Raw genomic sequence first — 137,343 nt, forward strand, 5'->3', positions numbered from 1 at the left:
ATTATAGATATTAACTTTCTTTTTACTATTTATAAGAACTTTACTTTTTAGTATATAATTTCTAAAGCTAGTACTAAACTATAAATATTACTATAATTTAGTATTTTAATAGTTATTACTTTTAAAAATATATAGAAGTAATAGAAAGTAGTTATTTAGTAAGAACTTTTATATACTAACTTTAAGATATATCTAAGTTTTAATTTATAAACTTCTCTAAGTTACTAAGCTATTATAAGTATTACTATATACTTTATTATTAAAAAAAAAGGTTTTTAAGTATATCTTATTACTATAAAGAAGTAAATTAGTGCTTATAATAATATTAACTTTATAAATACTCTTAAAGAGATTATTATTAGCAACGCCAGCCTATCGCAGCGTTAATTAAGCTAGGCGCGCCTTACGTAATCAGCAATTATATAAGGCACCAGCCTCTACAATTAACGCTATAATTATAGCTACTACCTCTAATGTAGTTAACCTTATATATATCACTACTAATGTAGTTAATATAATATAATATTTATTACTTATAGTACCTTACTAGCTAGCTAGTTTTATAAGACTAATATTAATTAGTAGTTAACTTTATAGTTACTACTATATAATATATTAATTAACTATAAATTAGTAAAGCTTTAGAAGAGGTAGTCTTATTAATATTTATTTAGATCTATTCTACTTAGAAATACTTAATTAATTAACCTATATTAATAAAGTAGTTATAACTTTAAGAAAAGATAGCTTATATTACTTAAGCTACTTTAAACTTACCCTCTTTTAATCTTTAAGAAGAGTATATTAACGCTAATATTACTAATACTAATAGGATTAAGTAATATCTCCCTATAGTATTAATAATAATAAGATTATAATAATAGTTTTTATAGCTTTTAATCCTATACTTAATAGAAGTAGTTATAATATAATTTAAAGGATAATCTATTTTACTTAGAACGTTCTTAGTAATTACTCCTCTTTCCTATTTAAAGAGTATTTATTATATATTTAACTCTTAATATTAACTTTAGCTTATTAACTTATAATTAATAGTAAAATTAACTATCTACTTCACTCTTAACTACCTCACTTAACTTCTTACCTTCTTATAAATAGAGTTTTTATACTATATAAGTAAATAAGAGATTACCTTACTTTTAATAGCTTTTAATTACTTTCTTTTTATTAAATTAATATTAATAATAAATAGCTACTTTAAGCCTATTTAATAATAACTACCCTTATATATAGTATATAGTATACTTTACTATAAGTTTTTCTTATTATTTAACTACTAAATACTAACTACTAACTACTAGCTATAAGAGAATTTTTCACTATTTTTTACTCTTATTAACTTATACTCTTTCTATAACACTATTATATAGTTCTTCTATTTCTCTTATAATATTACTTATCCTTAAGATTTTACTACTTTATTAATAATATTACTCACTAAGCTTACTTACCCTCTTATTAATACTTACTCTTAGTACCTTTCTTTATATAAGTAACTAACTTTTATTCTATTATAGAGATCCTTTTTAACCTTTATACTTCTATTTTTAACTACTATTAAGCTATATTAAGTTAAGTAAAAGTAATAAAATAGTAAATTATCTACTAAATAAATAAACTTTAGCTACTATAATACTTAATAAGCTCTTTATAATTATAATATAGTAATCCTTACTTATAATTTAACTTAATACTTTACTCTATTAGAAATATTAATACTTACTCCTCTATATCTTTAATAAGCTATATAACTTCTTAAATAACTATTATTAATTTATTATAGCTTTATTAGTATTACTCTTTAGTATACTTATAGTTACTAAAAGTCCCTTTAACTATATCTAATTTAACTACTTTAGCTTCTCTAAATAACTTTCTAAGTAACCTTCTAGCTCTATTAGTACCCTTAATACCTCTAGCTAGTAACTACTTTATCTTTATCTTTATTAGAGTTTATAATATAGTTAACTAAAGCTTTTAGGGAAAGCTTAGTAATATTAATATAGAATTAAGTATTATTACTTATAGATAGGTTACTTTATACTTCTTATTTAATATAGAATACTACTAACTTAATAGCCTTATTAGTTTTACTTTTTAAAGTTAAGCCTCTACTAACTTTAAAGATATATTAAAGTTTACTTTTAATAACTATAATATAGCTACTATAAAGAAATTTAGAGATTTCCTTATTACTAATAGGGTTTATATTATCTAAAATAGTACCTCTATTGCTTCTAATATTTATACTACTTTTTATAGAGATTTCTATTAATAGACTAATAATAATATTAATAATAAAATAACTAAGTTTCCCTCTCTTAAAAAAGCTATTAAGGATATTAACTTCTTTAATAATATTAAGGGTATTAAGCTAGAACTATTAGCTTCTTCTAATTATACCTCCTTATATATAGCTCTATCTTTTAGACTAATTTAGTATAAATTAAGTATTTCTAAAGCCTACTAATTAATTATTTTTATTTCTTTAGGAAGCCTTAATATTAACTTTAGTAAAAGTAATATACTTAATATTATTATACTTAATTAGCTATCCCCTTAATAATTTATAGATCTTATAAAGTTATATAATAATAATATATAATTTAGAGGTAATATATATAATATCCTTAACTCTAAGCTTTTTATCTTTAAGGATTATTATATTAAAGCTAGTATTAACTAGTTTTAAACCTTAAGTACCTTCTCTATTATACTTAAAAGTAAAGCACTTAACTATTATTATAATAAGCTTTATAGTAATAATATACTTATTAACCTTATTAGATTAATTACTAAAGTTAAAGTTTATTTTAAAACTAAAGAGTTATATTAAGTATATCTCTCTAAGTAGTATAATACTACTTTTAACTATATAATCCTTAAGAACCTTAATAAAACTAAAATAAAATACTTTAAGATAGTTTTTAATAAACTTATTACTATCTAGTATACCCTCTCTACTATTTACTATTCTAATAATACCTTTTATAATTAAATCCTTAATACTTACTAAAATATACCTAAATATAACTATACTTTTATAAGCCCTACTAAGAACTATAAGAGTATTACTAACTAACTTAGATTATTTATTAGTATTATAATATAAAGCTAAGCTTATAAGCACTTTATAATAAATCTAGCTCTAATTAATAATTAATACTAAACTAATTACTAATATAATAACTATAGCTATAGCTCTTAATTTAGCTATTATCTATATATACTTTATAATTAATATTACTCTTAATTTATACTTCTTAAATCTAAGAAGAAGTGCTATATTTATAGTGAAATAAGCTACTAATTAATAAAGTACTTTACTAAAGATTACTATAAAGCTTTTAACTATTTTAAGTAAATATATATTAATAAGGATACTTCTACTCCTATTTTTAATTACTTTCTAATATAGTATAAAGGTGTTAAAAATATTAATAACCTTTCTATTAATAGCTATAATAAAGATATATTAAACTACTTTAGTACTCTTAATATTAATAACTTTAATACTAAAGATAGCTAGTATAGATTAGAAGGCTTAAATAATAAAAATTAATAATTTCTCACTCCTTACTTTATTAATATTACTTTTAATAGCTTTAAAGTTACTAATATATTAAGTAATAATACTACTTTCTATATTATTACTAAGTAGGATTAATATACTATAGTTAAGCTTAAAGAATATATTTTATAATTCTCTCTTAAGGGAAAATATAGGTTAATAATTTTTTAAGATATCCTACTTAATACTAATACCTTTAAATATTTAATAGTAAGCTAACCTTAAGTCTTTACACTTTAATAATTAATACTAAACCTTAAAGTTAACGCTATAAGAGTAGCTACTATTAGATTTAACCTTAGTAACCCTATTTACTCACTAAGATCTATTAAAATCCCTATACTACTTAGTTTTATTACTTTCTATATTATACTAATAAATATACCTTTCTTATACTATTTTTATAATATAGATAAGATAGAAGTTATATTTAATAACCTTAATAACGTTATAAAGCAAAAAAACCTTAAAGTTCTAGTTATCTATAAATAGGGGTATCTCTAAATACTTCTCTAATAAGAATAATTAATTACCTACTACTACTTTAATAAGGTTAAACTTTAATAACTTTATTACTATTTTAGCTATTTATTAGTTACTAAACTTTAATATATCCTTACTAAAGCTAAATATAAAGTTAATAAAAGCCTTCTTACTTATCTAACTAAGGTCTATTAGTATTATTAACTTTATATTAGTTAACCTAAAAGGTTTAAATTTACTTTTTATAATAACTATAAGTTTAACTATAAGATCTTTATAGATATTATATATCTTAATAGTAATAAACTAATACTTTATATTATTAATAATACTACTAGCTTTAATATAGCTTATTTCCTTGAAGATCTATTAGCTTAATATACTTAGGAAGCTCTATATATATACTAAATTAATATATATTAAGGCCCTCTAGACTTTATTACTATAGATACTAATACTAACTTCTATAGCTATAAATTTAAGTATACTACTTATACCTTAGTAATCACTATTAAAGAAGTCCTTATTAAAACTTACTATAGTATTAATAAAATTAAATATTATTATACTACTCTATATTATACTTATAATATTATTTATACTAAAGACCTTTTTATTCCTTATAAATAAGCTTTATAGATAACTATTAAGACTATTAATAATACTACTAAGCCTAATAGTTTAATTCTAACTCTATTTATCTTTAGTGCTTACCTTTAAATAACTAAGGATTTAGTACTATTTCTAGGTATTACTAAGCGTTAAGAAGCTATATAAAAAGCTACTAATAAACTTTACTATATATATACTAAGTACTAAGTCTTTAATATTTTTACTTTTTATAATAGCTTAAGTATATTATTAACGCTAGCCTTCCTATTATAGTTAGATATTCTTATATAGCGTGAGAATAAAAACTAAGCTAGCTTATATAAGCTTCTCTCTATTAATAGGGAGGATTATATACTTAACTTACCTTATAAACTAAAAACGTTTTAATTAACTTATATTAAGCTTTTTTATAATAACTTAGATAAAGATATTATTAATACTAACTCTCTACTAAACGCCTCTAAAGTATTAATAATACTAATAAAAGAAAACTAAGGAGGATTACTAACGCTAATATTACTACTACTATACTAATATAGCTAGCTTTATAAAGGAGAAGAACGTTTAAAACTACCTCTAAGTAAACTATACTGAAGTTTATAAAGATAGATATTTATAGTAAAGATAGTTAATATTAACCTCACCCTTAATATTAACTTTACACTAAAGGTTAATAATATTAATACTATTATTATATTCTTTACTACTAATAAAGTCTTTATAACTAATAAGGAATATATTAACCTTAACTTAGCTATATAGCTCTATAAAGTAGGTAAGATTAATATATTTAGCTACCTCTTTAAGTAATTTAATAAGGCTAAAATTAAGGGACTTATTAATTAAAGCGTCTTTAAAATAGTTATATATAACCTTATTAAGTATATAAATATCTATATCTTCTAATTATAAATAGTTAATAAGATTAAAGGTAAGAATACTAATAAGCCCTATAAGAAGTCCTACTTTATTATTTAAGGATATACTAATAATAGTAAGAAAGTAATTTTAATATAATCTCTAATAATATAGTATATAAGCTAACACCTTATCCTTACTATTACTTTATAGTTATTACTTTCTAATAAGATCCTCTAGCTTTATAATATAATATAAATATATATCTAGTTAGTAATAAAGCTTAATAAAATAATCCTTATATACTTACTTATTTAGATTTATAACTAATACTTAAAAAGCATTATTATAAGAGTTATTAAGCTGTTTTATAATATTACTAAAGCTAGTACTTATTAATAAGCTATATATAGCTATTATTATAGAGAAGTTCTCTAGATAGTTACTTTAAGCTATAATCCTTACTTTTTAGTCCTTTCTATTATTAATACTAACTTTATAGTTATTAGTATATAAACTAATAACATTTTAGGCCTCACTAATATTAGTTTTTTAGCTTATAAAGATAAAGCTCTAACTAAAGCTTTATTTATAGTAAAAGCTAAATAATAACTTACTATTAACTAACTACTAATATTTAATAGTAGCGTTATTAGTATTAATAAGTTAGGAACTATTATCCTCTACTAGAAAGGTTAAAATAAGAAGCTTACCTTTATTAATACTAATACTACCTCTAATACTATTAAGAAGTAATATATTAAATAATATATATATAGAGCGTATATTACGTTAATCTACTAACTTAAGGTATATTATAATCTATTAACTACTACTTAGTATTAAGACCCCTTACCTAATAATATTAAGGCCCTTAATATATAACTATAGTAGCAGATAGCCTCACTAACATAAAAGTTAATATTTATACCTATTAATTTATTAACTACTAAACTCTTTATCTTTATTAATAGCTTATTTACTAATAATACTAACCTAATATTATAGCTTAGTTTCACTATTATTCTTACTAATAAGACCCCTTTTAATAAGAATAAATTTATAATTAATAGTAATATTATCTATTTTAGTTTAATAAAGAGTAAATAAGTTACTTAAAATATACTAACCTCTAAAGTTTATAGTATAATTACTAGTATTAATATAGCTTATACTATCTCTATAACCCTCTAAATAATTACTAAATAGCTTAACTTACTTCTAATACTTACTATTATCTATACTAACTTATACTTATTATATAAGTGCTTTATTAAGCTAAGTACTATAAAAGAGAAGTATTTAATAATTAATATTATAGCTCTATAGCAGTTATATAAACACCATAAGCTATACAAAATATACTAAATTAATAGTAATAATAACCTTATTAACACCTTCACTAAAATAAAACCTAACTAATACCTTATATACTTCCTTAATATAAACTTAGTAATAATATAGATAGAAGGATAGGTTATATAAGCCTAAGTAGCGCTAATTACTAGTGCTAGCTTAAAGTAGAATTAAGTAATAGTTATAGAGTAACTACTATAGTAGGGGTTATAGGTAATTATAGGTAATTACTATAATTATTAATAATTACTACTTTTTATATTATATATTATTTAATAACTTCTTTTTAAATTATACTATAGTTACTATTAACTATATTAACGCTAGTAAAAAGAGAAAGTTATTAATATTAGTAACGCTAGCTTATCGTAATATTAATTAAGCTGGGCGCGCCTTATATAATTAGTAATTATATAAGGCACTAGCCTCTATAATTAACGCTGTAATTACAGCTGCTGCCTCTAATGCAGTTAACCTTATATATATCACCACTAATGCAGTTAATATAATATAATATTTACTGCCTATAGTGCCTTACTAGCTAGCTAGTCTTATAAGACTAATAATTATTAGAGATTAAAGTATTATAAAGTAAATAAAAACTTTAATCTCTAATAATATAAGCTTAAATAATACTTATATAATAAGTTTAATCCTTTAACTTAACCTCTCTATTAAAAAGAAGTAAAATATCTAAGCTAAAAAAATTTATTACTTTAAATATATTCTTAACTTTATATTAAAAGCTTTCTTATTTAGTAAGGATTTTAAGAACTTTAAGAGATAGTTAGATATATATATTCTTTTATAGTAAAATAAAGTTAACCTTAAGTATTAATATAAAGCTAGCTTTATTAATAAGTTTTATAATATTATAAGGTTTATTAAAGCTTTACTATAATATATATAGAGGTTTAAGATTTTATTTTATAAGATATTAGAAACTTCTAATTAGTTTAATAGCTTTCTTCTCTCTTAGTAGATATCTAAAAAACTTAAATTAATTTAAGATAATACTATAAAATAGAACTTTATATACTTTATAATTAAGTATACTATTTAGTTTAAGGATAAAATAGAAAACTTTTATTCTTCTTAGAATACTAAAGATTTTATATTAGCTTAAGATATCTTAACTTCTAATAACTAGCTATAATTAATAGAAATTATAATAATTTTAAAGCTTATCTAGAAAATAATATTTTAAATATAAAACTTTAGAGAAGATAGCTCTTATAGTAAACTTTAAAAAGTAATTATTATAATAGAGTATTTTTTAAGTTATTTTAAAAAGTAGAAAACTTTCTATAATAATATTAATAATAAGGATACTTAAGATCTTAAATTAAATAAGTTCTAAGCTTTTTTATAAGAAGTATTTTAGAGATCTACTTATTTAGTAAACTAATAAGTCTTATTATATATTTAAATATTATAAATATCTTAGAGATAGTTTAATAAGAGCTTTTTATTTACTTATACTTATTAAAAATATATTAATAATATCTTAAACTTAGAAAAGATAGATAGTAGTAGCTAGTAATACTTAAGGATTTTAATTAATAATAAATAGAAGAAGTTAGATAAATATTATATTTTAATAGAGGAGTTATTTCTATATATTACTATATTACTCCTTTACTTTAGTTTTAACTTAAAATACTTAAAAAGAAACTAATAATCCTCTTATTAGTAAAAATAAATATCTAATATTAAGCTAGCTCTAAAGAAGTATTTTAACTAATAGTATCCTCTTAAAAAAAGAGAAAATATAAGGAATATAAATTATTACTTAAAACCTATTAACTTAAATAACTTTAAGTAATAAATTTAAACTAAAACTATAATACTTAAAGAAGAAGAGGATAATAAAGAAATAGATAAATTAGAGAAGTATTTTACTTTTATAAAATAAGCTAACTATAATTTTATTAATTAGTAGTTTATTTATAAAGAGGAATATCTTTAGCTAAATAAACTAATATTAAAAATCTTAATAATACCTTTATAATTATTTAACTATAAGAAAGTATTTAATACTATATCTCTTATTTAGACTTTATAAAAGCTAGTAATAAAAGTAGAAATATTAGAAATACTTTAATATATAAAGTAATAGTATAAAAGGGGTATAATTTTACTATTAAGGGGTTCTAAATAGTTTTACTTAGTAATTACTTATAATTAATTATAAGTAATTAAATATAGTATTGCGATGTAGTAATTAAGTTAAGTTTGACCCTCATAATTGACTTAATTGCTTTATGGGGAGCGCTGTGCAGGTCTATTGCCTGATTGCAGATGCCACTTTTATTTCGAGGCGGGGGTCAATGCAACGACGAATGCGCCGTCCGTTTACCAACTAGCTCACAGGTTCTATTTCATGCGCCGTGGGCCACGACACGTTGACACCGTCACTGAACGCTTGTGATAGGTGCTCCACTCGGATGCACAGGTGCCAAAGAGGGTACCTCCAACGCTGGACACCCTGCAAGGTTAGGTTTTGTTGTCTCTTAGCTGAACTAGCTGGTCACGAATTCCGACGATGACAGACCGTCCTGCCAAAAGAAAGCGTCTCCCGGCTGGTGAAACCAGAAAATGGATCTGTTACTTCAACTCATCCTGGTCGAAAGTGGCACTGATACCGTACGGATACACGATATGATTTCCGGCCAAAAGTGACACTTGCTGCGGGTGATATGTCATATCCCAATAGATATTACGCGGGAGTGTGGTGGGAGCCGGAGCATGCTCAGCACCCGGGACCACTAAGGCATGCAAGCGCATCCAAATGCGTGACAGGCGTGATAAGGCTCGGCCCACCACCTCTACCAGGGATCGTCAGTAGATGAAGACGTCCAAGGGCCTAGATCAAAGATTGATGCGTTCTATGTGATGAGTAGGCTGCCACTGCTGCGGATACTGGCTGTTGAGGCCTGCTTCCGGCCAAGAGAGCATGCAGATACTTCCTCTTGCCTCATCCTACTTAGTGCGGATCAGTGCCCATAATACGAAGGCTAGTTGAAGTTTTCTGATGAAACGCTCCAACATCACTCGCAATCCAAACTGTACCCTCGCAGAGGCATTTTTGATGAGTTGTGCGAAATCGCATTTACAAGGAGCCTTGTTCGCAGTACGGAAGAAGAGTGACATGGGTAGTCACAGCGAAATCCAAGTGGTAGGGATCATGTAGGTTCTGGCTTACCTAGTGTTGTTATCTCTTCTCCCTAGGACGTATCTGAACAACAGCCACCACTCCTTACGCCTCTCCCTAGAGGCACTCCGTACCCACGCACGCAATTGAAATGGAACCATAACCGATCGATTCACGGCGCTGAACTCCAGGGATTTTTGATCATTCAGGATTCGGGATGGGCCTCTCTTGGTGTGCCCGTAATTGGCATCGCTATTATGACGCCAGCCTGGGCCGCGGGGGTGGGAACCCCGACTGCAGGTATCAGCACTCACCCAAAAAAGCCCATCTGCATATGATCCCTGCAGGAAACCGTCGGAAGGGTGACGGAACAGTAGAATGCGGCACGCAGCATGCAACGCGCTACTTTTGGAACATAGATGTTTGCATCGGCAGCGACGTCCGGGCTTGGCTCACTCCGATTCGTGTTCCAGCCACCAGACCCCAACGAGATTGGCGTGAGGGGTTTGAGAAAGCTGATGGAAATCACACCTTTTGCTGGAGTGCCAAAGTGTGAGTCGAAGTGGAGGGAACCGTTGGAATGGGGCGCGCAATCTTCCGTTTTTGAAGGTCTGGGTACTGAACCCGCGACTAGCCTTGAACTTGATTTGATGAAAGTGCTTCAGTTGAATTTTGCAAACGGGCGGCTAGAGCTTGACTAGTGTTTCATCGCTGCCTAATCCAGTTTCTTTCGTGGATCGGGGCATGAAGAAGGGAGTCGTCACTGAGGTATGACATATCGGCATCCTGGATAGTTTCTCCTGCGGCCAGCCAAAGAGCAATGGGTAGATCGGACTCAAGTTGCAGTCTCGACGAGCTGTCCGTGGTGTTTGGATAGTGGGGTCTAAGACAAGGGTCAAATGATGCGAAAAGGCGCAATTGGAATATGGACATGGAGGTTCGAGATCAAGACAAAGAGGTCAACATTGTGAAGCTTCGTCGGGCACAGATACATTCGAGCCCTCTGAACAAGTGTTCTCTCGGTCTCTTTCACTTCCCGATGTCTCTCGGAAACACCGACTTCTGATCGTCTCATTCATCTGAGTGGAGAGAACGAAGTGACGGGTCAAATGTGAGTTGTCAAAAAATCTTGCGGGGTCCTGTGGGTCTCACACATCGCCAAGGCCTCGGAAGATTGATCCCAAGGCCCTCCTTTGCAACGGAACCAACCACGAGAGGTTGTTTCTTTTTCGTGTTTTCCACGGTTTACTTTGGCCATGGTGTCGGTCCGGTCTGCCTTGACCGGAGAACAAGGGAATTTCCTGCCCATGTATGCTGCAACTAGTGCCGCGACCCTCACCTTGTTGCCTGCCGGTTTTCGTTACTGACGATAAGCTCCTCCATGGCGGCTAGGCACAGTCCGCCTGCCAGGATGAGTGAGATAGAGCAGGGATTATGGGTATTCTACACCACTTGAGTAGAGCGCCGCGGATTTTGTTTTCCCTCGCCATCGCGCTGACTCCCCTTTCCCTTCTAGCGGAAGCGACAACAAGACTAGCAAGGATGACCACGCCAAACGGCCACAGACACGCGGAATGACGCTGACAACTAGATTTTCAAGTTTCAGCTGATGTTGTCTCCATGGCCTTTGCCGCGAGACAAGTGTATGCCCTTTTGACATCAGTTGTGGTACACACCTACAAGGGAAGGGGGGCTGAGTGACTGCACCTGGCCGAGGCATTTCCCCGCGATCTTGATCAGGGGGATCTCACTCACATGGTCATCGGCACTTATGGAGGTTGCACCATTACCCGCAGGTATGGCAGTCGGGTACACATTGGAATCGCCAAGTTTTCAAAACTGGTTTATTGTATGGAGTTGGTGGCCCGTGGCTTGACTTGTGGCTGTGGATTTTCGACAAAGGCATCTTCGGACATGATTGCGGAATGATTCAAGTTGCATGCATGACACGGCCAGCGATTGGGAATTCACACTTGGCTCCAAAACCGTTCAGGGTGTTGCGTGGAAGTAAAAGTCACATTCGCGTTGCTTGAAGGCAACTTCTCCTCAATAAATGACATTCTAAGTACTCAGCTCTACTATCAATCCGCACCCCAATGCAAAAACACTCATCAACCCGAGCAGCTCGTCACAAAGAAGTTTTGAACGCATCGAAAGCCTCGTTCTCGGCAAGCAGATCAGCATACGCTTTCTCAGCCGCCTCAAGCTCGGTTTTCTTGCCGTTGGCAACGACTCTGTGGTGGTCCATCTCCTCCTGTGCAACTCTCTGTGCCTTCTTGGCCTTTCCAGCCTCTGTCTCCATGGCCACGGCCTCGGCCTCAATGCGGTGGTTCAGGAGCTCGAAGATGGTGCGGCAAGACTCCTGCACGACCTGTCTGTGTCCATCAGGGGCAATCGCCGTCGACGCAGCAGCCTTGCTGTTGCCGAGGAAAACAGCATATTTCTTGCGAATCTTGAAGATGTCGTTCTGAAAGGCTCGAAAGCCCTCGAGCTCTGTGAGCTTTTCGGACTCGGTCGGCAAACTAGCAAGAGCATGGGCGGCCTCCCGCTCGTGTTTCTCAGCCATCTGCTGCTCGAACCGAGTCTTCTTAACAGTGGCCGACGCAATATCAACCTCCAGACGAACACGCTTTCTCTGGCTCTCCAGCTCCTCGTCTAGGCATGCCATCATGGCGTCTCTCTTGCGCTTGAAGCCGTCTGCAGCTGTCGTTTCGTTCGAAGGGGAGCATGCGGAAGTGCTAGGGTCATGTCTGCCAGAGCCTCTAGGGAACGATGCGGGTGATACAGAGTTCGGGGTCACTAGCGCAGGAAACCTGGCCGGACGATGATCGGTGATACCGGGAGAAGGGCTCGTGTCTGCCTGAGACTGGTGGCAACTAGTCAGCTGTCGTTTCCGTCAGAGTACACTGTACTGATGACACCATGTGGGTGAATGTCAACATACCTTGGGCGACGGAGTGCGAGGAGACGGCAATGCAGGGGCGCGGGCTTGCAACATTTTCCGCGCAGGTTTGCAACTGTCAGTATCTCGACCGCCCTAAGCCACAAAGCAATCAGCAAGAAAGACCCTGGTTGATACTTGGGGTTGAGAAGGGATATACCTGTGTCTTTCGAACGTTGTCAACGTCCATCGCGGAAAGGAATGGGCGGTGCAGGAAACCGTTTGACGGAGTATTGCCGACTCGGTGCGTGATCTCGGCCCTGAGCAGACCACGGACGTTGGTATGGCTGAGATTATGCGCGCAAAGCAGGTCAAGACTTTTGAGCAGGCTCAAACTCCACAGCGAGGGCGAGAGAGAGCTGCCGACGACGTCGTCCAAGCTGGAGATGTTCCACGTCTTTAAGATTCTTTCGGTGCATTCAGCCTTCTCGGCAGCGGTGTTGGACGGCGTTTGCATTGTGGGGACCCGTCTCAAGAGTGATTGGCTGACTGAGAAGAGCCAGCGGAATGGTCCGTGGGAGATGCTCATGGAATCGGATTGAGGTGTTCGCTCTACCGGGAAAGGATGGAGGGTGATTGCGGAGAGAAAAGGCCAGCTTCTGAAGTGCCGGACATCATGAGGTTGAAGAAGAACAGCCGGATATTTGAAGGGTGATGTATCTTCTCGGCTGCGTGGTGATCATAAATGACTTCATCCCATAACCTGGCGCTTCACTATTGAAGAAGATAGCTTGTCTGAGTTACTCAAAGAGACGCGTTTCGCGTTGGCGCCTGGCTTGAGGCTACTGAGAAACACCTGCGTGGATCAATGGATTCCGACTAAACCAACAGGATCTCTTTGCAGTTGCCATCCAAAGTGTTCCGGGAATCTACATCTTCAGCTTGGACTGAACGGGGCATCCGAACCTGCGTCCGTTTGAAGGTGGGGCTTGTTTGCGAGTAAGACCGCAAGGGGGCAAGGCTTTTTGAGAAAGGCATTCTCCAACACGAACCATAGACAGTAGTCTTCAGGAGAGAATCAGCTGTAACGGCGGGGGAAGCGACAGCAGATACATGTTAATGCGAAAACATGACCTTATTCCGTCAGCGGCCGGGTGGCCCGCCGCAGGCCGGGCTTTTTCGTCGGAGGAGTGGGGCCGGTCGCAAAGCCGCAAGTGATCGACGGCCGCCGATGTCCCGGCTTTGTGAGGATGAGAAGGGAAAGGCCACGCCAAAAAGCCGACCGCCCACGGGGATCTGTGGCCTGAGATTGAGACGTTTGAACCGTGTGGCTGGCTGATGGGTGTCAGGTCAGGGTGTCTGCAATGTGAGTGAGAAAGCATCGGCGATCCCAGCCATTGGTGTCTCGGATGTTGTCCCGCTCTTCCGCACCCCTCTACCGTAACGTAGGTCGGGTATTTTGGGGGGGCGGCAGCGGCTCAGTCACCGCCAGACGGGGTTTATGATGATTCCTGCTCAATATGCATGGGGGAGACATCAAGTGGGCACAGCGCTAAATCAGCCGGAGCACCCGATGAGGGGTTCGCTAACAGGCTCTTGTAGGATGGAAGGCCTAGCGACTAGTTGCATGTTCCAGCAACGTCTTCCCGTCGCCGCCAGCGATGTTCCTCTGCTGTTTAGGTGTTTGGGAGCAAACAGAATGACTACAGCAAGTCTCACTCCCTGCCCAACAAATGCGCTGCAGCCGTGATTGGACGCCACACAGGAAAAGCCCCAGCACATTCATCTACTTACCGAAACACCCCAAGCACAGCTGAGCAGCAAAAAGAAACGACGCTTTCCGACGAATGATGCGCGGGATGGGATGGGATGGGATGGGCATCCACCGCCACGGCCTCCCCCCGGGCCTCCAAAAGCAAGTTGAGCCACCATCATCAATCACCACCACACCATCACCACAACCAGCACCACCCACCCACCCACCACGAAGAAACAGCCACGCCACGAGGAGGAAAGGCGCAAGAGATAACGCCTCGGGGCACTTTGGAGGAGGCAACCACAACTGATGTAGGTAGATGTATGTAGTATATGCGTTGCCTCCGTTACATTCCATCCCGCGGCGGAGTCAATCTTGCTGCTGACCCCGCACCCAGTTCAAGTTCCCCCCCGTGTCCCCCTTGTCCCTTGATTGAAGCTCGTCAAGCCATCTCTTCCCAGTCATCCCAGTCATCCCATTTCCATCTGCGGAAATATGACAGGGAGGGCTGTTGACCGCGGGACCGGCCCGGACCTCGAATCGGCGGTCATCCTGCACATCGGTCACCAGGCGAGCGGATGAGGTCCCCATCCCCTCCACCCCCTGCACGCCAATCCTCCCCCGATGCTCGTTACTGGCTCGCCGAGGCCCCCCCGACGCAGATGGTCATTCGCAAAAACGTATCGCTACATGTTTAGCAATGTCTCATTCGCTTCTGCCCGTCGACCGTCCTTCTTTTTTTTTTTTTCTGCCCTTTCCTTTTCTCTTCCTTGTGAATCGAGGGCTCTGCCAATTTCTCCCCTTCTTCCTTTCTTCCTTTCTCACCCTCTCTTCCGAGCTCGAGGATGCGGCATCCGTCTTCTCTGGGGGAGACAACACCGTCGCTATCGGGCACCGCCAAGCTTTCCTCCTCGTCCTCGTCGCCGTCGCATGCGACCGGTAATTACTTTTCACCATAAAAGGTCCTCCCGTCAGCATGACCACGAGCCGCCAAACTGCATTACCGCCGCGCACGACCTAGATGTCCTCGTCAGCACCCATGCTCACCATCCCGCACCACCCCGCGCGCTCCGCCAAAGATGCCGCCGCCGCCGCCGTCTCCATTGAACCGCCCTGTCCCAGCTGCACCCTGCGCTCGCGCCAGACACAGCCCTACACCACGCCCACCCCGGGCCACCCAGACTACTGGATCGAGAAGCTTATCCACCTCGTGCTCGACACCGTCCCTGGAATGGAGGAGAAGATGACCGAGAGACACGCCGAGCGCAACCAGATCCTGAGACTCGTGAGGACATTTTGCGGCGTAGAGGTGGGTACGAGGTTATGTCCTCACTGTTGGCAGTCGAGTCCGGAATGGGAGGCCAGGGTCTAGTCGGCGCACGAGTAGGTACCATACCTAAAGACTATCATGAGAGGTTGAGAGCTGACCATGGTCGTGTGGCAGTTTCGAACGAAGAAGGAGGCGAGGCATCAGACCACCAAGACGTGGCTTTAATACAGTGTACACAAATCTCCAACTAGGCGAGCAATACCCAGAAACGAATGCATCAACATCTATCTGCCTCTGCGACCGACAGAAATACTCTGTTTCGTCTCAAGGACTGGATGGCGGCGTGCTGTGGTAGTCGGTCATAATGGGAGACGAGGGTTGGAGAACAGAACAGTGCAACGAGCAGGGATGCGTCAGGTGTCCTCTCATCCCCGCTCCTGCCTCGTTGCGCCTGTGATACCGCCAGCAAATAGAGGAAGGCCCTCTGTGTAGATGGAATCGCGACGGAAGGTAGTGCTCTGCCATGCATCGACCTCGAACTGCAGGCAGGGCGGCACGTACCACGTTATTGGGTCCTTTCACCGCTCTGTCATGAGCTTGCACATCTCTTCTGATATCTTGTAAAGTCATCAATCTCTGACTTGAAGAATTTGCGGCGGGCCGAGAATGCAGACAATCGTGTCTTGAAGCAATCTAGAAATCTTGTTCGTCTAACGTCCGCTCAGTACGATTCTCCAACAGGCGTGGAACTCTCCAAGGGCTCTCACTCATTGCCCAAAGAGCCCGAGTACAAATTGTCGCAAGCTAGCAAGTCCATCCTCAATTCCGTTTCCAATTCTCGAGCACCTCAGCGTCTCTTCTCAACCAAGCCCGAGAGGTCCTCCATTCCCTTTGCCACCGCTCCCACCAGCCGCTGCATTTCAGCTTCGTCCGTCAAACGTGCCACATCTGCTCTCGTAGCCTCAACGGCGGTAGACAGTGCCTCAACCTGCTCCTGTGCTTCTCTCTCCAAGACCTCTCGTGTGCGCTCTGCCGTAGCAAGCAGCGATGCCCAAGCGCCGCCACTCGATCTGTCAATGTCGATCCCGTCTGCTTCGTCTTGGACAGGCACTGCAGCTGCTATGAGCTTGTCGATGGCCTCAATATGTTGGTGAGTCTTGTCGTGCTGTTTTTGAGCAAGTGCTAGTCTCTCTTCCAAACAGCGAAGTTCCTCCTCGCAATCTCCCAGGTCTCTCATCTTGTCTCCGGTATTCTGCTTCTTCTCAGTGGTCGCAAAGGTGGACCACCGAGTGAATGCCTCTTCAAACGCCTTCCTAGTGGACATAGTCTTGACGCTCGTGCTTGGTTGGTCCCAATGCGTCGGTGCAGTGCTTTCCTGGTCTGATTCACTTGTAGTAAGCCTTGCCCGTCTTGGGCGTCGTCTAGGCAGTGATTCCGGCGACTGGTTCTCTGACGAGGCTTCAACTTGATCAAACCGTCGCTTCGCTGAGTTGTGCTGGGATGTGTCGATTTGGATTTCCGAACCGCCTGGCGAGGGGCTCATGAAACGGCTCATGGACTCGAGAGTCTGCGGCAGCATGGGTGACGGTGACATGGAGTGTCTGGTCACCGCGGTCGGCGAATCGATTGATTCGGCCTTGACCTTCGTTGCGGACGTGACAGGTCGCGACAGGTCGCTGTAAGAGAGAGGAGTCTTGGGACGAGAGCTGGATCTGGTGACTCTCAGAGTGAGATGGGCCCTCTCGTCATAGGTTGAGTCGGAGTAGCACCCAGATTCGGACTCGGACTCGGATTCCGATTTGATCTGCTCTTCGGCGACAAAGCTGGTGCTGTGATCAACTTCGCTGGCCGAGACTTGACTCGAACCGTCTTGAAGGTCGACGACGGCGTCGACGCGGGATGAATCCGACTGTTTGCGAGTACTATTGTACTCGTCGGAGATTCCAAGGCTGCGATTGACTTTTCTCAAGATGCTGTGAGTGAGCCTTGCAGGCTCTCTCTTCAAGACGGCTTCGAAAAGCCAACCTCCGTCGGCCCACAGGGTCGTAAGCTGGATGCCGCTGTCCTCGGCATGTTTCGTGATCTGGTAAAAAGAGTGTATCCACCGACGGTGGATGGTGTCGAATTTTCTCTTGGAAGATCCCGATCGGTACTTGCTGGGGAACATTGCGTCAAATGACCCCCACGCCTCCTCGAGGTAAGCGCGGCGGTATCTTGACTTTCTCTCTCCGGGCAGCTGCATGTTGAAGCGGTAAATTGGCCTGACGACTAGAGAGTCAGTTCCAAGAATGACGAGAGGAGAGCGAAGAAGGCCGAGTGAAGGTAGCTTACCGAGTCCGTCGAAGAAGTTGCTTTGGTTGCTCCCAAGTTCACGAAGTGCTGCCAAATGAGCAGCGAAAGGTAAAGTTCGGGAAACCGAAATGCAAATGGAAAGAGAGCAAGGAACACTAGCCGATTGTGTTGACGGAGAACGCGATCTGGTGAGGCAGGTGGGAAGTTTCGATTCAGCGCCGCCGTTGGAGTCTCGGAAGAGTTGCGACAAAGGTTATCTGCGGGTGAGATTTGATGCTGGATAGCTACCTACGTTAGGCAACTGCGACGGGTTGATAGCGGCTGCCAGAAAAAGGGCCAGGACTCCAGGACTCCAGTTTTGTTAGGACGAAGTTTTTACAGAATGGCAGGTACTTGCCGCAACCCCAAGTTGCTTGAAGATTAGCAGAGGAAAGAACATCAGCAAGAAATCTAGATCAAAGAACTGATGACATGGTCCATTCCCAAAAGAAGACAGTTTCTTAGGTGACGATATTTTCTGAGGAGAATAATTTATTTACACTAGATAACACTTCACGAACAGCAGCATGACTGTTAGATTTCCACTGCAAAATGACGACACTAGAAACTACAGAAAAGGATTTCTAACGAAAACAAGGAGGTCTTGCCTTCATCATTACACACGCCGCAGCCTAAAACCGCTTGGTGTAACAAAAGCTTCCAAGGTTGGCCGACTTTCCCTGAACATGAGAACAAAAAGACGGACTCCTCGGCTTGAAAAAGGCTGCCAGTATTCTACGAAGCGGTGACCAAGATCTGCCTCGATCATGCTCAATTTCGGTATGCCAGGGCCAGTCATTGAAAAGGTGCCGTCAGGAGCTGGCTGCGCATTCTGGAGTAGCAAGGGCAGGTCGAACCTTTCCACCACCAAAGTAATGTCTTGGAAACTGCTAAAAGTAGACAAGGGCTGGTTGCTGGCGGTTCCGCGGGCAAGAGCCCTTGAAAAGCACGAAACGTCCATCTCAAGATGATGGACAGTTGTTAGGAGCTCACCTGGCTGGATCAGTGGTGTCGATGGGTCGACCGATGGAAAAGGTGCCGGGGTAAATATAGACCATCCCGGACTAAAAGTGTCGACCGTTGGAAGCACCAGTGCGACTGACTCTCGTCTCCAACCGCCAATGAATGAAAGGCGCCCAAATCTTCTCTGAACAATCCTATTGAAAAGTTTACAGGCTTGGAGAGGTCCGTGGATCATCAACATTCGCCGTCTGACGTCCCCCAAATGAGGCAAAACAAGATTGCTGAAAGTGCTTAGCGGCGCTTGGCCGGTGGTTGCGAAGTTTCTCCTGTCATACTCGACAGGCCATCTAATTGGCACCGCTTCTTCTTCGACTATATCAATTATGGCATGGACGATGAGAATCACGATCTCCATGGGCATGTCTCGGGGGCCCACTCTGCCGGCAGTGTTGTTTAGTTGAAGGCGCTGACGGTTGAATATCCGGGATGATCTTCGAAGGACGCCATTATTAGGCATTTTTGTTGCTTTTGGTGAGATAGAGTGTGTGGATAGCGATTTACTTCTTATGCAATGCTCTGACAACTGGGGCTGGATGATTCCAACAATGGCTCCGCTGGGTAAAGTAGGCCTGCTACACGGTAGTCTGGGAGTTAGGAGAGGGCGCGAATGAATCAGGAAGTTGAGTCTTAATGATTTTGAAGATGATGACTATGATGATGATGACTGCAGTGAGTGCTGGGTACTCTGAGATTTATCATGGTAACATGGTCGACTGCAATTTATGATTTCCCTCGGATGGAGGGCAACCCAGCGAAATGCTAAGACAGGGTTGACACAATGGATTGTTTCTATCAAAGAATGCACTGATGTGTTATCGCAAACCACATGTTTCCGCTCAGCACATATGAATGAAAGAGACTTGATCTCTGCCTACCACTTGCTTCTGCCCTTGACGTCGCACGCTTCCTGTGGAACAAAGGTGACCAGTTGGCATTCCCAGGAGACTGGAATCTAATGGTCCGGCGAATAACGCTGCGCACAGGCAAATTAAGATTGCAGGATTACTTTGGGAAGCCTTAATACTACCGTATGCAGAAATGGCTTTCATGCTCACTCCTTTGGCGTGGGCAGGCGAGAATCAACGCTTACTTTGGTCATGGGAATCAAATCAACCCTTCCGTAATGAACTTGTCATTGGCAGAAGGTTAGCTTTGGGTTTGGGACCTATTGCCACTTACCCTGCGAAAATATGACCTTGTGTTAATAATTTACCAAGATGGTCGTGTACCGTCAAGTGATGCGGACTTGGGAGTCCGGCTGCGAGGTCCTTCTTTGGCTGAGTTGGGAGCTTAACACTGTGTTTGTGGTGACCTTTGCGACCACCCTCACAGTGCTTTCTCCGCCCCAAACAGTGCAGACCTTTTTAAACAGCAGGTGCCGTCGACGGCTCCTTCTCTTTCCATCACCATCCCGCAACTCAATCTTCTCGACCTGTCCAACTCTCGATCAACTTTCTATTCCCATTCCCTCAATCTCACTTCACTATCTACCACTTTCTCTTGACTCACAAGTCACGACCGCCGCCATGTCGAACAACTCCCCCCATCTCGTCGACCTCAGCCGCACCTCTTGCGTTGATGCGGAGCAGAAAGATGACTTTGTCTTCTTCGACCGACCTGACACTGCTATGGACTGGGATATCGTCGATGCTCAGAGCAATGAGTACGTCCCCTAGAATAATTCGCCTTGAGCTGGTGTACTGACCATGAGTCCCGCCAGTGCCGAGAAGATTTGCCAGGACAGCGGCATGGACAGCAACTTCGTTGACGGCGACAGCTGCGGGGAGATTGATGCCGAGCCTGAGATTGAGAAGAAGTGAGTTGTTTCCTTGCATCCACTCTTTTGCCCATTACGGAACCCGTGTCTGTCAAGTGCCTAGCAACTAACTGCCCATCAGCAATGAATTTTGGACAACCCGTGAGACCTGCGGAGTCACCTCGTGGAGCGACGGCATCCACCGGTGTAAGAATGAAGATGATACCTGGATCATGGAGATGGAGACCGACCTTGACAACTTATCTATTCACTCTGGCCTTTGGCATGCCACAAAGTGTGTCAATACACCGTCGCCAGCCCCCGATCCCAACCATGAGTACTCCGAGCTGCGTGGTGCTACCGAAGGTGCAAAGAGCACCGGCACTAGACGTTCGATCCCCATCTTCTTTCTGGAGGAATGCGAGTTGGGCAACGCTCAACCGTTTTACGCAGACAACGACGTCACACACACCGAGCAGGCCGCGACCAAGGACAAGTCTGCCTCTCCAAGCAGAATCCCACGCTTGACCAAGACCATAAGCCTGTCGAGCAACACCGATGTCTCGCCCAAGACTCTGGGAAAATCCAAGACTTGGTCGTACTCATACTTTGCCGGACATCGGGCGCTTCGTCGGGCGCTTCCTCCTCCATCTGGCGGAAGGGTCACGTATAGAAGGTGCGAGGCCTGTCTCTGAGAGCCATCTACGGAGCTACATGTTAGCTGAGGGCGCAAGAAGCTTGTCGCTTTTGAGCGGTCGGAATTTTCCCCTACGATTCTTGTCTGGAATCAAACATGCGAATGTTGGTACGGCACTGTCTGGCTTTATGGATGATTTGGTGTTTTCTTTGCAACAGTTGGGGTCTTGGGCGCATGGCTACGTTATGGATTATAAGATATCGGCTTGGCGATCCGTGGGCAAGTTGGTCATGTTGTTGGTCCGTTTCTCACAGGCTGAACGTTTCAGGGAGAATCTACTTTGCTATCGTGATAGAATTGACGGGGAATCTATCTCCAACTTGCCCCCTACTTGAAACTTTCTAGGCCCTGCTGTCACTGTTGCTCTCTGTCGATGCGGCATCTGTCTTCAGTCAACGGCTAAGACTGCCCACAGCCACCTAACGTTTTGTAAACATGCAGACTCTGAGGCTTCATACGTCAAAAGATCAATAACTGTCCGAGTACCTGCGTGCCCCTGCTGCGCTGCTTGAAGTGATCGTGTCGCACGCCGTCTGTCAAGTAATAGTCATGGGAACCAGTGGGCAATGAACCACCGACACAAAAGGCGTTTCTAGCACTGCTCACCGAATGACCTCTGTGGCGCCGGCGCCAAAACGGCAGGTATTTCTTCGCGTACCAAACTCTTGGGTCTTGACGCAATTCTCTTCGTGCTCTCCAGTGAGTGGAGATTGAGTGGTACCAGTCGGGTTCACGGACCTGGAGAGCACGATCGTGCCTACCTGGAATGAAGACCTTGCCCGACGCCCGTCAAGGTAGTTAGTTGCCTGGGCACCTGAACGGTTCAGCTGTGAATCAAATTTCAACAAAGTTTCAATATTTTCATCTCTCGGTCTACTTGAAACATGGAAAGAAGGACATGAGAATAATTTATTTCTCCCATCTCCATCCATTCTAGTGCTTTTCCTTCTCATCATACCTCGGCATCGCCAACCCAAAGCGAAATGAATTGCTATCCATTCACCAAAACCTTTCCATCCAACATGGACCACGTCGGCAACTCCGCTCACCACACGAACGGCTGTGTTGATAGCAGTACACATACCAATGCCAACACGAACGCGAGCGGCGATGCGGACACCCACAGCAGTGCAACCCCCAAGACGAATGCCGCAGACGACAAGACCTACAGCCTGTGCCCCCGGGTGTACTTTAAGCAATTCCGAGAGGCCTGGATACCCACCGTCACACCCCATATGAGGACGATTGAATTCTACTTCCAATACCAACCTCTGACACCAGAAAGATACAACCTCTACAAAAGATACCTCGACGCAACGCATGGTGTTAGCACCGCCATCGAGCGAAATATGCACAACTGGTGTCAGGAGCAGCTGCGTCAAGGCAACCGCGTCTCTCGTCGTCAGGTCTTGGCGAATATCCGGTCCACATGCAGAACGATCGACGAGCGCCTGGATATCCTCAAGGCGCAATTCGACTGGGAGATTATGGATCTCGAAAGGGCTGAGGCTGAGAGTCTGAGGCGCAGACTTGAGAGTCGCAGATCTAGACATGAGGGTTGGATGTAGACATAGATACACCACTTCTTGGGTGAACTTTGCAATGAATCAACGAAAACAAATCAGCACAGAAGGGTTTACTTGGGGAAAAGTGCAGGCAACATTTTCGTCTGTCACTAATCTTCGACTATGTATAGATCCATCAATACCAGAGCAATCTTCAGCTATTGACTTTAAGTATGACGCATTCGTGCTGCAATTTTCGTCGTTGTTGAATCTACGCAATCTTGCTTACCTCAAGGTAGGTGCTTGAAAGGTAAGGCCCCTTGGTCACTGGACTTGGCGGGCAAGAAAATGAGGCCAGACCTAAACAGATAAGGACTCTGGCAAGTGACAGTCAAGCACTCCCCATCTGGTCTTGGCATTTGAAGGATGCACTTTGGCTCGCGCCAAGATTCGAAGTCGCCAATGAAAAGAGGCCGTCAACGCCCGTCAGCTGACTCCCTTTCTTAAGTACGACCTCATCTTCCTCTCCACTCCAAATATCTCGTCTCTCCCTATCATAAATTGAGCGAAACACATTTCATCGACATCGAAACTCGTAATGGCAGAGTGCAAGCTCGACGCTGTGGAGGACCTCCCAGTTACCGACGACCTCCCTTCGACCCAGATCCTTGCCGAAGCGGCCGACATCGAAGTCCTGGATCACAAAGGACAGCCGCACCTTTTCCGATCGGTCTATGACGGGGAAGAAACGTCCTCAAGGGTTGTAGTGGTCTTCATCCGCCACTTCTTTTGCGGGGTGAGCTCCGGCTTTTTCTTTGATTCGTGGCGGGTACTGACGTTGAAAGGCATGTCAATCGTACACTGAGCTCCTCTCCTCCACCGCGACGCCTGCTCTACTTTCTACCCTCCCTGTGTCCACCACTTTTGTCATCGTCGGCAATGGCGAGCCTGCTCTCATCAACGAGTATGCAGAGAAAACAAAGTGCCGTTTTCCAATCTTTACAGATCCCACAGGGAGGCTCTTTGATGTGCTGGAAATGGCCAAGACCACGGCTGTGGGTGCCAGAACAAGGTACTCGCCCGAGAGATGGCTCTGGCACTTTGTAAACGGGCTCTGGAATATCGTGACTCAGTTTTCGAAGCTTCTCCTGGCCGGGAACCCCATGCGTGTTGGCGGGGAATTCGTCTTTGAGTCTGGTGAGGCTGGTAAGGTTGTGACATGGTGTCATCGGATGCGGAACCATCGAGACCATACCGAGGTTGACGAGCTTTTGGCAGTTTTGGGTTTTCAGACACCAGGGGACGATGGGTCGAGCGAATAGCTTCTCGGTCCCATCCCTCTCAACAATACCGTATCGTCAATAAACCGGCGTGTTGGGTAGCTTTGGTTTCCCATCACAGATTTGAATCTCCAAGGGTGACAAGTGTAGAAACTTGTATTCCATTGTAGCAAGCTAACTTCAATCTCCCTTCCCAGAAGGCAGTGGCATGGTGTACATCTTTGAGTAACTACCCGAGATACTCATGATCCATCCTGATTTTGAAACGAGCAAACGAGGGCTCGTAGGCCATCTTGCCGAGTCATTCCTCCCAGCTCGAACGTCTTGCCAATTTCGGTCCCGATGCCCCCTTTCCTTCAAGCCCGATCCAAATGCAGCATTACATCCTTGAACACAAAGGCTCTGTTAGAACCAGACCACCTCTCCAAGATATTTACTCACCTAGTTCTTGCCATTCTGCGACTCGGAAGACTCAGGCACTCGAGGATCCGGGTTCAGGTACCGAATCCGAATGCCATACGGCGTCCGGAGAACCTCCAAGATGGGCTGCTCATCGCCAAAGATGCACTTGCCCAGCATCTTGACACCCTTCTTCTCGAATGCGGGCCACATCGTGATGAACGCCTGCTCATTATCGTCGCGCCACTGAGTTAAAGAATCAAGCAGGGCGGGTATCTCAATGATGTCGGGGGAGCGCGGGCTCAGATCATCCTCTACGACGCCTCCAAAGTCGACGTTGCAAATGATGCTCTTGAGGTTGGGCAGGGTAAGCAGACTGCCAACGCCTCTGGGGTTGTCGCTGGCGAAGAAGCCAGGTGTGTTGAGATGGATCGTGCGGATACAGTTGAGTACCAGAACCGCTTGCGGAGGCGGTAGAAGAAGGTTGTTGGTGAAGATGATGTTGTTCAGGCAGTCGGGGTAACCGTAGCCCATGGTAGACTGGGGCCTGAACCTGTCAATCTCGGGAAGGACCCAGGCGTCGACGATGAGGTTCTGGGCAAGGTCTGCCGTGACCACGGGAAGGCGGATGAAGTGCTGATGGACGAGGCCGCGTGTGGCCCGGCTGATCTCGAGGGGAAGGTGGATGCTGTTGAAGCGGCACTTGTGGCTGTCGTACGTTTCAGGTGCTGCGTGTTCCCTGGCGTAATCGCGGAGGACGAATCTGGTATCAACGCGGGCGTCGTAGCTGAAGCACCACAAAGCCGGGGTCTCTTCGTCCTTCGCGTCTTGAATCAGTTGATCGATGATGAGGAGGAAAATGTCGAAAGACAACGACCGGGGGCCGGCTCTGCCGGGAATATTCTGGAACACAAAGCTGTTAAGTCTCGGTCGGCGCCGCATAGGAGCTTGAGTGGTTGCAAAACGCCAGTCTTGACCGTTGACCGCCATTTTTGTCGTGTTTGCTCGAGGTAGTGAGTTGCGAAGGTGATTTGGCAAAGCAAAGCACGAGATCGAGGGCTCAAGCTTTCGAGGAGAATGTTGAATCAGAGCAGAGCCTTTTCGAGAGCAGTTGCTGGTGTTCGAGCTGGGGAGTTCACCTTCCGCAGGAGGAGATTCGGTTTGGAATGGGAGTTGATGTTGAAAGAAGATGGAAACCACTCTTGTTAGTCGTCAGTTCTTGGAAAGCAAGAGTTCGTACTTATCGATCCGGAGTTTTGCGCTCCCTCCAAAGTTGTAGGTGAGGTGAGAGGTGAAAATGGAGGATTGCTGCTGAGGTGTTGTCTGAGGGACTGCAGACCAACGAGAAGGAAGGAAGACCCAGATCAACTAAAATGGAAGGGGACTGCAGACCAACGAGAAGGAAGGAAGACCCAGATCAACTAAAATGGAAGGCAAGATATTTCCCCAAGACCAGCCAGGCTCTTCTTTTCTAGAGGAGCGTCTAGAGTCTGAGTTTGAGCGGGCTCGAGACAGATAAAAGGTCATGATAAGGCCCACTGCAAGCCTGAGCCAATTGAAGAGTAGTGTGGAGTTGTGAACGAGGCAGGAAGTCATAAAAGGGGGATGAAAGAAATGGACACTGGGATGAGCGGGGCTCCATGCATACTTGGACAAGCGCAAACATGTTTGGGATCATGGTCTGGGACCAAGTAGGACAAGAATTGCTTTGTGAAATACTGAAGCTGGTATGTTCTCAAGTTTTCAAGGACTTGATAAACGGGCATTTCTCTGCAGGATCTTCTCTTCGAGAGTGACATTGCTTAAAATACGCAGGGCATGTTAACTGGGCTCCTTAAATGACAAACTCAGAGACCTGCCTTTGCCGACGTATCGATGCCTGTCTTTTGAGACTTCGGCAACATCAGGCAGCGACGAACCTTCTCTTGTCCTCTTTCTATGACCGCTTTCCGTTTGCTGTTGCGCCGTGGACATGAGGATTCTGATGCCAGGTCACTGAATGATCACCTCGGTCGGTAGTAAATCTACGTGAATCGCCTAGAAATATACACAATTGAGAGGGAGATTCATTCAGTTTTCCCAATTGCCACCATGATTAGAATGTGGAGTACCAGCGTTCAGAAGGTCAGATTCAAAGACCGTCGTAGATGGAGGTCAACAAGTCAGCGCTGGCTGGAGCGGATGTCGCCGCAAGAAACGTGTGGTAAATACTCATGATTAATGTCATGCACGCATAAAAGCGTCCTGGTGTTCTTCTCACAGTACTCAAAATCAACACATTGTTACCGAACGCTCGGGGTTCGCATGGTTGAGCTTTCTCACAACATGTTGTTGAGCTCTGATGGCAGCCTCTTTTTATGGGGCTTATTTTGAAGAACGCCACGATGACAATTCCCTTGGCGTACATGCAAATGTAACCAACACGCAGACTTTTGAGGGGCCTCCTTGCCACTGTGTTTGGGGATACCGACGGAAATCAATAACCCCTCCATGCGGGGTTAGTCTCAGCACAACGCCGGTATGCTCGGTAGTTCGGTTAGATTGAATGAAGATCAGATGATGTGACGACATAAACAAGAATGAGCCGCCTCGTTTTCAGAGGGCATTTTTCTCTGAAGAACCACCTGCCCCGAGGGTTCCGCAAAAGTCCAATATCGCCTCGCGCAAAACCAACTCGTGTATCTCACTTCCAACCCTCAAAATAAAATGGCGTTCCCCCTCAAGCAGCCCAAGACCCGACAGACGGCCTGTGGCGGTGATCTCCTCGCCCAGTCTCTCGCGCACCTTGGTGCAACTACAGCATTCGGACTTCACGGTATTCTCATTGTTCGCGATTCGGAATGAAGCGCTAACAGTGCGAAGGTGGACATCTCGACCCCTTCCTTGTCGCCGCTGTTGAGGCCGACATCAAGCTCATCGACGTCCGACATGAGACCGTCGCTGTCCAGGCTGCCGAAGGCTGGGCAAAGGTCAAAGGCAACAACGTTCCTGGTGTTTGCTTCTTCACTGCCAACTCGGGCTTTGCCAATGCCTACCCCGGGCTGTGTACCGCCTTTGCCGACCGGTCTCCCGTGTTCTGCGTCACCAGCTCAGCTCCGCCCCGCGATGCCCACACCAACGCGCTGCAAGGCTTCCATGATCAAGTCACCCTGTCGAAGCCAGTGACCAAGTTCTGTTATCAAATCACCGAAGTCAGCGAGATTCCCCGGATTGTCAGTCTGGCATGGCGAGCGACCACTTCGGGCGCGCCTGGACCGGTCTTGGTGGACATTCCGATTGACGTGCTGTCGACGCCCGTCGAGAGCATTTCGTCTGGGGGACTTCTTTCCGGCTTGTCGTTGAACCCTGCTCCTCATCCTGAAGCGATTGAAAAGGCACTTGGGCTATGGAAGAACGCAAAGCGACCTGTTATAATTGTTTCCACCGGCGCCGCCAGCGCAGTTGAAAATGTCACAAAGCTGGCAGAGGCAACAAACACGCCCATATTCCACTCGCCAAAGTACTCAACATCCATCAAGCGTTCTCATTCTCTGTTCGGCGGATCAGCCACGCAACTTGCGGTCTTACGCTACCTCGGCGGTCAAGTCCCGGACTTTGTTCTCTTGCTGGGAGCCCGAACGGGTTTCTTGATGGATGGTAGAAGTGGCGGAATCATCCCGAATGAGGGCGAAGCCAGTGTTGTACAAGTCGACCTGGACGGCGGGGAGATTGGGCGATCTCGGACTATTGACGTACAAGACCCTCGTCTTCTCGCCAGAATCTTGACTAACATAACTTTCTTAGGTCGGCATTGTCGCAGACGTTGGACAAGCGGCAGATGCGATGATAGCCACAGCATCAAAGTCTCCCTTCAAAGCAGCAGATGACTGGGTGGAGAAGACCATGGGTCTGAAGAGCTCTGCCGTCGCCTCAGCCCCGAACGAAAAGGAGCCTGTGATTCTCCTAGAGAACAACAGGTTACATCCATATCACGCCGTGAAGAAGTTGTTCCAGTCGCTGCCAGAAGATAGCATTGTCTGTGTTGATGGCGGTGAGGCTGGTGGATGGGCTCTTCAGTGCCTGAACGAGGCCAGACCCCGACTGTCCATGGTGACGACAGGTTACTTGGGGTGCCTTGGGAATGGCTGGGGATACTCGCTAGGTAAGTCATTCGGCTCCTAACTCAGTTCTACACGCCGGCTGACAATATGCAACAGGTGCTGCCGTGGCTTCTCCAGACAGTTTGGTTGTCAACTTGCAGGGCGACGGCAGTGCAGGCTTCCACATCGGCGAGCTTGACACGTACGCCAAGTACGACTTGAACATCCTCACCGTCATCGTCAACAACGCCGTCTGGGGTATGTCTCTGGCAGGACAGGAGATTATCTACGGTGACAAGACCCCGCAGCGGCCTTGTATTGCGATGAACCCTAAGGTAAAGTACGAGGTCGTCGCGCAAGGCTTCGGCTGCCTATCTGCCGTAGTCGATGTCCATCGTGATGACAGCTCTGAGAGTGATGGCTCCAAGACGTTGGAGTCACTGAAGCAGACTGTCGGTAGTCTGTCAAGCTCCAAGGGTCCAGGACTGCTCAATCTCAACGTTTCCGATGTGCCATATCAAGCGACCACCAAGGCCATGGTACGTCACCGCCTTCCGTCAAAAATAGTTTGCTGACTTGAGTTCCAGGTTGGGCAAAGTGATGACCCAAATATCATTGTCATCCCTTACTATGACAATGTGCCTAAACCGTATTACAAGGCTGGACCGCCCAAGACGGCGAATGGCAAGGCTGATGACAGCTTTGTTGAGGGTCACGGAACGATTGGATGACTGGGTTCAAAAGGGAATTCCTGTAAAATTTAAGCTACGATTTGGGAAATAGCAACATCATGTTGAGCGATACTTGCAAATAGGTGAACCTGAGTCCACCCCCTCCAGCGACCCTTCTCTATTGCTGCTAATTCTCATCGTCTCCGTTCGAGCTTACTTCCTCCTCAGGGGTCCTCCAACTCTTGCATCCAGGAAGAAGGATCCTTGGGCTGAGATCCCAGGGGTGAGGAGCACAGACAGAACCCCCTATGCCAACAAAAGGTGAATCGACGGCAGCCGAGTTCGTCCATCTGGACCGGAGAAGTGGATTTCTCGATGATTTGCACCTCAAGACCTCTTTGGTCGGCATTTCCCCTTTGTTTCTTGGCTGTGGGGGCTCTAGGGGTATCTCTTGCCCCGTGAAGTTGCTGGCTCGCCCTGGCCCTCTTCTCTGGACCCCTAGACTCGTGTGACACTTCTAAGGCCTTGCCGAGTACAGGGACGGTCTCCAAATCGAGGTCAATAACCTCGTGGTCATTAATTTGGGTGGACTCTTGGTTTGCATCCGTCATTGTGTCGCAAACATCATTAGGCGAGATACCTGCCAGGTTTCCTGGAAATTCCAACAGAAAATCCTCTTCTTCTGAGTTGTACACATCTGCTGGGCTAGCAATTCTGTCGCTTCTGAGTCTCTTTGTGCTGCAACGTGTTTGTAGCGGTAGAGATTCGTCGACAATAAGATTTTCGCCGTCCTCGAAAAAGATGATACAAAAACTGATACCGCAGGCTTTTCCGAGTCTCTCGACAAACTTGACACAGGTCCCAGGGCGTTCTGGCATACCGCAAGGCCCTCGTGAAACATGGACTTCCAACTCCAGCGGCAGTGTCCTTTCATGTTCGAGGCAGTTCTTTAGCTGGGCTAGAGTCTGCAGAGTGATTTGATCTCTTGGGATCTGGTAGTGCTGAAGAAATGCGTGTACAGCAAAGGCGGTGAGCTTCTTTTCGCAATGAGCTGCTGCCCAATTCCCTCTATCTTCCTCCCTAGCCTGGCGCCCATAACCGTCGTAGAAGGTTCGCATGTTAATGTCGAGGAGTTGCGCAAGGGTTTTAACGTGTTTGGTCCACTTGCGTGAGCATAGCCCAAAGTCGTCGATAGCGGCGCGATGAGGTCTGAGCTTGTCACCACTTATACAAAGCTTAAGAATCTGCAAGCCGCCGTCCTCAGATTTATATGCGAGGAAACCACACGTCTTCGGTGCATAGCAAGCTCTTGCCTCGGATATCACCAGATCCCTGGTGCGGAATGTGACTCTAGCAAGCGATCTGAGTTCGCGTATGACGCCGTCGAAGTTGTGTATGTAAACTCCTTCTGTTTTACTTGGAACGATATTCCCTATGCTGACTTGTTGTATAGCAGACCTCTTGTGAAGGTTGCGCTGGGATATGACCAAGACGTCGAAACTGGGAATGCCATCTCTCATGCTCTTGTAAAACAGATACTCGGGTTTCGTTTCGCGTGAAACAGTGTCTGGCGAAGACGGCTGTGTTGTTCTCCGTTTAGGCGTCATCGAGTTCGGTCTCCAATTGGGACATGTCCTATCAGCCTTGTTAGCATACCTAGGCACGAGAAAAGATGATGAGTGACTCTTGCAACAAGGTCTACCTGCCAATTAAGCCCTCGTGACCAATGGTCGCCCAGCCACTCCTTCCTCGGACGAATATTTTGGCTTTCGTTTTCAATGTGTACCGAGACAACTTCAACGTTCCGGTGGTGTCAGCTTGTCGAGAGCAGATGAGGAAGGTAGCAGGTGGTCAGGTAAGACGACGCCAGCCGTCGACGAGCCAAGCTCATTCGCCCAGTGTTGATTTTGATACTGGAACTGCCGAAGTTATCGAAAGAAAGGAAAGCCGTCAAAAGTTGACAGGGTGTCGTGGTAGGCGATATTAAATCCCCCCAAAAGGACGAGCTTTGCAGGGAGGAGAGTTGAGTTGGTTCGGCGGCACGGGAAGAAGGAGCTATATTTGGCAGGTGGTGGGGGCTATCAAAGGCCGACTTCAAGACATGCCGCGACTTTGAATTTTGTGATCAACGTTGAGGTGCTGGGCATAAGAGCCCATTCCACGTGGTGTGCCATATGCCCAGGGTAGCCCTGACGACTTGGTCAAGACGCAGATGCCTACATTACGATATGCAAGATGCTGTCTAGTGCGCATCAAGCTTGATGACAGTTCAACGTCCGGTTTATCTCGTAAGAATATTTTGTTCGACCTTCAGAGTGAAATGATTCTGCGACCGCGATCTTTCCGCACTGCACCGGGTGGCGGCCGGTCTAGGCAGGATGTGGGGCCGAATCGTTAGCGGCAGGCACCGACGGCGCCATTGGCCGGACATGGGTGAGTGTTGCCTGGCGCCTCTCTCCAAAGTCCCAAACGCTTGTGAATTCCTTCGAGGAACGACGAAGACGTGAATCTATAAAACGGCAAGAACTGATGTTGTTGAAAATGGCACCCAAGTCTGGAAGTATCAACACATTCTTATTTACTGTCTCCTGTAGTCGGTGATTCAGCTACAGCCCACGACCGCCATGGGCGCATCATCACAACCATCCTTCTGTCTCCTCACCCAGGGTCCTCCCGAGATTCTGCACGAGATTCTCTCCTACTGCCAGAAAAATGACCTCGTCTGTCTTTCTCTGACATCGCATCTTTTCCGAGACCTCACACGATCATTAATTCCCGCCAAACCTTCTTTGGTTTCCTGCGACGAATCCCTTACCGAACAGCCACGGCTAGCTGCATGCGGCCAGCCCATTGGCGATGTTGCTTACCACCCCTACATGCACCGTCGGCGCCGCCATCATTGCTTCCTGCACAGCCGAGAGACTTGCGCAGAACCGTGGTACTGCCCACGGTATCCTCCTGGTCATAGAATTTGTCATAGAAAATGGTGCTCACACTGCGAATGCATCACATGCCCTCTGTACAAAAGGCTTCGGGAATGGGCCGGGGATTTGAAATACTGCACCATCTGCAGCAAGTTCACCAAAAGGGAGACAACCAAGAAGTACAAAGGAAGATGTGAGTTCCTTGATTTCGGTAGTCGGCACTTGCAACCATGGCTAATCCCAAGTATCCAGGCCTCCACGGTCGTCCCAAAACCCGCAAAGCTCCCAATAATCACTGGACAGCGAAAAAGGGCCAGTCGTATGGCTACCGCTGGTGGAGGCGATGGGGGACTTCTGGCGTGGACTCTTGGGCTTACAATGAGAAGCCAAGGACTCCCGGTCAAATGATCAACGCCAGAGTGGTTTAGTCGGAGTCGGATCATGACAAAACGTGACCTACTGTAAGATATTTCATTGTAGAATCCTAGCAAGCTGTTTTGGCTTTTTCTTGTTTCATCATCCAAGATTTTCTCCGGCACTCTTGAAGACTTGCCTAAACTTCTCCGGCACATCATACTTGCCTAGTACCAGCTCAACGAGCTTCAATCCCTTTGAGGCACGGAAACTCTCCGTATCCAGAAGTTTATCCAGCTCGCTCCACGTCTCAATCCGATGACACTGCACAGGATAATCCTCCGGCGCCCCGAAGAACCTAGGCGCGTCAAGATACCGCCACGGCGCCAGGTCGTTGTAGGGCTCATCCAAGCCGTGGATGAGTCGTTCATAGGCGTATCCCTGGTTCTGTATGACGAAGATTGTAATGTCCAGCCGTTCGCGGACTATGGTACTGATCTCTTGCACCGTCATTTGTATATTGCCGTCTCCGTCAATCAAGATGGTCTGTCCCTGCTTCGCGCTGTCGCGATATCCAAGACTGATGCCCAGTGCCGCAGGCAGCATGTGGCCGATGGAGAACCACATGCCCGACGATACTGCACGCGCACCATGGGGCAAGACCATGTCACGGCCGCCGATGATGGGAGTTGCATTTCCGAGGATGAGTGTATCGTAGGGCTGGAGGTATCTGTTGAGCCGTTGATAGAGTCCTGTCTGTGTGATCGGTCTCTCTTCCCGTTCTTCTAGGGGCTTTGACAGTTTGCGCCAGTCGCCGAGAAGCTGTACCTTTTCGTTCTCCGCTCCCGGTATTCTTAGTCCTTCTTGACGAAGGCTACCACACATGTTGGTCAAAACAGCTCTGGTATCGACGGTCACTCCATCAACGTTGTCTTTTCCGAGGACGATGGTTTTCGCTGGCTCCGGAAGAACCTGCCAGCCCAATGTTTGGGTGTCGGAGAACATAGGACCCAAAGCCAGCACAACATCGGCCTTCGCCAGGTAGGGTAGCGTGTCAACTGCTCCTACAGGTCCAGAATGTACACCATAATAATTCGGAATGTCGTTGTCCACCATGCCGGCCCCGGAAGGCAGACTGAGCGTCGGAATGCCGGACTCCCGGATGAAGTTGTTGATCTCCACTCGAAACTCTTGCATCCCCATCCCGCGATCCACTAATAACAGCGGCTGCTTCGCAGACATCAGAAGGTTCAAGAGGATATTGGCTTGTTCCTTCGCAGCGTGTCTCGTGCCAACTTCGGGAATCTGTAGATCGTCTCCAAGCCGAGCACCGTCAACTTCTACTCCGACAAGGTCGCTAGGAAGCTCGATATAAACAGGTCGACTGTGCCGTTTGGCTTCGCCGAGAACCCAATCCACCATCTCCGGTGCTGTGTTCGCATCGTCGAGCTTCGCCTGTGCCGTCGTGACCTTTGCAGCAATTTCGCTAAAGACGTCTAACCTAGTTGGGTCCGCCAGCGTATGGTGCAAATATCGTTGCTCAAGTTCCGCCATGTGGCTCATCTTCTTTTGCAATCTCGTCGCAGGCGTGCCGACAATATGCACAACGGGCACATGCTCCGCATAACTGCCCGCGATGGCGTTCAGGGCCGACAACTCGCCGACACCGTACGTAGTCATCAGGGCGCCAAGACCCTGCGTTCTCGCGTAGCCATCGGCGGCGTATCCGGCGTTGAGCTCGTTGCAGTTTCCAATCCACTTCAGTCCGGCAGGCTTCACGTAGTCTTGTGCTCTCAGGGTAAAGTCCCCCGGGACGCCAAACAGGGATTTGACATTTTGTTGGGAAAGCCGCGTGAAAAGATAGCGTGCGAGTGGCACCCTCTGGAGAAGCGGCATGTCGGTGCTTTCGTCTGTATTTGGGGACAATGTTTCGGAGCACTCTTCAACTCACTGGCGGAGAGGGGCAAGATCGGACAACTGTCAGCATTGTGGTCAATACCAGGTACCCATGCCGACATCGGCTGGAGGAGACAAAACTCCATCAAATGACGTCATTGCTCACTTGGGGTTTGTTGTTGACGAAGAACCAATTGCCATGTCTGAAGGGCGGGTATTCGACTTTCGCGATATCACTTGATTTCCCGGGCTATAAAATTGGAGGACTTCGTGGAGTGTCATTTTAGTCTTCCCCTCCCCCCTTTTCTTTTTGCCTTTGTTTCCATTTTTGTTTGAATTCTCCCGGGCAAAGACCTCTTGATGACAATAATGAAACTTGTCTTTGAGGTTCAATAATTAATATGAGATGAAGGTGCAATCGCACGCGGTGCATGATGTACAAAACCTCGTCGATTTCACCCTCGAATTGTCGGTAGCTCCCTAGGTATGTTGTTGGCACCATCAGTAGCATGGGGCTAGGCCGAGCTTGGCCGCCTGGTTGCCTTCGGACTAGGCAACCAACACCAGACAGTACCATAAAATGCCCTCCATGCTGCTCTCACTGATGTGCTCTGAGTCGAAACTTGAGTCACACTAAGCCGACATGTCTACTTCAACTACCACATCGAGCAATTTAGACCCGGCGGCGGTCGCTGACTTTCATGGAACACTCAAACAATCGAAGCGCATCGTCGCCATCGTCGGTGCAGGTCTCTCGGCAGCCTCGGGTCTGGCGACGTTCAGACAAGCCAGCGGACCATGGACGAACCAGGACATGACACAAGTCGCATCGCCCGCCGGGTTTCGACACGATCCGGGCATGGTCTGGCAGTTCTACACCTATCGTCGACAGGAAGCACTTCGCGCGAAACCAAACCCAGCTCACTACGCCTTGGCTGAGCTTGCCCGCCGACTTCCAGGCTTCATCACTCTCACCCAAAATGTCGACAACCTGAGTCAGCTTGCCGGGCATCCGGCTGATCAGATGAAAGAACTGCATGGGAATCTCTTCACGCTGTCTTGCTTCGACAAGGACGGGTGCGGGTATGTCGAGCGTGACAACTTTGAGACATCTCTTACCCCGGCACTTGACCCCTCCAAGGACGAGCATGCGGCTATGGGAAACATCGACCCCAATAACAGGCCAAAGGCCAGCCCGGTTCTTCTTGCCGGCATCGCTCGGAAACATGCACAGATCCTTGGGGACAAATACAAAGAGGAAACACCAACCATCCAGGACTTGACCGCCCTCAAGCCGCCGGAACAGCTCACCGCGAACCCAGTTGCCAACGTCCGCTTGACGTCCGGGCTGACCAAAGCAGACCTACCGCAATGCCCCAAGTGTAAGACCAACCTTCTCAGGCCAGGCGTCGTATGGTTTGGCGAACCTCTGGCCGTCGAAATTGTGAAAGAAACTGAAGCAGTCTTTGACGATCCTGCGCCTATCGACCTCTGTCTTGTTATAGGCACTTCCAGTTCCGTTTGGCCCGCTGCTGGGTATGCCGAGATGGCCAAGAAGAGAGGCGCGAGAGTTGCAGTCATCAACATCCACGCCGACGATGCAAAGGGTACTCGACCGAACCAGGATTGGGTATTTGTTGGCGACGCCGCTGTCGTTCTACCGGAGTTGCTGAAGCCTATTATTGGCGAAAATGAGACGTAGGATATTCGGAAAGATCTCAGCATATGCCTACCCAGCCCGTCCAACGATCCGCAATGAATTCCAACCCAGTCGAAATGCTATTCTTTACAGTGAAGTGATCATCATACAAAGTGGAGACGCACAACGCGCCTAAAATGTTGCTGGCAGAATCGCTAGCTGATTTTTGAAGCTTGGCAAATGAGGGAGCATTTGTATGTAATCTCCATTTCTTCGAGCCTGTTTCATCTTCTACCCTTTAAGCCCAGCCACATCCAATTTATAGAGGTTTACACTACACTATAAAAATTCTATTTATACTTTAATAAATACTTACTATATATTATTATATTATTTATAATAACTAGGAAAACTTTAATCTAAGTTTATAAGAATATTATTAATAATTTTAATAGTTTATAAATAACTTATTATATAAAATTATATAAAAAAAAGAATATAAATTTTCTTTTATTTATTAACTATCCTTAATAAAATTAACTTATTATAATTAAACTTATTAAAATACTTATTACTAAATTAATAAACTAGAAAATAAAATAGAAAGTTAACTTTATTATTCTTATAAAAAAGTATAAATAAAAGCTTTAAAATAATATTAATAATATAAACTTTAATATTAAGTCCCTAAATAAATCTAAAAATAAATATTATTACTAAATATTTATTTACTAAATTACTATATAGTTCTTTTTTAAATCTAAGAATATTAAAAGTATTAATACTTATAGATAAGAGTAAAAAAATCTTTATAAAAAGCTTAAATATAATAAAAAAATAGAAAAAGTTTAAGATAAATTTAATAAACTAAATAAATTTAAAGAATATAAAAATAAAGTAATTATAGTAATTACTATAATCCTCCCTAACTATTAAAGCTAAAAAAAGTAAAAAGGGAAAGGAAGGGAGAAAAGAAGGGGGGTAGTTATAAAAGTAGTTTATATATTAGTAGAGTTTCTAAAAAGTACACTTTAATATACTATATCACTTCATAGTGAATTCAAGCCTGTTTCAAAGACGGTTTGCATGAGCTATAATACAACTTGTGCACAAAATGCCCGTGAAGCTGAATTCAAATGACCAGGGCTGTTTGTAGGGTTGCATGGGTACGGTGTGGACCTGCTCCTCTTCCGGATGAATCGGAGGGGTCTCCCGGAGAGCTAAACAGGGGGGGCTGGCGGTGAGATATTCAACTGCCAATAAGAAGAACGACGACTCGACCATCTCATGCACCTCGCCCGCAGCCGCCATGGGCTTTCTCGTTTGCGGTGCGAAATATCCACTTGACGCGGGGTCTTTGGGCACACCGACATCTGGCGACTTTTTTTTGGCCTGAAAGAAACACAACCACGACCCATCATCACAGGGTGAACGAACACGGCTCTCAGTACCAAATCAAGGCCACGATAGCTGAGTAAACGTACAAGAAGTCGCACATAAAAGCGAATCAAGATGGAGGTGGCCCACGCGAAGTCGCTGCAGGCGTTAAAGGCCAGCGTGCCAAGCGAGAACGCCTCTCCAGAGCGGGTGCGCCTCTGGCTCCTCCAGCTCCTAAGGCACCGCAAAATTGACCTTGTCGATGGACCCATCTCCTTCGTCTGCCTGTGGAACGGCGCTGAGCTGCATTCCATGCACCCGAATCACGTCTTCGGATTCTTCATCTCCAAGGGTCTTGCTCCGCACAAGGCCAGCAACCTTGTCAGAAATATTACAGAATGTCTGGAGGTATGGGCTCATTCGCATGGAAACCCACTTCCCCAGTCCGGACCCCTTGCTGACGATGGTGGCACTGTCAAGGATTACCGCGCAAGGCGTGCCGCCTGTCGTGCGGCTGGCAAAGTCTGGGTCCCGGAGTCGGACTCCTGCCCAATTCCGGGCGCGGAGACCGAGCCCGACTTGATTGATCTTCCTTCGAGTACCGAAATCTCGAAGAGTCGGACGGCCTCGGAAGATATTGCCACTACTTTATCACCGAATCATCCTGGCCTTTTACTTGGAGCAGCCCTATCCACCGTCATCGGCTTCGGAGTGCTGGCGTGGTGGAGAGTGCGTATTCATTCATGATGAGAAATAGATGAGAACACGAACTTAATGAGCAAAACGAATACGGGAATGGAAACCTAGAAGGAAAGTTGCGCAAATTATCTCTCATTTGTTGACAAAGTTCTACTTGGTGGTCTTTCATCCAGATATATCTCAGCTCTTCGTAGCCTGGTCGTTTTCAACGGCGTGAGAAGTCGCAACTTCCATTGCAAACCCGAAAACACGAGCATACCAGCCTTGAGACCAGTAGCTTAGCTCCAGATTGTGCGGTGCTCCGCGTATGAGACTAGCGTCGACTTTCTTGCTCCCCTTGAAAGCCTCCGCATACTCTCGAAGGTCCTTTTCTGTTCCAAACCACAGCCCATCACGCTCGGCGAGGCCAATAGACAGGGAAACCTTGATTTCGGCCGCATATCTCTCGTTCCAAGTCGCCAAGAACTTGCTGTACAGGTCGACGATCTCGCGGAATGGCATGGGGCGGTCGAGAATAGCCGTGTTCTCTAACATTGCAGGGTCAACTCCTCCGGGAACGAACATGATGGCATCTTTCGCTTCTTTCGGTATCGTGAAGAACTCCGGTGGATTATCTCCTATGCGCGCAGAACTAGGATCGCGGAAGTTCTTGGTGCCGTTCCCAAAACCTGAGATGCTGATGCCGGCGAGGGGATAAGCTGGCGACGTCTCTTTCGCGTGGAGTGCTGCAGCGACGCATGCTCCAGGGGTGCCCAAGGAATGGCAATGAAGGACGATTGAAGAACAATCGTTGGCAACGCCAAACTCTTTCCAAATTGCCGGTAGGAACTGCTGATGGAGAAGCTTGCCCCATTCTTCTTGGAAAGATGAGGTCTCGGGAATGTTGCCGACCGCGGTTGTCTGTTCGTATCCCGGTCTGTCAATCGCAACAAATGGGACTCCAGTAGCTGAGCTCATATGTCTGGCGCTGTACTCGTTGACGTCGAAGTATGCGCTGCAATAGCATCCCCCATGAAGGCCAACAATCAGGGGACAGAATTTGGGTCGTGAGGGCCCGGGGCCTCGCGGTGGGATGTTGTGACGACCAGAAATGGACGTATTGCCAGGAAGGTCAAGTTTGAAGGTTTGCATGTCGTCGGTCGATGTCTATTACCTCATACAGTAAGCTTAGTACTGTCGCAGGAAACGTTCAAGTGCCGCAAAGTTGACTCACATAGATTTCCTTGCATCGGTCGGGATTTGCTGATGCAAAGAGAAAGACGAGCGTCACATGATGTTACAACTACATTTCGACGGCAATATTCGGTTTAAGCGACCACCAACAGATACCACATGTGTCCTTTTAATGTGTGATTTGACAGAAAGCCAAAAGTGCGGGCAGATTGCGTATAGCCTGGTCAAGATGGTCATCCCCGCTGCTGTGAGCTCACATTTCTTACCACACAGACGCGCAGCCTCTGGCACCCCGGTCGATATGCTTCTTTTACTGTAGACAACCAACATCACCAACACCAGTTTTCTCCTTGTTGGGTTAGATTGCGCGGCCTCGTGCAAATCCAACCAATCAACATGAAGAGGAAAGAGGGGAATGTGCATGTACTCACCTCGGTTCGTTAGGCGGCATTACCTTGTGCCATGTTTTCTCCTCCATGGACGGGTCCTTATCGCCAAAATGATGCATGTAACCAGGGTATGGGACATGGGCTACGTAAATTTCAATCCGTTATCAATCCGAAGTAGCCCATTGAGTCCCTGCTCCAACGTTCTTTGTTCTCCCACTTGATCTTCCTCCATATCTTGTAATAAACTGCTTAGACAATTGTGTCACGGTGTAGCAATAGATCGTGGTGATTTCGACCATGGTGGAAACGCACCGGGTTCCCGGCAGTCCAAAAGGGGCCTCGCCAGAACGCGACCATGTCGCAACAACGCACTCACAAACCGACGAGAACGCGCCATCAACTGCAATTGACCAAGCAGATCCACATATCGAGGCTGATGATGCGACGTCTGTGGATGGCTACGAATCCGCCAGCAGTCGCGGTTCCAGCACAGCAACATCGCTTTCTTCCAGCATCAGAGATTTCAATTTCGAAAATAGACGCCGATACCATAAGTATAAAGAAGGTCAATACCACTTCCCGAACGATGAACCGGAGCAAGAGCGCGAAAACATGAAACATCATATGATTGTTGCTCTATGTGATAGTAAACTACATAACGCACCTATCAATAGCCCTCAGAAAATTCTTGACATTGGTACAGGTACTGGAATATGGGCTATCGAGAGTGAGTGATGCGCTTTTCTCTTTCTGCTTCATCATTGTTAACGTCTAGCAGTGGGTGAAACGTACCCTGAGGCTGATGTTGAGGGCATTGATTTGAGCCCAATTCAGCCGCAATTTGTGCCTCCAAATGTTCGCTTCATTGTGGATGATGCTGAGGCACGATGGCTATATGCAAATGATTCTGTCGACTATATACATCTCCGTCACATGGCGCCATCTATCAAAGACTGGCCTAAGTTGCTGAGCCAGGCCTACAGGTAAGCCCAATTGATGAATCGTCAAGTCTTCGACATTTCTCTCCTCAAATTCTGACCCACATATGCAGGGCTCTCAAGCCGGGTGCTTGGCTGGAAATTCAAGACATAGTGCCCGAATGCAAGTGCGATGACGGCACCATGCCACAGGGACAACAGTATGCGCCCGCAAAGATGATGGATCTCATCAAAGATGGACTTGCGCAGTTTGGTGTAGATTTGAGGGCAGGAAAAAGCCACGAGGGCCGGATCAAGGCTGCTGGCTTCCAGAATCTGGTCCACGACACCAAGAAGGTTCCTGTCGGCACTTGGCCAAAGGACTCTCGCTTGAAGTCCATCGGATCTTATGCCCGCGCAGTCATCTATGACGGGTTGCATGGTAACACCATTGGGCCTTTTACCAGAGGATTGGGGTGGAATCCAGTGGAAGTAGAGGTTTTTCTTGTCCAATGTCGTAAGGAGATGTTGGATGACAGCATCCATCCCTATATCTTCTATCACTCTTACTCGGCACAAAAGCCGCTGGCAAAAGAGTGACGACTTGATGAGTTTTGATTAATTGAGTGTTCCCTTGAAGGATGAGTTTCAACACGGGGGGCTCTTTATCAATAAGGAGGACTTGGAGTCGAAACAAGTCTGTTTGTCACCCTTTCCTAAATGATTGCGCCAATGTTGATAGAGGGGTTTTTGCATTTCAAGCCAGATGAATCTTCTCAGCTATATTTGTTGTACAATGATGAAACCGAAGGCTTTGATGTCGAAGAAGGCAAAATCGCAATCCCAAAAGTTCTTGCCGATCTTCGTTGTTCTTGAAGACCGTATCCACGGTTTGCGACCCATGAACATACTTTTCTGGGTGACCTCTACGCAAAGTATTTTCAGAGACCGTCGTCTGACAATCTTCACTATTATCTACGGGTAGATGCAGCAGACGACGGAGCCAAGGGCCATGGCCCCAATTGTAATCTGCGGTATCCCGTCGACAAACGGATCAAGCGCAGAACGTCCGACGACAAAATCTGTTCTTTCATTTCACCGCTCCTCCTCGCTGCTCAAAGATTTTTCTATCTTTCTAGAAGACGTTGTGTCTCGAGCAGCTCTTCCACCCCCAATTTTGCCGAGAAACATCTTTCGTGCAGCCAAGATCCTGGCCATCAAGGCTGCACACGTACAATGGCCCACGCTGAGCTGTCATCTTCTTATCGTCGGTACAAGATCAAGACCGATCAGGCACTCGGTTGGGTGATTGCCACCGCGGGAGAGCTGAGTGGCGTCAAGAACGTTTCACAGTCACACAAAGTACTGGAGCTGGTAGACATGGCGCAGATATGCGCAGCAGCTGGGAAGATCATGCCGGAGAGTAGGAAATTAGCACTTCGAGAGGCTCTTGCACTTCGGCGTCGTTGTGCGAAATGGTTCCAGCATCACGGTTCTCCCGCAGCAAACTCTGCTCATGCCTTCTTCAACGACAAGTTGCAGCAGATTCTTGACTGCTTTCCGGCCTCTGCGACGAGTAATACGTCGAAAGGAACGACGACTCGCGACAAAGCTCAAAGCGACAACTTCTTTGCGGTCCTTGGTGACAGTATGGACATTGGGGCGGATGCCCCTGACGGCACTGAACCGAGCCAAGCGCGTGTTGACGCAAACCCCAAGCCGACTATCGAGCGTCCGAACATGGAACCACCTGCACGGCCTCTCGAGAAATTAACCACCATCGAGGACGATCATATCATGGAGCTCATCTGTCTCTTCAACGATGCTCGCGACGTCCGCAACTTCCTCAAGCGTACTTGGACACGGTACGCTGAACGGAAGACCGATCTTGTGACCGCCAGTCTGGTAACTCAGGCCTCCTTCCAACACTTGACAGATCTCGAACTCGACTTCTCGCGGGGTTATCGCTTTGGTTTCCTCGACATCATGTTTGGAACTCTGTACACATTTTGCGCTCTAGGAGAGGCAAAGCATTGGCTGGTGATGCCGACAGAGACCGAGGCCAAAGCGTTTGCGTACGACAACATGCAACGGATTATAAGATCTGGATGGATACCGACGCCTGAAATTGATGATTGGCTCATGTCAGATACGCTTGGCATGTTGGATTCCATTGCGGATGTTCTCTCAAAAGGCGGGCAGCCAACAGAAGATGCGCTCAGGCCAGTGTTGTCCAAGTGCTCGACGAACGCCGAGCATTTTCTTCCCGACACACGCCGTCTCGCTCAACTCCACATTGAGTCTAAGGCAATGCAACCATCCTTTGCTCGAGTGGATCTTCTCGCCACTCGTCTCAGAGAGACAATACAACGCACCCGGATCAGGATGAGTACCGCGGCTATGTGTCGTACATTCCTCGACCTCTACACCATCAGCGGTCTGCACTCCCTTGTTGAGTCTGATCTGAAGCAATTCATGAGCCATAGTTCCATACAACATCTGATAGAGATCAACAAGAGTTCTGGCATTCAGGATTCTTTGATGAAAGCTCATCTTGACGCTCTCTTTCCGCCTATCAACTCAGATCAGAAGAAACTCTCTGTCCGCAATCCGTTGTTTCTAGGGTCTGTTCTGAGTTCTCTGGTTTTGAAACTGAACAGTTCGGAGCTCAGTCTGGTGAACAAAAGCGGATCGCTGATGGCCGCGGCGCATTTGTACAATGCTCTTCGCGTTTTCAATCCCCAAAATATGCCGCGCTGGCACGACCTGGACATCTTGATCGAGCTGCAGAAGGAGCCTGTGTTTGCCCCCGAGCCGCCAACCGAGTTCGCTCAATGCGTGAGTAGATTCTGGATAGCTCAAGGACTCAAGCCGTCGGAGATTGTGTCAGCTCGAATGACGTCCAGAAGACTCGCTCTTGCATCTGGACGTAAATATCCAACCGAACTATATGAGAAGCGTTTGGCAGGGTTGAAAAGGGGCTCCGGGGTGAGAAGAGAGCTTCGGACTTTGGCGGAGGGGCTTGATCCCCTGAAGAACACCCCAGGCAAGCGGCGCGAGTTGCGACTGGCACCGCTATTGCAACATCTTCACTGGATGCGATGCATTACCGGTGGATGGAGGCTATCAATGGACGAGAAGACGGTACGAGGGGCTGTCGAGACTGATCTGGGAAAACGTCTCGGTCGCGGTCAATCTCCTCCCCGAGCAAGTGATCTACCCGTTGCCGTCTGGCTTGGTCAACTGGAGAAGATGATCCAAGCTGAGACACCAAGCTTGTTCTTTGGCTTCCCAGAATTGGAACAAATCGTGCTTGATAGTCTCGGCTCTCTTGTATCGACCGGGGCGGTAGCTCGCGCCTTTGAACAGCCAGACAGTGCTCTTGCGTCGTGGAAAAAGAGCATGCCATCTGATAAATCGCTCCTGAATCTGAGCATAAAAGGTGGTTGGGTTGGTGCAGGTAAGTTTCTCATCTCCCGTGCTCCGAGCTAGATTACGTTTGCTCATACCATTCTCGTAGCAAATTGGGTATCACAGTGCCTTCCGGGCTTGTAGTAGGCACACCAACACGAACCCACTGAGATCTACCTGTGCAAGGTCTTCTGCTATACCAGCTCCCAGTGCCTGCAGATTTAATGAACTTGAGTTTATTTTAGTCTAGAACTATGTGTTTTTGACACTATTAGATCGAAGAATAGCATCTCGCTTCTTATGACTTTGTCATTTGAGCAAAGTTAACCTAAGAAATGGCATCATACTGAGACACACTAATAACATCATAGCCTATTGAAATCTACTTTACCACAACGTTGTTTACTTCAGATCATGACTGAGGTCACTTTGGAATCCCAATTCTTGTTGTCTCTCGTGTTGATCCGGATTCCTCAGTCATCATGCATTCCGACGCATCTTTCCAGACATGTTCCCAATCTAACAGTGATCCCTGAGGTAGCTACGAGAAGCTGCAAAGACGACAGCAGTTGATCGCCGTGTTCGATGTTGACGTTTTAGCACAGTTCATGCAGATTCGCCTTTTCAAATGAAGTAAGTCTTTTCACCTACGAAATTCCGTAGTTCCTTCTTTTGTCGTTCTGGCCGATTAGGACCTTCCGAGTTATGTCGGTTACACCTCGATTACAGCAAGTCCTTCCCTCACCTCTTTCCTTGGAGAAAACCTCCTCGAGAGGGTATAAATTTCAGGCTTCTAGCCATCTGTCCCCTGGTTTCTTTTGTCCTCGTTCAACACACAAATATTCGTCACAATCGACCTTGTCAATACCTCAAAGGTCTCCAACATTTCTTCAGTTTCCACATTGCTTTGAAACACACACAAATCAACTTGATTTGACCTCAAATCGCAGAAACAAAACAACGCCATATTTGAACTGAACTTCGGACTTGCCTGTTCTACGTCGCTCTTGCCTTGCAACACCAAACACACAAAGTCTTCAGACACTTCTTTCGAAATCTGAGCCTTGTCTTCAAGTCGAGTCGCTCTTACCTTCCGACACAATCAATTATGGAGTTCATCCCGGCTCAAGACCTCATTGTAGCGCGATATGCAACTAAAGTCACACGAATCGAGGACTTCGCCGATCAAGATGTTAGAGGCTGGCTGACAATCAACCGTTCAGCACGAGATGGCAACATGAAGCGAACCCCATGGGCCCTTCGTATTCTTCCGGACTATGTCGAAGAGATCAACAGCAACTTCCCACAAGCTCTGATTGCCATGGATAACAGTCGAAATGTCGGCTGCCTCAACGGTATCGCTCTGCTCAACTCAAGGATCAAAATCACAACTCTTGGCGGTCTCGACCGTCCCCGCGAACTGTACCGAGCTATCCACAGCGGCCAGCCTGGCGATGGGATAAAATCGAGGCTGGGCCGTGAGAGCGACGCGGTTTTCTTCCATCATCATCTTCGACGACACTTGAGGTGGCAGAGTCGCGAGGCAAGTCCCTTTCTTTCAGCGACTAATGACCTTAGGAAGGCTGTCCGAATTGCTGCAATTTACGTTGCGAAGGGCTTTGACGATGTCCGAATCATCAGGTTCAACACCCAAGGACCTGGTTGGGATCACAATTTGAATCGAATGTGGAACCCCCGCAAGCTGGCCAGAATGTTGAGCCCGCGTGACGACAAGAAATACTTGGATAACGAGGTGCTCATTGAGCACTCCATCCCGAAGGATAGCATTCTTGAGACATACAGATGGCAAGAGCACAAGGCGCACCTGGACCCAAGCAGCCGGACTGAGGCACGCGCAAAAGCAGTCCAATTGAGAAGAGACAAAATCAAGGTGGATCGCCAAGAAAAGGCCCAGAAGCTTGGTGAGGACAACAGCAAGAAAGCTGCGGAGGAGAAACAGACGAAGGGGAAGGCCGAAGCTCAAGACAAAATGAAACCACAGCATGATGCGGAAGAATCTGCGAAGAAGCGAAAAGCCAAGGACGATGAGGGCGAGGAATCTACACCCGTTGCGACGAGACTCAAGCGGTTTAAGATTGGTCAGAAGATGACGGCAAACTCAAGCCGTTAAAGTGCATCGGAAAGTCGCAGCCATGATGAAGGGAGGAATGGAAGGCGGCGGTGCCACTGTTGGATCAATTACGGTTTTTCTTCTTTCCTATGTCTGCCTTCTTTGCGCCGTCTGGGGTGCTTCGTTCCAGGTGAAAGGGGCGCGAAATTCCAGCAGCACCTGGCATAGTCACTAGCATAATGCGATATAATAGCGCCAATTTCTATCATCATTCGTCTTGAACATGTTGTGCCACTGAATCCGACTTCATACAATGTTCGCGAAAGGCGGGTAACCATTTCGGCTAAATATTTCTCAGGAACACAATGAGAAAACATGGAGGCATGTGTAGACCTATGCGGTCTCGTAAAAGTTTCACCTCTGGTGGAATTGTAGACACATGTCACCTTACGCGCGCATACATACGCGTGTTCAGTAATGCGCAAGTCTCAAGTAGATTCGTTAAGAGCTCGCATCAGGGTCTCGCTTAAACTCAAATAGGCATATTGTCTTGGTAACTGACTCGAGTTAGGTCTGAGACGCCTGATCTTGTCCATGAAATCTATTGAGACCCTTGCACGGCTGCTTAGAAAGTCTATTTAGTGGCTATGAGACGAACTGGAAGTCTGGAACCCATCAACGAGTCAGGTTGTTTGAGATGCCTTACGAAGTAGCAGCAGTTATAAAATGTCTCCAGTGCCTCGACTTGATCGACATAGACTTTTGTCTCGAGCACTATTGGCACAGTCGTCTCATCTTGGTCACTCACTCGTTCATCCGATACACCGTCTCAGAAATGCAGCTGTCCACCCTCTTTTCAATCGTTCTCCCTCTGGCCCTGGCTTCCCAGGCAGCTGCCCAGAAGTCTTTCTGCAGAGCTGCTGTCGATAGCAGTGTGAGTAGCACTACCCTTCCGCATTCCGTCCATCTATCTGACACGCTGTAGGGCGATTTTAGCGGATGCACGAGTATTAGGGGCGTCTGCACAACTGCTTGCCCGCGCGAAGTACGTTCCTCCAAACGCGCGGTCCTTGCCTGCGATCCAGTGGAGTAAGGAAACGAAACCTGGCTAACCAGCATTCTCCCCAATAGTGCGGTGCTGCATTCAAGTTGCAGAGCGTCAACGTCGGCGAAGGTGCTTGTGCTTGCTTCTGTACCAAGTAAATGGCGCACTGAGTTATTGTTCTGTTTAAATCCTGTCATCGGACATAGCGTGGCATCTGTTATACAGTATTGGTTTTGTTATATCACCGCTCAAAAACCATCATTTGGCGTGTTCCATCAAAGTTTCTCTCTGCTTCCCGCGAAAGCTTTTACCTCAGGGCTGCTGAAAGTGGCTAGCATCTTCTCCTAAACCATTGGCGTTGCGACGGCTTGATTGGGGTCAGATCGGTCTTCCGGTGGAATCTATCAGTATGCGGTCACACTCTTCGTTCAATGTTTGATAGATGCTTTAATGGCGATTCGTCAGCCAAGTGTGGTCTGCAGCGATGGTACGGCGCCCGTCGTATCATGCATCGCTCTCCTTCAATGAAGTATTCCTTCCATACCTTATTTAAGCAAACAATCAACCACTCGTCTGTGACCTGTGTTCAGGCGTTTTGAGCGCCAGATTGTGCTTGCCGATTCCTTCAGCAGATATGACTCTGCGTGTGTGGGCTGGACCTGGCGCCACAAATAGAGAAGATGTCATGACAAAATCCGGAATTTAGTTGTTTCGATAATCCTCTAATAGGCTTGCCAAACCTTAGTAGGTTGCAGAGCAGAGATTTGGAGAAAAGAATAAATGTGAAACTGGACAGGTTTCTCTTGAAACCTCGCAGATGAGGGAACTTAAGAGAAAGGAGCATGATCCCAGTCTTGCCCACCTAGTTGATGGGAGGTTGAGGTTCCCTTAGATTCCTGACAAGCCCAAGGGAAAAGTATGATTGGCCTGTTGTTGCCAGTTAGTGATATAGCAACCAACCACCTTCCCAAGTACGGTATGTTGTAAAGGGCTTGGGGCAATGGCCGAAGTCGATAATGCATCACGCACGGTGTATGAGGTGTGAATCATCAACCAACTCAAGCATTCAGATCAAGCGGCGTACTCAGTGGCTTCACACATCTCTACTTCCAAAAAGGTCATCATGCTCAGCAGATTATCGCCGCACCCGGAACAGATTGCCAGGTCTTGCGGGATAGTATAGACAGGGGAACTCTCCAGCAAGGCCATCATCGGTGATGTGGTAGTGTCACAAAATAAAGCGAGTGGTATTTTCTTCCGATCTCATGAACTGCCTGTGTGGTTGCTTGGGAACTTTCACCAATCCAGATGCGCGCAAGATATGCTCGAGGGGGCCGAGATCATGACCTTCAGGCGGACTGCGGCAACGATCTCTTCGGTGCGCTCCATTTCTGTCTCGTAGTCAATTGCTGCGATCTGGGCTTTGGCATCTTCAACAGCAGCAGGACCATACGCTTCCAACAATGTCGGGAGAAAGTCGTTCAGTACTTTTTGCTGCTTCTTTCGGACTTTGTCCCAGATGGCTCGCAGCGAGTTTCTCAGTTCTTCGTACTTTGCCTTGCGCTCCGACGTCGTCATAAGACCATATCGCGAGATGAGAAGACTTCCGGTGAAGTTCTGGAGGGCACGACTGTACAGGTGATCCCAACTTTGTCTATGGAATTCAAGGATTATGGCTACAGCTGTTGCAGAGGTTAGTGCGGTGGCCTAGTAAGAGCAAGGGTAGACTTGCCCACTTGAGGAGATTTCGTCGCTGCCTCGATGTCCTCCGAGGTGAAATGAGGAGGGAAAGTGGTGGAAGGCATTGTGATCGGTGTGCTCCTTCACAGCTCAATTGAATGTGCAAAACGTCAAGTAGCGCAGGCTGTCGGGTCGGGGACAGCACAAACGGAGACTTGCGGACTTATCATGCTAGACCAGAGTCGGTGTGTGGGCTGAAGTGAGAGGGGCAGTGGCTTGGATTTTACCGTCAGCATCGGTAGAAATATTTGACGTAAAAAGTACTAACTTGAAGCGAAGTAATGACGATACTTGAATCCGGGGTGAAAGTTTGACTTCGTACGGATTGTTACGCGTTGAAAGTATTCTGGGGTTGAACTGATTCGACGGGAACTGAGACAAGCTGTCGGGAATGAGCGCCTCAATGTGTAGCAGCATTCAAGGGAAGGATTTTTCGCTTCAATTCCTTGTGACTTCTTTTTTTGAATCAGATATGGGGACAGTAGATGCGATTGAAACCGGTGAAGTGCGTTACCTTGGTTGACGAGGCCGAAACTTCCTGTGAGAAATCAGACGCGCTTTTGGGCTTCGGTACGGCGATGTGTCGATGCTTCGATGTAACTAGGAAGCTTCCGTGAAAGTTTCCAGGTGTTGGAGAGCTTATCGTTCATAGTCTTTAGGTCAGGCTCGTGGTCAAAATTGACTGAAAGTCTGGCTATGTGGTGAGGGAACTCGGCAGAGCAAAAGTGAGATCGAGCGCAATTTGTGGTGGCAACAATCCGCTTGAACGAATAAGGCAGACGTACGCTCAAAACTTACGATCTTGGCGTCTTCATCAAGCTCTGAGTCGCAAATGATGATTTTCTCGATGGCGAGAGCGCCAGGCTGAGAGGTTGGGTTGAGCTTACGTGGCTCGGGCGGGTATATTCTAGAGAGCGTTGCCTCTTCGCTTGAAGTGGTTTTTAGATGATTGTATTCTCTGGGAAAGAAGAGATCTCAACTTGTTTCCCAATCATTGGCCTGCTGTGTGGTTGGGCGGTAGCATTCCATGAAGAGGGTCGCCAGCTTGACTGGAGTGCCCAGGCGGAGTCTATGATCCACCACCAATCTGCGAAACCAAGCCTCCGGAGGTTCGCTAGTCCCAAGTGTAGTGAAACATTTCCTGCACTACTCACATTTCACTTAGTCATAAAGGTAAGCTCAATGCTGAAAGATTTTACCTTAACACGCTCAGGTGCAAACAAGCAAGTGCGCACAAACAAAGGAGCAAATGAGTAGGATATGGTAGAAAGCATCTAATCACGCACTTCTCCTTTAATTTCATGCAGCATAAAGCCATGCAGACATAACACACATTCAATCGTCATGTCTGCCAGTGTAGGTATGTGCAATTGATAAGCTGCTAACATGGTATGCCTGGGGATAGACGGGGTAAAAGACCTGCCTCCTTAAGACCAAGACGCTGGGAAGCACAAGTTTCTTCCATATTTTTCAATCCTGTCATCAGAATAACTACTCACTTGGTTTTACTGTTACATAAAACACTGCTCAGGTTGCCCGTCAACCTGGTGGCCCTTTTCTCTGAGTGGCGATTGGAAATAAACTACCGATAATTTCACTGTTCCAAGCTGAAAGTACTTGAATACAGCTTCTTTCGAGCCAAGTCCACGTCGAGATCCCTTGGTGATTCCGCGCAATTCTGAAATGCCCAAGTTTGCGTGGCGCCAGAAATTCGACGAGAACGGCCTCATATGACAAAGTTCGTGTAAAGAATCATATATTAGGATTTGTTTTCATGACGAGAATCGTTCGGATGAAAAACATCGTACGGACCTATCTAAGGCGTTTGTTCCGAATCCCGTCCGAAATAGCCATTCATATGGGCAATACTGCATCCTTCGCACAGCACCAAACTCCTCACGTCCCATTTGCGACGCCCAACACCTCTGCAAAAGTTCATCACTAAGTTGCAAAGTTTTCTTTGGTCTTCGTGATGTTTTTGATGTAGTTGTGATTCCGGTTCGTGCACGTTCTCGAGTACAAATCTTATGACGAAGTCTACCCAGTTGCTCGGAAAGGGGCTCGAGGTGCTGCGCTGCACTATTTGAAGTACGCACACCGGACAGTCTCCGAGATCATCGATAGTATCGTGTTTGGCTTCCTCGATCCTATCGCATTCAAAGTCAGAGAAATCGTCAGCGTAGCTTTCATAGCAGGTGTCGTACTCTCTTGCATGCATTTTGTCGATGGGATCTCGCCGTCTCTGAGCATTTCGACAAGGAAACATAGTTTCCGGACGCTTTTGGTTGTTGGTCTCAGTCATTAAATCGCCTGATGAATATGTCGCGATTATGAACTGGGGGGTCAGATAGAGGCCATGCGCGGTATGCCCTGACCCTAGCTAATCAGTTCCAATTCGGGGCTTTTGTGCCCACGTTTTCAACCCGTAAGTTTTATCTTGAATGGCAGTTCAGCCATTGAGTGTGTGGTTATTGACTTTTATCATCAAGGTGATGCCGCGCCCGGCGGCGAAAGTCAATACGGTCTCTTCGGCGGAGACCTGCTTGGTCGGAAGTCTCAGTTGATCTTTCAGAAAGATCAAGGTATGGATACTTTAAGTCACCTCAAACGCATTGGCAAAGGTGTCGCCGTTCGGTGGCGTGCCACTTGAAAACCTTTGCGCAGTTTTGGGGAACGTATGAGGACCTGGATGGTCGACGGCGTTGTCACCGGGTTGGCTAATTAATCGGCACAGACTGGACATGCTCAGCCTGAAGATTTAGACTAATCTTTCCCGGTATCGATGAGTTTCCAGAGATGAGTTCTTTAGATGAAAATTCTGTATCCAGTATGGAAGCTTGCTTCACAAACAGAGGGCTTCCCAATGCGCTGTTTGTGCAGGTGTTTACATATATTCTGTAGAGTTTTGGTAAGGTAGTTAGCTGAGCCAAACTGACGTCCACGGTCACGGAATGCATTGAGAAAGCTTCATGGAACAGCTGGCGCAGGATCATGGTACGCGTCTCTCGAGTTTCTCCACAATCGTGGGCAACCTCCGATGGCCCCGAAAGTAGCCCAACGGCTCGCACGTTGTTTACCCCGGCATGCTCCCGAAGGACCAAGACCTGCAAGTTGACCGAGATTCCCTTTACCGTTCACAATTGCATTTTTGCCCGAGTTCTCAGAGCCGCCCGGCGATGTCCGAAAAGCCGAATGGGACGTCATGACTCGGTGTTGACTCTTGGCCAATCGGGTTCCTTGCTGCGACTGAGTCGTAGAGCCGGGGTATGGAGAACACAGATACTGATCAGCGGAAGCTTGGCGCTAAAATACACTTATGCTTAAGTTTATTCCGAGTTGACTGACTTGTGACTCCCTTCCCAAGCTTGATACGAAACCTACGTAGATAACAAAGTCGAAAATGTCTCTGAGAGTCACGATATAGGGAAACCAGAGGTGGTTCGAAGCCAAGAAGATATCTCCAGGCTCTGTCCCAAATTAACACCCACCCATGCCGTGGGAGATTACGGAGCGTGGATATCCATCGGCCATACTCCGAATCTGGACAATTTCGGTCCTCTTTGGGCTACAGCGGAGATCCGGCACGCTACCCGCGAGCCTCAATTGGTAGAACCAAGAAGCTTCTCCGAGGGCCTTAAGCCTCACAAGTGGAGGAGGCTGCGTGGTGGCCCACTGCGGACCGGATCATGTTCCGCTTGACAAAGAGATTGGTGAGTTGGAACTTGGAAGGAAGGTAGGGCGTGAAAAAGCGATCATGGGCGATCCGTTTATAACACCACGAGAGTCCCGCGGTAAGCCGTGTATATGTATCATGTTGTCTCTTTGGAACCAACCTCAGTCTGTCGCAGCTTTCTTCAATTGCCCGAGCGGCGTCCATTCTCTTCTACGATTCCATTCTTCCTGACCACTGTCACTCTTTTTCCGAATCGACGAGCAGGCAGCCTGTCGCAGGTTTACACTACTTTCTCTCATCCCATCATCATGCTTATGCACGCACTCGTCGCCACTCTTGGCATGACTGTTGCCGTCTCCGCCGCACCCCCTCAACTTCGCTCTCTTGCAGCCGACGACGTCGTCATTCTCCGTACCGATGGAACCTCTCAGATCATGAAGGCTGCCGAATTCGACGCCCTCGATGCGGCGACCGTCGCTCCTGCACCTATCGACTCTTACAACCAAACTAGCGTCCCCGGTATCTCTCGTCGCGGCTGCGAGGAGAGCACCGAGGTCCAGGTCCTCTCCGACGAAGAGTTCGTCGATTGGGACGTGGCCATTTCCCCCGTTGTTGCTTCGAAAGGCAACTCAGTGGGAGTCTCAGTCACACAGGGATACAAGCTCGCCAACCGCCTCACAGTCAAACACGAAATCAAGTTCGGCGGCAAGAAGATCATCAGTGTTTCCCTGAACAAGAACTTGGATATGACCTGGACTACCACGCAGAAGACTTCTCTCAGTTTCAGCGTGCCCGACGGACAGTACGGTGTCGTTGTCAGCCAGCCCTACGTCCGCCGTGTTCAGGGCAATCTGCTGAGTGGCTGCACTGATAGCCCCACCGTTGACCCCTTTACGGTCGACACATATGAGAGTCAGGCATATGACGATCTGGCTTGGGTCAAGGGCATCATTCGTCTCTGCAGCAGCGACACTTACCCAATTCCTTACTGCATTGGTGAGGGTCATCACGAGTAAAGGCAAACATGGCTTGCGGCATGCGGGCGGAAGGCATCCTCAATCGGGAGCCAGACTAAAGCACAAGACCGTATACAACCCTTTCAAGACATCGTCCTTCAATTTTCAATGTAGATACCCAAGTCATAGAATAATTGCAGATAATTTCTGGATGATGAAGTTTAGTTGATCTAGGTGGCTAATCTACTGCGAGGCAGAATCTCTTGAGCAGCACCTATCTATCCATACTCAACTTATGACCAACTACTTTATGACCAACTATTATGTCAAGAAGCCATACTTTGATGGAGCCTATATTTCTAGAACTTCATAATCTCAAAACTACAGGCAAATCTTTTGCAATCTTTTTGGTCATTCCGAGGCTATGACTGAGGCAAAGAAGCACGTGTCAGCGAGTTTAGATCACACGACAGATGATCACAGAGTAAACGTGAGGTTGTCGTTCGAGAGCATACAGATGACAATCACATGATTACAACTTTACCCTTGAAAGACTAGTTCTGCTGAGTCCATGATGACAGGCGGCTTTCAAAGTGTGGGCAGAATGAATTTTCGGGATTGACACAGAGTACTCGCGTGAAAATCGGGGGCTCTCGTCCAACGCCGCAGGGCTACAGAACCGACAATCCGGGCCTGGCCACTTTCCATGGCCTCGTACCAGTGGGAACGAATCAGCGGTAAGTTATGCCCCCTGTCTCAGCCCAAGTCTCGCGAGATCCGTAAGCACAGGGTACCTACATGAGCAGTTTCCGTTAAACGTTGGGACTAAGATCATCTACCCCAGCGGATCACTCAATGCCAAGTCAGACGAAAATTGCCTTCCCCGCAGACCCAATCGGATGGCTGAGCTGTTATGCAAGGTCAGCGCTGAGCCGGACATCATTTCCACGGAAGGAAGCTGGGAGAATTTGTGTATGCATGTCTATCTTTATCGGCGGATTGTTGGATAATTTGTGCTTCTCCAGCACTTCTTTCATCTTCACTGCCCCCTTCTCTCATGTTCAAAGTCGTTGTTTTCGTGTGTAGGAATTGTCCAATATGCAGCTGGCGACCCTGCTATCCCTCTCCGCCCTCATCGGGTGCACTATCAGCGACAACGTTTTAGTGAAGCACTCGACTCCCAGTGCAGTCGGACGAGAATGCAAATGCGTCGGTCAACCTTGAACTTTCCAACTGTCGCGTCCTTGACCTCGAACCACTTGGTGGTCGCCACAGACTGACATTGCAGTAGGTTCCTGGAGATGAATGCTGGCCGGCCGAGTCTTTGTGGAAAGAATTTGACACTGCTCTCGGCGGCAAACTCGTCAAGACCCAGCCCATCGCACAATCTTGCTACGATGGCCCGATCAAGGACCTGGAAGCGTGCGCACACGTAGCCGAGATGTGGTCGGATCAGGATTTTCAGACATCAAATCCCATTGGCCGGCCGTATCCGTACAACATTACTTGTGCGCCGGTAGATTATGCTGCGGGTCAAGTTCCAACAAACTGTTCTCTCGGCCCATTGCCAACATATGCAGTAAATGCAACAACTCGGGATCACATTTCCTCGGCCATCGGATTTGCGCGTCAGCACAACATTCGCTTGGTTGTCGCCAGCACGGGACATGACCTTCTTGGTCGATCCGATGGCTATGGCAGTCTTGAGATTTGGTTGCGACACTATCGCAACACGATCGACTTCCAAGACACTTACGTACCTGGCAGGCGCTGCTCCAAATCAGGGTGGAACGGCAGTGCGCTTCATATCGACGGCGCGTATCAATGGCGCGACGTCTACAAAGTTGCAAAGGCAAACAATGTGATTGCTGTTGGCGGAGGTGCTGTCTCTCCTGGTGCCATTGGAGGATGGCCTTCGGGCGGTGGCCATGGACCTGCGACACGCAATTACGGACTTGGGGCAGACCAGATTCTGGACGCAGAAATCATGCTTGCAGATGGACGCATTATTGTGGCTAGCCATTGTGAGAACACGGATCTCTTCCGAGCCCTCCGTGGCGGTGGCCCAGGCTATGGTATTGTTCTCGGCATGATGATCAAGGCACATCCCAATGTCGATGCCGTCACCGCTCATAAGCTCGCCATCGCGCCCCTGCAGCAGACCGCGAACAACTCTGATCTTCTCGACGCCGTGGCAGTCCTTCTTCAGTCATATCCCGACCTCAACGACGCAGGATTTGCCGGCTACGCCTTCTGGTTCCGCAACTTTCCAACTATCTTCGTTGGCAATGCCACTTCCGGCTATTCTCATGGCTTCTGGACCATTGGAAAGACAAGAGAGGAAGCTGATGCTGGTTTCGCACCTGTGCGCGAGGCTCTCGGCAAGTTCTCAGACAGGCTGTTCATTAGCGAGAGCTTCGCCTCGTATGATGACTACTGGTCCTTTTATGAGGCAGAGTCAGGGCTGTACGATCCCACCGGCGACACCTCCATTCTCACATCCCGCATGATAGATCGGTCGGCCGTCGAAGATTACACCCACGTCCGTGAGGCTGTGGAGGTTCTCAGCGGTAAGCCGGAGGAGTTTGCGTCCAATGTCGTACTTCTGGTCTCCGGTGGACAGGTATTCGAGAATGCCAAAGATGCAACCTCGGGCTTACACCCGGCATGGCGGAATTCTTCCTACGCCCTCATCACTGGTCGTGGAGTTTCGAGAACAGCAAGCAATTCTGAGCGGAAAGCTGTGCAAGACGACATCACGTACGTCAAGGGTGCGGCCGGGAAAAGGCTTGCGCCAACTACTGGAGGTTACATAAACGAAGGTGACCGGCATGACCCGGATTACATTGAAACGTTCTACGGCGCCAACTACAACCAACATCTGGCAGCGAAGAAGAAATATGATCCGTTCAACGTCTTCTACTGCCCCACTTGCGTTGGCTCAGAGGCCTTTGTAGAACTACCTGACGGGCCACTGTGTAAGAGGAAGGCTTAGAACACCTGACATCACATCGACGTAGGCTTCAGGCTTTCAATTGCAAATGTCGCAATTATTGATCATTATCGATTATTTACAGGTGCTCAATATGTTGTAAGCTCTGGCGAACCCTCCGCCCTCGGAGACGAGAACTTTGTCTCAACGAAAATCTTCTGCATGCTGTCCTCCTTGTTCTCGAACTTGTAGTAAACCTTGCCGAGGTCGTCGAGACGAATGCGATGGGACAACATCTGATAAACATCAATGTCGTCACTTTGAATCTTCTTGAGCAAGTCCTCCCAGTACAAGTGAACAGGTGCCTGTCCGTTACCGATCAAGCGGACACCACGCTCCATCAGTGAACCGATGTTGAAATGGTTGGTGTACCCAACGTAGACGCCGGTGATACCGCATCGACCAAAGTTGCGCACACCCTCAATCATCTCGTTGACAATCTCACTCGTATCGGTCTCGGCGCCCAAGGCAATCTCGATGGTATGGAGCCAGCCCTTGGGGTATTCTCCAGCCGCGCACTCAAGCGCAACGTCCGGGCCTCTTCCACCGCAAAGCTCCTTCAACTTCGATACAACAGTCTCCTTGTTGGTCACGCCGCTCGACAACTTCTTGAAGTCAACGAGCTCCAACTTGTCCGCATGTGCCGAAGGCCACTTGGACTTGATGTATGAGAGACGCGGTTCCGTGTCGATGAAGATGACTTTGGATGCACTCTCACCAAGAGCGAATGCGCCAGCCATTTGGCCGATAGGTCCTGCACCCCAGATTGCAACCTGGTCCTTGGGGTAGACTGCGGTGTCTTTGACAGCATTGTACGAGGTGGCGAGCACGTCGGACAAGTACAAGGCCTTCTCATCCGGCACATTATCGGGGATCTCGAGGAGATTCACATCTCCGATCGGAACGCGCACATACTCGGCCTGACCTCCGGCAAAGCCACCCGTAAAGTGGGAGTAGCCGAACATGCCCGCCGTCTGGGAGCCGTACATGGATTTCTCCATCGTGTTGGAGTTTGTTCTCTCGCATTGAGACGACAGCTTTTGGCTGCAATAGAAGCACTACACAGGTCAGCTCACACTCTCCGTTACACCAGATAGTTGGTTCTCGACTCACGTTTCCACATGCAATCTGGAACGACGCGACATAGCGGTGACCAATCTTGGCCTTCTTCACAGCCGATCCGACTTGGTCGACGATACCGCAGAATTCGTGGCCGAGAATGTCACCTTTGTTCATTTGCACCACGGAGCCATGCAGAAGATGAAGATCGCTACCACAGACAGTGCTGCCAGTGACTTTGAGAATGACATCCGTCTCCTCAATGATCTTGGGCTTGGGCACGTCGACTAAAGTTGTGAGCTTTGATAATCCTTTGGTGAGATCAGATGGAGGTCACTGACCTATTTCAACCTTATTCTTGCCCTGCCATACAAGCGCCTTCATTGTGTCGCTGCTGTCGCTCCCTTTTGGGTAGTTGGTCACATCCTGGGCCGTGACGGCGTCGCCCTGATGGCCGATGGCCTGTTCAGCCGCATATGCTGCTTGTGACGCCATAGCTAAAGAATGACGCAGAAGTTTTCAATGGTATAGATGTTACAATGTGGATGTGAATTGGTCGGTCGAATTGAGTTTGGTTTTCAGGGGAACTTATCGCGGAAGTCAAACATGAAAGCCATCTTATATCTCCACGACCACGGACGGGCAGCGACATTGTAAGCATCACGTAAAGACACGGTCAATGGCCTGACCAAACCGTTGTGACGGAGCAGGGCAGGTATTCTGGTACTGCGACAAGGCGATGCGACCTTGTTTGGGCAATTGAAAAGCCCATGACGGGCGGCGGCGTCATTTTCGACGGAGAAGCGACGTCATGGATTCCAGAAGGGATCGTGTTGGAGCGGAGCTTCTGATCCTGGGCCAATGAGATGAGCCGGTCCCAGCCGAAGAGCTCGCAGCCGTGATCTAGATCTAGGTAAGGCTGAGTAAACATGCCAGAGCAATTTTAAGCGATGGACGTGATGAAAATCAGCTGTCGGCACTTGCATTTTGATGGAAGATGCGCCATATGAAGGTAAAGCTGTAAGAGTTGAGTAAGCTAGTAGAGGGGTGAATCTGAGCTTGATTTCATCTCATGTTCATACTTGGTGGGTAGTGGCTCATGCGTTCATCGGATGTCAAGAGGCTTGCATGAGACGACAGGGAGTTCTGGTCACTCAGCACCCACTGCGAAACGCAAAGTCACATTCATCTTGAGCCTCAATGGGGCTTCACTATTACTTCAAATTCAACTGGATGATTTCCGCCCGCCTCCGGGTCAGATCTCAACCGAAGAACGTCACCAAACTGCCGGGCCGGCCCCATCTGTCTGCCAGCTGACAAGAGAGTGTGGGTAAGGGGAAATTGGAGTCTTGGAGAAGACAGCGGAGTCTTGCTTCCGTCCCGTCGAGCCGTCTGATGAGTGAGGGGAAGGTGGGGTCGTCTGGGGTCTCGTCCGTCTTTCTGAGGGACAGAGACGGAATATTTGAACCTCTGGGCCGAAGTCAATCCCACTCTGGACATCGGTATCCCAAGAAGGTCGACTCAATATGGCAATCCGGAGCATGATGCGTCCGCAAAGGACAGCAAAGCCGTTTGAGCTGCCAGAATGCGCTGATGGTATTCGAAGCGACCCCTATATGAAGAGCGTGTCTTCGCGTCGTCTGTTAGCACTATGCGACTGAGCTGAAGCATTCGTGTTCTGTTGGCATCCTCTGTTGTTGCCGCTGCTTCATACCATTTCGCGACCCCAGCCGTCATCATGAAGTTCCAAGCTCTCCCCCTGGCGACCACCCTCTTGGCTGGCACGGCTTCCGCCTTTCAGCTCGGCGGGAAGGAGATGCCGCAGCCTGAGACGACAATGGCTGACAATTTCCCCTGGCGCGACCCATTCACAGCAAAGACGACAGACTCCTATGACCACACCTGTGAGGCGTCCAAGACGTTCGCCGCCACACAGTACACTCTGCATGACCTTTTCGAAAAGCCGCCCGTCGGGCTTTTCCCGTGGGGAGACGGCCTGAAGCTCTTCTTCTCCGGCCGCGAGTACCCCGGCGGCTGGGCGGGCCTCGATCGCCACATGTACGACCGCAACCTGCTCATGATGGACTACTCTGACCTCCCTCTTCGCGTCCGCGAGTGGATCGAGGAGCAAGAGCGCACCGAGGACAGCAATGGCAAGGGGCTCTTTGCTGTTTTCGACAAGCCCACCACCGAAGAGGAGAAGATCAAAGACCGCGTCACTGTCTCCAAGTCGCCCACGGATGTCGACCGTGACCTCGACCAGAAGCGCGTCGCCATCTTCGCGCCGGGCGCACTGTACCACATTCTGCCCCTCTTCGTCGCTGACGGCAGCGATTGCCAAGGTAAGCGGAAGAAGCTGGCCGTCCCCCTACCTTTGCCTTCTCATCATCTCGACGCATATGAAACTGACTTGGTCCGCAGCAACGCTCGCCGATTTGAGCAACTACAGCGCTGCGCCGAAGGATGCTGTTGTCGTGTCATGGCCCATCAGCCACACCCGACCCAACACCGCCCAGAAGAAGAGGGATATCGAGTTCACCGTCAAGGCGCAAGTCCTCAAGCTCAAGGAGGGTGCGAGCGAGGCCGCGGAAGAATCGCCGAGGGTTGTCAACGAGAAGGAAGCCGAGCCATCCCAGCCGGTCAAGGATGAGCTGTAGACGGGATCAGTAGGCAGGATGCACAATCGTGCAAATAGATCAGTACGTTCGGAATAGACATTCTTTCAAACCGAATGAGCGAATGATGTTACATCCTGGGAATGTGAGACTGAAAGTCATCCAAAGCCACATCCAGATTCCTAATGACATGGTCGCATGGATTATGAAGTCAGCGCACGCAAGCACTAGACCGAATCTGACGAAGGATAAAGCGGGGAGGATCAGGAGAGCGGCCAGGTGGTTGGTATCCGCCATTAGTAATCGTAGGAATCCTGCAGTTTTCTCCGTGGAACGCCGTGGAGCTCGCCGTGGCGGTGCCAAAGTCCAATGTGTGTTGTTTCGTGGGGCTTCACCGACACTCACCGAGAGGCACCCGCCGCTAACATTTCCCTTCTCGGACTCGAACGGCCATGCAGTCCGACACTGCGCTCCGTGGAGGCGGAGTCTCCTCCAAGTCTTCTCACCATCCGCGGCGACCAAAGGTAACAACAACACCGCCAACATTTCAGCATTACAAATGAAAACTTAGCTATAAGAACGGAGATCTCTCGCATGCTTTTGAATTTCGAACGCATATCACCGCTCCCATCTCAATCAGTTTCACACCATTGACCCGACATTAAAACCTCAACCAACAAGTCAAAATGTCTTCTCGTTACGCAAGTGAAGCCGCCAGCCCGGAGCCACTGGCTCAACCCTTGTCTTTTCCCTTCTCCACCAAAACAGCCAAGAATCGTTTCTTGAAGAGTGCAATGGCTGAGAACTTGGCGACGTGGAGTGGAAGCGAGCCATCCAAGAGAGGTGTTCCCACACCAGAACTTGTTGAGGTCTATCGCCGGTAAGTCGCATTTTCCCAACACCCGTCTCTCTCCCATAATTGTTCTCAAGAGTCTTTTTTTCAAGACTGACAAATTGAAATGCAGTTGGGGAGAAGGCCCAAACAACTTTGGTGTCATCGTCACTGGCAACATTGATGTCGAGTTCGACTACATGAGCAGCATTGGTGACATGATCATCACACCCGAGTGCAAGCCTGAGGGAGAACGCTTTGAAGGTTTCAAAGCCGTTGCTGCGGCCGGCAAGGCCGATGGTAGTCTCATGCTGGGCCAAGTCACCCACGCTGGAAGACAGGTTCAAAAGAAGATCCAGCCCAACCCGATTTCGGCGTCGGCAGTCGTACTCGGTATGCGGTTTTTCATCTCCCAAAAGCTCATGGCTAGACTAACAAACTTCAGAACCCAAGATGGGCATGGAATTCGGCAAGCCCCGTGAAGCGTCCAAGGAAGACATCAACCGCGTCATTGAAGGTTTTGCGCATGCCGCCGAATATCTTGACAAGGCCGGCTTCGACGGTATCCAACTGCACGCGGCGCATGGCTATCTCATCGCTCAGTTCCTATCCCGCACGACGAACCACCGAACCGACGAGTACGGCGTCCAGACGCTCGAGAACCGGACACGTCTAATTGCCGACATCGGAAAAGCAATCCGCGCGCGGACATCTCCTGATTTCATCCTCTCGGCGAAGCTCAACAGCGTCGAGTTCCAAGACGGCGGTGTAACCCCTGACGAGGCCCGCGAGCTTTGTGCATTCCTATCAGAGCTCGGTTTCGATTTCCTCGAGATTTCTGGGGGCACGTACGAGGCGCTTGGCATGTCTTGGACAAAGGAGTCTACTCGCAAGCGGGAGGGGTTCTTCCTGGAGTTCGCCGAGACGGTCGTCGCGGGTCTAGGAGACCGCGACACCCGCAAGACCAAGGCGTATATCGTGGGCGGTATGAGAACCGTGGGGGCCATGGTGAAGGCCCTGGATATTGTCGATGGCGTTGCCTTGGGTCGGCCTGGGGCCCAAGAGTTCCGGATCGCTTCGGACATTCTTGAAGGTCGTATCACAGGGGCAATTCGCCCAGTTCAAATGATGGAGGACGATTTCGGGTTCGGACTCACGGCGGCGGGTGCGCATATCCGCCAGGTCAGCAAGGGGCAGGAGCCCTTCGACTCGAGCGATCTTGCGGCTACCGGAACCTTTGCATCGGACATGCAAGCTTGGTACCAAGATATGATTGCTGACGGGGATAAGCTTGAACATCATGGTGGCGTTGACTTTTCTGGGAAGACGGTGCCTTATGGAGGCGTTACGGCAGCCCAGGCGTAAGAGCAAGTTGCGTCTTGTGATTCTCGGGGTTGATTGCTTTTCAATGCATTTAGAATTTTTTTCTTAGTTAGAATCGCCTACTTACTTAGAATTCCATTAAGATCTGCTTTTACATCAATAGAAGTTACCTGCATTAGACGCCATGTATCTCGGTGAGTCGGTGAGCATAGATGTACCACTGCATTAATGTGGCTAAGCTGTCTCGATTAGCAGCAATAGTCACACGATTTCGGTCAAAGAGTCTGCGAACCATCCAATCGGAATACGAGCCTGCTTGTCTGGAAGGATTCATGATGGGGTGGACTGTGGCTTGGTAGGTGACAAATGGGGCTATCCTCAGTCGGATTTGTAATCCTCTGCTTACACCCACATCCCGCGTCTGATTCGCTCCTTCAGATGTCATTTAACTCATGCGGTCAGTCAAATCGCAAATACGCCTCTGCAGATGGTCATCAAAGGGGTTCGATTCTGTAGATGACCTTGTTTTGGTTTGAGGAGTTCCGCCAAGAAGTGCCAGATTCCCCATCATCATGGAAACGTCTTCTCAACGGCGGAAAGGTCAGATCCACTCACCTCGTTCAACCTGCCCCAAAGACAAGTTTTCAGTCATGTTCTAACATAAGGTACGACAGCCTGCGATCTCTGTTTTATCAAGAAGATCAAATGCGACATGCTCAAGCCCGCATGTTCGAACTGCCTGCTCTACAAGTCAGAATGCCGGACAACAAGTGTGAGGCGAAGAGCACCTCACCCAAAAGAACGACCACAGCCTCCAATACAGAGCGAATCTGAAAAGTGAGGCGAGCTCATCCTTGGTATTCTCAACAGTCTTCTAATCAAGCACTCAGTCCAACGAAAGTCTCCGAGTTAGAGAGCCGTCTAGCGAGCATAGAAAAGCAATTGCAGCAAGCCCTCGACGCCAACCGTCAACACTCCAACCAAACCTCAACCCAACCCTCAACAGCACCGAGCTCAACCGAGAGTATCAATGGACGTGGGCAATCGGCAGAGAGCATCGAGTTCGTGGACCATGTGTCCAGCAGCGAGAGCCCAAGTGAATGGGTGACGGAGCCCGAGAAGCCCAAATTACCACCGCTCGAGGAGATCATGCCCATCATCGACGAGTTCTTCAACCGCTACAACTGCGTCATGCCGCTCTTTGACCCGCCAACGTTCATGCGCATGTTGTCAAATTGGTATGTGCCTTCTTCTGGGCAGTCCACGGCAGTGTGGGCAGCGGTCAATATCGCAATGGCGCTAGGCTACCGCTGCACTTTAAAGGAGCAAGGCAACTTGGACGCTCTGGTGGACGACCAGAAAGTGATGTATCATATGCGCAACGTACAATCTGTCGTATCCGATTTGGTCACGCGGGAAGAAGATCTCCTTGGCCTTCAGGTCTTGTTGGGAATGGTGGTGTTATTCCTGGGGACGAAAGACCCAAAGCCAGCTTCTGTCGTGATCGGGACTGCTGTGCGTCTAGCACACCGCATGCATCTCCATGACAAGGAATCGCTTCAGTTCTTTTCTCCAGAAGTTGCCCGACAAAGAGCGAGGCTCTTCTGGATCACCTATATCATGGACAAGGTAAGTCGCAGCTTGACAATTCTCGTGATGCACACGCGCCTGACCACATTTGTAGGAAATCAGCTTGAAGTCCAAGACGCCGTCGTTTCAGCTTGACGTAGATATCGACTTGCCGCTACCAGAAAGAGACCCGGAAGACGGTGCAGGCATAATGTTTGCGAGAAACGGCAGAAAATTCAACTACTTTCGAGCTCGGGTGGAGTTGAGTCACATTGCCGGCAAGGTCTATGACCAGCTGTACAGCACACGCGCTCGGAAAGTGTCGCAGCAAGATCGACAACTAAGAGTGACAAGACTCGAGGAGATGCTGGAGAACTGGCGGCGTAATCTACCGCCTGAATTTCAGATAGACTCGGCACTCCAATGTCTCGATTCCCTGCCGATAGTCCACATGTCGCTCCTTTACCACAGCTACTTCACGGCGATGGTGATGACACATGGGATCTACTCGCACGACGCGGACTGGGTCCGACGGATTAGCTCGTACAGTCAGATGACGATCAAGGATTTAGATTCGTCTCCGAGCTCGTCATGCGGACATCAAAACCCCCCTCTGCCGCTTGGGTGGGCCAAGTGCGCGGAGCTGAGCCGCAGTTGCATGAAGCTGTTCGTGGAGTCGCCCAAGACGGATTGCAGCATCTGGTCCAACTCGTGCGCGCACTTCTCCGGCCTGATCATTCTCCTGGCCAACATGTTTGTGTTCCCGGATCACCCACACCTGATGACAGACAACGAGCTGGCCAACCAGGCACTCAAGCTTTTCGAGCTGATGCTATCGATGAAGAGTTACGAAGACTATGAGTCCTTTCATAGACTGCATGAAGTCGTCAAGGAGCTCCATCGGCGTGCGTTGGAGGCTGTGGAGGAGGTTACGAGAAAACAAAAGGAGCGGGCAGAAGCAGCAGCAGCAGCAGCTTCGGCGATGGATACCGGCTTACCGTTTGGGGCTCAGCTCGAGGACGAAGTGGAATTCTTCCGAGATGCCGAGGCGGCAGGCTTGGAGGGGCCCTTCGTTGGAACGTTTGTGCCGGCATCACCGTTTGCGACAACATCGTGGGGTTTGGAAGGGTTGCAGAGCGAGGTAGGCCAGGTGCCGTCACTGGCAACGTACAGCCCTTTCTAGTCGGTGTAGATGCGACGAGAGCTCGATAATGAAGTTAATGATACACGTCAAGACGCAAATGAACATCGAATTCATCAGGTGCTTCGCTGTGAAATTTCGACCAATCTGACCGAAAAAACACGAGCGGGCCGGCCCCGATTCGGATTCGGAGCCCGGGTCATTGCCCAGATCTACCCGCTAGCTCACTGAAGCTTTCTTTCCAGGGGGGGCACGGGAGGGCAGCTGCGGGGTGAGGTGCTCCCATCTCTTTAGGCATTCCGGGGCTCGGATGACGGAGAGTGGGGCTCTTGGGTGCTTAGAGTTCGAAGATGGGGCCAGAGATCGATAGCAGCGGCCAATGACGATGCACCAATTTCCAAGCGGTGTAGGGAGGAAGGAGCTCCCGTCCACTAACAGCTACCACAGCAGGCACACAGCACCCAGCAGCAGGGACTGGACGACGTCGTTGTGTCGCAACTTCCCCATGCAATTGTCATGTCGTCATAGCCACAATGCTCAATCCGGACGCAATGAGTGGTTCCCGCGCGGCTGCTCCTCCTTTATCTGCGGCCACTGGGAACTGCTTCCGCAGCTGCTCCTCCAAGTGCCGCCGCCCCTCGAAGACCCCAACTGCTTACACTATCCGACGTCGACAACCTCGCTGATTGCCCCCCTCGCCCTCGTCCACCCAATTACCGCCCCAGGACTCGAAACCATCGTCTGATCGCAAGCACGTCACGTCACGCTCCCTCGCCTAGTCCGCCTCCCAGATCTCACTCCCCACGCTGCTCATGCGTATTCCGAGACCTCTATACCGTCAATCAACCATATCCAGCCTCCTCCGCAAGCCAATTCAAACCAGATCATTCTCCCAAAGTGTCAAAGACATGGCCGACTACAAGCTGAAGGCGGTCTCCTCGCTATCACTCCGACCGGGTGACAAGCAAGAGGTCGAAGTTGAGGGCATTGAAGGAGCAAAGGTTCTGCTTGTCAACGCCGGCGGCAAGATCCAGGCCGTTGGTCCCAAGTGTACCCATTTCGGTGCTCCTCTCGTCAAGGGCGTCTTGACGACTTCTGGTCGACTGACTTGCCCGTGGCACGGAGGTATGTTGACAACTTTGCTACGCCCCCGCACCATGCCCACGCTGACTTTTCCATAGCCTGCTTCAACACCAAAACCGGTGATGTCGAGGATGCCCCCGCCCTCGACTCCATTCCCGTCTTCAACGTCACCGAGCGCGACGGCGCAGTCTACATTACCGGCGAAGAATCCGCCATCAAGAGCGGCCGACGGAAGCCCAACTTCAAGTGCAATGTCGTCAGTGGAACTCAGGAGGAGAAGGTCGTCATTGTCGGTGGCGGCTCAGGCGCCCTGGGGGCTGTCGAAGCCCTGCGGAACGGCGGTTACCAAGGTCCATTGACAATCATCTCAGCCGAGGGATACCTCCCCATCGACCGTACCAAGTTGTCCAAGGCCCTTTTGACAGACGTCAACGCTCTGCAATGGAGAGACAAGGCTTGGTACGAGAGCGGCTCTGTTGACTGGGTCGACGACGAAGTCACCGACGTCGACTTCTCCGATCGCAAGGTATCCACAAGCGGCGGCAAGACACTGCCCTACACCAAGCTTATCCTGGCAACTGGTGGAACTCCAAGGAACCTACCCCTGCAGGGCTTCAAGGTCCTCGGGAACATCTTCACCCTTAGGACGGCCCACGACACACAAAAGATTGTCAAGGCCATCGGCGAGAAGGGCAAGAAGATTGTCATTGTTGGATCCTCCTTCATCGGTATGGAGGTTGCCAATGCCACCGCCAAAGACAACGATGTAACCGTCATTGGCATGGAGAAGGTACCCCTCGAGAGGGTTCTCGGAGAGAAGGTCGGCGCTGGTATCCAGAAGAGCCTTGAGAAGAACGGCGTCAAGTTCCACATGAATGCCGGCGTAGAGAAGGCTGAGCCCTCTGGTTCTGACCCGTCCAATGTCGGGGCGGTTCACCTCAAGGACGGCACCAAACTGGAGGCTGACCTGGTCATCCTGGGAGTTGGTGTTGCGCCCGCCACTGAGTTCCTCAAGGAGAACAAGGTCATCCGCCTTGAGCAGGACGGTTCCATCAAGACAGACGAGAACTTCTTGGTTGTTGGGCTGAAGGACGTCTACGCCATTGGCGACATTGCCACATACCCGTACCACGGACCTGGGGGCGATGGACGATACACGCGCATCGAGCACTGGAACGTCGCTCAGAACGCCGGCCGTACCGTGGCGAGCAACATCATCAACGCGGCGGTGCAGCCTGCGCGTTTCATCCCCGTTTTCTGGTCGGCCTTGGGCTCCCAACTGCGGTACTGCGGCAACACAATTGGCGGTTGGGATGATGTTGTGATTCAGGGAAGCGTCGAGGAGTCAAGCTTCGTCGCCTATTACACCAAGGGCGACACGGTTGTGGCGATGGCATCCATGGGCAAGGATCCCGCCATGGTTCAGTCGGCCGAGTTGATGGCTTTGGGCAAGATGCCGTCCAAGAAGCAACTGGCCGACGGCCTGGATATCACCACCATCGGACCGCTGGAAGCGTAGTTTAGTCGCCGAAGGATAATAAATGGACGATTTGTTTACACAATGCGGTATCATGTCTACACTCGTCGTTACCTACTGGAAATAATAATATCGCTCTTACCTGGCTAAGCAACCCTTGTCCGCAAGCTGATCAAACCCTGAGGGGCTTGTTGTCTTGTGTAGAATCTCTAGTAGATGCGCGCGAGAGTATTTTTGGAGGCTGAATCTATCGTAGACGCAGCCCCCAAAAAGGGATGCATGGGTATGTATCGGATAGCCGTAGTCGTACGAATCCATGGCAGCCGCAGCCGTCACGGGTTCGGCGCGGGGTGCGGGGGTGCGAACGCGTCGCAACGAGTTTCTTCTATTTCCCCAGCCTCCAGTCTCCCCAGATGTTGAGCAGCTGCGCTAGTCTGTAGAACCCCAGATCATCGAGCCACAGGCTCCGGGCCGGATCTCTGATATACTGGACATGTGACAGCTTGGCCTTAGAATGGAATCGACGACGACCCTACGAGCAGGGGAGGCGCCGCGCCCGACGTCGCGACCATGGGGAAGACATCGGCCCTATGGTGGAACCACCGACGGAGAGAAATGAGCAAGCGCGCCCGCAATGAAGGTGAAGCCATATGTGCGCATTATCTGTACGTGTCCAACACACACAAAAAGACTCTGGAATGGCTTCATTCAGGGGTTTGTGCTGCAGGGTCTTGGTACGCCATCAGGACATGATCGTACCGTCATCGGACGAGTGTTTGTTGGGGATGAGGTTGAGCTTTCTGCTTGAAGAAACAAATTTTCTTGTCTAATAGAACAAAATCCATCACGTTTATGCTGGAAACCATGGAAGCGCGTCTGTGTAAAAAGCCGCGTGCGGCTCAACAGAGTAGCGGCGGGATGATGCCAGCAGCTTGGCGGGTGGCAGATGGGGCTCCTTGGGGAAAAGGCATCGAGGAAAGGCCGAAAGAGTGAGCGGGAGTGTGGGCGAACAGCAGAAAAGACAAGACGATGGATCCAGTCGGGCAGGGGGCGGATCTGCGCTGCTGCAGAGATTCGGACCGGAGATGGAGACGCAGGAGACTGGGATGAGAGTCAGGGTCCAGGGTGCGGACGGCTCTGTCTTCTTTTCGCGTCTTTCAAGTTGCAGGATCATGGATGAGATCTTTCCCGTAGGAGATCAACAGCACGGCAGCAGTAGTGTTGGCGGTAGTTGGCACCGTTGATGGGCAATGGGGGCAGGCAGGTGATGCGGTTTGTTGAAGTGCCTAGTGCCCTGGAGAGGCCGAAGCACGGCGGCTACTGCACACACCATGAAGGCCGGTCGGAGGTGTGGTAGCGGCGGGCACCGGTGGGCGCAACCCGGGGGCCATGGTGGTGTGAGGGACGCGAGCCAGAGAGGTCGATAGGCCGTTTTGACCGAAGCCGCTGACGTTTTAGAGTTTGGCTGATGGGGTGCATTCGATGAGGTTTGCTGTTGGTGGTGTTGGTGGTGATGGCGCTCGTAGGGCGCGGCGGCCTTGTGAGAATTTCAGCGAGAGCATGGCCGGGCGGAATCGGAGGGTAGGTTGGTTGGTGACTGGTCAGCGGTTGGTTTGAGGCTCACGATGATGGAGAATCCTGATCGAAGCAGCGGAGAGAAAAATAGATGCGAAATAATTAGCGTTCGAAGCGAGGTGGGCTGCAGGAGCGAATAAGAGGCGGCGACGTGATGGGGAAAGAGGGCCAGCGACGTGGAAACGGGCCGAACAGCGTCCACTTCAAATCTTTCGAGACAAGCAACTGGGCGGCTGCAAGCTGGGGGAATGCCTGTGCTGGGGGCAGAGCCGAGGCCAGGCGTTGGTTGCCAGGACCATGTCAGCGGAGCGGGAACATGAAGGTGTCGACTTTGAAAATTGTGCACTTTTCTCTTGTTCTTTTTTTTTGTTTGTCATTTGTCTTGAAATGACTGGTTCGGGAGGAGGCGACGAGGAAAGAAGCGGCCTCCTTGCGTGCGACGACTCACGAGAGGTGGACGAAAGTTGGGAAGGAAGAGACATCGCGCCCAAGTGCATCTTGCCTTGGCTGTAAGTGGAAGGAAAGAGACGGCCCTAAGCCGGCAGTTGGTACCTTCCTACCAAGACACCCGTCTCGACTACGTCTACTTTTGACTGGTCGATGAGACGGGGTTTGGGGGTGTCAGATGGTGGTGTTCTCAACGGCGTGCTGGCACTGAATGGCATTGTTTTAGCGTTGCTTGTTGTTGAAGCTGGCAGCATCCAGTCAGTCAGATCATCCATAGTGTCATTCATTCAATTCAAGGTTGGCGTTGGCGGCCATGCCGTGCGTGGACCGACCCCACCTTTGCGACGGCCTCTCTGTACCTAGGTAGTGTACAACCACAGATGTACCGTTGTTGTTTTTCTTGCTTGTGTTCCTTGCTTTCCCCATGCAGTTTCGATTCTTCAAATTCCCCAGTTCCCACGCCTCTCCATATTCTCCCCCCATTCTCCAGAAAACCTTGCCATTGAGCTGGGAAACTGAGTCGTGGGGTTCGGGGTAGACGACCCCAAAAAAAGTTTTGCATCACCTGCCGGGCCCCTCTGCGTCCACCGTAGAGTATTGACTGCCAACTGAAGTTTCACGTAGGCATCCCGGCCATTCAATTCCGGCCGTTGATTGTGCATCGTCATCACGAATGAGAATTTTTAGACGGATGCCGGTGAGATGACAGAATAAGCATCGCCTATGGTCTTGGTCCTGTGTGCTGATCAATGCCAAGTTGAGATCACCACGCTGGGCAATCTGGCTCATGTGCCATGCCCATGGCGGCTTGGCATCGTCTGCAGCTCACCTCAACTCTCCGCGGCCTTAGACGCCACCTGCCGCCGGCGCGCGTCTCTTCTTACTTCACCTCAAGAAGAAGAAGGAGAAATACCTCTCCCGACCTACCTTGCCTACCTAAGGTAAGGTAGGTAGGTACATAGTACATACACGGCAGAGCACCTACCCTACCCCAGACTCTCCTTCCTCCCCCCCCCCCCCCCCTCATCCTGCACACCCTTTCTTTTTTTCCTTGGGTAGGCACGACCACGAATACAGCTAAGAGCGGTCACCCCCTGGTCCCTGCCCCGGATGGGGTTTCTTGTCGGGGGAGGAGGGGCACCCATGGGAACCAACCCGCAGCAGGAGGGACACTCGTGGAGTGTTCCACGACTCGGGCAACCCGCCGTGTCTGGAAGGGCCTCGACGCAGTACCTGCCGCGCCCGCAACCTCTGGGCGCCGCACCAAGTACCGCGCCTGCTTCTCGTGAGTACCTCGCTGCATCTCCTTCCTCCTCGTGATCGTCCATCGGCCCTACCCATCGTATGGTCTTTCCCATCGGCTCCCCACATCATTTGCCTCAACTCCACGCACCGTCGCGCAGTCCTGCCATCCATGATCCATGAACCATGGAACACGCCCATGAACCACCACCGCGTCCCTAGGTACCCATCGGCCGGCCATCATGGTGGCCCTGCACGCTACGTGACACCTGCGACCGTTGCGCCGTCTAGGTAAGCCTGTAAGGTATTCGTACCGCAAGGTTGGGGAACCAAAGTGTGGGAGCTCCGCGTTGTGCCACACACTCTGGGGAACTTTATATATCGACGTTTCCTCCCATCTCTTCCCCAGACGCTCCCCTTTCTGTCCCGTCTTCGTGTTCAAGCCTTCAGCTGCCCAACGTCCCTTCGATCCAGTCTCGCTTTCTGGACGTCTCCCACTCCTTCTCCCTCCTCCGACCTCAAACCTCCAGGTTCATCAACAACCTAGCCCATCATGGGTATCAAGCCAGCTGGCGAGCCGGGCAAGGCCTGGCCCGCCATTCTCATCGGCTTCTTCGTCGCCTTCGGTGGTCTGTTGTTCGGATATGACACCGGTACTATCAACGGCATCCTTGAGATGGTGTGTATTCCTCTGCTGACCCCGGCACATGCGAACGGCTCAAACTGACCATCTGCTCCCTCAGTCTTACTGGCAACGTCTGTTCAGCACCGGTTACGTGAACACCAAGGGCAACCTCGATGTTTCTCCCGACCAAGAGTCCGCAATCGTCTCCATCCTCTCTGCCGGCACCTTCTTCGGCGCTCTCGCTTCTCCCTTCCTCGCCGATACCATTGGACGTCGCATGGGTCTTGCTGCCTCCACCTGGGTTTTCAACCTTGGTGTTGTCCTCCAGACCATTGCCGTCGACATCCCCGTCTTCCTTGCCGGTCGTTTCTTCGCCGGTTTCGGTGTCGGTCTGATCTCTGCTTTGGTTCCTCTCTACCAGTCCGAGACTGCTCCCAAGTGGATTCGTGGTGCCATTGTCGGTGCTTACCAGTGGGCCATCACAATTGGTCTGCTGTTGGCTGCCATCGTGAACAATGCTACCCACCTTCGCCAGGACACCGGTTCTTACCGCATCCCCATCGCTGTTCAGTTCGCCTGGTCCATCATCCTCTTCGCCGGCATGCTGGTGCTTCCCGAGACCCCCCGCTTCCTCATCAGAAAGGGCCGCATGGAGCGCGCCGCCAACGCCCTGTCCAGACTTCGCCGCCTCCCTGAGACCGACCCGGCCATCGCCGACGAGCTTGCCGAGATCAAGGCCAACCACGACTTCGAGAGCAGCGTCGGCTCTGCTAGCTACCTTGACTGCTTCAAGCCCCCTGTCCTGAAGCGTCAGTTCACCGGCATGGCCCTCCAGGCCCTACAGCAGCTCACGGGTATCAACTTCATCTTCTACTACGGCACTCAGTACTTCCAGAACTCTGGATTCTCCAACGGTTTCGTCATCGGCATGATCACCTCCTCCATCAACGTCGCTTCCACCATTCCTGGCATGTACGCTGTTGACCGCTGGGGTCGCCGTCCTCTTCTCCTGTGGGGCGCCATTGGCATGTGTATCTCGCAGTTCCTTGTTGCCATGCTCGGAACTTTGACTACCAGCCAGGACGACGCCGGCAACATCATCGTCCTCAACCTCCCCGCCCAGAAGGCCGCCATTGCCTTCGTGTGCATCTACATCTTCTTCTTCGCCTCTACCTGGGGTCCCCTTGCCTGGGTCGTCAACGGCGAGATCTTTGGCCTCAAGACCCGTGCCAAGTCCCTCTCTCTCTCCACTGCCACCAACTGGCTCCTCAACTGGGCTATTGCCTACTCCACCCCCTACCTTGTCAACTACGGCGACGGCTATGCCAACCTCCAGTCCAAGATCTTCTTCGTCTGGTTCGCCGCCTGCTTCCTCTGCATCGCCTTCGTCTACTTCTTCATCTACGAGACCAAGGGTCTCTCTCTCGAGGAGGTTGAAGAGCTATACAACGAGGTCAGCGTTGCCAGCAAGTCTGTTGGCTGGCGCCCGTCCACCACCTTCCTCGAGCGCAGTGGCGCTGAGGGCAACAAGGCTGTTCCCAACAGCGATGGTGACATCACTCACCACGAGAAGACCGTCGGCGCTTAGGATGTGTCGTCAAATCATCTGCATGAAGGGCGTTTGTAATTGGATCCCCGGGGGGATATGAAGAGATGTATTAATGCATGTACCATTTCGAGATACCAAAGATTTTTCTGCCAATATTATTCAAGATTTACTGAATCAACCTGAGGTGTCGTCCTGCTGTTGTGATCCACGATGCGATGATGGTCTCCAGATCAATCCATGGACAAGGTGTGACATATGGATGCATTTGATGAGTGCAGTTGGTTTATCTTCCTGACTGTATTGAATGTCCGAAAGACTCTTGCCCTTGTCCGATAAAGCCGGCCATTCCCAAGCAACACGCTGACCGAAGGGGCTTCCCAAAGTTTACTAGCTCGTGTTGCGTCTCCTGGCCCGGCAGTGGGTGGCCTTTCCCATTCGCCGCCCGACAATGATGCGAAGTTCTGCCACACCGGCTGCGTCTTCCGTCGTCCACTCTGCACTCCCGCCTCCACAACCCCGGTCAGCACGGCCGAACTCACATCCCACTCTCATCTCCAAAGACGTCGAAACATCGGCTTATCGCCGGATGACACACGCACTTGCGCCCGCGCTTTTGCCGGGACTTGCCAGCGGCTATGCACCCACGCGACGAGCCGGCGGGCCTTATCGTGCATGCCGCAGCGCCCGTCTGTGTTCTCTCTGGGGCTTCTGCTTGAGCGGTGGGCGAAGATTGGGTAATTCGTGTCACAAGATTCGGAAGACGTTTCTCAAAGAGCGTCAGTTTTCGGGACTTCGCGCCGATGAGTCGTAGTATCAAGGTTCGGCGATCGATCACCAGGGTTTGAAAGGTCTATATAAGGCGACCAACTCACCCCTTGGTTAGTAGATGAATAAAAATGAGCTCATCCAAGACTGCTCAGAGAACATCATACTGCATTCATCCATCGCACTCAGAGACACAATGGCCTCCCGTCACCCGATCCCCAACACCTACCACGTCCCGCCCAAGGACCAGAAGCCGTCGTCTACTTCCGTCTCGAGCGCCGTCAAGTCCTTCTTCACCATGCCCGAATCTTACCCCGCCATGCCGTCGACGACGTCTCGGTATCCTCTGCCTACGGCGTACACAAAGACGAAGAGCAGTTCGTCAGCCCAACACAGTGCAAGCACTCAGGGGTCTTCAGGGCCCCGGGCCTCGGTCGACTCGTGGGATACCATCGACAAACTGAAGGATAACGAGACATCTTCTTGACGGTCTAGGTGCGGTCTTCCGTGGGCTCGGTGGATGAATGCGACTCGTCCCCAGCGCCAGGGATGAAGGATCTGGCGAGCAAGCATGTCTGGGCGATAAGCATGCCACTTGCTCCAACCTAAGTCAAGAGAGAGTGGCGCAAAAGCCTCATCCGCAACGGCTTCTTTGTTCTCAGGTTGGCGTCTGCGCCGGCTGCGGTCGAGCAGCGGCAAGGGATGATGGGCCTATTGTTTAATTCGACGTCTAGACAAAGCTTTCATTGAAAGCTGCAATGAATGCTCATTTCCAAAATAGTGAAAATGTCCGCCCACCATTGAAGCGCACACAAATATAGAAGCCATTCAGGCTTCCTCCTTCTCCTTGGCCCAAAACAAAGAAGCCTACGTGTTTAAGACATACGACTCCCCGCGATGGCACTGTTTACTCATTGTTTCCACGCCCAAAGACCTCTGTAAATTACCCGTCTCGACCATGTGTATCCGCCACGTCCAATTCTTCGAGTGCCCCTCGAGGGACGGCGTCCCCAAGCGCCACTCCATCAAGAGCAACATCCTCTGCTCCAACCACTTCCCCTGTCCCGACGCCCACTGGGAGTACCGCACCAGCGAGTACACCCAGATGTGCCCCGGCTGCTCCGGCGAGCCTCCCGAGGTCCCCAGCCAGAGGCCCCAGAGGGACGCCTGGGATCGCGACATGGCCATGGACAACGTCTGGGCCAACAACTACATCGAAGGCCTCGCCAACGCCGTCTTCGCCTGGGACTGGGCCCGCCACTTCAGCCAGAGCGACATGTCCTCCATCAAGCGCATTACCGAGCTCTATCCAACCTTCTTCCTCGAGCGCCGCTGCAAGGAACACGCCCACCGGCCCTCCCGGTGTCATTGCGAGGCCGCCGGGCCGCTCGCGTACTTGTACAACCCCGCCGCTGCCGCCCGTAGGCACTTTACCGACCAGGCGGCAGCGCGCTTCGAGGCGAACGCGCAGGTACAGAGCGAGTTCGCGCGGCAGATCTTTGCCGAGATTCACCGGAACCTCGCCGCGGAGTGTGCGGGCAGCAATGTCTACTTCACTGACGGCATCGCCCGACAGCCCTTCTTCTCTACGGAGGCTGTTATGCGGAGACAGGCGACGATTGACGAGATCGTCGGCAAGGCGTTCAAGACCGTCAACGACGAACTACTCGAGAGCGCGGCGGCGAACGGGGCGAAGTGGACCGACGCACACACGCTGATGGAATCCAAGGCATACCGGCGCAAGGGTCTCGTTCAATTCATGTGCCAGATTGCGGTATACGACAACGGCTTCTCCATGGCGCGGTTCTGTATCGTCGTGGAAAAGCTCGCGCGCATCATCCAGACGCCGCAGTGGCGTCGGTCGTCGGATGTCGTTGCGCTCGAGAAGCTGGCCAACGCAGTGTCATTTCCGCCTAGCGACGCGAATGTAGCCGGGTACGGAACCGGCACCGGGTTTGAAGAGCTCATCTGGGAGGCGATGGCGTTTTTCACAGGGAAGCGCGAGGTGTGGGCGCGGGAGATACGGAACTACACGGCGAAGCGTCTCGTTTTTCAGCAGTCCGTCGAGGACGTGACGGATGCCGAGCTCCAGGCGCTCATTAAGAACAACGGCGTCCAAGAGGAGTGCGTGATTTGCTATGCGGATTACTGGGAGCGCCGCTCGGAGAAGGAAGTCCCGCCGGCGGTGTCCAGTCCAACGGCAGCTGAGCGACCCCGTCCCCGGCCGAGACGGCGACTCAGCGCCCAGGAGAGCAACTTATCCAACCTGTCCAACATCTCGAACCAGATTCGGCGGCTCAAGTGGGACGACGACCCCAACGTGCAACTACGGATCTTTGGTGCGAGCACGGCGGGATGGACCGTGTTGGACCGCGGAGAGCAGCCTGTCCGGATTAAACATTGCGGGCATATCTTTGGAAGGAGCTGCTTGTTCCGGACGTGGGTGACGGAGGCGAATGATCCAGACTTGAGACCGGCGTGTCCGATGTGCCGGGCAGAGCCTCCGGACGGGGTGATCCGGATGATGGAGGGTTTTTTGGGACCGTTGATGACGCGCGGGGCGGCATGGGGCCTGCCTACCTCTCTATTGTCGCTCGTCCGCCGGCAATGAGTGTTTGCTGTGTTTGGCTTGGGTTGGTTTGGCGTTTGCAGGCTCTTAGTTTAGATATTCCCAAACATCATCTTTCTGGAAATTTCATGTCCTTCGCATGTGTCGCTTCTGTAGCGGGCGTATTCGTAAGCCCCTTGCGTCGGCAACGAGATCAAGTTCATGCCTCGGGAGGTGTCGACTCGGATAGGGCGCACAAGGTCGGAGACATTGACGGCCACAAGGTTGGTGAGGCGGCGCAGTGCGGAAGCGAGCCGCGTCGGGAAAGCCATATCGACAGGGGATGGTTGACGCCAGACCGGACGTTTGAATCTGTGTCTGCAGCAAGCCGAAGGGCCTGGTGATTCGGAAAGGCTTGTCGGCCGTATGAAGGAATCAATAAGTCGTCCGAGCATGATTTTGATGACTGTGTTTGGTGCCTGTCTGTGTTGTGTGACCACTGATCTCGGCGAGACCGCGAGGATGTTGGTGATAATGTTGGTGATGTGTTCTTGACGAGAGATTGGCGAGAAGACTCTCCTCGCTTGGGCGGTTGAAGTGAAGATGCGGAATGCAAGCAGGTTGCCGAAAGGTCGGATATGCATGGTCTCAGCCCCTGGACGATAATGCATCTCTTAGATCTCCGGCTGCGACGCTGGAAAGACAAGCATGGTGAGCATGGTGATATGGCGGAAGCATTAGGTTGTGATTCGGTCATGGCCGTCCGGGTTGATGCGTGGTGGCGCTCGATACCAAGCCAGAGGAAGAACATCCGGTGCAGAAAGTGCCTCCTTCCTCAAGTCAGAAAGAACATTGTGAACACCCACTGTACCACTGAGCTGAACTGAGGCAGTGGCCAGAGCTTCTCTCATGTGGATCCCCCTTGCCCCAAGCGTGTCTTGGCTTCGGCTGCCGAGCTCTGGGATTGGCCGAGTGGTTAGAGCTGTCCGTTATTGGTTCGTTTGTGCCCGCAGGGATGCAAGTGCGGGGCTCGGAGTGGAGACGCTCGACCCGACTGAGTGGATTCGTTCGCTCGCTTAAGGATGGAACGATTCCATTGCATTTGCATCCACGAAGCAGCAGCAAACGGACATTCACCTTCTTCATGGATACTTACTGGGTAAAATGGAAGGAACAAACTCATCTGACATGCTCCGAATGCAAGTGCGGCAGCTCCTAACGTTGCATCAACCTTACCCGGTGATATGAAGTTGAAGGATGCCTCGTTTGACACGGCTTACCTGTCAAAATGATTTTTCGCCTGGTTCCTTGGCAGTTGGGTAACTTTGCTCCCAATGGTTCATCGCATGTTTCTCATGGGCACGTCGATGACGAGTCCATGGCTTGCGGCGGAACCCTCGGCGCCGTCACCGTCACCGCATCCCGTTTGAACCGCCCGCTCTTATGATGACGGTTTGACGTCCAACGACACTGGCCCCCATCCCAACTGACACATGCAATTCCTTCTACTTTACCCAACCGAATAAATGTCCATTTATTAGACATTTATCGTCTCGCACCCGCAATAGCGCCATTACCACTCTCGCCGCTTGTACCACCATCACACACATCCTCACACGCACTCTTGTACACCCACCACCTGCCAAATCACGCGCACACCCAATCACTCGAACCGCTTCTCATTCTGATGGCTTGCAGCATCGACCGTGGCCTCGTCCAGAAGCTGTCCTGATTCGGCAATAGACCCGCATGGTAGACGCCTCTCGTCTCCGCGGTACACGGACTTGGCATCTTTCTCGTCCGTAGCTACGGCCGTACCATCCCGGACGCATCGAAAAACGGCGCACATCCACCACCACCTTGCTTTTTCCCGGTCGTTTCGTTTGATCGGATCTGAGATTCTTGGTTTCTTCGTCTCACACTCACCACTACCTGCTCGCCCATCCGACCGGTAGTTCGGGTCAAACTGCTTCTCGGTTTTCCCCCGGCCCACCACCACCAATCCAGCCGCCCATCCATCTGCCTCCCACCCTCCACATCCCCGGTCACATCGATCAAAGCGACTGAGCCGAACCTGCTGCTACGTCCGTATTCCGACGGTGTAGGATATCCATCCACCTTCACCCCACAGATATCGATTGCGCCTCGGCGCGCTCTCGTCTCCTGCGACGATAGCTTCGCGCACTCGCTCCCGGCTAGCGTGTTAGTTGCATGGCTCTCCTAGACACACACACTCACTCACACACTCTCTCTCCCATCAGCTGGGACTCGCTTAGGTCTAGCAACACCGTTTTCTGGTAAGCGCATCCGTTGTCACCAAGAACAAAAAGTCCAACAATCCTTTGTGCGCTTGTACTTAAGGATCCCATTTCCACATCCTTCTCTTCCCCTTCCATTCCAAGCCTCGACTAAGCTCTCGGATTCGCGTCAACACCGTCACTTCTCAAGTCTCGGGATCCAAGCCGCTAGTGGTTTCCGATCATCTACCGCTGGTTTCTTTTCCCCCCTTCGTTGACGCTGGTTGCTTTTACATGTGTTTCGTTTGCTGCACGCAGTGACCTCTTCACCACGCTCACCCCACATCTCACTCACATCGTCCACTCGACGATTAACTTCACCTGGAGAACCTTTTCTCACCACACATTCCACCACACTCAGCTTACATCAATACCCTAAGCCTAACAGATCACCCCAAGCTCAGTCCAAATGAGGATCCGTTCACCCCGCTCAAGTCTTGTCAGAGTAAGGCGACTGATTTCCTTGCCTACCAAAGAACCCTAGTCGACTTTTACATGTGAACATCTCAATTTACACTCATCGACACCTCACTCACGAAAAGATTTCCAGGACTCGACTTTCTCTGAGCCACAAGACTCTTCATCTCAGAAAATCGACCCTAAAATGGCCGCGACCTTTGCCAGACTGCCGGCGATAACATCACGTCGCACCGCCAAGGACGAGGAAACGGATCTCCAAGCGTTCCGCGACAACCGGACCAGAGGCGCGTACGATGAATGGCCCAACGAAGCCGGTGTAAGAACAGCTCGCAACCCCTGACCCTATATTTCTCTGTCTGACCGAACCCAGTTTGACGGGTTGACCGAAGAGCGCGGCCCTATCGAGCTCAGCATCCAAGGCGAGATTCCCGCATGGGCAGCCGGCGCCCTCTACCGCACGGGACCAGGTAGCTGCAAGATCGAGGACACGCCCAAGGGGACGTACTACATCTCCCACTGGTTCGACGGCCTCGCGCACACGCACAAGTTCGACATTGTTCCCCGAGAAGACGACGACAACCGACAGGGCAGCGGCCCAACTCGCGTGATGTACTCCTCGAGACGGCAGTGCGACCAGCTGGTCCAGGACATCCAGGCCTTGGGCCCCCAGAATCGCTTCACCTTCGGCCAGCGCCGCGACCCCTGCGTGGGCATGTTTGGCAAGATCATGAGCGTCTTTTCCCGAGGCACCGCGCCCAACATCTGCGTCGCCGTTAATGCAAACGTCCCCGGCCTGACCCCCACCACCCTTGGAGCCACCGATCAGGGTCCCGCCGGCCCGGGGCACCGCAACGGCGTCCGCAGCATCTGGCTTTCCACCGACGCGAACCCCCTCCTCGAGATAAACGCAGACACCCTGGAGCCTGTGGGCACCGCGCGGCAAACCAAGCTTCACCCGGACCTGACGGGCCCAATGTCGTGCGCCCATGCCCAGCGAGACCCTGAGACGGGCGACATGTTCAACTTCAACCTTGCCTTCGGCAGGCTGGCCACGTACCGCATCTTCCGTGTCAGCGCCGCGACTGGCAAGACAGAGATCCTAGCATCTATCTCCGAGGCCGAGGGGAAGCCCGCCTACATCCACAGCTTCTTCCTCTCCAAGAGCTTCGTCGTGCTCTGCATCCCCGTGACGCATCTTGGCTACAACGGCCTCAAAGTCCCTTGGGAGCGCAACATCCTCGACTCCATCGAGCCGTTCGACGCCAGCAAGCGGTGCCGGTGGTACTTTGTCGACCGTCTCCACAACAAGGGGGTCGTCGCCACCTTCGAGACCCCGGCCGGCTTCTTCTTTCACTCCACCAACGCCTTCGAGGAAGCCGCAGAGGACGGATCAGGGATCGACGTGTTCTGCGAAGCGGCCTACTACCAGAACGTCAACATCCTCCAGAACCTGTACTACGATGTCCTGCTCAACAGGAACGACGCCGCCAACAAGTTCTGGACGGCAGGCGACCGGATGCAGAACGGATACGCGAGTCTCCGGCGGTACAAGTTCAGGATACCAAACGACACCGACACCAAGACGTCAACACCGCCATCGGAGCCCGAGCTCATTCTGTCCGTCCCCGCCCCGCACGCTGGCGAGCTGCCGACGATTAACCCGGCCTACCTCACCCGCCGCCACCGCTATGTCTACAGCCTCTCGGACCGCGGCCTCAGCACCCTCCTCGACACCATCGTCAAGACGGACGCCGACACGCGCGAGGCGCTCATGTGGGAGTGCCCGCACGCACACACGCCCGGCGAGCCCATCTTCGTGCCTCGGCCCTCGAGCAACGGCGAGGCGCCAGCCGAGGACGACGGCGTCATCCTCAGCGTCGTGTTGGACGGCACGACGCAAACGAGCTACCTCCTCTGCCTGGACGCCACGACGATGACGGAGCTCGGCCGCGCCGAGTGCGACTTTGCTGTGGGCCTGGGCTTCCACGGCATCCACGCGCCTTCGGCCTCGGGTATGAACTGAATGTGGATGGAAATTGAAGTGTGGGCATGTGGTGTGGATCAATTTTGGTGCTGGACCTTTAACGATGATGATGTCTCATTATGTTATGATACCTTGATGATGATGAAAGATAGACCGTCTTCATGATGAGGGCGTTGGGTATGACGAGAAGTTTGCTCCCACGACCCCTGGTTGTTCCAGGGGACAGCGATTAATGAAAGACGTCCGTTAACACTACTATCATCCGAATTTGAGAATGATGCTTCAGTGGCAGGGCATGGGCAACGCTCACCGAAACGGACTGGAGTCACTTTACTCCTTCACGGTGGCAGATGTGGCATTGGCCAAAACTCAACACAAACCCGAATTATCTCCAGTTTGGACCTCTGTCCGGCTACCTTGTTCTTGTTATAAGGGAGGCTGGCATCTCGCTGAGTGAGAGCTTATCCCTTCAATGTCCCCATCACTGACGACACACTTGTCCTCGCAGCCTCCTTATTCCGCTCATTCATTCTCACCAGACATCAGTCGCGAATAAGTCAAAGGCTTTAGGATGTGACTAGAATTATATTTAGAGTATGCATCGTGCTTCAATGCAGGTTGCTAGCTGTAAGTATATGCTCATGGTTTTTCTGTTGGATTCATGCATCTTGATGCCCTGAATAGATAGGATATGATGCGGGCGGGGGCGACAAAGGAAATGTGTAGACTAGGGGCGAAATGAATGCAAACTCGTCTAAGCAGTAGGGTATCTCCAGCTCCTATCCTTGAATATGTCCAGTAACGCCGAATGCAAAACAAAGGAACCAAAATGCCTCATACAGGCAATCCAAGACTCGCCAATCACTCTTCGAGTCCTTCTCGCAGCGCGTCGATATCAACAAGGTCAGGAGACACCTTGCTTGGGGGCCCGCGGCGCTGGTGAGCCGCCAAGTACTCCTGAAACCCAGGTATCGCCCCGGGCTGGTTGATGCCTGGTGCACGGCGAAGGTCTCTCTCTTTTTCTTTCTCCTTGCCACTCCGTTTGGGCGGCGTAGGCGTGGGCGGGGTGGTTGTTGGAGTGGTTGCTCGTGGGGGAACGGAACCTCCGCCGCTCCACGGCCGCCAGCTGACCCATCTCCCAAGACCGCTCGAGTACTGAGAGTGCTGCGATCCGGGGCTAGATGGCGATGTGCCACGTACGGGCGTTGACACCATTCTCGGCATGGGCAACCCTGCGAGGCTGTCGCGCAACATAACGTCACTTCGTTTGTCGCTTCCGCGAGAGATGGTAGACCGCGCAGTAACGCCAGTGAAAACGGCGTCTGCCCCGCCCAAAGGCCGCAGGGTCATTTGGCTCGGTCGCACCTTCAGCGTGTGAATGTCAAGTCCTCCAGACAGAGACATGATCGACTCATGAGAGACTGCACGATGCAGACGCTGCCGGGGTAGCTCCTCGTATTTCGAGAACGACCTTTCCGTCTCCGTCTCCATCGTCTCCGTGTCAGTCTCCGTGACCTCTTCACTGGCTGAAGTGAGATCCGGAAGCTCCTCTGCGCCGTTCTCTTCTCTTTCCTCCTCGATCGTTGTCGAGATGTGCTGTGTGACGTGAAGCGCAGGTGCCGCAGGTGCAGCAGGGGATGCCACGCTTAAAAGCCTACTAGGCACTGAGAAGCTTCGCATGGACGCTTCCGATGGGCGCTTGTTGTGAGATGACTTCCATGTTGGTGAAGTCGGGTCCAGACTTGTGGTTGGAGACGTGGGGATATCCATATCCAGGATTGGCCTGTCAAACATGGACAGTCGCGGATTCGACTGCGGGGAGCTTGGGACGGACGAAGGTGCGAACTCTGACGGTTGTTCCGAGAAAACGGACCATCTGTTAGATGGCCCCATGGAGACTGTCGAGGTGGAGGCCTTGTGAGAGTGGGAGGCCATGGCTGGTGTTGATGGTGGAGGGCGCCACGCCGGAGGAGGTGTAGAGGATCTTGAAACGCTCGTAGGCGAAAAGAGTCCTGGGTTCAAGCTGTGACGCTTCTTCTTCGACTTGTTCTTTTCAGCCACGTGGTAGTGGTGATGAATATGCAACTCCTGGGAGATATTTTGAGTCACCTCGGCTGGTTCCAGGGGAAGCTCTGCGCGCAAAGTAGACACGGCGCTTGTGTCGTCCTCGTGGATAGGCTGGTGGCACATCAACTGGTCCCGCAAAGCCTGGATTTCGTCGTTGGAGTTGACCAGCATTTCCCGCAGTTCCGCCATGCCCAACTGCAGGTTTGCGTTATCCTGAAGCAGATCACGCACGAAATGGGACACCACATTTGTGCCGCTTTTCCCGGTGTTGAGTGACTTGGCTGCGGCGGCTCCCTTAAGACGTCCAGCAGCGGCATTCAGCTCCTTTTCCATCTCTCGTTGACGCTCCATGCGGCCCAGAACCTCGGTGTGGCGTTCTCGTTCCTCCTTGGCTTCCTGTTCCATGCGCTCCAGCTGCTCTTGAAGATCGGAGATCCCCCTCTCGGCTTTCCTCCATCGCTGCATGGCAGAGCGGGCTTCAGATTCGGAGGTGATGAGGGTGTTCTGCAGACGCAGCTGCTCCTGCTCGAGGAGGGCGATATGCCGTTCCATCTCAGCAGCACGAGCTGCTGCGCCCTCCAGGCGACGGACGGCCTGGTGGGAAGACAGCAGGGTTGCCTCCAGGGTCTGGATCCGGATGTCGGAATCTTGGACGGTATTGTTCAGCATCTCGAGCTGGTCGAGCAAGGTTCGGTTCTCCTCGACGGTCCTCGTGTTCTCGGCCTGTAGCTCCAGCTTGTCGTTCTCCAACTGTTCGATTCGACTTGTTAACGACAGGCGGTCTCGTTCCGCATCGGCCATGTATGCCTCGTGGCGGGCAAGCAGGGCCTGGAGGGAAAAGGTCAGCGACATGTCGACATGAGCGGTGGTTCCGAAAAAATGCAATTGGCCATGTCAAGCGCGGAGCTGGAGAGCAAAGTTTGCGGACTGAAACGAGCACAGGGCCCCATCTTCTTGATATGAATCACAGGAAATGAGGTCTTGGAATGCATCGAGATAGGACACGGGACGAACAGAGCTGGAGCAGAGGCTGGAATGTTCTTGACTTTGAGTTGGACGGGGGAGAAAAAAGAAGGGTGAGGGAATAGGGCAGAGACAACGCACCTTGCCCAGCTTAGCGGCGGTATGGACATCTTTTTCGACGGTTTCTAGGAGGGTGCAGCTGTGTTTGAGAAAGGCGCAATCGTTGCGGCCGCAGCAGCAGCGAAGCTTTGGGCCATCGTCGGGGCGAGCCGTGGAAGTTGGGACGAAGTCTGCCATGGCGTCGGCGTCGCGAGATGGGGCGTCATCGGTGGACTCTGCCATTGTTATCGCGGCAGAGAAGACGTCTCTACGGCGGGCAGCATGCTGAGCTGAGACGAGGGCAGCACGGACGCGGGCACTGTGAACCGTGGACGGGGTGCTGCCGATGGGGATCACGAGCAGGTGGGGGTTGAATAAACGAGGGTTTTCGGTACCGCAGCCGTAGCGACTCGGGCTGGGGTCGACGAGATGAGTCGGTGATGAGAGTGAGACCCGGCGGGATTGTGCGCGAGAGAGGGAGGAATGATTTTATGTCGAATTGTGGTTGTTGTGTGTTTGTGTGTGCGTGTGCGTGTAGGTGTACAGTTTCCGTAGCTTGGGCGTACTTGTATTGTATTGGGGGTCGACGCGATTGGGAGAGAAGAGACGAGGCGGCGCGGTGAGCACCCAATGCGAGTGCCAAGGCGTGGTGAGTAGGAGTATCCGCCGTTGTGCGTGTTATCGCGAAGTGGGCGTGACTGGGAGTGACTGGGAGGCCCTCTGTATGCGGTTGTGTCTTTGGCGGGCGATTGTGCCTTTACTGGAGCAGTGTGGCTCTCGATGGTCTGCTAGGCGCGGTATGGACAGGGGATGACCCAGGCCGGCGGGGGTCGACTGCAGTTTCTTTTGAGAGCATGTGGTCCGAGCCGAAATGAGTCTCATCAAATAAGAGAGAGGCAGCGCGAGAAAAGAAAAAGATTTCAACGGCAGAGGCTGCGAGGTCGGATCCGATAACGAAGCGGGGTGTCTGCTAGGTAGTAGTGTGTTGTATTGTCGTAGGTATGTATCCGTATCCGTAGGCGAGGTAATGATGCTGAAGAAAGAAGATACAAAGGCGGCAGTGAGGTATCGAGCAGGTGTTCGTCCGACCCAGCAGACGACGGGAGGGGGTGGAGGGAGGTGGAAGGGGTCCCGGTCAGGAACCCGACAGTAACAGGAACAGGAATAGGCTGCCCGAAGTCCTGAACAGACACAGAGGATGCGATGGTGAGATTGAGAACTTGAGACAGTGGAGGGCAAAGGCGCGCAGGGGCCTCGCAGGAGTCAGTCAGGACAGACGGGATGGAATGGAAGATGGGAATGACGACCCTAAGAAAAACGAGATGGAAGACGGGAGAGCTACCCAAGAAAAAAAAGAAGCTGAAGCTGGAAATAGCTGAGACGGGACGGCGCAGCGCAGTGCAGCAGCCCAGCCCAACAGCGCACATGGCGCCCTCCAGAGAAGGAAAGAAACGTTCGCGTCAAGCCAAACACAGGCAGGCACAGGCAGGCTCGCTCTTCCCACGCTGATCCAAACCGGGATGGCGTCTTTTGGGGTCCCCACTTGGCGTTCTTTCGGCGTACACTAAGGTACCCACGTACCCAAGGTCTCCACCAATCCAGGAACACCACACATCAGAGTTGTCATCCCGCCCACGTCCCCCAGGAACAAGTCAACGAACCCCACCACCAGTGCCCGCTCTGCCGCTTCACGTTCACAAGTCACTGCTGTCTGGCTCAGAGGTGAGATGTTGTCTTCAATGTACCTACCTACCTCACTGAGAAAAGTACATGAGATAAGGAACCACAAACTGCCACCCCACGAGGCCAGCCAGCCATTACCAACGAATGAGACTCATCATGTCTGCCAAAAATGACGACAGACTACCTTACCTTAGGTACCTTGGGTTCCCTCAGGTTCGTCAGTGGTGTCTTGTGACAGGAGCTGGCAGCCACTCATCTGGTGGCCGCATGGCGACGGCCACCTCACCTTCACACCACCACCAGCCACCTCACTTCCTCGCAGTCGCTCCAGACCAACAGCATCTCGACTCAACGAACAAGTGAAAACTCGGTGACCATGACGCAAATTTGCAGATAACGATGGCCGTGACCGCCGTCAATCTACAAGGTTCATCGCGCTAGCCCACGTCCATCTGACAGGAGTTCTGAATCGGCGCACATTGACTCAGATCGGGCTATCCCCGCGACCAAGTTTTTCTATCCCATTCCCGAGTCAAAAGCTTACTGCTCGCGACCGCGACTACTCAAAACAATGGCGCGTGAAAGAATTCCCCGTCATCTAGCGCAGAGGAACTACCTCGTGTAAAGGAATCTTGTCGCGATTCCACCGTTGTGTATCCTCAGACATGACTGGCCTACAGCTGTCATCCCTCTTGGTAAGTCTTTCCTATCGGTGAAACATCTCCCGCTCGCTTCCTACCACAAGCCTGCCCGTGAGTAGAGCCCGTCTGAAGGTGATGCTCGGCGAAGAGACTCAGCCGGCGGCGGCCCCTCACCTCTGACACCCGCGGCGACGGGTTGGTTGCAGCCGGCCCGGCAGCACGCATTAGATTCAGTGGACCGATCCGCTGCATCTCGGTGTGCACCCACTGTAAATTCGGTGCCTGACAGCGCCCGGGCCCAGGGCGGACAGGTACTCTCAGTGTGTGAGGTACACCGCTGTGGATCTCGGCCGAGCCACTTTTAGATCATCTCAATGACAATCCCGACGTCAAGCCTCTGACCTCCGTCAACCGGGTCCGAACACGGTTGCCTCAAGCCCGTCACTCAACATCATTTCTTCCGCCCTTCCGACCTCACGCCACAGACACCACATAGCCGCGGATTCGGCCCAAGCCATCGCTGGGTGCGCAATGTCGTCCTCAGAAAAGAAGCCGCCGGCACCCGCAGACGCCAGCAAGACCGTCGTCCGCGGCGCCTCCCTCCTCATCATCCTCCAGATCGGCTCCCGCGCAAGCACCTTCATCGCCAACCAGCTGCTCCTGCGCTTCCTGACCGCCCAGCTCCTTGGCGTCTCGACACAACTGGAGGTCTACTATCTCTCCGTCCTCTTCTTCGCCCGCGAGAGTCTGCGTGTCGCCGTCCAACGCCAGGAAACCCGCCCCGGTTCCAGCAAGCGCGATGACGACCCGAAAGCCCGCGTCGGCCGTGAGAGCCAGGCCGTCGTCAATCTCGGCTACCTCGCCGTCCTGCTGGGCTGTCTCGTCACCGTCGGCCTTGGATGGCTCTACCTCTCGTCCGCTGATGAGCTGACCCGCAACACCCCCAACTTCCTGCTCGCCCTCCGCCTCTACGCCGTCGCCGCCGTGCTCGAGCTCCTTTCCGAGCCCTGCTTCGTTCTCATGCAGACAAGACTGCAGTTCGGCACTCGCGCCACCGCAGAGTCCATCGCAACCTTCCTGCGGTGCATCGTCACCTTTGGCACCGCCGCGTGGGCGTCGCGAGCCGGCATCGAGTTTGGCGTTCTCCCCTTCGCCGCCGGACAGCTGTCCTACGGCGCCAGTCTCCTGCTCGTCTACCTCTGGTCCGGCGCTCGTCTATCAAGCACAGACGGCTTCTCACTTCTCCCAAAGAGCCTGGGCCCCAGTCAAGAATACGTCGCCTCGTACTTCTACCGGCCAACCGTCAGCCTGGCGTCCAGCATGATGGCCCAGAGCATCGTCAAGCACGTCCTCACCCAGGGCGACACTTTCCTGGTTTCCATCCTCTCCTCTCCCAAGTCACAAGGCGTGTATGCCCTGGCCAACAATTACGGAGGCCTGCTCGCCCGCCTGGTCTTTCAGCCAATCGAAGAGAGCAGCCGCAGCTACTTTAGCCGCCTCCTGTTGTCGCAAGACACAAAGACCAGCAAGCCCTCCAGGGAGACCGCAAACACGGCCAGCCAACATCTGCACACCCTGCTCAGATTCTACGTCCTCCTCTCTGCTGTCATTGTGAGCATTGGCCCCGTAGCTGCCCCGCCACTGCTGTCCCTCGTAGCTGGCAAGCGCTGGGCCAGCGAGGGCGCTGGAGACGTGCTGGCAGTATACTGCTACTACATCCCTCTGCTTGCCATCAACGGCGTGGCCGAAGCATTCGTGGCATCGGTGGCGACTGAAGCACAGGTGCACAGGCAGTCAGTCTGGATGGGCGCCTTTTCTGTAGCCTTTGGCTCCGCGGCCTTCATCTTCATGCGCGTCATGGACCTCGGTGCTTCAGGTCTCGTCTTTGCCAACTGCATCAACATGCTTTGTCGCATCGTTTGGAGCATCGCATTCATCAAATCGTACTTTAAAGGTCTTGAAACACCATTCGAACTTTTTACATTGCAGCCAAACGCCGTCACCTCTATCGTCTGTCTATCTGCGCCGCACCTCATCCGAAAGGTGGCCGGCGTCGTTTCCTCGGGGGCCTCCACGTCGTTCAAGCACCTGGTCGCCATCGGCGTGGCCTCTGTCCCCGTCGCCCTTTTGATGTAAGTTGCCATCATCTGCCCTGGCTCTTTGACCCTGGTATTCTAACACCCATCTAGCCTCTTTGCGGAACGGCGGTTTCTCATGCAATGCTACAACTCGGCCCGCAGACCAAAGGTTGCTGCTTAGCTTAGACACCCATTAGATATAGAAAACAAAATAAAATCAGACGGTTCCCTGAACAGGCTGGTAATTTAATCGTCAAACACAATCTTGGTGGCCTTCTTCGTCATGTCAACGTCCTTGAAGAAGGCGCCGTAGGTGTCGTGGGCCTTCTTCTTAACCGTCGTGCCGAACTTGAACAGTTCTTCGGGCACGGGCTGGTTGGCGCCCTTGAGAATGTTGATCAAACTGGGTCATGTGTAAGCAATTGTCTTGAGTCTCGTTAAATCTTCCGGCAACTTACGATCCAGAGTGCGCCTTGTCCTGCTGCGTGAAGAGGGTGATGGCCTCGCCAGTCTTGCCGGCACGACCGGTACGTCCGATTCTGTGGACGTAGTCCTCGATAGTCAGAGGGAACTAGAAATGATCAGTCAACTGTTGCGCATCGGAGGCACGAATCGAGACTTACGGTAACGTTGATGACCAGCTTCACCTCGGGAATATCCAGACCACGGGCGGCAACGTCAGTGGCAACCAAGACGGGCGTCGTGCCCGCCTTGAAAGCCTCCAGACTGCGGGTGCGCTGCTCCTGGCGCAGATCTCCGTGGATGCCGCCGACGCGGATGCCACGCTGCTGCAGGAAAGTCTCCACGCGCGTCGCCTCCTTCTTGTACAGGCAGAAGACGAGAATGCGGTCGTTCTTCTTGTTGCCCTGCTGGTGCTGCTTGAGCAGCTGAAGCAGCCTCTGCTCCTTGGCCCTGGGGTCGACGACCTCGACGCGCTGGGTGATGCGCGTGTTGGCCTGCAGCTCGACGGCACCGCTGGCGGTCTCCTTGCCGCTGGAGCCGATGGTAATCTTGATGGGGTCAACCATGAAGGACTCGGCGAGCTTGCGGACGGACGCGGGCCACGTCGCCGTGAACATGACGGTCTGGCGCTCCTCCCGGGGGGGCATGGCACCGAGGATGCCCTTGATGTCCTCCTCGAAACCCTTGTCGAGCATGCGGTCGGCCTCGTCGAGGACTGCGAAGCGCGTGTCCTTGAGCTCGATGGTGCCGTCGGCCATGAAGTCCTTGAGACGACCCGGGGTCGCCACGATGACGTCGGCGCCACGGTTCAGGAGAGCGCGCTGGTCATCCTTGGAAGCACCGCCGTAGATGCACACGCACTTGAGGCCAAGGAGAGACGAAACGTGCTCGAGCTGTTCCTGGGTCTGCATGGCCAGCTCACGTGTCGGGGACACGACGACGGCCTTGATGCCGCGCTTCTTGATCTTAGAGATAGCCTCGACAAGGGGCAGGGCGAAGGCCATGGTCTTTCCGGAGCCAGTCTCTGCGACACCGATGACGTCGCGGCGGGAGAGGGTGAAGGGCCAGGAAGCGGCCTGGATGGGGGTAGGCGTCTTGTACGAGGAGAAGGGGTTCTTCTGGATGAGCGGAGTTTGCGGGAGGTAAGAGAACTGGAGGATGGGGCGCAGGTGGCTGGTCTTGTCTGTCGGGTCCGTGACGGTGATGGTCTCGGCGGTCATGAAGGCGTCAATGTCGGACTGGGGGAGAGCAGACAGGGCAGCGGCCTGCGCGTACTCTGCTCCAGCAGCAACAGGCTCGGCAGCCTTTGCGCTGGTAGCACCGCTCTCAGCCTCCTTGTCCTTCTTCTCCTTCTTCTTCTTTTCCTTCTTCTCCTTCTTTTGCCTCTTCTTCTCGGCCTTGTCGTCCTCATCGACGTCCATCTTGTCCTCAACGGCAGCGGGGGCTTCCTCGGAAGCTTCCTCAGCCTCGTCCTTGCTGCGCTTCTCCTTCTTCTCCTTGTTCTTCTTCTTCTCCTCCTTCTCCTTCTTGCGCTCCTTCTTCTCCTTCTTTTCCTTCTTCTTCTGCTTCTTCAACTCGGCGGCCTCGTCGCTGTCAACATCGCCAGCGGCAGGGAGGTCCTTGACCTTCTGCTTCTTGCTGGGGATCTGCTCGACCTCGCTGTCGGCGAGAGAGTGCTTTGTGGCAGCCATTGTCGCGATCGATTCTGGGCTCGGTCGCTGTGGGAATTGACTTGCGACGCTGAAAATATCCCCGAAGACGGTGAGCTCGAGTCGAAAGGGCGGGTGGCTGAGGGGCGAGTGCGAGTGCGACCGGATGGTCGCAGAGACAGACGAAGGGGGAAAAAAAATTGCTTATCGATAGGACGATAAGATTGGTAGCCGATAAGCAGCGGCCAAGGGTCCAGGCCCGCTCGTCACGCTAATCCCGTTGTGGCCCATGCTTCCCCGCTCACCGAGCCCCGGCCAGAATCGGAGCTGAAGACCCACTCGGTGTTTTCCACCTTCCTCGATCGGCCCCGGACTTCAGTGTTCTTCATTCACCCTCCCCACCTCTCCCACTTCCGCGCGGATTCCACTTCATGTGCCCTTCCCCTCACTGCCAGCTGTCACTCGCTTGTTACGATACTCCCTGTTGGGCCTTGCTGCCCGTCTTTCTGCCTCTGAGGCCGCATGCCGCCCCCTCCCAAGTCGGACGGGTGCGTGCGAATCCCAGCCGAGACTTGGTTTGGAGCACTGAGGGAGGCCGTCGTTGGCGCAAACCACCGGCGCCGTCGAATGGGATATCTTCCGTCGTGCCTCTGGAGCTGCGCTCGGGTAACTTGAGTGAAACCTGCCCAACAGGAGCGGGCCGTCAACTGTCCATTTCCGTTACCACGAAACTGGGACTATCAACGTCTAGGAAAAAGGAACCAACAGAGACACTGACGTTGTGAAATATGCAGGCGAACTTCTTGTGCGTATCTGCGAACTGCACAAGATTCGGCACACCACAGCGTTCGCGTACAGGTATCAGGTAGGCGGCCGCGGGCATCGAGGCCGCCATGTCAGCCAATAGTCCCCTGGGCGTCAGCAAGGCGGCCCAACCCTGCAACGGGAGCTAACCACCGTCTGCAGTTCTTCGAGGGATTTCCATACCCAGCCTATAAGTATGTTCGTACTTCAACCCTGTCCCGTCCTGCCAATGGGTCTGGTTCTCGTGCTGCATGGGGAGATGATCGCGGCAGCGCATCACCCTGCGATGCCCATGTCACACGGCTGACGGTGCGGCGTTCACCCTTGCTGTGTCCTCTTCTGATAGCGTCCCACGTTGCACCTCGATGGCGACAACTCGGCGCCCCACGGGGGTGGGGGAATAGAACAGCTTCGAGATGAGGTAGAAATAGTAGCCTTCCCCCGAAATGGGCGTCAGTAGCCGTTGCAGCCGTCATCTCTTCAAAACGAAACCACACCCCGCGGCTCTATGGATAGCTGTCAGGTACAGGGGAGGCCTGACCTGTACGGGCTCGGCCTTCGAGTCGCATTCTATATCCAATGGTTCGGCGCAATCATTGTAGAATACCTCGAGGTCGCCGACCTGCCCGACATCAGGCTCATTGGCCTCCTGTTTTCCGCGGCCGCCTTCTTCGGGCTGATTGTCAAAGTCACCGTGACCACCCTACAGCCAGCTGATGTCTATATCGTCTTCCTCCTAGCGATGGGCATCTACTTCTTCCTGGTTCCATTGTATATATGGAAAGCGTTGACGTGCTTCAACCCATACTGGAACCCCTTCCGATGGGCCAAGGAGGATCCAAGCCCGGCCTTCAAGGGTCTCAGCTTCACGTTGCTCCTGGCGTTGACAGCGCTGGGCATCTGGTTCTGGTGCTCGTTCGTTCCGGAGAATCCATGCTCCTCGTCTCAGTGCGGCTTCTTCTTCAGTTGCGTCAAGCTTGGTAACAAGGCATTCGTCGCCTTCAACGCGATTCTCTGCTTTGCCATCCTGTTGGTTTGTGTCGTCGTCTTGCTGCTCAAGATGGGTTGGAAGATACCGTTCTGGCGGCAGAGGCGCAAGAAGCGTAGGATCAGGTGAGTCAACTCCCAGCCACATTATGATAATGTCAGTCAATCCTAATGCCGATTCTGCAGAGCGGTGCACGTCATGTTAGTCAAGGAGATCAAGACTTTGAGCAATATTGCCGTTGCGGCCACTCTCACCGCTGCCGTTGAGCTGACCATCTCGTGGAATCACATCCAAGATGTAAACAACATTTCCGACGTCGTTCAAATGCTTCCTCTCTTCATCAGCGCTGGATTTCTGGTGCGCATACTGTTCCTGCACTTTGCGGGGGCGAACGAAAGCTCGGATTCCTCCGAAGAAGACAGTGATGGCGAGTCGAGTAGTGACATGACGGAGTCACAGGGTGGGTTGCCGCCGCCACCTCCTGTTCATCCACGTTAGGAGTGGCATGTGTTGTACCTGAGCTTTTACAATATGAGTATTTGATATTGCGGCGACCAATGAACTTGTGAACTCTCCTCATTCCCATGCATTAGAGAGCCAGATACATGCAGGAGAAATGGCCGTACCAGCATGAAAGTAGCCGGCGAGGATGAGGCAAAAAAGACCATCTGTGCGCATTGCAATTGCTACCAGACCCACGAGACGTCAATGTCTGCGGAAGTTCGATGTTGAGTTTTGATTATATATGACTAGACTATTCAGGCCTTCAAGCTGAGCGTTGTTCCAACCAAGAAGACATCCACGGATAATACCAATGGAAAGTCCTGGCTCTCATAACGGTGCCTTCAACATTACATTGCATCCTCAACGTTACATGAGATTTTCCCCTCAGCTTGACATCCATTTTGGTATTTGAGTGAATTTTGACATTTCATCCGCGGTCTCCTTCCACAATAGCTTCTGTAGCCGCATGCCATCATCAGAATTGGCGTAGCCTTCTGGCCTGAGAAACGACGTCAGTATCATTGCCTCCATAACCAAGATCCAGTACTTACTCCCAGATGTCTTTATCACCCAGCTGTTTCCCGTGCGTCTCAGCACCCACCACCACGGCAGCATGAAGCCCGATCCAGCCAGACTGCTCCGGAGACCTGGCCCGTACGGCCTTCACCGCATTCATTGCCAACCTAAAAGGCAGTGGCAGCACGTCGCTCATTGCCGTCTTCACCATCCCGGGGCAAAACGCATTGACGATGACCTTCTCAGGCCCCAAATGTTGCCGCAGCTCTCGGAGGAACAGAACCACCAGGAGCTTGCTGTCCGCGTACCGAGACAGACCGTAAAAGTTCGCCTCAGCGTCCAAGTGCTCCAACACTGACTTTTCGGGGGCGAGAGGCGCCTTTGTCGCCAAGCTGGTGTTTCCTATGGCTCGGCTTCCGGTCCAAGTGACTCTCCCGGGAGACCTCGTCCTCTCAGCCGTGGATTCTAACAAAGGGAGAAGCTCGAGCATCAGGAGCACGTTGGAGAGGTAGTTCACCTGGACCGTCGCCTCGTGATTCGTCGCAGCAACATGACGCTTGAGTCCCGGAACTCCAGCGTTCAGCATCAGAATATGGAGGTCTTTGTGCTCACTGCAGAATGCTTTTGCAAAAGACTGGACGCTGCTGTAATCTTCGGCATCCATCTTCATGACCTTGACGATGGCGTCTGGGTTGGCCGACTTGATAGCTGCATCGTCCAGAAGTTCTCGTTTTACCAACTCGCCTTTCGAGGTGTTGCGGACCGCAAGTACAACCATCGAGGCTCTCAGGAGAACGAGCTGCTTTGCCAGGGCAAGGCCGATTCCAGACGTTGCGCCTGTGACGATGGCGGTTTGGCCGTCAAGATACAAGTCATTCGGCAACGGCGTCACTGGAGGCTGAAAGAGTCGCATGATGGCTATGTCGAAACGAGGCTCAAAGAACTGACCTTAGTATTCTTGCTTTCCATCGTAACAGCCGCAAGCATTGCGTCTTTTATTTATAAAGCCATGAGGACCGTAGATTATCTTCTTTCTGGAAAGGACACTTCAAATCCGACGGCTTTCATGTCCGCCTGTTGCGATGCCATCGTCAAAGTCCGCTGAGTTCTTGTCGTCTTTCCCAAGACGGCGAGGCAGAGGCGTCTTTGACAATGTGGTGTTGGCGGAGTTATCCATGGCCTCGCCCCGACACGGTTAACCATTTGAAGGATCGGGAGCTGCTCCGACGCTGCTTACAGAGCAGGCAGATAAGATCGGGGCGTTGTACCGCGGCCGTGGTCGGTCCTGCGCAGGCTGGCGGAGACGGTGGCAGGGGATCCGACCAGAAGTCTCCGAGGACCATCCGAAGCCCGCCGGGTCGGCATTTGGGCCGGCTCACTCGCACACATTTCCAGTGATCAAAGAATGTGATTGGAATAAGTGACTCACGAGTCCCAAATCGACGTTCGCATTTCCATGCCTGTTCTTGTCCTCGTGGTGTTCAACTGACCAAGAAATTGCGATACGGAGTCAAAGCATGAACGTGGTCAGGCTATACCCTTGGAGAGGGAGTGCTCCCAGCATCAATCGCACTCGCCCCGCATCATCAGTCTCACGATGCATTAGGCCTAGCCAGCGAACGCGCCGCTATCGGTGCACTCTGTTGGTCGGGCATCGCCGAGTCTCAGGCTCAGTTCCCCATGCAATGTCAAGTTTTTGGAAATTCTCATGTTCCTTTCTTCGGATTTTCATCTGTCTTGTCGGTCGCTGATAAGCTGGCCACTAACTAAAATGGTATTTCAACACTGACGTACAACCCTGCCCCTTGGAAGCCTCTGAGATGAGATTTTGTAAAGAGTAGCTTCGTGGCAGCGTGGGCTTGAATATCGTGATGGCCGTAGCGGCCGCGATGAAGGAGCCTTCGTCCATCCAAGCCGTGTGAATCCGTATTTCCCTCCCAAACTCCAGTAATTTTGTTGAAAAAATGTTTTGAAACGACGAAATCTTGTTTAGGCGAGAATCGCCCAATCACCAGGCCTCACCACACCCACTGCACCACCTGGCATCATTCTCCGTGTCCGAACTCCATGAAACGTGTAACGGGTTAAGAAAAGAGAAAAATTATTCATGCGGATGCGGAAGCGGAAGCGGCGGCGGGGGCCTCGGTCTTGGCCTCGGTGCCTGCGAGGTTGGTGGGCTTCGCGTTGGGGTTCTTGGTGTAGTAGTCAGAAATGGCGGCCTTGATGGCGTCCTCGGCAAGCATGCTGCAGTGAAGCTATTATTTTGTTAGCACTGGACAATGCGACAGCTTTGCGTCGTCTGGGCAGCCATACCTTGACGGGGGGGAGCTTGAGCTCCTGGGCGATCTCAGTGTTCTTCACTCGGCCGGCCTGCTCCAAACTACATTGATGGTTAGCAAGGAGATGAGTAATGTAAAGAAATGTGTCGACTCACGTCATGCCACGGACGAGCTCGGTCAGGTAGCTGGAGGATGCGATAGCGGAACCGCAGCCGAAGGTCTTGAACTTGACATCGGAGATGGTGTTGGTCTTGGGGTCGACGCGGATGTTGAGCCTGCGACAAACTTGTTAGCATGTAGGCCTGACAGAGATGAAGGATATATATCGCATGGCGGTCGGTCGATGTGCGCGTGCATTCGGGAGGAAGCCGAAGCAAAATGAAGCAGCTTGCGACCGGAGGGCATGCCGAGCCCCGCAGTGCGTGCCGACAGCGACTTGATGATATTGGGGATGTTCTTCGCGGGAGGCGTCTTACTTCATAACGTCACCGCAGGCGGGAGCGCCGACGAGGCCCTGGCCGACGTCCTTGTCGCCCTTGGGCATGGAACCGACATTGCGGGGGCGGGAGTAGCTGTTTCGCAGACATCAGTACTCTTCGTCTTCCAAACGTGATATCCGGGGTCACATACTGGTCCAACACCTTCTCGTGGTATGCCCTCGTCGCGCCGACGGCAACAGCAGGTGCAAGCTGGCGGGCGGGAGCGGCGGAGGGGCGGACAGAGGTGGTGAGGATCGCGCGGGAGGCGACACGGAGGGACCTGGAGAACATCGTGAAGGGTATTTTCGTCGTCGGGGTCTTTTTCGGTTGGCTGTGTGTGGATAGGTATCGAGCTTAGGAAATCGTCGCAGGTTCGTTTGAAGTCGCAAGAATCGATTGAGGGTATCAAATGTGATTGTCGATGGTGTTGGCGACAAGAGGAGGGCGAAATAAGAAATTTGTTGAGGCAGATGGGCACTCGGCAGCTGAGGGTTTAGCGGAGGGCAGAAAGAGGAGGCGAAGATTCGGGTCAAAAGAATAAAATGGAGAGAGCTGGCGCTGGCGCTGGCACTGGCAGTGGGAGTGGCACCGTTGCAGTTCACTTCACTGGAGCGGGCGCTGGGACGGGCTCCAGAATCTGGCACTCACACACTGCGGATGCGGGGCTTGTGACGGAGAACGATGGCGATCTCGGTGGTAGCAGGTGCCAGCCGCCAATCAGAGCTTTCAATGACCATGCATTAAGTCATGGAGAGCTCACTAGGCTCGGCGCCTCGGAGAAGACAAAAACTCGACCGCCTCCACTTGATTCGTCAGACGTCGTCTCATTGGCTGTGATAAGGCACGTTTCCTCGGCTCAGCGACGGGGAGAGTACGTACCGCACGGCACCGGAGCGTATCCCCGTCCTCTGACAGCCCGTGCCAGGCCTCCCCTCTGTCTCTACCAGCTGGCTGGGCGGGATTCGCAGCTGCGGTGGAGCATCCGACGGGGCGGCAACAATTTGTCATTGTCCTCGTCAACGAAAGAGATTGGATCTGATTAGATACGTCCTGCACCTCCGTCGTCGCTGGTCTTACGTACTCCAGATTCAATCACCGGCCGGTCGGCGGTAGGCAGGGTCCCGTGTCCGCTTTTTTGTTCTTCTTTTTTTCTGTCCTCTGTTCTTAAGTCCGGGGAAAGTCGTTTCGATGCATAATCTCCACTAAAAAGTCGGTGTTGCATCAAAGACAGCATCTTGACTCATCTACGCGCAATTAAGCAGCTCTCATGCAAGTAGACAACTCAATGCGATTAAGCACTGCAAAGGCCCCACTTCACTACGTAATCGTTCAGCTCCAGGCAGCCTGTCCTTACCTAAGCTCGAGCTCTCCCGCAGCAGCAGTCCAGTGCTGCCTTGTGGTGCCGTAACCGGGTCCCCGCCGCGGGGCAGCACCAGCACCAGCACCAGCACCAACCAATACAGCCCACCAAGACTGAGCTGGGTGCACCACCACAACGGCCACTACCTTACCTTGCCACTATTTTCCTGCAAGAGCTTGAGCTTATCGGTTGTTTGCTCTGACTTGCTTTGCTCAGGAACCTGCCTTGCGCCTTCTCAACTCAGCTTCCTTCCTTTCAAGGTTGCGCTTTGACGCCTCTGCTGCACCTGCCTGTTTGCCTTTTCTACAAGACAGCCAGGGCGCATTCAAAAGTCAACACAACTCCAACCCTCACCCTCCACAGCAACATTCCGAAGCTCACTGACCGCGATCTCTGAACGAGAAAAGGCAACACCAGCTTCCACCATGGCGTGCCCTCATCTGGAGACCATAGCCCCAAGTTTGTGTTCCCCGAGGCTTACAGACATCTCCCCTGCCCATGCGAAGCTTCACCCAGCTGACATCTTGCAGCTCTGCAGCCGCCGACGCCCATCCAATCTGTCTACCGAGAGGACTGCACCCAGTGCTTCGACTCCCGTGTAAGCGCTTCTCTAAGCCTCCCTAGACCTTCATTTGCTGACTTGTTGTGTCCAGGACGATCCCGCCGGCGTTGATGTCTGCCTCCAGTGCTTCAACGGCGGATGTGCTGGTGATCGCAGCCACGCCCAGCTTCACCGACGGCTATGGGAGCACCCTCTCGTGCTGAATATTCGCCGCACCCGCAAAGTCGTCGTCCGAGATGAGCCTCCGCTCAAGATGTCGAAGCTGGCTATCGCCGCCGAGACCGAAGAAGACCGATTCGACACCACAACCATCGTCAAGTGCCTCGAGTGCAACCAAGAGCTCGACAAGACAAGTGACAAGCTTGCAAATGTCGTCGATGGAATTATGAAGGCCAACACCTTTTCCCGCAAGGAGGAGGTCAAGGCTTGGGAGCAGGAGCTGACCAGCTGCGAGCACATCTTGCTTATGCAGCAGTCGGAGCCCCGAACCATTCAATCCGGCGATCTTGGACACTGCTCGGCCTGCGACTTGCACGAGAATCTTTGGCTCTGCCTGGAGTGCGGAAACCTGGGCTGCGGCCGCAAGCAAATGGGCGGTGTCGATGGTAACTCCCACGCCCTCGCACACTCCACCGAGTCTGGACATGGTGTCGCTGTCAAGCTGGGATCCATTACCCCCGAGGGAACTGCAGACGTCTACTGTTACAAGTGCGATGAGGAGAGAATTGACGGAGACCTTGGCCAGCATCTGGGCCACTGGGGAATCATCTTGGCCGATCGACAAAAGACGGAGAAGAGCTTGACGGAGATGCAGATTGAGCAGAACTTGCGCTGGGACTTCAGCATGACTACTGAGGACGGAAAGGAGTTGAAGCCTCTCTTTGGCGCCGGCTTGACTGGCCTCAAGAACCTCGGTAACAGCTGCTACCTTGCCAGCATCGTCCAGTGTCTTTTTGATACCCCCGCCTTCAAGAACCGCTACTTCTTGCCTGCCCGCGACCTTCCCGTTGTCCATGACCCTGCGGAGGATCTGGAGACCCAGCTTCGCAAGATGGCAGACGGCCTGATTTCAGGCCGCTACTCGAGGCCCGATTCCGATGCTGTCCCATCTGATCAGTCCCCCGACCTCCCGACACAGAAGGGCCTGGCACCCGCCATGTTGAAGCACTTGATCGGCAGAGGTCATGCCGAGTTCTCGACTATGCGCCAACAGGATGCCTTTGAGCTGTTGCAGCACATTTTCAAGCTTATCACTCGTTCCCCGCATCCTCCCGACCTTGGAGACCCGACCCAACCTTTCCGCTTCGTTCTTGAGCAGAGGTTGCAATGCCTTGGATGCAAGAAGGTCAGATACTCGACTAATGAGCAAGACAACATCTTCATCGACGTCCCATTGGAGAAGCTCCCCGCCGAGGAGGGTGCCGAGGCGAAGCCCGATGCGTACAAGCCGGTCACGCTCAGAGAGTGCCTGGATAATTTCACCGCCGAAGAGGTTGTGGAGTTGACGTGTTCTGCATGTGGAAGCAAGGACGGTTACACCAAGCGATCTCTGTTCAAGACGCTGCCTGAGAACCTTGTCGTCAATGCTAGGAAGATGGCTGTCATCAACTGGGTTCCGGTCAAGATCGACGTCCCTGTCATCGTTCCCGACGAGCCGTTCCTCCTCGACGACTACCTCTCCAAGGGTCTCCAGCCATCGGAAGAGACTCTTCCGGATGATGTCGAGGAAAGTGCCCCTGCGTTCGTAGCCAACCCTGAGGCCTCCAGCCAGCTTGAAGCCATGGGCTTCGGCCGCAACAGATGCGATCGCGCCCTCCACGCCACTGGCAACTCCGACGCTAACGCCGCCATGGAGTGGCTCTTTGCGCACATGGAAGACCCGGACATTGATGAGCCTCTGGTTCTTAGCGGTGGTGCAGGCGCCAAGGGTGATGCGGCGGATCCCGAAAAGATTGAGATGCTCGGGGCCATGGGCTTCTCCGTGCCACAGGCGAAGAAGGCGCTGCGGGAGACCAGCGGTGATGTTGAGCGAGCTGTCGAGTGGCTCTTCAGCCACCCTGACGATCAAGGAGTCTTTGACGACGAAGAGACGCCTGCGGCAGCATCCGACTCTGCTGCACCCAAGCCGGAGGCGGGAAGTGGTGCCACCCCTGCCAAGTACCAGCTCCAGTCCATCTCCTGCCACAAGGGCACAAGCATCCATGCTGGGTAGGTCTTTCTCTTTCAGAGTTGTGGTCGTGAAAACAAGCTAACAATCAAACTAGTCACTATGTAGCCTTCATCCGCAAGGAGGTAGACGGCCACCCCGCTTGGGTCCTCTTCAACGACGAGAAAGTTGTTGAGGCGGCAGAGATTGAGGAGATGAGAAAGTTTGCCTACGTGTACTTCTTCAAGCGAGTCTAGGAACTCTCTTCAATGCCAGTAAGGTTGTTGAAGCGGCGGAGATTGAGGAGTCGAGGAAGTTTACCCACGTGTACTTCTTCAATGGCGTTTGGGTTGCGGCATAACGACGAAAACGGACAAAGGCGGTTGTCCTGGGCATACGAATGGCATGTCGAAGTTGCGTGTATCAATGATCAAGGGAAGAAGCATGGTTGGTTGCATGGCGGGAGATGGAGGGAAGCAGTCATGTGCGGTGTGGAAAAGGAGAATACACATACAAGACAGACTCCGGTATAGGGGCACAAGAAGGCAGATAAATTATAGTTTCTTCATTACTGGTGACGGCCAAAGATAGTGCTCATCACAGATTCAGACTCGGGGTGTTCCGAATATGTTCAGTGACCTCCAACGCCAAGACGCCTTTAACATGTTGATGCCTCCACCAGCCCAGAATTTCGGGGGGATGTGGCATCAGATTCCGCACTCCATCATCGTACATTCATCTCTGTGGCTCCATCGTAATAGTACACGGCAACGACGTAAGGGGTGGGGGAAAGAGAGAGAAGCCGGCTCACTCGGCCAGACGGTAGCTGACGAGGGTATCGACGCGGTGGTTGCTGGTGCTGAAGCCACGCAGCTGGACGCGTTCGCCATTCTCAATCTCCTTTGCGTCGCTGTCGCCCCACTCGACGGGCACCTCGCTGTCGGCGTCGGCGTAGACGAGCACGTTGAAGGTGCAGTCGCCGGCGAGCTGGGGGAGGAAGGTGACGGAGGCGGTGATCTGGCGGAAGATGGCGGCGATCTCGTCCTGGATCTCCTTTTCCGTCTTCTCGGGCGCGGCCTCGGCCGCCGCCGACCCGCCGCCGCCGGGTGCGACGTTCTCCTGGTCTGCTGCTTTCGAGCTCGACTTGGACTTTGACTTTGACTTGCCAAAGATTTGCACGTCAAACTGCCAGCGCTCGACGTGCTCGCCCGTGTCCTTGTCGGTGATGACGATGACGAGCTTGGAGATCTTTCCGCGAAGCATCCAGCGGTCCAGCTGGCCCATGATCTTCTTGATGTACGCCCTGACCTGGTCGTCCGACGATACTGCAGTTGTGTGTTAGAGCAAGCTGTGACGCTTTCGATCGTTCGACGGGATGGGAGGGTGTCTCGAACCTAGCATGTTGAGGCCATATTTCTTGACGCTGAACGAAGCGCAAGAAGGTCAGCAACTAACAACGAAACCAATACACAAGATCCAGGATGCGCCGGGAGGGGTTTTGGCTTACGCAGAGAAGTCTTCCGCAGGATAGACACCTCGTTGGAAACTGGGAGCGGGGTTAGATCATGCTGAGCGTAGTCGGGAACTCCAGAGGGAGGTTGGCAGTTCGTACAGAATGGTGTGTATCGAATATTGAAACTACTCAGCAGAAGCCTGATCAGTACAATGTTTTGCGCATGATGCAATCAAGGGGACGTGGCCCAAGGGGATGCGACGAGGGGTTACTCACGAACTCGGCGACGAGCTTCGCGCTGCCCTTGAGGGCGAGCTTGTGCACCTTAGACTTGTCGACCTTGTCGTCGGAACCCATTGTAAATGATGTCGGTCGGCGAACGAGTGAGTGGGCGGGGCGGCAGCGGTTGCACGTGGAGTGTCGATTCCTGAACGAACGGTCGTTGAGGTGAGACTTGCGGCGGTGATGGGTTTGTTTACTTTTGGACGGGATCGAATTTTGGGCTGGTTGCGGGGTGATTGGGCCTGTCTTGGCCTGGCGGTGACAGCTGACAGTGAGTACAGGGGTCCAGTTGAGCAGGCAGGGCATTCGTCCTCGGTTCAGGTTAGCGCTCGGCACTGCTAAGGTACGCAGTACAGAGCCCCGCTGTTCCGGGCCGGCATTGCAACCTCCAGGTATCTTTCGCCGTACACTGCATCGCCCGGGCTTACCTATTGAGTTGCAACTTGCCAGAAGCTGCCGACGGGCAACTTACACAGTTTGCTTTGCCAGTCCGGGGGCCCCGCTTCGGGCTTGCTGCTCCAACTGCGAAACTTTCCGCAATGGCGGTCGAACAAGGATTTGACTGTATAGTAAATATGGCTTTGTTTTGACGTCGGGAGATGAAGTCGCGAATCTGCTTCAACCAGTCTCCAGAACCCAACGGAAGTTGGACATTTGGCAGCAACAGATATGTTATCTAAAAGCTCATCATGACCTGGTTGGACTTGGTGGCGGACAGGGATCGAACTAAATACTTTACTCGCTGGGAGCTGTTCAAGCAACCATACGACGCAACTAGAGGTTGGCAAAAAGTAACTAAGAGCATTCTGACAACCTTCAGTACCGTGCATCCAACAAGTCACAACGCATCACATGAACAAGATAATAGCTTGCAGTAATAAACAGGGGGTATTTGTATTATCTATGAAACTTGAAAGACTTTTGTTTTGCTTTAAGCAAGAGCAGCGCAGGTGAAGGGGCTGCTGATGGCGCCGGTCTTGAACTTGTGCGCCTGTAGAGCGGGTTAGCGTGTGGACTATGACCAAGAGCGATGAGCGGTCAAAACTTACAATCTCAACAATACTGGCGTATGTGCCGCAGACGAGAACAATCATGCCAATGACGAAGCACAGACCGTTCAAGGCGGTCTTCCACAGGTTGTGGGTGGCGAAAGGAGAGCCCTCACGGATGAGCATGAACCACATCATGGCAGGGAAGTAGAAGGTGAAGCCAGAGATGAAGAGGGAAGAGCTGATGGACAGGAGCTCGGAGAAGAAGGGGATGGCCTCGGCGATGATGAAGGCAAGGACGGTGATGACGGTAATCAGAGTAAGCCAGGTGATCCAGCCCATCTTGGTGTTGATGAAGCGGATGATGGAGTCCTTGTACATGCGACCGTGGATGTAGCGACCGACGACCGTGGTGTTGATGGATCCCGAAATGAAGATGACGGGCAGACCAACGCCGAAGGCGACCTTGGAGATGGTGTGGCCAGCGGACAGGAGAGCGGGGGACTGAACCTCCTGGCCGACAAAGGCGTAGATGAGGGCACCAGTGAGGGTGTAGATGAAGATCTCAATGAGACCAAGGGCCCAGATGGACTTCTTGTAGTCAGAGGGAGTGTGCATCTCGTCCATGAAGGAGAACTGGCAAATGGCAAAGCTGTAGGCGAACACGATGTTGGTGATGGCAATGAAGGCCTCGGCAAAGGTGAGACCGTCCTGGGGCCACGCGGACCAGGGAGCGGTGGTGATGGAGTCCTTGTTGATGCCGGTGGCAATCATGGTGATACCAATGGCCAAGATGATGGAGACGAAGTCGATGTATCCCAGGATGGCAACCTCGGCGAAGGAGGGAGGGATGGCGAGGATCAGCAGAATGATGGCGGAGACGACGGCGAAGACGATGGAGCAAGCGCCGTTGTTGGTGATGTTGCCAAAAGCAATGGCGCCGGTGAGGGTGTGGGAGCTAACCAGGAAAGTCAACTGCAGAGCGAACATGGCACCAACGAGTTCGTAGCCGAAGCGGCCCATCATGAGCTGGCCGGCGTCGGCGTAGTGCGAAACGTGGGGGAACTTGAGCTTGACCTGACCGACGACGTCACTGGTGTAGATGGCGATGAGACCGAGACTGATGCAGAGGATGACGCCAGGAACCATGCCGAGGGTAGCGAAGGCGGCGGGGAGACTGAGACTGCCGAGGGCGATGGCCTCGACGATGAGGACGACGGTGAGACGCTTCCAGCCGAGGCGGTGGAAGTGGGCGCTGCCCTGGGCAGCCTTCTGCTTCTCCAGGTCCTGGCGGTTGAGGTCGGTGACCTCGCCGACGACCTCTCCGGGGAAGACGGCATCGCGGGAGAACTGGGGGGCGATAGCGGCGCCGTCCGCCTTGGTGTCCTTGCCCTCAGCCCCGCGGGACTGGTTGTTGATCTGGTCGTGATCCATTGCTGTTGGTGTTGGTGATGTTGGTATTTTTGACCGTTGTGCAAAGGATGGCTGGATGGATGGATATGCTCCGTGGGGCCTAGTAGGGCGCACGAGTTTTCACACACGAGATGGCTGGTGTCGTTGGTGTGGAGAGAAACGGACCGACTTGGTGGTGGCGAGTAGACTGGACAGACCTACACAGGCGCGTGCTCTGGACTCTGGCGAGAGAAGAGAGGAGAGACCGGGTTGAGCTGGTCGCGAACGGCAGTTGAAGAGTCTGGAAGGACCGAAGAGTGAGAGAGAGACTGTCGAGTGCCTGGTTGGACTGAAGAAGGAGAGAGAGCAAAAACAACTCCAAAAAGATGGGAAGGTGGGAGGAGGATATATGGTGGCAAGAGGCGGAGCATGAGCCAGAGCCAGAGCACCGACCCCGGAGTCAGGCCGAGGAGGAGATGGGACAAGAGAGGAGAGGAGAGGAGAGGAGAGGAGGGCTCGATGGAAGCCTCGCCCTTCCCTCCGCCGTCTCGACTGCTCTGAGAGGACAACTCCAACAAGTTGGAGGAGACTCTTCCCCTTCCACTTCCATGCAATCAATGAACATGGACTTGTTGAACAAGGGTCCTTATCTCTGGCCCCCGCGATCTTGGAGCGGTGACACCGGCAACGGACGAATGTGAGTGGGCGCGATGGCAATTGCTAGGCAAGGGATGGGTTCATGGAGGTTCGTCAGCCCGGGTCATGATTGATATCACAGCAAGCTCGTCCCATCCCATCATCCCCGTCGCCTCTATGATTCCGTGCGTCTTGGTTTTGCGGGGGAATAGACCGTTGCAGACTTTCCCCGCGAAATCGACCAGCGTCCCTGAAATTCCAGACGCACTGTTGAAGGCGTCCCGAGTTTCCCTGGAGAAGCAACGGCCAGAACTACGATGCTGGTGCTCTTTGCGCTGGCCATTTGTCAAAGAAACCAGGTCTGCTCGCGAGGGCCTGCGAGGCACTGCGGGACTGAGGCAATTCGAAAAGTTTTGACATCGTAATAGAGTGGATTTTGTGACCTCTGCTTTACCTAATGGACCCAGCAGAAGAGCCGCAGAGTGGCCTCACCTTGCCCCTTGAGTCAGTCCATACCCACGACCAGCCCCGAAATACGACCGGTGGCGCTGGGAAGAGCTGGCATAACTGGGATTGCGGATGGGTGTATCGTCAGGCATGCGTGTTATTGCCCGTCCAGACGGGAGAAACTCTGCGCTCGCTCAGTCCGCCTGCTTCGAAACCCAGACTAAGGTGTGAGTGACGCACACTTTGCAGAGCCACAAGCCATCAGACGTTGGGCCAAGAGTGTGAGGCTCAATCTCTTCAGACGGGAAGCAAAGCCAAGTTGGCGATTGCCGAGCAAGGGGGGGGAGCGGCATGGTGGCATGAGCCGCTGCTAGCCCTGGCGAGAGAAGTCCTTTCAAGGCTGCCCGTCACGCCCGTCTGTCCGTTTTTGCAGTGTTCCTGAATGCGCTATGCCGCTCGTGGGAGCAATGCCGCATACCCGCAGCCGGCTGCAAAGGAAAACGTAATAGCGCGGGTGATGGTCCCGTAGAATCCCGACATGCTCGAGTCGTCATCCTGGCCGGTGCCCACTCACACCGTCGCACAGAGTCGTGCATTAGGAAGGCTTCTAGAAGATCGACTCGAGGGCGGAAAAGGCTTGTCGACGCCTCCGACGTCGTTCCCTGCAACGTGAGTGGCCGACTGCCGTGACGACGCGGGTTGCCCCTGCACAAATCTCACTTCTCTGCGCTGTTGGCGACGCGAGAATGAGATCTCTCACGCGACGGGGACTTTGGGAACACCCATGTCGACCGACGACCAGAGCCATGAACTCAGGGCGGAACTGGCGCAGACCCTTTTTTTCTTTTCTCTTGGTATTTGTTTTTTCTCATCTCATCTGCCTTTGGGACAATGTGAGTGGCCAGCCGTGTGCTGGCGTGAATAAACTGACATCTTCCCATTACCAACCGCAGAGATAATGGTTTCGGGCCTCGTTGGCTCGTTGGGGCCTTCATTAACGAGAGAAATATTCGCCGAATTGACCGACATGCGACGACGCGGTGGCAAGCAACACGGTAAAGCCGGTTTCAAGATGAAAATGATTCGAGTCTTGATTCCTTGAACCAACTGTCAGCAGTGATCACTGATAAGGCTTGTTTCCACAAATGAGTTTCAATTAAGAACACCAGTCAAAGATAGCTCGACGGGCGCGCAACGGGCAAACCGACATTTGATGGCCTGCGTCTCTAGCGGACCCGAAGGTTTGCGCGTGCATTGCAGACACTCGGCCGACGTGCCGCGAAACCGAGCATGCTTGTGCTTGTCCTTCACCTTGCACAAACAGTGTGCGAATGGCTCGGACGCGGTTTGCGCCGGGCTTTTCTTCGCTCCTCTGCAACTCAGCAGGGGGCTCGCAAAAGAGAAACAAGGGGCCAGGCAGGCAAGCAGGGGAAAGGGGGGGGGGCTGGTCCATGGACATGGGCATGGGGGCTTGTTGAGAGAGGAGCAGAGGAATGGATGGATGAGAGGGGTTGGGACGAAGCCATTGGCAATTCCAATTGTGTGATGGAATCCGGGGTAAAATATGCGGGGATGGGGCCAGTTGGATGCAAAAAGGGCAATTTTGAGCGCCCAAGTGCTCTCAATTTCTCCATATTGTCAGCAATCCAACGCACTCGTCCCCGTTGCCTGCGGCGACTGAGTCGTGCCACCCTCACCCTCCCGCCGACAGGACGAACGCATCAACCGCCGATATTGCTGCAATACGGGTCATACCGGTCGTTTCTTCGCCGACATGCGGGACGGCGTGTCTTGACATGGTCCTCGAGGCCAACACCCTCCGATCCCACGACAGCTTCAACCAATCTCGTTGTCGTTATTTGACCGCCGAACGGGTACGGGTACTCCGTTACTGCGTGTGACTCCCCCAGATTTCCTCCAGGACCGGCAGACATCGCTCGTCCCGCCAAAGAAATCCCGCGAGCATCTGCTGTAAGGTTTCGCGGTTACATCGCTCTGGGGGCAACACGTCGCCGGCTCTGTCCAGAACCTTGTGCAATCTCGAAGCGAACCACTGGCGGTCCTCTGTTGTTCCGGACCCGACGATACCGACGAAGAGGATCCAGAGCAGGGCGGCGTCGTGGGAGACCCAGATGAGTGCGATGGAGTCTGCGTCGTCCAGCGCGGCCCGCATGCGCGCTACCAAGAGCCGGATCATGTGCCCGGTTGTCGGGATCTCTCGCAGGACGACGTACAGAAAAACGTGAGCCGCCGCGACCAAGACGAGGAACCGCTTCTGGACAGGTGTCGCTATTCGACGCTCCACGTACAGGAAGTGCAGGATCGAGCTGTCTGCGGTGTTCATGACGATTCTGATGTCGTCTGCTGACACGGCCCCCGCCTGCGAGCAGATTGCTTGCCTCAGACTCACGAAAATCTTACGTGGTTCATTGCTCTCGTCGGGATTGTGGCCTCCGAGCCTGTCCAGGTGACGCAAGGAAGGTGTCATTGCGCGATTCACGACTGATGATGGCAGAGAGACCTGGTCGAGGGTATGGAACATGGGAAATTTCGGAATCCTCCCCAGACCGGATGCCACTTGGATGTCAATCCTGACGATGGTTTGGTGAGTAAGAGTCAAATTGATGAGGAGGAGTCTGGGGAAAGGGTGGAGAGCCCTACCAGTTGATGCAACGGCAGAGGATGTAGTCGTGTTTGATCGTGTCTGGCCCGCCTCGGGCCTCCATCATGGAATGAAGTCCGGTCAGGTGTACCTCTGCTGCTGCAAAATGGCCTTGGAATGCCTGAAAGTGTGTGTCAGAGTTTTGAAGTGCGTTGGAGACATATCCCAAGGACCAAGGTAGGTACACTGACTTCGACGCTTCCCAGCATGGCCACGCCGGCAAGTACGGACAGGTCGTCGCTTGCGCTCTTGGCAGACTCTCGAGACTCCAGCCGAGTCCTGATGATGCGCATGGCCTCGCCTTTCTGTTGGTACCCTTCGCGTTGGAGCTTCGGATCAAGCGAGGGCATCGTCGCCGTCAAGAACTCGGCTGCCAGAGCGAGCGTGACGCGCATGATGAGAGCACTCTGCATGGCGTAGGGAAACCATGGCCTCTGCTGGTCAGTCGTGGTCGAATTGAGGTTGAACCTTGTGATGACTGTGGGGTCAGCGTCTAGCATCCGTAGATGGTTTGGACGTTCAAACCTAACGCGGAGGTTCGACTTACAGTATCTGACCAGAGAATCCACCGAGGAATTGCTCGGGATGGGCAGCGTGTTGAAGGGGTCTGCGTTATCGCTACCCAGCCGCTGGACCCAAGGAGGCAAAGAAGCCTGCGTCACGGATTCAAGTGAATTCTGCAACGACTGACGAGGAGTCGTCCGTGACGCATTGGTGGAATGAGGTGTTGTAGTTTGTCTTGGCTTGCCCCTGGAGCTTTGCCCTGCGGAGGTAGGTTTCGCAGGAGTCGCAGGCAGTCTGAAGCGGCCCTTCAACTGCGCTTTGCGCTTGATGGTGTCCTGAGATATCAGTGCCGTATTGGTATACAGCTCAGAGGCACCCTTCTGGATGGCCGTCCTGATAGCATGGCTTCGGACGGATTTGTTTGCCGGCTGGAATTCTCCCTCGTCGGCGCCGAAGTTGACAAACTTGTACTCGGGCGGCGGGGTCATGGCAGGCCCCTCCTCATGGGCCGATGCGGCTGGAATGCGGAGTGGCGGAGGGTAGCACGGCACAGCACAGAAGAGCTTGCATCAAGGGCCGTGCTTTCCTCCGTGATTTCCTCCGGCGCAGACCCGGGCCTTGATCGGGGCGGAGGCGGAGGCGGAAGCGGAAGCGGAAGCGGTGCGGGGTCAAAGTCGGAGACGGGCCCGGGGCAGGAACGCTTGTGAATGCGTGCTTTGCCTTGTTACAGGGAGGAGACTGGCGCCGGGTATGTGCAGTACGTATCCTGTAACGTGTCTGTCAAAATTCGTGAGAATGATCCTGGAGTTAGTAATCAAATACGAATGTGGTCCGAGTTCAGAGAGCAGACGGCGCGAAGGATGGATGCTTGGCGGGTGAGATGCAAATGCATTGCATGGCTGAACACCAGGAATGCAAATGCAGTCTGCGCAGGTGGTTTTCAGTACGTACTTATCAGCCAAGAAACACTGGCCAATGACATTTGGACGCTTGTATCAAAAGCGGAAAGCGTCTGGCTTTGATTGGCCTGCCGCAAATGACTCGGGCACCATTCGTCCGTCCGGGGGCATTTCTTTCATTAGGTCTGCTGGTCTCGCTTCGTCCGCTTCGGCCTCCGACCGGACGAAATATCCGTAAGCAGATGAACAATATCACGATAGCAATGAGACAGGAGCTGACGCCGTGGCAGGCGCGGTGATGCAATTCTCTGTGCGAAGGGCTCTTTTCATGGCTAGCTTCAGCCAATTCGCCTGGCTGCACAACTTTGACCAACTTTCACCAGATCACTGGCCACAAACCGTCAGACACAGCACTCAATTGATGCTGCAACCCTTTGCCGTGTTAGTGAACCCACCATCGTATTAACACCATGGACGAGCGCCCCTCCAAGAAGAGAAAGGTCCGCAAGGGAACACGCAGCTGCTGGCAGTGTGAGTTCGTCCGTCCGAAAAACAACCCCGCCGTCCCGAGACCCGAACATCGGTTCAGACCCCAGAATCTGGGTTTCGGACTTGGCGGGTGTGAACATGGCATGGCCCGCTGACATGCCATCCAGGCAGGAAGAGAAAGATCAGGTGCGAGTTTGCCTCTGACGAAGAGCAAACCTGCGCCGGCTGCAAGACAAGGGGGACCACCTGCGTCAGCCAGGAATTCATCGACGATGAGCCGTCTGGTCCTCCCGAGCGCGGCTTGGCCCAACGTCTCGGCCGCCTTGAGGAGTTGATGGTCAAGCTGGCCGACAAGATAGGCCCAGAAATGTCCTCCGAAAAGGTCATCACGCCGGCCACCTCGCACACGTCTCCTCGTACTTCAGAGTCTCTCTACACCCCGGACAGCCGCGTCCAGACGACCCAGAGTGCTTCTGTCGCGCCTCAGCTTCAACAACCAACCCCTTCTAAGCCGACATCAGAATCATCTCAGCCCACGCAAAAACATGAGAAGATATGCAAGGAACTATACTCCATGTTTCCGTCAGTCCAGGACGCCAGGACAATAATCGAATCGAGCAGGGGTCCGATATTCGTCCTGATCTTGTTCTACTCCAACCAAGACATAGCCGACAACAAGTCGCCGTCGCTAGCATCGCTCTCAACCATGCCCGACATCGCCAAACACCCAGCCATATTAGCCAAGCGCCTTCTTCAGTTGACCATCTGTCTCCAGCAGTTACCGCCATGCTTTGACGCCTCTCGGCTCTCCCTCAAGAATTCCATCCAGGACACCATGGCCGAATGGAGTGCAGTCGCAAGCCAAGTTACCTCCAACGACGACCTCGTCGGCTCCGTAGAGGGTCTTGAGTGTCTCATTTTGCAGGGCTTCTACCTCATCAACTCGGGCAACCTGCGCAAAGCTTGGCTGGCGATGAGACGAGCCCTGAGCCTCGCACAATTAATCGGCATCGAGCGGAACGGCGGTCGGCCGCTCAAGTCTTGTGACCCCACCACCAACCCGGCAATGATACCCTCGTCACACCAACTTTGGTACCGAATCAACTTCTGTGATCGCTACTTGTCTCTGCTGCTTGGGCTGCCTGCCGGCACCCAAGACAACAGCTTCATGTGTGAAACTTACACAGGTAACGACACACCCATGGAGAAGCTGGAGAAACGTTACACGGCCATATGCCTCCGCATCATTGACAGGAACCATGCGTCCACCAGCGAGGGATACGCCATGACGCAGTCCATCGACTGCGAGCTTGAACATGCGGCGAAGACCATGGGCGCAGGGTGGTGGGAGATGCCCCCAATGTCGACCTTCGCCGATCCGGAGACGCAGATGACAGTCATGTCCCACCTGATGCTGCAGATTCACCACCACAGCCTGCTCATTCTGCTGCATCTACCTTACATGCTCCGCAATCCGACGAACAACCGCTTCGACTACAGTAAGCAAGTATGCTTAGAGTCGAGCCGGGCGGTGCTCAAGCGCTGTGTCGTTTTCCGCACGGCGAACGATGCCGCCTTCTCCTGTCGCCACATCGATTATTCCTCTCTCATGGCGGCAATGACACTGTTGCTAGGTCATTTGAGCCGCCCACCAGGAGTCAGGGGCGATGAATGGGCTCTGCAACGCGATGAAGACAGGGCGCTGGCCCAGACCGTCATGGAGAAGATGGAAGAGCTGGCCGACTTGAATGACGACAAGCTCTCGGGGGAGAGCGCCGGAATCATCAAGCAGCTGCTGCCCATTATCGATTGCTGTAGGAACTGCCTAACCACGGAGACGGGCGAGGAGTGGAATCTCAAGCTGAGCATTCCCTATCTTGGAACAATCAACATCAAAAACTCGTCGGACCAAAACGCCCAGTCTCATTTGGTGGATCTAAGCCACTCCCAGCTTCCAACGCCCTCGAACACCACTACGGTTTCGCCGCCTTCATTCCCGCCAAACCAAGAAACCCCGTCCATGGCGTCTGTGGATGCTCTTCTCAGCCAGGAATTCAACACCACTCACGGGGACATATACACCGGATTCAACGCCGACTGCCTGGGATGGCAATGTCCGGGTATAACGGCCGAGGTGGGCGATTGGGCGTTCCAAGGCGTCGATACGACATACTGGTCCCTCTTGAACCCTGGCATGTCTCCTAGTGGATTTACGCAATAGTATCGCGTGGTATTGGGCTTATGGGAAAACGATACGGCGGGCAGGGAGTCTTGAACATTTCTTTAGTATGACATGCTAGTAATGGGCTATGGCACGAGGCGTTAAACATGGATCGAATATACCCAACTCAATCTTTTTGAAGCTTCCGGTGTCATATGCTTACGTCCATGGACACATAATTACCCTCCACCATCTCAATAGTAGACATCTACTGGCCCAGTTGGACCCGGGTAGGCTTGGAGAATAGAGTCACGTAATGCCCGGGCCTTTATCCTAAGAAAATCATGCGTCCTTTGAGTTGATATGACCCCTTTCTGGTTCCGGATGATGTTTGTTCGTGCCAAGCAATATTTTCGCGGTACCGGCAGTGATGTGTGTCGATCCCGTGCCGCTTCGAATCGGAGGCACAAGCTCCGAACCTTCGTCTCATGTATGGATGTCGCCAAAACAGAGGCATCCCGTTCGCAATCGTGTGACGAATGTCATATTTCTTGCGACAAGCTTAATTTAAAGTAGATTGGCAACATGGGTGTGCGTCTCTTCCGGCGAATCGGCTATTACTCCTTGCATGCGCGACTTCTGCCGGGAGATCCTATCGACTACGGTCCTTGTTCGCATCCAAACGACTGCAGCCAATCCACTTTCATGAAACATGTCATGCCCCCTTTTTCCATTAACAACGGTCAATCTTCGGGTCTAGACAGCCGGTCCGACTTCCCTTGGCGATAGAAACATCGGCCATGGCTTTTATGACTAGCCGATTGGCCTTCGTTGTGGTTCAAAATACATGCAGGACACTCATATGCAGGCTTGATGGGTCCTTTGAAGAAGGGAACACAACGTCGCCTCTCTTGCTTGTAATCTCAGATCCCGTGCCGCTGGATACTACTCCGCGGGGGCGATTTATATTGCAGCCCGAAAAGTACACCAACCAGCTCGCCTCATGCATACCAGGAAGTCTAGGACGCCATGGGTGATTTGCTGGATACAGAGCCCATCATAAAGTAAGGGGCGACACTGTTCCCGTTTACCCAGGTAGTTCACAAGTCAAAGCCCCTCAAACTCGTGAGGAACTCCTCCGGGGTAGCATCGTGGAGGCAGGGGCTCCGGGCCGTCTCCGTGCAAAACATCCGCGGATGACCGTGATGAATGTCATAGTCCAGCTCTGTGGTGGCTCTGAGGATAATAAATGAAGCTGGGCATTCGCAACGCCCGAGCTGTTGGTTGCTCAACCACCGCCGCCACTGACCTTCAGCTCGCCATCTCACAATTTGCAAGTCATCCCATCATGAAGGTCTTTGCCATCGCAGCCGCCTTGTCGGTGGCCGTCTCCGAGGTGTCTGGCCACTACATCTTCCAGCAGCTGGGCGTGGGCTCTTCCAAATTTGGCGTTTTCGAGCACATTCGCAAGAACACCAACTACAACTCCCCGGTGACTGGTACGTGGTTTCGAGGAAAGGCGATTTGCAAAGGGCATCAGCCCGACTGACGAAAACACTCCCAGACCTTTCCTCCACGGACTTGAGATGCAATGTAGGCGGCGCCAGCGGTGCGCAGACGACCGTCACCTCGGTCAAGCCTGGCGACTCGTTCTCCTTCACCCTTGACACAGCCGTCTACCACCAGGGCCCGATCTCTCTGTGAGTTTCGAATAGATCAACCGGAAGACCCCGCACTCATTTGTTTGAAAGATTCCTCTCCAAGGCGCCGTCTCACGTTCAGGACTACGACGGGTCTGGAAAATGGGCCAAGTTCAAGGACTTTGGCCCGACCTTCTCCAACGGCCAGGCCACATGGCCGATGTACCGTAAGAAATGTCCGCAATTTCTATCAGGAATTTGATACTGACCCCTGCAGAAACATACGAGGCCAAGATCCCGACCTGTCTTCCCAACGGCGAGTACCTGCTGCGCATCCAGTCGCTGGCCATCCACAACCCCTGGCCCGCCGGCATCCCTCAGTTCTACATTTCTTGTGCCCAGATCAATGTCACCGGCAGCAGCGCGAGCGCCTTCTCGCCTACACTGAGCATCCCCGGTGCTTTCAAGGAGACTGACCCAGGATACACCGCAAACAGTACGTGTGCTCTATTCGAATGTTGCGCGTACTATGCTAACAAAATCTCGCAGTCTACAATGGCTTCACTTCTTATGAAGTCCCCGGAGGCAGCGTGGTAAGTACTGGTGAAACAGTCTCGATTCTTGTTTTGATGCTAATCATTCGCAGTGGAACTGCTAAGTTGCGAGATTGGGGTTTATGTTGCACATGGTTGATCTTCCTTTCTCTCGGTGCGTGATTAGGCTTTTGAGTTGGAGGTTGGAACATCCAAAACATGCAAATTCAAGTGGTTGCAAAGCTGAAAAGAAATGTGGAAGAGTACACCAACGTAAGATTCGGCGACTAAGCCATCTGTAGCCCATGCAATTCACAATAATGCACAGTCACTTGGCATGAACTGCGAAGCATTTTCTCTCTGAGTTGTCCATGGCTCGACCCAGACGTGACCTGTGAGGGCGAGGCAACTCGGACAAACCAATATCGTCGGAGAATCTTCATCAAGAACTAGGATTTGGTTGAATATATTACCACGGCCGCAATATAAACATCTTGGCAGCTTCGGACGTTTTGTCGCCAGATGTCTAGACTTACCCAGAGGCATACACCAGATCGATGTTAGTGCCCTCAGGTGCCAACAAAAGGAGCACAACATCCCCGTGACACGGAAGAAATGACCGGCTATATTCAACACAGTTGCATCGCCATGGTCTCGGCAATCTAGACTCGACACCCTCCTGAACTAATGAGGCAAGTGCCGGGATCTCAATCCGTCTATAGGCCCCTCCGGATCAGGGGAACTCTCCCCACCAGCCCAGACTTGGGAAGACTTCTACATACTGCCAAACAGCAAACTCACGGCCATTAAAGCAAGCTATCGCGCGCTTGTTGCATACTCTTCAGAAAGAACTTTGATCCAGCCACGAAATCGTAAAGCCGCTACCCATCTAGTTCAACATGAAATCACTCACTCCAATCCTCGGCGCTCTTGCCACATTATGTAGCCTCACCTCGGCTCACTGTCAGTGAAACCAGTCTCCTCTCTTGTCAGCGCAACATATACTGATATGCTCTCCTAGACCGCTTCACAAGCTTGGTGGTGGGAGGCACCAACACCGGCGAGTACGTCAACGTCCGGAGAAACACAAACCACAACAGCCCTATCACCGATGTCTCGAGCAAGGATATTGTGTGCAATGCCGGCGGTCTCTCCTCTGGACCAGCCACCAAGATCGCTACTGTCGCGGCGGGATCCACCGTAAGTGACCGGCCCGAACACGGAGATTTAGGACTTTGAGCTGTCGTTGACAAGAAAACAGGTTGGCTTCGCCATGGACCAGTCCATTTACCACGACGGTCCCGTGATTGTGTGGCTGTCACCCGCAGGCTCCAGCAACGTCACGACGTACGACGGCAGCGGACCCTGGGCCAAGATCTGGGAGCTCGGCGCGGAGACGGGCAACGGACAGATCAAGTTTCCCGCCTCCAACCAGGCAGCCTTCAACTTTCAAATTCCATCATGCACGCGTACGTATTGTCCTCCTGTAGATTGCCTGTTGCAAGAAACGGAACTGACTTGGCGATATCAGCCCCTGGAGAGTATCTCCTCCGCATCGAACAGATTGGCCTGCACTCAGCCAGCGCCAAGGGCGGGGCCCAGTTCTACATCTCATGTGCCCAGATCAAAGTGACCGGCTCTGGAAGTGGTCAATTTTCTCCGACGGTCAGGTTTCCGTAAGTGTCCAGTGTGGATGGCTTGGAGTTCTGGTATCTGACAGGTGACAGGGGCGTGTACACTGGCAACGAGCCTGGAATCTTGATCAACATTTACTATCCCGTGGTGAGTCAGACCGAGAAATACTGCGAGCTCGGAACACTGACAAGGTTTTCCAGCCAACTAGCTACACTATCCCAGGAGGTCCGGTAGCCAAGTGTTAAAGTGCGTGTTGGTCGTGCAAGTAAGGTAGCGCTATGAGGCTTGCCCACGTTCTCATCTCGACAAGGTATTATCAGGTCACATAGTAGAGAAACCAAATGAATGGTCACAGATTTTGATTGTCTACACAGAGTCTGCATGCTTCGTGTTCATACATCTCGTGTCAGTGGCATTGCTGCCAGATGTCAGCCCTGACTCTACGCCCGGCTGGTATCACTTGTAGAGGTGAAGTAGAAAGAAAAGACCATACTCCACGGCTAAAAGTAACAACGCTCTTCCGTCCAACGCCGCAAACCCCAAAAGAAGACACCATCGTCCACAGGGGGCTCACCCAGACAAAGGGAATGACCGGATCCCGAAGAAAAACCATAAATCATAAAATCCTGATCATCTCAAGACGGTTACCGCATAGGCCCATCACTATCTGCGAAGCTGCGCCGATCCCGCACCCACTCACGGATAGGGGCTCCACAGTTGTTCGGGAGTGCCGGGATACTCCATATATGACTCGGTGGCTGGGCTCGAAGTCGCGATGGGGTTGGTGGTTCGGTAGGCGTTAAGCGCGGCCATGTCGAGAATCAGGTTGTTGGCGCCGTTCATGTTGTTCCAGTTTGTTGACGACTGCTCAGTCACCTGGCCAGCGCGGAGGCGGCAGCACTCATTGGCCAGCAGCCTGTAGGCGCAGCAAAGGGCGTCGTTCTTCTGGTGCATATCGTCGATCTGCTGCTGGAGCTCCTCCAAGCGTTGCTCCTTGCGCTTACGGTACGCGCGCTGGTTAGCCCGGTTTTGTGCGCGTCGTTTCTGGAGGTACAGTGTAAGTTGAATGTCTCACAATGACTGGACGATGTCAGGTTCGCTTACTGAAAGCACGGTCTCGCTGCAGTTCTTGTATCTGTTGGCGCGTCTGCTCTTCTGAGAGGCCTTGTCGAGGGAGCTTTCCGACGTTGATGAGTGGCTGCAGTCATCGTGGGAGTCGCCGGCCTTGTTGGTGTCGATGCTTGATGTGGGACTCGGCGGGCAAGACCATAGTGATGTCGGGGTGCAGTAGCCGTTCTCGTTCGTACCCTGCGGTTCAAACGTGAGCTTTATGAGTTTTCAACGAGCGGGTGACTGATGAACGAGGACTTACGATACGAGCTGCGAACTGAGAGGCAATGAGGTCATAGGCAGTGTTATTCGGGCCCATGGGCGGGAAGCCGGTGGCCATGGTATAGGGAGGAATCTCGGGCGATGTACTGTTCATTGCAGCGGTTGTATGATGAGCTTGCTGCTTTAATGGACAGTATGAGGTGAGTCAGGCAAGGATCAACAAGAGTCACGAAGACGATGACAGATTACAAGTCAAGAGTAGAGAGGAAACAACGATGAAGATGGATCCGTGGGATGGATAAGAAGGGGGCGTGGAGGTGGAGGGCATTAGCGGGAATTGAGAGGCGAGGGTGGGTGGACGGGAGGATTATATATCTGGTGGGACTGGAGAGAGCATCATGAAGTAGAGCAGAGCAAGATATCCGAGGGTAAGAAAGATGCGACGATGGAGCCCAGGGCAGGAGGCTATGAACGGAGCCAATGGGGGAGGGTGTTAATGTCAACGAGGCTCCCCATCTCATCTCAGGGCCGTTGCATCTTTGGGATTCGGTATTCGGTGCCGCGCCGGTCTACGGTATGGAACAGTGGGGCCTCCCCAGTGGGTGGACCGTCCGAGTGTGGGTGCGGCTGGGCCGTGTTGTGTTGTGTTGTGTTGTGTTCAGACTGAGTGTACATGTTGTGTGGATGGGCGTGGTTGGGTGTGTGCGTGTATGCAGGTATGTGAGTGTATTATCCATCTGATCCCGGGACGCCGGAGATCATCGCGTGGTCTGCAGAGGGTCGAGGCCGGCGATGGGCGGAGACGCCCCGGGAATACCTGGAAAGCGGGTCCCAGGCCCCGGTACGTATCCGCCCTCGCTTCTTCTGTCGGTGCCGCGACTCTGTTATTCTCGCGAACCTACCTAATTACTCGACAGACTGCCGCAACCTTTTCGTTGCTGCTGCGGCTTCTAGACTGTGTGCGGCTTAGCTTCAGAACAAGCCTGGCGCACCTTATTTTTCATTCTGTGGTGCGTATTTTCTGCAGCATGGCAGGGGGGAGCAGTAAAGGCACAGGGTGGTCTAGAGACCAGAGACATAATGCAGTTAACCTTAGGTACCCCCTTCCCTGCTAACCTAACAGAGGGTACGCCTTAGCCCTACTTATAAGTAGTATAATATTTATCTATAGAAAGAAGAGTATATTAATTTACTTATTACTACCCTATTTTAAGGGTATATTTAGTAGTTTCTATTTATTTATTACTTAATTTACTTAAAATAATCTTTTACTATATAACTTTATATACTAAATCTTAAAATAATCTAAAACTAATTATAGTTAATTCTACTTAAACTAAAAAAATAGTATTTAATCTTAAATTAATCTATTTAAATTAATATATTAATAATAAAGATAATAAATTTAAGTAGCTATTCTAATAAGTTATAAATATATATAATAACTCTAAAAATACTCCTTTACTTATTAATATTCTTAAAGAGGAGATCTAATAATTAGAAGCTATAAAGTAAGTTTATAACTTCCTAATTAAACCTTATAATTAATAAATAATTATATCTCTTAGATAAATAAATAAAGTATTAAAACTATATAATCTATAATTAATCTCTAATTTTATAAGTAACTTATTTAAGATTAATCTTCTATTTAACTATATTTACTATAGAAGATATTATATTTATTATTAATATCTTTATTTACCTAAATATATTTTCTAATAAGTATCTATATATAATTTTAATAAAAAGACTTATAAATATTAAAGTTAAGAAGCTTTAAAATAAAATAGGTTTATTTTAAATTACTTTATATTTAGTCTTTATATTAATCTAATAAGTTTAATTTTATTATAAGTTAAAGTAAATAGAAAATAATATATAATATATTTTTTTAAACGTCTAAAACTACTACTAAGTTATTTATTAATATATAAAATATACTACTTATAAATATCTTAACCTTAAGTTCTTAGAACTATATAGGATTATTCTTAAAATAATCTAAAAATAAATATAAGAAATATAAAAAAACGCCTAAATCCTCATACTATAATAATAAATAATTACTTAGGTATATATAACCTAAAACTCTTTTAAAACCTGAATAAAGTTAATATATTAAAATTAAAACCCTATATATTAAGTATAATAAGTTATAATATTATAAGTATATTTAATCCTTAATTACTCTAAAATAAATAATAACTTAAACTATTTAAAGTATAAGTTATTAACTATAATTTATTATATAATATATAAACTAATTAAAGATAAATTCTATAATATATACTATATCTTTAATCCTTTTTAAATTTAGTAGTTATATTATTATTATTTAATAAATTATTTAGAACCTAAATTATTATTATCTAAATAATAATTTAAGCTATATAGTTTAAGATATTACTTAATATAAAAAGCTAAAATATAATAAGTACTTTTAATCTTAAAGTAATTATAAAATACTCTCTAATAAATTAAAGATTAATTATAACTAAAAATAAAAATAAATAAAAAAGTACTTTTATAAAGTTAAGTTCTATTAATTTATCTTATATAATATTATAGAGTGTTTATATATACTTTTAATCTATAAGAAGCTTTATACTTACCTCTTACTACTAATAAGAAAGATCTTATTAATAATCTATTAAAAGCTTATATAGTTTATTAAGTCTATATATAATCTATATCTTACTCTTAATATATTTATAAATTATATTTAGTTTAAATAAAAATTAATCTTTACTAAATACCTATATAAATAGTTAATATTATTAAAATCTATATAATAAATTTAAAAAAAGTATATTACTTAAGATATACTTAAGCTTAAATAATTAGAATAAGATTATTATACTAATTAAGAGAGAAAACCTCCTCTACTACTTAATAAGCTCTTCTATACTTAGATTATAATACTTCTAAGAAATATTATATTATACTATAAGAAATAATTAAATAAATTATTTCTAAAAATATTCTTAATAAACCCTTAATATATTCTTAAAGTAATTATAAATTACTCTATATATTAATAAGCTTTAATACTTATAATACTTCTATTATAATATATCTAATTTATAGATAATAATTAGCTTTTAGTAAAGTTAAGCTAAATTTTAAAAAACTATTAAAACCTTCTAGCTTAATATAAACTATAAACACTTTTCTAAAAAGAATAAAAGAGAGATTATATTAAGCTACTATATATTAAACTTAAAGTAAAATAAGTTTATTCTTAATATAATCTTAAAATAATCTAAAACTAATAAAAGTATAATAAATATTCTACTTACTTATATTATAATAAACTCTAAAGACCTTAAAATATATTACTTTTTCTTTAAATACTTATTCTAAATATTAAAAAAGAGAGTCCTATATATCTACTTTAGCTAGTATTATATACTTTTTAAGCTTTAACCTAGCTAATATTATTATAAACTCCTTAAGATTACTATAAATATAAATATAAAACTTTTTTAAAGTATATTAGAATATTCCTTAATTATACTTAGATTATACCTTATATTAATAATAAATAAGCTTTAAAACCTATATATAATATAAAGTCTTATTACTTTATAAAAAAGAGAAGTAAGTTTATATAGAATATTTAGTTTAGTATTATAAAGTTTACTTTTAATATAATATCTAAAATACTTTTAGAACTATATATAGTAGAGTATTAAGGTTATTATTCTATATAATAATATCTCTTCTAACTTACTAGTTATATTAAGAATAGAATAATATAATAAATTAATTACTATATAAATAAGATTATATCTAAAATAAGCTCTATTTAATCTTAAATTACTTTTAACTTATTTTAATCTAAAGATTAAATATTAAGCTTAATATAAAAACTAGAAGTATATCTACTTAAATTTAAACTTAATTTAATTAAAGAATATAAAAATAAATTAGAATAAATTAGTATCTTATATAAATTATATTAAATCCCTCTACTACTTATTATATATATAGAGTAGCTAATAAAAGCTATTAGTTATAATATAAGAAAAGTAAATAATTATTAATATAGTTTAAGCTTAAAATAAATATAGTTTAATCTTAATCTAAATATAGTTTAAATATAATCTAAGTATAGTTTAAATAAAGTCTAAATATAGTTTAAATATAGTTTAAATTTAGTTTAAATATAAATTAAGTATAATTTATTCTTTACTTACTTTATAGATAATATATTTAATATTTAATCTTTAGTTCTTAGATTTAAGACCTCTATATATATAAAAAAAATAATATTTTTAAGTAGTATAAAATATCTTTTATATATTATTAAACCTTAGTTTATATATAAAAAGCTTAAAAACTTATTTACTAAAATATATATTATATTTAAACTTAGATTAAGCTTAAATTAATATCTAATTATTCTTAGAAAAAAAGAAATATTCTTAATACTCTAAAAGAGATAATATTTTCTAGTAATATTTTATACCTCCTTAATAAAACTTAAGCTTCTAGCTTTTAAGTTCTCTAATATTACTATTATTACTTCTAATAATCTTTATAAATAAATCCCTAGCTCTAATCCTATTAAGCTCTCTATTTATCTATCTAATAGTTAAATCTAATAATATTAAGTTATTAATCTTAGCTTTATTTAATAGTAAACCTTTAGTTTAACTAAGTTATTAATCTTTTCTATAAAGAAGAAGCTATATTTAATCTAAATATATTCTTAAATTACTCTAAACTTACTCTTTAATACTAATATATATCTTTAGTTCTTTATAATAGTAATCTATATATAATAGTTAGTAATAATAATAAAAAAGTAATATTTAATAGAATACTACTTAAACACTTTAAAACCTTAACTTAGTTATTCTTATTACTAAAGAGCTAATAAAACTCTAAGAGTTTATATAGTTATAAAAAGAGCTTTAAGAAATTAAAGTAGTATAGTTAAGGATATAATTAGATCTAAGATTAATCTAAGAATAATATTTATAAAAGCTCTTAAAGGATTAATTTATTCCTTATAAACTATACTAAAAAGTAATCTAAATATAAAGGTAGCTATTTAATACTAAAACTTTACTTTAGTTTTTTATTACTAAAGCTTAAATTAATTTAAGCTTACTCTTTACCTTTATCTTTAACTTCTTTTTTAACTATCTTATATAAGTTTTTAAAAAGATTAAAGTAAAACTAATAGAAGTTAGTATTTCTATAATAGCTAATTACTATTATTTTATAATAAGAAATTACTTTACTATTTATAGTAAGATAAATAACTTAAATAATATAATAGTTATCTTACTTTATAGGGAGGTATTTTATAGATAATTAGAAATTATTTAAAGTTTAATTAAAGAGTACTTATTATATTTAAACTTATAAATACCTTAATAATACTTCTTATTACTAAAAACTTATTACTTTATAATTATAAAATTAACTTAAAAATAAATTAGTAATAACCTTAAAAATTAATCTAAATATAAATATATCTTTTTATTATCCTTAAGGATAATAAAAACTTTAAGGATTATATTAAAGGTAGCTATATAATAGTTAAAATACTCTTTAAAATTTATCTTAGATTAACTAAAACTTTAGTAAACTTTTAAGCTAATATAAAAATTTATACTTTTTATATCCTTAATAAGAATAATAAGTCCTTTAGAGATATCTATAAAGTTATTATACTTATAATAATATCTTAATCTATAGAGGTTCTTACTAAAAATAAAGCTAAGCTTATACTAGCTAAAAATATAAATATTCTTAAGCTTAACTATATTAAAGCTAAGAAGATACTATAATTAATCTTAATTTACTCTTAGATTAATATAAATATTAATATACTTAATAAGTAGAGAGTTATTAAAAGAGAAGAGAGAATAATCTTAAAGTAATCCTTATATAAACTATAAAGATTATAGCTAAGGATAAATAATATAAAAAAGGAAAAGAGAGTTATATAATATTTAAGATCTATAGATTCTATTTTTATACTAATAGCCTTATTTTAAATAATTATATAATTAGTTTCTTTCTTTAAAAAAGCTTCCCCTCTCTCTATTTTTTCCTCTTTTTATCTCTCTTAATCTAACCTTAAGTATCCCTTAATCTTAGATTAATTTATACTTAAACTAAGCTTAAACTACACTTAAGCTAAACTTAAGTATTACTTTTATTATACCTAATTTATATTTAATTATTAATTAATCCTCTATTATTATTTATTATACTTTAACTTATTAACTACTATAATAGTAATACTTATAAGGAATATTATTAGTATTAAATATATCTACTAAATATACCTACTTTTAAAGTTAGTAATAAAGTAGTAATTATACTTCTTAGTAATATATTCTACTATATTATATTATAAACTAAGAAAAGAAAGATTATATATTTAGAAATAATAAAACTTAATTAATATTTAATCTATAATTACTCTCTATACTAACTATAATCTATAAAAATATTAAGATCTAAATAACTAGTAAAATTTAAATCTCTAGAAGTATATATTAAGAATATATAAACTCCTAATTAATAAGAATATTAATAACCTTAATATAAAATAATATATAAAAGCTTAAAGTATAATCTAAGAGTAATTATTAAATATTTTACTCTTAACTTAATATAATTAGAGATTTAAGCTAAGATTTAAAAGTAATACTTTAATTTATAGAAAGCTTATAAGCTATAATATATTATAAAAGCCCTAATTAATTAAGGTATATTCTAAGATTAATCTTAAAATAAGTATAGTTAAACTATATATCTAAATCATAATTAACTATAATATTATATATTAATAAAATAGCTAAGATCTTAATATAACCCTTTATTAAATTCTTAATATAAGCTATAATTAAACCTAAAAAGAATATAGCTACTATTAAAGTTATACTATAAAGTTAAGAATACTCTAAAATTAACCTATAGAGAAGATAATTCTAATAATAAATCTACTACTATATCTATTAGTATAGTAACTATCCTAAATAGTAGCTTTAGCTTAAAAGCTCTAAAAACTATATTAAGAGATTTAAAATCTATATTAAGTAATATAGAGAATAATCTTAATTTATAATATAAATCCTTAAGTCTAAAAAGAGGTTAAAGTACTCTAAAATTAATCCTAAATAAGAGGTAATCTATAAATAAAACTACTTCTAAATTTTTAAAAATTATTTATAGATCTCTCTCTAAATAAAGTAGCTTATATCTCTTTCTAAAAAAAGAGTTAAAAAGCTTAAGTTCTAAAGATAATAAGAAACTAAGCTTATTATAAAATAAAAATACTTTAAAATTACTCTAAGAAGAGGTAAAGAATAAACTTTAATATAAAAGTATTTTACTTCTCTTAGTAGTTCTAATAACTATTCTATAAAAAAATACTCCTACTTACTTTAAGTAAGCTGAGATAAAAGTAATAGTAAACCTTAGCTTAATTTATAGTAAGATTTATAGATTAAATAAAAGTATATATATACTTTTAAAGGGATTATTCTAAGATTAATTACTAATTAATTATAATATATCTACTTTAATAGCAAAATAATAGATATTTAGTTTAAATTAAGTTTATTAAATAAGTTATTTATAATATAGAATAATTAATTAGTTAGTTTAAGTTTTAATTAATCTAAGATTATTTTATATTTAAGTTTTTAAAATATTATATTATTAATAATATTTATTATAAATATATAAATATAATATTTATATATATTTTATAATAAAAAAGAATATTATAATAAATAATTATAAATAATAATAATATTATATTAAAGAATATTAATTATAGATTTAAACTAAATATTAATTTATTTTATTAAGTTAAATTAGATTTATTAAGTATTATTTTTATTATATAAAAGTAACTTATTTTATATAATATTAATAAAACTTTCTTAAGTTTTATAAAAATAAAAAAAAATAATTTATATTTTTTTTAATTAATTTTATATTATAAAACTTAAAGTTTTAATATATTATATTAATTTTTAATATTAGATTATATATTTTTAAAAAATATTTTATAAAAAATAAATATAATATATAATTAAATAAATAATATAAATATTTAAGATTATAATTTTATAAACTAAAAACTATTAATATTTAATTATATATATAAGTTTTATAATATAATAATTTTATATATATAATAAGTTTTTAATTAATTAAAAAAAGTTTTTATAATTAAATTTAAATTAATATTTATATAATTAAATAATATATAAATTTATTAAATATATATTTTTATATTATATAGATTTATTAATAATAATAATATAAACAATAATAATAATAATAATAATAATATAAATAATAATAATAATTATAAATTATTATTTTATAAAGTTTATTTCTAATTAATTTATTTTTTATAATAATAATTTTATTATAAATAACGATATTATTATAATTAATAATATTTTTAAATATTTATATAATATAATTAATAATAATAATAATAATAATAATAATAATAATAATAATAATAATAATAATAATAATAATAATAATAATAATAATAATAATAATAATAATAATAATAATAATAATAATAATAATAATAATAATAATAATAATAATAATAATAATAATAATAATAATAATAATAATAATAATAATAATTAAAGATAATAAATATTAATAATAATAATAAATAATAATATTAATTAGAAAATATAAAATAATAATATTAATATTAAATACTTAAAATAAATAAAATTAATAATAATAATATTTCTTTATATTTCTTAAAATTAAGTTTTTATATTATTTTAATATATTTTTTTAATTTATTTTATATTAAATAATTTAAAATTTTTAATATTTTATATTAATATTTAATATTAAATTATATATTATTAAAAAGTATTTTATAAAAAGAAAGTTTAAATTATAAATATAATATATAATTAAGTAAATAATATATATATAATATTATATAATAATTAAATAAAAATTATTAATTTTTTATTATATATATAAATCTTTTAAAAGAAAAGTTTATTTTTTATAATAAATCTTTAATTAATTAAAAAAAAAAGTTTTTATAATTAAAATTAAATTAATAATTATATATTTAAATAATATATATATTTATTAAATATATATTATTATATTATATAAAGTTATTTTTAATATATATAAAATAAATAATAATATTTTAATTAATAATAATAAAATTATTAAAATTAATTTTATAAATAATATTAGCAGTCTAGTTAACCTATATAAGTAGGTATTATAGTTTACTCTATACTTGTTTTTATAGTATTAAAACCTAATAGCAGCACTTTAACCTATACTTAATCTTAATAAAGCAAATAAATAATAATATTTTAATTAATAATAATAAAATTATTAAAATTAATTTTATAAATAATATTTTTTATATATTATTAATTATTATATTAAAAAAACTTTTTAATTTAAAATAAATTTTATTTTTTTTATATAAAAATAATTAAATTTAAATTATATAGTTAAAAATAATTTAAATAAAAAATATAAAAACTTAAGAAATTAAATAAAACTAAAATAATATTTATTTATTAAATAATAAATAAATATATATTATAAAATTAAAAAAAATAAAAATTAATAATATTTATAAATATAAAATAAAATAAATTATTTAAAGGTTTAATTAATATATAAATATTAAACATTTAAAAACTTTTTTTTTATTTATAAACTTAAAAATTATAAATTTATAGTTATATTTATTATAAAAAAATTATAAATTTAATAATATATTAATTATATTAAGTTTATTATTATTAATATTATTATATAATAATTAAAAAAACTTTTAGTTATTAATTATAATTTTTATACTGAGAGCTAGTAGTTAGAAGAGACTAAAGAGTTTATAAAAAGGTATATATTACTTAAGAGGAAGTTATCTTCTTAAGCATCCTTAAATTATAAGCTTATAAGGCTTATATTAGTTATATAACTTACTCCCTTAATAAAGCTTATTAAGAGAGCTATATAAAATAAAAGATATTAAGTTTATAGTTACAACACAGCCCCCCCATAAAAAAACTATAGCAAAATTTACCCTATACGTAGGCATAATTCTAGAAACACTATATAAGCACCTTAACCTATACCTTCTATTAATTAAGGAAAATAGTATAGAAACCCTATATATTCCTACTAGTAAGTAAACCTTCTAAATATCACTATATAAAGTTAAATATATACCTTAGCTAAATAGACTAATAGAATAACAATAGTACTAGCTGCATAGCATAAGGCTAGCAGCACTATATATAGTAAGGCTAATTATATTAAGGCTAAAAAGGTTACTAAGGCTCTTATAGCCTAATAACACTACTATAAGAGAGATAACTCCTTAACTAAAGAGGTTATAACGCTACTAAATAGAGATAACTCCTTAACTAAAGAAGTTATTATAAGAGATTCTCACAGCTAGAAGCATAAAAAGCTCTATACGCAAAGCTTATACCCTTCCCTCTTCCTCTTCCTTACTTTATAACCTATAATAAATCCTTTATAATATCCGCACTATATAAGAAATACAAAAATACTAACCTCATACTAAGCACACCCTTCTTTAAGAAAACAGCTAGGACTATTACTATATAGTATAATATCTATACGCTAGATAAAGCCCTTAAGTTTAATAAGTACTTTAACTCTAATTAGAAGTAGTTTATTATAATAATATTAAATAAAGCCTTTAAGAATACCTCTAAAAAGAACCCTCTCTATACTATAATTAAAGTAATAAACACCCCTAATAGCCTTAAAGTAGAGGCTATATATATCTCTAGCTATCCTAAGGAGTAAGCCTTCTTCGCATAAACCCTCTATAATACTAAGATAGACGTAGCCTAAGCTTAAGCATAAGCCTAATAGAGATTAGTAAATACGCTTTATACTAAACAGAGAGAGCGTTACTAATAATAGCATAGCTACTTCTAGGCTTATTAGCTTAGTATACCACTTTATTTATAGATAACATAAGGTATACTAAAGGCGTTAGCTAGCCTAATTAAATAAGAAGATAATAATAGTAATAACTTACTTCTAAAGAAGCCACTATAGCAGATAGTAAAGCAGTAATAAGGATAGTATTAGCAGTATAAGTAATATATAAGAGAGAGGATAGGTTAATAGTTTAGTAGTCTGTAGTAATTAAATAATTAAGTAATTATAAACTATATTATTACTAAAGTAAAGTTAAAGATAGTGAAGTTATTTAGTATAATATGCATATATAAGTGCAGCTAAAATTAAGAGAGGTAGTTAGAGACTTAAGAGGTTATTAGGGATTATATAACTAAAGGCTGTATATATTATTAAGAGGCGCAGAGTTAGGAGGTCTATCACTCTAAGTAGGTAAAAATCATAATGAACAGCTAGAGGCTAAAAAGTAGAAGATATATTATAAGATAAATTATTATATACCTCCTTAGCTATAAGAATAGCTAAAAGTACTTTATATATATATAAAAACGTTTATAAACTAAAAATATTATATAAAGACTAATTATATATATAAAATTAGAAACCTCCTCTTAAGAAAGAATAGCTTAGAAGCTTACTCCTTATAGTGTTATTAAAAAGACCTTAATAAGTATCCTTAACTTATAATATATTTAGTTAGCTTTATAAATATATAAAATATACTAATTTATATACCTTATACTTATAAATAAAGGTAGTTAACTAACTAAAAAGTAAATAAAGTAGAAGATTTTTCTTAAAGTATATATAAAATTTTTCCTTCCTTTATATAACTTTTTATATTCTTATAAGATCTTACTTTCTATTTATAACACTATAATAACTTTTCTTAAGGATTATATATCCTCTTTAAATCTACTTAAAAGTTATTTCCTATTTTATAAACTATTACTATTATATTATTTTATAATACTATATATATATACTATCTTTAGATATAAGCTAAATAAGCTATAATAATAAGAGAGTAAGCTACTTAAGCTATTAGTAATACTTATAAGTTGCTTAATAAGCTTAATAAGTACTCTATTTTTCTTTTTTATTATTATTACTAATAAACCTCTTTATAGCTCTTAATATTTATAATAAGGCTTATAAGGATTTACTTTAAGAGGTTTATACTTATAACTATCCTTATAAGTACCTTCTTAAAACTATTTTTAATAATCCTATTAATAGTTATACTTATATTACTAATAAGCTTACTTATTAAGAGCTTACTAATAAGAATCCTACTCTTAAGAATCCTACTTTTAAAAAGCTAGCTTTTAAGAAGCTTATTCTTAAAAGTCTTACTCTTAAGGAGCTTTTAACTAAGGATCTTATTCCTAAAGCTATTCCTATTATTAATAGTAAGCTTAACTTTAATTAAATCTCTTATAAGGACTTATAAACTATTTTAGATCTTTAGCGTTATAAAGGTTTAGGTATTAGCTTCCTCCCCTCTTATAAGTATAAATATATTTTAAAATACCTCCTTTTTAATAAGGATAAAGTAGTTATTCTTTATAAAGATAATATTATTAAAAAGGAGCTTAAGTTTATAAAAAATATATTTTTCTTTTTCTTTTTATAAAATTATTTATTAATTTATCTCTAGAATTAGCTTTATATACTTTTTCTAAACTTTAAAATTACTAAGATAATAATAGTAATATACCTCTTTTATCTTAGAAGTAGAAAGATAGGTTTAATTTTCCTCTTTTATATATTTATAAGCTAATTATTCTTAAGTATTATACTTACTTAAGAGGGAAAAGATAGCTATAACTATAAGATTAATAAACTAAATAAAATAAAATACTTTAAGTATATTATAAGTAATAGTTATAATAATAATTATATATATTATTATTATTCTTTAAATTTTAGTTATTATAACTTATATCTTAAGAGCTATTATAATAAATATATAATTATCCCTCTTAAAATTACTATAAAAGCTAATAAGCTAAATATTATTATTTATAAGATAAAGGTTACTTATATTACTATTAAGGTTAAAAAAGCTTAAAGTATAAGTTTTTATTTTATAAGTTTTTTATTTTATTTATAAATATATAATATCTTTCTAAAGCTTATAATACTTAGAAACCTATATAGAATAAGTATAAAGATAGCTATCCTACTTCTTAGTATTATAAAACTCTTAAGGTTTATAATTAGCTTATTATTTAAGAGATAGCTATTATTTAGAAGTATTATAAAGCTATTAAAGAGGAAAAGAAGAAAACTCTTTAAATAAAGAAAACTTAAAAGAAGCTTATTTCTTATAAGAATACTTATTCTTAAAAACCTTAAAATCCTACTCTATTTAAGATTAAATAAAAGCTCTTAAGTAAGGTATTTTCTAAGTTATTTACTTTTTTAGCTCTTTATTATATTACTCTTCTTTTTATAGCTATTCTTTATACTATTTAGTTTTATAAGTATTATAGTTCTTAGCTAAGTTAAATCTACTAAATTAATTCTTTTAAAGATAATAATATTACTCTTAAGTTACTATCTTAAGTTTATTAATAAACTTATAAGAATAAGTATATTTTAAAGAGTAATAATTATTTTATAAGTATTTCTCTAGCTATTACTTTAATTTAGTAAGTTATTTCTACTAAGTATCCTTAAGAGTAGTTTATTTCTTATAAGTTTATTATTAAGAAGTTTTATATTAATTTATCTAATATAACTTTCTCTACTACTCTTTAAGAGATCTATACTTCTTATAAGTTTATTTATACTCTAATCTCTATTATTACTAATAATCTTCTTCTTAAATTATACTTTTTAACTTTAGCTATTTTATAATTTAAAACTATTTTATTTATTTCTTAAAGTAGAGATTTTATTATTTCTATTTAAAGTATTACTTTAGCTTATATTTACTTAAAAGAAGTAGTTTATTACTAATCTATTTATATACTATAATCTATTTTTAATTATTATAATTATTCTAAGAGAGACTTCTTAGATATTTATAATAAAATTAAGATATTATTAAGAAATAATAAGATTTCTATTTATAAATAAGCTATTATAGTTAAAAACTTAGAGAATTTCTTTAATATTAGATAGTTCTCTAATATAGATCTTTTTTATACTATTTATAAGCTTAATAACTTATATTAAGCTCTTAAATATACTAATCTTTATAATAGTTTTAGTGTTTAATAGATAACTTATTTAGCTTAAAGTTCTATAAGGTTTTTAGTTTTATAAGAGATTTTTTAGGTTTTATAGGTAGTTTTCCTTTAAGTTTTATATATAATAAGAGAAACCTTATTTTACTTTATAATCCTTATAAGTATATTATAATTATATATATTATATCTATAAAATTTAAAAGTAAGTAAAAATATTTAAACTTTACTTATAAGAGATTTTTTATAAATCTATCTATAAGTATCTTATTTATTAATATATAAGTTATTTAGAAGCTTCCTTTTTAATACTCCTATTTTAACTATATATTATAGATATTAATATACTTTAAGTAAATACTTATTCTCTCTCTATCGCTTATAATAAGTCTAATTATTTATTAGTTATTATAGTAAATATTTTATATATTACTTAGCTTAAGTTTAATATCTTTAAATAGTTTTTAGAAAGCTACTATTTTTTTTACTATCTCTATTAAACTTAGAAGTTCTACTTTAGTAATTAATATTATAACTATTATTTATCTAATTATTTTCTATTAAATTAGTCCCCTAAATAGTATTATAAAGTATCTTTATAAGGATTAATATATTACTTTATTATCTATAAATAAAGTATCTATAGCTATAAATAATATCTAGATATTTATAAATTTACTCTCTAAGATACTAAAGTAAATTATAAAATATTAAGTCCTATATAAGTACTATATAGTATATCTTATAGTAACTAAATACTCTTAAGATAGATTTATAAGGAATTAGGATAAAAGTACTACTATAAATATAATATTTACTTTTATAAGTATAGCTATATAGAGTATTAATCTAATTATTTCTTAAAAAGTCTTAACTTTTTATAGTATTACTTATCCTTTATTTTTTTTAAGTTCTACTTAAAGTAGAGAGGTTAATAAGTAAATAATATCTTATAAGTTAAACTTCTAGATAACCTTCTTAATATATAAGTTATAAACTAAAAAGATCTTTTAAGCTTTTTAATCCTTTATAACTTTTACTCCTAAATACTATTTAATATTTCCTTATTCCTTAATCTTATACTCTTTCTTAATCTTATTAATAACTTTATAAGTTTTATTTTTATTATCTTTATAAAATAGGATAAGAAAATTATTAATATAAAATATAACTATAACTTTTTAGTTAAGGTTTTAGAAGAAGTAAAGGTCCTCTTTTAAACCTTATAAACTAAGTTTCTTAAGGATAAAGCTGAATTTTTTATATTATAAGAGTAATATATCTTAAAACTTATATAAAGCTCTATCTAGCTTAATAATATATCTAGTAGGGGAATCTAAGTATTTTATAAGTTCTTTAATACTTTAAGGTATCTTATAAGTAATTAGATCTCCTCCTTTTAGCATTTTTATATTTAAAAATATATTAATAATATTATATTAATATATTTTATAGTTAAATTATATAGTAATTACTATTATAACTTAAAAAATTTAAGAGGTAAGTATTATAGTATAAATACTCTTAAGATCTCTTAGTTAGAAGTTCCTTTTTATAATAATCTAAGCTTTTATATTTATAAGATATCTATCTATATTTAGCTTATAAGTAAAAACCTATTTTAAAAAGAGGGGTTTTAAATATACTTTTAAGTAGTCTAAAATCCTCTATATCCTAAAGTTAATAATCTTTTTAAACTCTTTATAATATATAATAATAAATAACTTCTAAAACTATTTAGAAAGTTTCTTAATCTCTTTTTAAATCCTTAGGAGTAGTAATAACTAAGTATAGTATATCTTATTAGATTATAATAGGAGATTAAGAGGAAGCTTTAAGACTAATCCTTTATAAATATTATTTCTTAGGGGTTTAGTTAATTTAGCTTTTACTATCTTATAAAATATATAATAAAGTCCTTTATTTTCTTTAATAGCTTTCTATTTTTCTAATATAAAGGATATAAAAAAGTTATTCTATTCTTATTTATTAGATATTAAGTCTATCTTCTATATTAATAATATTATTAATATAAGTTATAAAAACACCTTTAGGTTTACTTTAGAAACTACCTCCCTTATAAAAATAAGTCTAAGTATAAATCTTCTTTATATATAAGCGCTTTTTCCTTAGTTTAGAGGTTCTTTTTTATATATTTTTAGAGTTAAGCTAATCCTTAAGAAGAAGTAAATTCTTATAAGAGCTATTTATATCTATTAATCTAAAGTTTCCTATATCTTTTAATAGAAACTTTATTCTACTAGTTAATTTTAGATTCTTTTAAAATTTTAAAATATTAGTAGTAATATTACTTTTAAAACCTCTATTACTTAAAAGCTTTAGAGTTTATCTAAGAAAGTTACTTCTAAATATCTAACTAATAAGTTCTAAAAACTACTTAGGAGTAAAAAGACTATATTAAGCTATCTTAAATATAATTTTCTTATTTTCTATACTTTATAGTAATTATTATACTATAATTCCTTTATTAATTATAAGATTATTCTTATTTAGAATATTAAAACTTATAAGTATATTAGAAGCTAAAAGTAATTCTTCTATCTCCTTAACTATAACTTTTATAACTATTAGTTTTAATTCTTCTTTAGTATCTTTCTTTAAGAAGAACTTACTTTTATTAAAAGTAATATTTTATAAAATAATTACTCTTTTAAATATTAAAATCTAAATTCTATAGAAATTATATATATTAAATATATATTTTATAAGATATCTAATATAGCTATATAAGATTACTTTAAACTCTCTTCTCTCTATATCTCTCTCTCTTTCTCTCTTAAAAATATATACTTTATAACTATAAGTATATATTCCTCCTTAGTAAAGTTAAGTTTTAAGGTTTTATAGTATATTATAAGCTAATACTTATATATTAAGATATCCCTTAAACTATTCCTCTTTAACCTTATTAAGAGACTTCTAATTTATTAATATATAAGAACTTATATTATATAAGAAGATACCTATAAGTATTAATTTATTTTATAGCTTAAATAGAAGTCCTATTAAATTTAATATCTATATACTTTATATAATTACTTTTTTTCCTATTTTCTCTCTCTTACTAACTAGTTCTTTTATATAAAGAGGGAGAAGCTTAATATTAATACTATTCTCTTAAACTTATTATTAATATTTAGTTATTCCTTAGATTATAATAATAGATTTATTAATATTTTATCTTATCTTATATATAAGGAGTCCTTTCTATCTAAAAACTTAGTTCTTAAAGGTTTATAGTATTTAGAAGACTTTATAATAAGTTTTATTTCTAAGGTAGAACCTAAATAGCTTTCCTATATATTTATCCTTAATTATAAAAAGCTATAAAGCTCTTAAGTAAGCTTCTAAGTAGTTAAATAGATCTTAAGAAATATACTAATAAAGATATCTATTTTTAGATTTAAATAGTCTTTATAAAATAACTTATTATAAATAAGCTATAGAATAATTTTTATATTTTAGATAAGTTAGCTTCTTAATCCTCACTTCTTAAACGTTTTAAACTAAATACTTAAAAGCTTTCTATTTAAGGTATTTAGCTTATAAGTACTAAAAATAAGTATTATCTTTCCTTATAAACTTAAGGTTATAAGAAAGTTACTCTTAAGAAATTATAGCTACTAATTAAGTAGTATTTATAACTCCTATATAGCTTATATTAAGATAAATTTATAATAAAAATAAAGTAGAGTAATTAGAAATAAGTTTATATTTAAAAAATAAGATATTATTAATATATATAAATATCTAAAGCAAAGTTCTAGCCTCTTTATAGTAGATCTTATTAGTATATCTATTTAACTAAATATTAGTATTCTTAAGAGAGGATTTTAAGATAATATTAATTTTAAAACCTTTAATATAGAAAATATTCTTAAGAGTAAAGTTCTTTATTTATTCTCTACTAAGCTTATAAAAAGCTTTATAAAAAACTCTTATACTTACTCTATAAACTATTAGAACTTAATTTCTTATAATAACTCTTTTAAGTCTCTTAAGTAACTTATAATTTTATAAGTAGCTTATATTATTAATAATATAGTTTAAAACTATAATATTATAAACTATAGAGAGCTATAGAGAACTATTATTTTCTCTACTTATATTAAAAATAGATCTAAATCCTTCCCTAAATATCTTAGGAGTAATTAAGTCTATATATAGTAATATAACTATAATAATAACTAAATTATTAAAATAAGATATACTTTTAGTTATATATCTTTTCGCTCTTATAATATCTTTTAGCTTAAGCTATCTCTTACTTATAAAGTTATTATAAATTAATTTCTACTTTTTTAAGAGCACTTTAATCTTAATATTATTTTAGATCTTTATAGTAACTCTTAAAGCTAACTAATAAGTTATCTTACTAATTAATATAAGTTTAATTCTTATATAATCTTTAGGAAACTAAATATATTATAAGGATTATTTTTTACTAATAAATTCTTAGTATAAATATTCTTTAACTTCTTTAGGAGTATCTCTAAACTTCTAAGACTTCTTATCTTTAAACTTTAGTCCTCTAGATTTAGATCTTCTTAAAGTTAAGCTTAATAATTATAAATTATTAGATCTACTACTAATTATTATAAATACCTTATTAATCTTAAGTTTCTTCTAATAAGAGTTTAATTAAATAATTTTAATAAGGACTTTATTATAATCCTCTAGTTTAGGAAAAAGTTAGGATAATTTCTTATAAGTAATAAGATCTTAGATTATTTATTATACTTAATTAGGAGTAATTTAAACTTTAATAGCTTATAAGAAGTATTTAACTATAAAAGCTTCTTAGATATTTAGAATCCTATAAGTTAATACTTAATAGTAGTAATTAATCTATTAGTTATAGAAGTCTCTTAAGCTAATATTTAAATAGGTAGCTTTATAAAGGATATTAAGATAGTTCTCTCTTACTATAGTTTAAATAGCTAAATTACTCCTTATAAGCTTACCTTTAAGTAATCTAATTATTATTTAAAGAGAAAATAATCTATTATTTTTATTATTTAAAGTAGTTTAGTTTATAAGTCTTTATAAATATATAAATACTAAAATAAGATCTATATTATTACTTAACTTAAAAATATCTAAAGTATATAATTTAAGTAGAAGTAATACTTTATATCCTAAAATAAGTTTAAATAAAGTGTAATTTTTATTAAGCTTATTTAAAATCTAAAGCTTAATAATATTTATAAGCTTTTTATTAATACTTATAAGAAGTTAGTTCTAAATATATCTTAGAAGCTAATCCTTAGTTTTCTAGTTATTTTAAGTATTAGTTTCTAAAATAAACTATTACTTAAT

At 46.6% G+C, this 137,343-nt stretch overlaps 41 protein-coding genes across 41 annotated transcripts; 26 read left to right on the top strand and 15 right to left on the bottom strand.

Annotated features, from left to right (window-relative positions):
- Positions 1-12,183: 12,183 nt before the first annotated feature.
- Positions 12,184-13,453, bottom strand: CGCS363_v012800 (uncharacterized protein; the record flags this gene model as incomplete). Its single annotated transcript, XM_036644649.1, has 3 exons — positions 12,184-12,921; positions 13,000-13,092; positions 13,157-13,453. 3 exons carry the CDS (start codon positions 13,451-13,453, stop codon positions 12,184-12,186), a joined length of 1,128 nt encoding a protein of 375 aa, XP_036489421.1.
- A 2,260-nt stretch (positions 13,454-15,713) lies between these two features.
- CGCS363_v012801 (uncharacterized protein) lies at positions 15,714-16,187 on the top strand (the record flags this gene model as incomplete). Its single annotated transcript, XM_036644650.1, has 2 exons — positions 15,714-16,001; positions 16,137-16,187. The coding sequence occupies 2 exons, from the start codon at positions 15,714-15,716 to the stop codon at positions 16,185-16,187; spliced, it is 339 nt and encodes a 112-aa protein (XP_036489420.1).
- Positions 16,188-16,809: 622 nt separating this feature from the next.
- Positions 16,810-18,129, bottom strand: CGCS363_v012802 (uncharacterized protein; the record flags this gene model as incomplete). The annotated part of the gene is made up of 1 exon (XM_036644651.1): positions 16,810-18,129. One exon carries the CDS (start codon positions 18,127-18,129, stop codon positions 16,810-16,812), a length of 1,320 nt encoding a protein of 439 aa, XP_036489115.1.
- Positions 18,130-20,842: 2,713 nt separating this feature from the next.
- CGCS363_v012803 (uncharacterized protein) lies at positions 20,843-21,767 on the top strand (the record flags this gene model as incomplete). The annotated part of the gene is made up of 3 exons (XM_036644652.1): positions 20,843-20,979; positions 21,037-21,132; positions 21,215-21,767. The coding sequence occupies 3 exons, from the start codon at positions 20,843-20,845 to the stop codon at positions 21,765-21,767; spliced, it is 786 nt and encodes a 261-aa protein (XP_036489422.1).
- Positions 21,768-22,791: 1,024 nt separating this feature from the next.
- CGCS363_v012804 (uncharacterized protein) lies at positions 22,792-23,337 on the top strand (the record flags this gene model as incomplete). The annotated part of the gene is made up of 1 exon (XM_036644653.1): positions 22,792-23,337. The coding sequence occupies one exon, from the start codon at positions 22,792-22,794 to the stop codon at positions 23,335-23,337; it is 546 nt and encodes a 181-aa protein (XP_036489359.1).
- Positions 23,338-23,872: 535 nt separating this feature from the next.
- AAED1-0 (Thioredoxin-like protein AAED1) lies at positions 23,873-24,301 on the top strand (the record flags this gene model as incomplete). The annotated part of the gene is made up of 3 exons (XM_036644654.1): positions 23,873-24,070; positions 24,120-24,238; positions 24,289-24,301. 3 exons carry the CDS (start codon positions 23,873-23,875, stop codon positions 24,299-24,301), a joined length of 330 nt encoding a protein of 109 aa, XP_036489423.1.
- A 694-nt stretch (positions 24,302-24,995) lies between these two features.
- Positions 24,996-25,943, bottom strand: CGCS363_v012806 (uncharacterized protein; the record flags this gene model as incomplete). The annotated part of the gene is made up of 1 exon (XM_036644655.1): positions 24,996-25,943. The coding sequence occupies one exon, from the start codon at positions 25,941-25,943 to the stop codon at positions 24,996-24,998; it is 948 nt and encodes a 315-aa protein (XP_036489425.1).
- Positions 25,944-27,659: 1,716 nt separating this feature from the next.
- On the top strand, positions 27,660-29,763 carry bznB (Benzaldehyde lyase; the record flags this gene model as incomplete). Its single annotated transcript, XM_036644656.1, has 5 exons — positions 27,660-27,768; positions 27,816-28,684; positions 28,737-29,094; positions 29,150-29,571; positions 29,620-29,763. 5 exons carry the CDS (start codon positions 27,660-27,662, stop codon positions 29,761-29,763), a joined length of 1,902 nt encoding a protein of 633 aa, XP_036489424.1.
- A 2,564-nt stretch (positions 29,764-32,327) lies between these two features.
- CGCS363_v012808 (uncharacterized protein) lies at positions 32,328-33,055 on the top strand (the record flags this gene model as incomplete). The annotated part of the gene is made up of 3 exons (XM_036644657.1): positions 32,328-32,423; positions 32,781-32,820; positions 32,880-33,055. The coding sequence occupies 3 exons, from the start codon at positions 32,328-32,330 to the stop codon at positions 33,053-33,055; spliced, it is 312 nt and encodes a 103-aa protein (XP_036489149.1).
- An 88-nt stretch (positions 33,056-33,143) lies between these two features.
- On the bottom strand, positions 33,144-34,877 carry pdcA-0 (Pyruvate decarboxylase; the record flags this gene model as incomplete). Its single annotated transcript, XM_036644658.1, has 1 exon — positions 33,144-34,877. One exon carries the CDS (start codon positions 34,875-34,877, stop codon positions 33,144-33,146), a length of 1,734 nt encoding a protein of 577 aa, XP_036489419.1.
- A 643-nt stretch (positions 34,878-35,520) lies between these two features.
- CGCS363_v012810 (NAD-dependent protein deacylase) lies at positions 35,521-36,579 on the top strand (the record flags this gene model as incomplete). The annotated part of the gene is made up of 1 exon (XM_036644659.1): positions 35,521-36,579. The coding sequence occupies one exon, from the start codon at positions 35,521-35,523 to the stop codon at positions 36,577-36,579; it is 1,059 nt and encodes a 352-aa protein (XP_036490015.1).
- Positions 36,580-38,028: 1,449 nt separating this feature from the next.
- CGCS363_v012811 (uncharacterized protein) lies at positions 38,029-38,640 on the top strand (the record flags this gene model as incomplete). Its single annotated transcript, XM_036644660.1, has 1 exon — positions 38,029-38,640. One exon carries the CDS (start codon positions 38,029-38,031, stop codon positions 38,638-38,640), a length of 612 nt encoding a protein of 203 aa, XP_036490016.1.
- A 132-nt stretch (positions 38,641-38,772) lies between these two features.
- On the bottom strand, positions 38,773-39,723 carry CGCS363_v012812 (uncharacterized protein; the record flags this gene model as incomplete). The annotated part of the gene is made up of 1 exon (XM_036644661.1): positions 38,773-39,723. The coding sequence occupies one exon, from the start codon at positions 39,721-39,723 to the stop codon at positions 38,773-38,775; it is 951 nt and encodes a 316-aa protein (XP_036490013.1).
- Positions 39,724-40,451: 728 nt separating this feature from the next.
- CGCS363_v012813 (Secondary metabolism regulator LAE1) lies at positions 40,452-41,671 on the top strand (the record flags this gene model as incomplete). Its single annotated transcript, XM_036644662.1, has 3 exons — positions 40,452-40,881; positions 40,933-41,137; positions 41,206-41,671. 3 exons carry the CDS (start codon positions 40,452-40,454, stop codon positions 41,669-41,671), a joined length of 1,101 nt encoding a protein of 366 aa, XP_036490014.1.
- A 1,197-nt stretch (positions 41,672-42,868) lies between these two features.
- Positions 42,869-44,563, top strand: CGCS363_v012814 (uncharacterized protein; the record flags this gene model as incomplete). Its single annotated transcript, XM_036644663.1, has 1 exon — positions 42,869-44,563. The coding sequence occupies one exon, from the start codon at positions 42,869-42,871 to the stop codon at positions 44,561-44,563; it is 1,695 nt and encodes a 564-aa protein (XP_036490011.1).
- A 1,027-nt stretch (positions 44,564-45,590) lies between these two features.
- On the top strand, positions 45,591-46,613 carry CGCS363_v012815 (uncharacterized protein; the record flags this gene model as incomplete). Its single annotated transcript, XM_036644664.1, has 1 exon — positions 45,591-46,613. The coding sequence occupies one exon, from the start codon at positions 45,591-45,593 to the stop codon at positions 46,611-46,613; it is 1,023 nt and encodes a 340-aa protein (XP_036490012.1).
- A 775-nt stretch (positions 46,614-47,388) lies between these two features.
- CGCS363_v012816 (uncharacterized protein) lies at positions 47,389-47,756 on the top strand (the record flags this gene model as incomplete). Its single annotated transcript, XM_036644665.1, has 3 exons — positions 47,389-47,487; positions 47,539-47,598; positions 47,685-47,756. The coding sequence occupies 3 exons, from the start codon at positions 47,389-47,391 to the stop codon at positions 47,754-47,756; spliced, it is 231 nt and encodes a 76-aa protein (XP_036490009.1).
- A 1,138-nt stretch (positions 47,757-48,894) lies between these two features.
- Positions 48,895-49,403, bottom strand: CGCS363_v012817 (uncharacterized protein; the record flags this gene model as incomplete). Its single annotated transcript, XM_036644666.1, has 2 exons — positions 48,895-49,252; positions 49,327-49,403. The coding sequence occupies 2 exons, from the start codon at positions 49,401-49,403 to the stop codon at positions 48,895-48,897; spliced, it is 435 nt and encodes a 144-aa protein (XP_036490010.1).
- Positions 49,404-53,319: 3,916 nt separating this feature from the next.
- On the top strand, positions 53,320-54,027 carry CGCS363_v012818 (uncharacterized protein; the record flags this gene model as incomplete). The annotated part of the gene is made up of 1 exon (XM_036644667.1): positions 53,320-54,027. One exon carries the CDS (start codon positions 53,320-53,322, stop codon positions 54,025-54,027), a length of 708 nt encoding a protein of 235 aa, XP_036490017.1.
- A 1,038-nt stretch (positions 54,028-55,065) lies between these two features.
- hpm9-0 (FAD-linked oxidoreductase hmp9) lies at positions 55,066-56,962 on the top strand (the record flags this gene model as incomplete). The annotated part of the gene is made up of 2 exons (XM_036644668.1): positions 55,066-55,176; positions 55,259-56,962. 2 exons carry the CDS (start codon positions 55,066-55,068, stop codon positions 56,960-56,962), a joined length of 1,815 nt encoding a protein of 604 aa, XP_036490018.1.
- An 86-nt stretch (positions 56,963-57,048) lies between these two features.
- On the bottom strand, positions 57,049-58,513 carry fdh-1 (S-(hydroxymethyl)glutathione dehydrogenase; the record flags this gene model as incomplete). Its single annotated transcript, XM_036644669.1, has 3 exons — positions 57,049-58,017; positions 58,073-58,305; positions 58,360-58,513. The coding sequence occupies 3 exons, from the start codon at positions 58,511-58,513 to the stop codon at positions 57,049-57,051; spliced, it is 1,356 nt and encodes a 451-aa protein (XP_036489179.1).
- Positions 58,514-59,756: 1,243 nt separating this feature from the next.
- On the top strand, positions 59,757-60,675 carry CGCS363_v012821 (uncharacterized protein; the record flags this gene model as incomplete). The annotated part of the gene is made up of 2 exons (XM_036644670.1): positions 59,757-60,360; positions 60,440-60,675. The coding sequence occupies 2 exons, from the start codon at positions 59,757-59,759 to the stop codon at positions 60,673-60,675; spliced, it is 840 nt and encodes a 279-aa protein (XP_036489391.1).
- Positions 60,676-61,319: 644 nt separating this feature from the next.
- On the top strand, positions 61,320-65,540 carry nadA-2 (NADH-dependent flavin oxidoreductase nadA; the record flags this gene model as incomplete). The annotated part of the gene is made up of 5 exons (XM_036644671.1): positions 61,320-61,513; positions 61,599-61,858; positions 61,911-62,826; positions 63,679-64,417; positions 64,473-65,540. The coding sequence occupies 5 exons, from the start codon at positions 61,320-61,322 to the stop codon at positions 65,538-65,540; spliced, it is 3,177 nt and encodes a 1,058-aa protein (XP_036489390.1).
- An 866-nt stretch (positions 65,541-66,406) lies between these two features.
- On the top strand, positions 66,407-68,100 carry aif1 (Apoptosis-inducing factor 1; the record flags this gene model as incomplete). The annotated part of the gene is made up of 2 exons (XM_036644672.1): positions 66,407-66,623; positions 66,680-68,100. The coding sequence occupies 2 exons, from the start codon at positions 66,407-66,409 to the stop codon at positions 68,098-68,100; spliced, it is 1,638 nt and encodes a 545-aa protein (XP_036489389.1).
- Positions 68,101-71,875: 3,775 nt separating this feature from the next.
- ecdD-1 (Major facilitator-type transporter ecdD) lies at positions 71,876-73,535 on the top strand (the record flags this gene model as incomplete). The annotated part of the gene is made up of 2 exons (XM_036644673.1): positions 71,876-72,001; positions 72,066-73,535. 2 exons carry the CDS (start codon positions 71,876-71,878, stop codon positions 73,533-73,535), a joined length of 1,596 nt encoding a protein of 531 aa, XP_036489178.1.
- Positions 73,536-74,457: 922 nt separating this feature from the next.
- CGCS363_v012825 (uncharacterized protein) lies at positions 74,458-76,872 on the top strand (the record flags this gene model as incomplete). Its single annotated transcript, XM_036644674.1, has 2 exons — positions 74,458-74,638; positions 75,083-76,872. The coding sequence occupies 2 exons, from the start codon at positions 74,458-74,460 to the stop codon at positions 76,870-76,872; spliced, it is 1,971 nt and encodes a 656-aa protein (XP_036489388.1).
- Positions 76,873-79,710: 2,838 nt separating this feature from the next.
- On the top strand, positions 79,711-81,549 carry Bco1 (Beta,beta-carotene 15,15'-dioxygenase; the record flags this gene model as incomplete). The annotated part of the gene is made up of 2 exons (XM_036644675.1): positions 79,711-79,842; positions 79,897-81,549. The coding sequence occupies 2 exons, from the start codon at positions 79,711-79,713 to the stop codon at positions 81,547-81,549; spliced, it is 1,785 nt and encodes a 594-aa protein (XP_036489387.1).
- Positions 81,550-82,371: 822 nt separating this feature from the next.
- On the bottom strand, positions 82,372-84,882 carry CGCS363_v012827 (uncharacterized protein; the record flags this gene model as incomplete). Its single annotated transcript, XM_036644676.1, has 2 exons — positions 82,372-84,405; positions 84,682-84,882. The coding sequence occupies 2 exons, from the start codon at positions 84,880-84,882 to the stop codon at positions 82,372-82,374; spliced, it is 2,235 nt and encodes a 744-aa protein (XP_036489386.1).
- Positions 84,883-87,494: 2,612 nt separating this feature from the next.
- RFT1 (Oligosaccharide translocation protein RFT1) lies at positions 87,495-89,222 on the top strand (the record flags this gene model as incomplete). The annotated part of the gene is made up of 2 exons (XM_036644677.1): positions 87,495-89,095; positions 89,153-89,222. 2 exons carry the CDS (start codon positions 87,495-87,497, stop codon positions 89,220-89,222), a joined length of 1,671 nt encoding a protein of 556 aa, XP_036489385.1.
- Positions 89,223-89,287: 65 nt separating this feature from the next.
- DBP3 (ATP-dependent RNA helicase DBP3) lies at positions 89,288-91,194 on the bottom strand (the record flags this gene model as incomplete). The annotated part of the gene is made up of 3 exons (XM_036644678.1): positions 89,288-89,444; positions 89,500-89,612; positions 89,665-91,194. 3 exons carry the CDS (start codon positions 91,192-91,194, stop codon positions 89,288-89,290), a joined length of 1,800 nt encoding a protein of 599 aa, XP_036489384.1.
- A 1,270-nt stretch (positions 91,195-92,464) lies between these two features.
- On the top strand, positions 92,465-93,442 carry CGCS363_v012830 (uncharacterized protein; the record flags this gene model as incomplete). Its single annotated transcript, XM_036644679.1, has 2 exons — positions 92,465-93,069; positions 93,130-93,442. The coding sequence occupies 2 exons, from the start codon at positions 92,465-92,467 to the stop codon at positions 93,440-93,442; spliced, it is 918 nt and encodes a 305-aa protein (XP_036489977.1).
- A 390-nt stretch (positions 93,443-93,832) lies between these two features.
- yanD-0 (Short chain dehydrogenase yanD) lies at positions 93,833-94,877 on the bottom strand (the record flags this gene model as incomplete). Its single annotated transcript, XM_036644680.1, has 2 exons — positions 93,833-93,947; positions 94,000-94,877. The coding sequence occupies 2 exons, from the start codon at positions 94,875-94,877 to the stop codon at positions 93,833-93,835; spliced, it is 993 nt and encodes a 330-aa protein (XP_036489978.1).
- A 1,192-nt stretch (positions 94,878-96,069) lies between these two features.
- On the bottom strand, positions 96,070-97,013 carry CGCS363_v012832 (Iron sulfur cluster assembly protein 1; the record flags this gene model as incomplete). Its single annotated transcript, XM_036644681.1, has 5 exons — positions 96,070-96,219; positions 96,278-96,344; positions 96,399-96,518; positions 96,720-96,815; positions 96,874-97,013. 5 exons carry the CDS (start codon positions 97,011-97,013, stop codon positions 96,070-96,072), a joined length of 573 nt encoding a protein of 190 aa, XP_036489979.1.
- A 1,494-nt stretch (positions 97,014-98,507) lies between these two features.
- Positions 98,508-101,047, top strand: ubp14 (Ubiquitin carboxyl-terminal hydrolase 14; the record flags this gene model as incomplete). The annotated part of the gene is made up of 4 exons (XM_036644682.1): positions 98,508-98,541; positions 98,613-98,680; positions 98,736-100,852; positions 100,909-101,047. 4 exons carry the CDS (start codon positions 98,508-98,510, stop codon positions 101,045-101,047), a joined length of 2,358 nt encoding a protein of 785 aa, XP_036489980.1.
- Positions 101,048-101,597: 550 nt separating this feature from the next.
- Positions 101,598-102,600, bottom strand: mad2 (Mitotic spindle checkpoint component mad2; the record flags this gene model as incomplete). Its single annotated transcript, XM_036644683.1, has 5 exons — positions 101,598-102,115; positions 102,185-102,213; positions 102,298-102,336; positions 102,403-102,428; positions 102,520-102,600. 5 exons carry the CDS (start codon positions 102,598-102,600, stop codon positions 101,598-101,600), a joined length of 693 nt encoding a protein of 230 aa, XP_036489161.1.
- An 856-nt stretch (positions 102,601-103,456) lies between these two features.
- On the bottom strand, positions 103,457-104,948 carry mtr-2 (N amino acid transport system protein; the record flags this gene model as incomplete). The annotated part of the gene is made up of 2 exons (XM_036644684.1): positions 103,457-103,516; positions 103,575-104,948. 2 exons carry the CDS (start codon positions 104,946-104,948, stop codon positions 103,457-103,459), a joined length of 1,434 nt encoding a protein of 477 aa, XP_036489190.1.
- A 2,929-nt stretch (positions 104,949-107,877) lies between these two features.
- Positions 107,878-109,643, bottom strand: CGCS363_v012836 (uncharacterized protein; the record flags this gene model as incomplete). Its single annotated transcript, XM_036644685.1, has 4 exons — positions 107,878-108,580; positions 108,651-108,772; positions 108,843-109,129; positions 109,199-109,643. 4 exons carry the CDS (start codon positions 109,641-109,643, stop codon positions 107,878-107,880), a joined length of 1,557 nt encoding a protein of 518 aa, XP_036489976.1.
- Positions 109,644-110,524: 881 nt separating this feature from the next.
- On the top strand, positions 110,525-112,764 carry sdnS (Transcription factor sdnS; the record flags this gene model as incomplete). Its single annotated transcript, XM_036644686.1, has 2 exons — positions 110,525-110,585; positions 110,711-112,764. The coding sequence occupies 2 exons, from the start codon at positions 110,525-110,527 to the stop codon at positions 112,762-112,764; spliced, it is 2,115 nt and encodes a 704-aa protein (XP_036489258.1).
- A 1,288-nt stretch (positions 112,765-114,052) lies between these two features.
- eglD-2 (putative endo-beta-1,4-glucanase D) lies at positions 114,053-115,002 on the top strand (the record flags this gene model as incomplete). Its single annotated transcript, XM_036644687.1, has 6 exons — positions 114,053-114,203; positions 114,269-114,404; positions 114,456-114,571; positions 114,622-114,840; positions 114,894-114,937; positions 114,991-115,002. The coding sequence occupies 6 exons, from the start codon at positions 114,053-114,055 to the stop codon at positions 115,000-115,002; spliced, it is 678 nt and encodes a 225-aa protein (XP_036489256.1).
- A 774-nt stretch (positions 115,003-115,776) lies between these two features.
- On the top strand, positions 115,777-116,757 carry eglD-3 (putative endo-beta-1,4-glucanase D; the record flags this gene model as incomplete). Its single annotated transcript, XM_036644688.1, has 6 exons — positions 115,777-115,840; positions 115,899-116,077; positions 116,139-116,346; positions 116,409-116,553; positions 116,605-116,659; positions 116,713-116,757. The coding sequence occupies 6 exons, from the start codon at positions 115,777-115,779 to the stop codon at positions 116,755-116,757; spliced, it is 696 nt and encodes a 231-aa protein (XP_036489733.1).
- Positions 116,758-117,208: 451 nt separating this feature from the next.
- On the bottom strand, positions 117,209-117,998 carry napA-0 (AP-1-like transcription factor napA; the record flags this gene model as incomplete). The annotated part of the gene is made up of 3 exons (XM_036644689.1): positions 117,209-117,556; positions 117,617-117,820; positions 117,885-117,998. 3 exons carry the CDS (start codon positions 117,996-117,998, stop codon positions 117,209-117,211), a joined length of 666 nt encoding a protein of 221 aa, XP_036489539.1.
- Between the last annotated feature and the right edge of the window lie 19,345 nt (positions 117,999-137,343).

Source organism: Colletotrichum siamense (genome assembly GCF_013390195.1).
Source record: "Colletotrichum siamense strain Cg363 chromosome Unknown KSG_Cg363_contig09, whole genome shotgun sequence".
NCBI classification, from domain to species: Eukaryota; Fungi; Ascomycota; class Sordariomycetes; order Glomerellales; family Glomerellaceae; genus Colletotrichum; species Colletotrichum siamense.